The sequence below is a fragment of the Eleutherodactylus coqui genome, chromosome 3, assembly GCF_035609145.1.
Source record: "Eleutherodactylus coqui strain aEleCoq1 chromosome 3, aEleCoq1.hap1, whole genome shotgun sequence".
NCBI classification, from domain to species: Eukaryota; Metazoa; Chordata; class Amphibia; order Anura; family Eleutherodactylidae; genus Eleutherodactylus; species Eleutherodactylus coqui.
This window is the reverse complement of record NC_089839.1, coordinates 132,623,709-132,767,887: the sequence shown is the minus strand read 5'-3', so window position 1 is coordinate 132,767,887 and position 144,179 is coordinate 132,623,709. Positions and strand designations below refer to the sequence as shown.

The window sequence follows — 144,179 nt, the reverse complement described above, 5'->3', positions numbered from 1 at the left end:
TGTTCTCCACGCATTCCTGTCTTTCACCACTTCTTTCAGTTCGGCGATTGACATGTTCATGGTGGCCTTGATTGTATCTAGGCATCTTGTTCTTTGGCGTCCTGATCTTGTCTTTCCACTGACTTTGCCAAGCATCAATACTGTTTCCAGTGACTTAGTGCGCATCACGTGGCCAAACAAAGAAACCTGCTGTTTGATGATTTTGGCCTTTAGTGATATTTTCGGTCTAACACTACCTTGTTCGTTGTCATGTCAGTCCAAGGTATCCGTAGCATTCTCCTCCAGCAGCAAAGTTCAAACGCATCAATTTTCCTTCTGTTTGTTTTCCTGAGCGTCCAACTTTCGCAATCATGCGTTATCATGGGAAAGACAATTACATTCAGGTTTTTTTTGCAATGCTAATAGGCTTGCTTTTCCAGATCTTTTCCATTCCTGGCATTGCATTCCTGCCAAGTGTAATCCGTCTCTTGATCTCAGGTCCAGATTGCCCGTTGAATCCAAGAAAGATGAAATCTTAGACTGACTCGACTTCTTTGTTGTTAATTATGTCCACTGTACCGTTGCCTACCGTGGTCATGATTTCCGTTTTCTTGCTGTTGAGGTGCAGTGCCATGTGTTCGCTTTCCTTTTGCACTCGTTGGATAAGTTATTTCAGGTCCTTTTCACTTTCTGCAAGCAGGGGGTGGTGTCATCTGCATATCAGAGGTTGTTGACATTTCCGACACTGGACGAATCAGAAATCTGAGTCAAAATCAGAGGACCGGTGATAGAATGCAGCCTTGCCATACGCCTTTCTCAATTCCGAACCAATTCGTGTTTCCATAAGCTGTCGTGACTGTTGCTTCTTGGTTATTGTAAAGTGACCTTATGAGCTGTTCAATATGCCCATTAGTTTCAGACACTTCCAAAGCTTGTCATGTTCAACACAATCAAATGCCTTGCTGTAGTCTATGAAACACATGTAAACAACCTTTTGATACTCTCAGGTCTTCTCCATGATCCAGCGCAGGTTCGCGATTTGGTCTCTGGTGCCACTTCCTTTGCGGAAGCCAGCTTGAACATCCAGCAGTTCCCGCTCAACAATTGTCAGTTGGTAGTTGTTTCAGGGCCCATGTGACGACTTCTTCCAAAATGCCTTGTTCTTGTTCTATTTGATGTATGTGATCCAATGGGTTGTCTGTCCGATTGCCTGCACATAGATCTGCTGTATATTCTCGCAACCTAAGCTTGATTTGATCTTCTTATTGTAATAATTTGCCATGTATATTAACTACACATAAATACACAAACAAAATTAATGCTTATCGATTACTGCTTCATTAAAGCAGTAAATAGTGCAGTTTAATTCAGAACACGAGATTTCATGGTCTAAAACTAATCTGAAGCCGTGGAGCATGGCAGGAGCTGAAAACCACAAATGCCTGTCCAACATTCTCAAAAAAAAGTGAAGATGTGGAACACTATGCAGCCTGTTATTTTTTAAATAGATCCCAGTGAACTAAAGATTTATTTGGGGAAAAGGGTGGCGAGCGAGTTTTAAAATAAAATCGGGATTTAGGTACAGGAGACAAATGTTATCCTGGATTATGAATCACAAGAAACTGTAACCCCTTCCCACTCCAGGACGTACATTTACGTCCTGGTGCGTCTATTAACCTTTTAAATGCTGCTGTCAATTCTGACAGCGGCATTAAAGCCTCCGCTGTTCGGAGGTCCGGTACGCCCCCCCCCCCCGCGGTGAGATCGGGGGAGCCGTACAGGTGTCATGGCTGCCAGGGGCCTTCTGAAAGGGATGGCTTGATAGGCTGCCTGTCAGAATGCAGTATTATGTAATGCTATAGCATCACGTCATACTGCAGGAGCGATCAAAGTATCGCATATTGTAGTCCTCCAGGGGGACTTAAAAGTAAAATTTAAAAAAAAAACAATAAAGTTTTTTTAATTGTAAAAAAAAAAAAAAAAAAAAAAAAAGGGATAAAACTTTAAATCCCCCCCCTTTTGCCATATCTATAATTAAAAAGTCTAAATAATAAAATAAAAATACATATTTGGTATCGCCACGTCCGTAAAAGTCCAATCTTTTAAAGTAGCACATTATTTACCCCGCACGGTGAACGTTGTCTGAAAAAATAAATAAATAAATAATGCCAGAAATGCACTGTCACCCTGTCTCCCAGAAAAAACGCAATAAAAAGCGATCAAAAAGTCGTATGTATTCTGAATTGGTACTAATGAAAAACAAAAAAAAGTTATTGCGCGCACAAGATGACCGCAGAAAATTTCAAAAAATTTTATGTCTTTGAAAAAAAAAATTTTTTAATTACTTAAAAAAAAAACAAACAAAAAAAAAACCTATGCAACTTTGGTATCGTAACAATCGTACTGACCCATACAATAAAGTTATCATGTCATTTTTGTTGCAGCTTGTGCGCCGTAGAAACAAGACGCACTGAAAGATAGCGGAATGCGGTTTTTTTTTTTCCACTTACTCCACTTAGAATTTTTTAAAAGTTTTTCAGTATATTATATGGTACATTAAATAGCACCATTAAAAACTACAACTTGTCCCACAAAAAACAAGCCCTCATACAGCGATGTCGATAGATAAAGGAGTTATGATCTTTTTTTTAAGGGGGGGGGGGGGGGGTGAGGAAAAAACGAAAATGGAGAAGAAAAAAAAGGGGACCGCGTCATGAAGGGGTTAAAGAATCCTTCGAAATAGTTTTTTGGGTCCTCTTCCGTGTACATGAGAACAAGTTCAAATCTTGTTAAATGGCAACTGGAAGTCCATTTTATCATATTATTATTGGAGGGCCTCCTGCCTCAACACATGAAACGTCGAAGCAATCCAAGAACTTATGCACTATTTTCTCTTTCTCTTGTTTACTTTTCCTCTTCTTCCTTCTCCTACTACTATGATTTCATCACTATGAGACCACTCAGTCTTTAGATTCCCATTTGGAGATCTCTTCACAATTGTGATTTCAGCTAGTGTTCTAGGTAACAGCTTGTTCTTCTAAGGCTATGCAATTCCCCTTATTATTGACATTTCTTTAGATTACCATGTCAAACTATGTTCTATATCTTCAACAAAAACCATTGAAATAATTTAAAAAAATCTATTGTCAACGATTTGCTGAAGATAATCAAAACTTTGTACATGTATTGTCCTAGATTGTGAACCACTTCTCATCACATTCTGCTGCGGAAACTTGAAAATTCAGGATTGAGGATTGTATTCTGTCTTCTTCAGTAATGAAAAACAAAATATAGGTACAGCAGAGTGAAAACTATTATTCTGAAAACTAAATTGTATTCTCCAAAACAGATGTGAAAGTTTTTCTTCCAAACACAATGGAGCTGAAGACAACACCCTGAGAACGAAGCCTTATGGTCCATTGGTGCGTATGACTAGAGGGGTCTTCTGACTTCAGCCACCATGAAATGATTAAAACAAAAAAAAAATTATACTCGTGTCTCTGATACCCCAATGCTCCAGCTCTGCTATGTTGTCATCACTTCATGTAACAGCAGGTGCAGGTTAGCAGCGTTGGACTAGAGGCAACATGAAATGGGGAGTAATGGCTATTTTGTTTTATACACCATTCCCTACCCTAGGAACACCATTCCTTAAATGTCAAAAAACCACTTTGATGAGGTTTAATATATTTTATAACCTAACCAAATTTTTTACTTCGATAACCTTGACGCCACAGCCTGTACCATAAAAATAGCAAAGAGCCCAAAAAGTAAATTTGCAGTTACATTTTAAAATGCTTATAAAAATGTTTAAAAAAGTGTTATCCCACAATCCAACATTTTTCTCAAAAGCCTACTACCTTCCCAATATTATAAATAGAATGCCAACTGAAAGTGTCATGTGCCTCCCTCCGATACACTCTGTTACTGCTGAAGCTTTCCTCACTTAGCAAACAGGGCGGTCCTTCTGCACAGCCCATGTGACCAGATGAACCACAGTTCCCAGAGGCGCCATCTATCTCCACCTCTGTGAATTTATTATTAACACTATCTGTGCACTGAGAAAGTTAACTCCTTACCTACCCGAACTTGTAAAATAATGGAAACCAGTATTTCTACAGTGAGAGAAGAAGGGAAGCCAGCCAGCACAGCTATTTGTCTAAACATAGTATATTGAAGGGTATTTTTAGCTTAAAACATGTGCTGTAGAACGAAAAGTCAGTTATATTGAAACTACAATCTGAGAAGAAAAAAACTCATGAAAATAATTTATATTACCAAGTTATGTAGAAAAAAAAAACAGCCATGTCCTGCAGGGTCTCGCAAAAAATTTCATTGTATCAAAAGCTTACCAGTTTTTCATTAAGGTAGGTTGCTCTCACACCTGTGTTAGGCCGGCTGCACACGACCGGGTGGGATTCCAGATGCAGGAGCCCGCAGCAGAATCAGACCCTGTGCCCAGCCAGCATCCGTGTGTACCCACTTTTTCTTTAAAGGCTGTACTGCGGATAGTCCGCACAGTGAGCTGTTGGACATGCACAGTTTTGTGTTGTTTTTTTAGATCCCGGCATTTCCTGCATCATCTCTAGGCGATGACGCGGAATCCGCGACCTTTCCGCAATGTCATTGTGTAAGGCCATGGGGGTTGGACAGCTTCTATTGTTCTAATACAGATCTTCCGCATGCAGGCGGCCCTAGGGTCAGTTCAGGGTTTTGTGTCTCTGCAAGGAAAGAAACTGAAAAAAACATCCATCTTTCCACATTGATTTAGAAAAAAAAAAATAAAAAGTTGTTAGGCTTACATTATTTCCTGTAAATGCTGCCATGTAACATGCAATGCTGCTGTAACATGGCAGCATTTAGATGTCATAACGTAAGGCTAAGAAGTATAGTAACCGTCAGGCAAAGGCTGCGCAGATTCCCGACAAGTGCAATTCAGGCAAGCGTGGTAGCCGGCCGGGCACTGACCTCATCGTCCTGGGCTCCGCATGACACCTCAGTCCCCGTCAGCACCTCTGACCGGGCTTTCAGCCCCGCAGCGCTGGCCGCATTGCTCGTCCGAGAGCGGCCGCTCATAAGAAATGACAGTAACTTCTGTTTCGGGTCCCTGCTGCCGCCACCGCACAGCGCTTCTACACTGAGGGGGCCTCCAGCTTCTGGCCGCACACCGCGGCTGGCTGGGAAGGCACTTGGTCCTGGGGGTGCGCGACTTCAGCGGCGTCAGCTGCATGGCTTCTATGTTAATTTTTAGTGCCCTTGCAGGACCTGCGGTGAAGACAGTGTTCAGCCAATCAGCTACAGGAGGCGTGACCCCCTGTCAATCTTGACTCCGCCAGGAATTCCTGGTGGTGTCAAGATACAATAATACCACACGGCTTTACTACTGATCTTACTGATGTCCCCAACCCAAGGGGCTTGTGGTGGAAGTCACCATAGAATATGAAGCTGCTAGCTGCTCTACTTAGATGCAACTGTCCAATCTTTACTGCAAGCGTGGAAGAATTCAAGAAAACAAAATTACAGTCAATAAACGTTGCTTCTTGATGCTGGAAACAAATCTGAGAAGCACAACTCTAGCAGAGAAGGCTGGAGGCATTTTTAAGCTGCTTCTAAATCCTAGACATGGTGATCCCAATGACAAAAGACTTTATTGCATTCCAAAACGATACCTTAAAACTAATCTAAGTGTGCTCTTGCGAGGCCTCGGGCAGCAGGTCTATCCTTTACGATGATTAGTTCTAGACATTCTAGTAAACGTAGGGTGGGGCAATAAGTCAAATCAATTCAATTATTTAATGCATTTGGCCACTTCATAATTTTGTCTTTGCACAAAATTGGAAACTCAATTTTATTCATATTTGTGAGCCCCGGCCTCATGTCGCTGTCATGTTTCCCTCCATGTCATGCATGCTGCTCTGTCTTCCTGTAGTAACAGTCAGCCTGGAGGTTGCTTCTTCCTATAGAGGCAGCTGGTGAAGGAAGTTCTCTCCTTTGTATGGAGACCCGGACGTGCTGCTTCTGCCAGACACAAATGGCACAGTCACTGCTCATGAGGGGCTCCTCAGGGCTCAGCACTCACTGGAGCTTTGCATCATCCCTTTTACAGTCCCCTGCAGGCCTGGGCTACACTACAGCACATGGCTGGTGGGCACAGGTGTAAGCCATTACCAATGACAACTACTGAACAGCGACCAAGCGTCTTGGGAAAGGAAGATAGGGGAGATGGCACTGAAGGCGACTGCGCAAAAGGTACGTTAATGTGAATGAGGAAGGGATAGTACCTGGGGGGCTGTGAAGACTGGAAGTTACATGGGGGCTATGACCAAGCAGTAAGTGGTACGCCTTGATGAATGGGGGGCGGGGGGGGGGGGGCTGGATAATATATGAAGGAAGGCTGTAAGTGAGGAGCAGTGAAGTGGATAGCACATTGGGGGTTACGATTACTGCGATAGAAGTTCTTCGTCCTCCTCTCCCTGGTAAGCGTTTGAATAGAAGCTGCCCCCCAAGAGAAAGGGGCTCTACCGAACCAGACTTCCATCCTGTGACTACTGAACTCTAATCATACCATGAATAGTGCATATCCCTATCTCTATCACATCAGCAGACCTACACATAGGATTATAAAGCTACCTTCACACGAGGCAATGGTATACTATATACTATCCTGTTATACTAATGGAATATGTGCATTTCTGCAGAGCTTTGTCACTTTCAAAATCCATACGGAATATCACCTGTATTACTTCACTGTCTCCCATTCTTTCAGATTAGGAGATAAATGTACACTCCTTATACTGAGAGTATATCACTTTATTGAACCCCATCCTTTATGTGTATGCAAATGAAGTTTGAATCCAACACAGCAATTCCTTAAAGGCAGACTGGAAGCACGTTTGAGCCCCAAAAGCTACATTATGGAGCTGTAGGGTAAGAGAAAAGTGGGTTCAGTGAGCTATATCTCATACGCACCGGGACCCCCATTCCAACGCTGTGTGCGCAAAGCGTGACTCTTTTCAGACGGTTATGTGCGCACTGTACCAATCATCTCTATTGGGCAGGGTGTGTAGAGACTTCAATGGAAGCTTCTGTGCGCGGCCCGCACTAAAATAGAACACGCTGTGATTTTCCCCCCACGAGCGGAAAAAGCGCTCTTGATTTCCTCTCATGGGCAGGGAAAAGCGATTTTCAATAGCATGTCTGTGGACAGCATTTGCTGCGGGATCCAGAGGTGCAAATATGCCCGTGTGCATTCGGCCCTAAATTTGTATACAAAAATAATCGATAATTTAATTTTAGGCCACATCGTCTGGTGCCAAGTAAAACGTTAGCAGGTATATTTTTATGGCCTCTGTAACCCTAAGAGTTCACACAGGGCAGAAATGCTATGGAATGTTTGCAGCATTTCCGCATAAAAATCTGTGCGTATCCACAAATCATTTACGTAGCTGCATCGCTTTTCCATGCCTCAGAATACATGGCGCAGCCAATGCACATGGGCACAGGCCCCCACAGCCTCTAGTTAGGTCCGAAACGCAAGTGGGATCAACTGACCAGGGGCTCAGCGCTTACTAGATCCAGGCTGCTGAGGTAAAGTGAAAGCTGCGCTGTGATTGCTGTGGGCAACAAAGATTTTCTTTCAGACAGCTTTCATAAGAGTGCGGTGCCGGACTACTTTTCCTTGTAAAGCGTTTCCTGGTATTAGTGTACCTTGACGCCACCGGAAGCTAGGAGTTTGACAGGAGCCTAACAATAAATGGTACCCTCACCCTAAGGTCCCCCGCTCACAGCTGGCGCCCTCACCGCTTGTGGTGCGCCGCCAGAACTGTCAGCCGCTGCCCCGCTCACAGCTGCCGGTCTCAGCGCTTCAGCTCCTGAGGAGGCAGTCTCAGCTCCGTTGACGCCACTCCCCCGCTGACAGCTGGCGCCCTAGAGCTTCTGCTCTACCGCCGTCACTGTCAGATCCCTGTCGACCGCTGGGCCGCTCACAGCTGCTGCTCTCAAAACTTCAGCTACTCCAGAAAGACTCTCAGATCCGTTGACACCGCTCCCCCAATTACAGCTGGCGCCCTCAGCGCTTGTGCTGCACTGCCAGCAGTGTCATATCTGTGCCGCCCGGTCTCCCGCTGGCTGCTTGCAGCTTCTGCGCTTCTGCTCCGCCGCCATGAAAGCTGCCTCAAGTGGGGTGAGAAGGCTGCCGCTGTGTGCTCCTGTCCCCCCAGCCCTGTCACCTCCCTGCAGAGGCTAGTATGTGCAACTTAAATCGGGTGGGACGGTTCTTGTGCTGCGCCGCTGGCGCTGAAGGTAAAGCACTTTAATGATGCTTTCGTCTCACCAGGGCCTGCTGTACATATTTTCCCTGTACTTTGGCCCCGGTGTATGTCTTTTCCGTGCATTTTTAGTGGACATTCAGGACCTGTTTGCAAGGCTGCTGTGCAGCCAATAAGTATCAGGGGGCGTAACCCCCCTGTCAATTTTGGCTCCACCAGGCCTTCCTGGTGGAGTCAAAATACACTAAGGGCTCCTTCCCACGGACGGATTTCCGCCGCATAATACGCTGCGAAAATCCGCCACGTTGCCCGCAGCTATTAGGTTCTATTGAACTTAACAGCTCAATGCTCACGGTGCGGAATTCCGCACCGTGAAATCACCCGACCTCACCCGCGGCATGCTCTATTTGCCGCGGGTGTACGCGCTGACGGCTTCCATTGCAGTCAATGGAAGCCGTCCCTCACGCTATCTTCCGCTGTAGCACACAGAGGAAGATAGCGTGAAACCACTGTGGGCGTGTCATATGACGCGGCCGGCGCGTCACACGCTCTATTGCGCATGCGCGCCAAAGCGTCATGCGGGACGGAAGGCTCCGGAGGTAAGTATTGGGGTCTCTGGGGGGCGCCGTGACGGGCTCCGCCGCGGAATTCTGCGGCGGAGCCTGTCATGGCCGTTTGCAGCCGGCCTAATACCGAGTTTCCCAATAGTACAATAAAAACAAATTAAATAAATAATGAAAACACAAGCAAAATATCACAGCTTTAGGCCACCTGCACACGAGCGGAAATTCTGCGGCGGAATTTCCGCCCCTAGAAGCTGCCATAGGATTTCATTAACAAACGCAATCATATGCAGACGGACGCGATTTGGCCGCGCAAAATCTGGTGCGGCAAACAAATCGCGGCATGCTCTATTTCTGTGCGGGGCTCGCAGACCGGCTGCCGGCCCCGCTCTGCGCATGCGCCAGCTGCCGGCACATGAAAGAGCCAGGGCCGCGGGAGAGGTGAGTGCCCGCGCTGCTCTCTGCAGACGCTTGGGTCGGGTCCCGCTGTGAGAATTCTCGCAGCCAGATCTGACCCGGCCGTCTGCAGGCGGCCTTAGGCAAGGCAGCCTTCACATTGGAGGTTCTACCGCAAATCTGGCACAAAATACTGGAAGAAATAGCGCTGCATAAAGGGCTTTTTCTTCCAGTAAAATTCCAGGCAGCTGAGCAGAAACTGAACTGACCTCCTTACAGTCAATGGGGTTTGTTCGGCGCTGTTCCGTTCTGTTATGAGGCAGATCTGTTAGCCCAGGGGATTCCTCTTTCCTGCTACCCGAACAGAGCAGGAAAATGGAACCGCCGATGCAAATGTGAAAGCCGCTTAAAATGCTCTGTCTAGCTAGTTGGGCTCTCTGCGATTACATCGAGAGACCCCGGCAATGCCACAGCGCGCTCCCTCTGTGAGCCCTTCCCATGCCGCGATCTACATAGATCGCGGCAGGGAAGGGGTTAACAGCAGGGGGCGCATCTCCGATGCACCCCCTTCTATTGCAGCCGGAGGCCGGCTATCAGTGACAGCCGGCTCCCGCTGTCGGATAGCGCAAGATCTCTTATGATCTTGCGCTATCCCTATGAAGTAAGGGTACGTCCAGTTGCTGGAAGTACCCCACCTCAAGGACGTACCCTTACGTCATATGGAGGGAAGGGGTTAATTGTCTTGTATATTTTTGTATCATCTGCAAATATTGATATTTTACTGTGCAGTCCCTCTATCAGGTCGTTGAAAAATATATTGAACAGAATGGGGCCTAATACTCCACCCTGTTGCACCCCCACTAGCAACGGTGGCCCAATCAGAGTATGAACCATTTATTACCACCCTCTGCTTTTTATCTCTGAGCCAGTTGTTTACCCAACTACACACGTTTTCACCCAATCCAAGCTGTCTTATTTTATATATCAGCCTATTACGCGGCACGGTGTCAAATGCTTTAGAGAAGTCCAGATACACAAGATCTATAGACTCTCCCAGGTCCAGCCTAGAACTTACTTCATCATAGAAGTTGATCGGATTGGTCTGACATGATCGACCCCTCATGAACCCATGCTGATGAGGAGTTATACCATTGTTTTCCTTGAGGTATTCTAAGATGACATCTCATAAACCCCTAAAATATTTTTCCAATTATTGAAGTGACATTTACCGGCCTGTAGGTACCAGGCTCTCTTCTTGATCCCTTTTTATACATTGGAATCGCATTGCAATGCGCCAATCTAGTGGTACAATCCCGGTATCTATAGTGTCCATAAATATAAGAAATAGCGGTCTAGCTATCATGTCACTTAGTTCCCTTAAAACCCTTGGGTGTATTCCATCAGGGCCTGGTGACTTATCAATGTTAATCCTCTTTAACAGACTCTGCACTTCCTCCTGTGTTAGGCATGCAATATTTAGCAGGGGGGTCGTTTTATTTCCCAGCATCTCGTGTGACATTTCTTTTTCATTCGTGAATATACTTGAAAAGAAACTAATATAATAGATTTTCCCCCACCACCACCATTGTCTTCTATGGTTTCTCCATTATTTCTTAAAGGGCCAGTACTTTCAGTGCAAATCCTTTTACTGTTTATATAATTGAAGAATAGTTTCGGGTTGTTTTTGCTCTCTTTGGCAATCAGTCTTTCTCCCTCCTCCTTAGCAATTTTGCTTTTTTCCCTGTATTATTTTAGCACTTCTTTGCTGCCTCCCAGTAACCCGTCAACCTGATCTGCGATGTGTCAAACTTGAGCGCCAGGAAGACAGCACACCGTTCGACAATTCCGGTCTTTGTGGCCTATCTGTCCCCCTTATAATTGAGTCCCCCACCACTAGGACCTGTCTAGCCTGCCCTGCGCTCCCCTTCTCACTGGAACAGTCATCTCCCTGGCGTTCAGAGGGCATGTCGTGCTGCACATTTTCTGGTGGAGGGATACCTGTGAGTGGCGCGACTCAGTTATTCATCCTGCAGACTGTAGCAGCAGGTAAGGAGGCAGCGTGGACCATTTCCCCATCATTTAATGTTTATTTCTTTTCGTGAAATAATCTAAACAATAGTTTGATGAGGAGTGAATTGAGGACAGATCAGCAGTTATACTAATAGATCTCAAGTGAGCAAATCCCCTCAAAAGACATGTCAGCCCAGGCCAAGCACAGAAATCATCATCTCGGGGTCACAACATCCCTGAAGATCTCCACGAGTCCTTTCAAGTCTGTCTAAATAAATATTTGTTTTCTTTTTAAAGCTCTGACTGCGATATTGCCAGCCAGGGCGGTGGAGTCGCTACACCAAACCTCCAACCCCTTCATATACGACTCATGTTTTTTAAGGGATACATTTATTACATTAAAATGGTAACATTTGGCTTTTATCATGATAACACATGAAATATATTTATTGGAATACAATTTTCTGTTGCTGTCTCCACATCCTAGTTATAAATGTTTCCGCTAAATAGGGGGCCTAGATGAATAGAACGTATATTTATAGGACATTCTAAAACTTTCCTAAATTCCTATAAAAGAAAATATGCAACAAACTCTGCATTGAATTATTTACACCATAGTTATATCATATATACACCAGAGTCGGAATTTGGTACATTTATACTGACTCCACCACAATGGAACTCTCCACCACATTGTTGCCAGTTTATCTCAACTGGACCTGCCTTCAGGAGGGATTCATAGTATGCGGAAAACATGATTTTCCAAACCAAAGAGGTTTATATGAACAGCAGCAATCTAGCTTCTAGCTTTGGACCGCTGCTTAGTACAACAGGGCAGCGCAAATCCCAGGAGAAATCCAACGTGCCGAATAACTGAATTCTATCCTTTTGGATTGGTTTCTATTGAAGTAAAAGTGCTTTTCCAGCTCTAATAAATTGATGGCCTATCCTCCGCCGATCAGCTACCGATGACCTTTTACGAGGACAGCTCATCAATTTTTTTAAGAGCGCAAGTTCACGTGGAAATGGTGCGAATTTCCGTGGCAGAAAACCTGCACCAAAATCTACGTCAGCATCAGATCAGCGGCAGATTTCACTACTTCAATTGAAAGGGTGAAATCTGCTCTGGATCCACACCAAACATACATCGTTATTTATGCAGAACTTCCACCATGGAAAGTTGGCACCATTTCCGCTGTGTGTGAACACAATTATCAAATAATGCTATAGGGTATCAAAAAAAATTGGGTCCTAAAGTCTGATTTTTGTCTTCCTCTGCAAGTAGAGATGGAAGAAATGGATGTGTGACTTGCTATGGTGGCTAAAGGGGTATTCAGCATAGGCCATAAATGTCTGATGGTATGGGTCCGAGGGGTGGGACACGCATCTTATCTCTAGCATGATGAGTCCCCACCAGCTACCACCCTGTGCTATGCTATTTCCAAACTGCTTTCCCATGAAGTCCCCATTAAGGGCAAATTCACTTCTAGTGGAAATGGTGCGAACTGGACGACAAAGTGCGGTGCCGGTCGTTCTGTGAGAGTATGCAAGCTGTAATGAAAAGCGATGGTTTCATGGAATCATTAGTGTTTAGTGATGAAGCCGCCTTCCAACTTTGGGGCAACAACCGTAAAGTCAGAATGTGGGGGAGGTGAATTCCACCCGTCTGCATGGAACACATGCGCAGCTCTCCCAAGGTGAAGGAGTTTTGCACTATAACCTGTAGGAAAGTGTCTGGCCCCTTCTTTTTCCATGAGGAAACAATCTGAGATTTCATACCTGGAGGCTACAGATATGGCTCTTTCTGCCGCAGCCGGAAAAGGCAGGAAATCCCTACAAGACGGGACGTACCCCGATTGTCACAATGAGGTCACGATTGGCCGCGCAGGTGGTGACCATAGTGAACTTCTTCCTCGGCCTCCACGTTCCCCGGACCTTACACCTTATGAATGGAGTCTACTTACCCCTCGCAACGCCTGCCATGATCTGCGAGAACACGGAGGCCATTGCATCAATCGTGCTACGCAAAAAACGTGTATGGCAGTGACAAAGGCGGCCACAATGAACACTGATGTGGAAGGCATTTTTGATGTTCTACGACAAACTTTTTGAGTTTCTGTTCCCATTGATACCAAATTTCTGCATCTGGGTGTCAATAAGTTTCAGTTATTCAGTTATGGAGGGGGGGATCATTTGTGATATATTATATACACTCCATGTATTGTATGCCGTGAGCCCAGATCAGACTACCAATTACTCTAAAGGGGGTCTGGGGGTTCTGGTGGCTTTTTTCATTCAGTACCTACAATGAAACCTCTGAGAAAACCACCCAAAATTGCTGTGAATGCTGATTTTCTGTGGGGGAGGAATTCTGTTAAAATCTCTCCTGGAATGATCTGCTCTACACGGGGAGGGTCTCAGAGAAAACACATTATTTTAATAGACATTTCACTACAGATCCGTGAATTATCGTGACGCCCTGGACGCGGTTTTCTCCGCACGGCTGACGGCACAAAGTATTTTGCCTAAAAAAAAAAACAAAATGTGCTCCGACTGTAAGAATCTTAGCGTCTGACTGGGACACATTGTACCCAGAACCTGCGGAGCGTCGGAAGGGACAGCGCAGACAATGGATGACATCATCAGGAAGACATGAATATTACATTATCAGTGTGCAGGCCAGTGCAGTGCATGTCTAGCCCATGCTAAGCGAACGCCATACATGTACAGCATCAAGCAGTAGCCAGCACTCACTGTACAGGTGACACCAGAGGACAATAGATGGAGTAGCTGGGTTCACATTGATGCAGTTTTCGCAGTCATCGACTTCCAATGGTAAAGAGCAATAAGGTAGGTAGCGGCGAGAATAATGCGGGGAGGAGGACGACCACCGGGGACCCCGCAGCCCCTGCAGATATGGGGACAAGCAGTAACATGTATCAGCCGGCGGAGGGGCCAACATGCCGCTGCCCTGCGGACGGGGACAGCTCTCCGCATCGCACGGACTGAGTGACGTCCGCACCACACTGCTACACGAACGGACGGGCACGTAAACAGACATGTTTGCTCCTTACCTCCCTGCACAGCGGCTCTCCTCTGCCGTCGTCTATGCGGGGCCTACCTCACCGCCCCCTCCCTCACCTCCTCCTGCTCGCGGCACACGTGATCAGGGTCACATGACTGCGCTCTGCCACTTCCCCGCGCTGGTCGTGTGTGACTGGAATGAGAGAGACGTGATGTCAAGGCGGCACTGTGGGCCCTCCTGTCACCTCCCATAGAACACTGCGAAGGGCCATGTTGCCCCTGACAACCAGTGTGAGCGCAGGCATTGTGTTGTATGCGGTCGTGGAAGGCCTGCTGTGCAATGCCATGACTGACGGGCACACTGGACTCTGCTGCCATGCCCAAGCTCATCCGGTTTTGCCTATAATAAACCCTTTTATCTTGTTGCTGGTGCTCGGGCTCGTTCACACAGGAGTGTGCGGCTGTCGGCCATGAGCATGTAGCACATCCGCAGGTCACATTATGCTGCAGCCTTCTGTCTGTCCAAACCAACCCCTAAATGTAACTCTGCAGGCTTCCTGCCCGTTTGCTTCCCAATGATTACAATGCGCTATTCCGATGCTGCGTTGTTTTCATGTGACAGGAAGGCAATAATGACGCCACGCCAGAATCTTCCGGAACTTCTTAAGCAAGCCTTGGTGGACCGTGAGGGATGTCTGAGAGGACGGGCCTGATGGAAGGTCCCATGATGGCCGAGTTTCAGTTTCCTCACAGAAGGCACATTGTTTTCTCCTAGAATTTTAGGATGTTTGAATCCATCCAGGTCCCGATGTCCACGGGCCGGTTGGAATTGTGGAATCTTCAATTGGAGCCGCTCATAGGGAGACATGGGCGTCTGCAGCTTAATTAAAGCTTTCGGATTTGTTTTGCAGACCTTCTGGTCCGGAAAACAAATAAATCACAGCATGCTTCATTTTGCTGATCATCCCGCACAGAAGTCAATGGAAGCCATACAATCCACAATTCAATTGTGGATGGGCCGTAGGAAAGCAGGAGTTAAAAAAAATAAAAAGTACTGCGCATGCACATGGTGCCCCGGCTGGCGCGCCTGCGGGCATTCTCAGTATAGAAGAAAGAAGATCCGCACAGGTGAAAAAAATGTCCTTGGCCGCGGGCAGGGTCGGGTCCCACTGTGGGCTACCGTGGGCGGAATCTGACCCGCCTGTGGACATGAGGCTTTACCCTCTATCTGCTGCAGGTTTCCAGTGGCAGAGGAAGGAAAGCAGCCCCAGAGCATCACCGAGCCACCGCCATGTTTCAGTTTAGGCAGGATGCTTCATTCTTCTTTCCCCAAACACACTGCTGATCCATAGGGCTGACACCCAGCAAGTATGGTGTACGGCCCCCCTTAATTTATGTCGAGCCATTCACAATACGCCCAGGGGTCAGACGCTGACCCCAGTTAGTGTTCCACAATGCCCAGAGGGTATTCCACTTGAAAAGGGTTCCAAAACACAAAACTGTACAGAGGCAGATTGACTCTTCTGTGTTAAAGCAAGCAGGAGAACAGCCCAATGACCTAAATTAATATCTGCTAGTCTCTGCTCTGAGATCTACTGGTTGATCACGATCTACTATTTGGCAAATCACCCAAGGAGTAATACCCAATAAACTTTGATTTTTACAAAACTTTGCACATTTGTTCAATAATGTCTAGAAAAATCTCAATTTTCTGACCCATTGGGTCACAGGATCAAGAAACACAGGCCAATTTTTCAAAGGTCACTAAGACCCATAACTTTTTGATAATTCATATCTCAGAAAATATTTGGTGTAGGAAGATGTGCAAGGTGTCATTCGCTTTGTAATAATATGTAGAGATAACAGGTTGCTGACATTGCCATTTCAACACGAGTTACAGTTAAAAAAAAACGAAAAAAATTATCCAAACTTTTTTGGAAAGAAAAAAATAAAAAGTGTATAGCTTGTGACAATGTCTGCGTAGGGAGGGGGAGGTTAGTGACGACACAGCGGCACACTCAGTCCATATAAAAGTCCAAATCACTATTTTCTTGAACATTCAGCAATAACATCCAGTGGAAATCACCCACCACTGGCAGCACATATACTTTGTGCAATCAGCAAAACAAGCTTTTGCCTGTGAAGGCACTAACTAAACAGTAGTACTCTCACTTACTACCGTGTTTCCCTGAAAATAGGGCACCCCTGAAAGTAAGACATTTGAAGAAGTCCCAAATATAAGGCCCCCCCCTCCGATAGTAAGGCATAGTAACGTGTGTTTGTATGTAAGCATGCCCGCCGAACAGAACACTAGAGCATACAGCTGTGATGCTTTTTAGCCCGCCGCCGCTGTCCCCTACCTTCACCGTCCGTTGCAGAGCAGCTGCATGCAGGACATGAAGACAGTCACCTGCTGCCGATCCCGATGTTCCCTTCCACGGCCATCGCTTGTAAATGTGCAGGCATGTCAAGAGACCCGTCCCCTGCTGCCATCCCTGTTGTCTCCTACTGTCAGATGTATCGGTAGATCTGCAGACAGTCTGCCGTTACCCTGTCCTTGCTGTGCTGTACGAGTGTGCTGTCGTGAGCTCCCCCTGCTGGCCGGAAAATGCCATACTGTACTTTCTGTTCCTGCTGTACGCATCTGCTGTGATGAGCTCCCCCTGGTGGCCGGAAGCTGCAATACCATCCCTGATTACAAGTGTTCATTTTTTTGTTAAACAATAAATGTGAATTCTTCTTCATTGAAAAATAAGACACCCCCTGAAAAGAAGAAATAGCGTATATTTGGGAGCAAAAAATTAACATAAGACGCGTCTTATTTTCGGGGAAACAGGGTTCTAACGTGCAGCAATGGTCAGCAAACAGCAGAAGTCTATCGTGGTCTTTCAATTACTGCACTGTTCTGGCTTGCAGCTTTTCAGCTTGGCTCTCAGCAAGGGACTGAATGTGCCTGGAGTTTAAGGCCTCATGTCCTCGGGCCCACACAATTTCCCCGTTCAGAATCCTGCAGCGAATTCTACCCGACCCGCAGACATGAAGCCAAAAAATACTCACTGGATCTTCTTTCTTCTGCCCGGCGGATGTGCTCGGGACACCAGCGGCGTGCCCGGCGCATGCGCTATGCCATCTTTTTTTTTTTTAAACTCCTGCTTTCCCACGGTACGGACGCAGTGACAGCTGCATCTGTGCCGCGAATCCGGACCGCTTCCATTGGCTTCAATGGAAGCCATCCATGTGGGACAACCGCACAAAATGGAGCATGCTGCAGGGAAAAACTGACAACCGCAGATATTTAATTACCTGTGGGTGCACAATGATTCCTTATGGCTGCGGATCGCACACGTGGGAGACCCACGTGGTTTTGGTAATTCTATTTTCCCCGTGGACATTGAGCCTTAAAGGGGTTGTCCCGCGAAACAAAGTGGGGGTATACACTTCTGTATGGCCATATTAATGCACTTTGTAATGTACATTGTGCATTAATTATGAGCCATACAGAAGTTATTCACTTACCTGTTCCGTTGCTGGCGTCCCCGTCTCCATGGTGCCGTCTAATTTTCAGCGTCTAATCGCCCGATTAGACGCGCTTGCGCAGTCCGGTCTTCTCCCTTCTCTTGGGTCTCGGCAGCAGCGGAGTTCTGGCTCCGCCCCCTTCTACGCATCATCGCGTAGCTCCGCCCCATCACGTGTGCCGATTCCAGCCAATCAGGAGGCTGGAATAGGCAATGGAACGCACAGAAGACCTGCGGTCCACCATGGGTGAAGATTCCGGCGGCCATCTTCGCAAGGTAAGTAAGAAGTCACCGGAGCGCGGGGATTTGGGTAAGTACTATCTGGTTTGTTTTTTTTATCCCTGCATCGGGTTTGTCTCGCGCCAAACGGGGGGGCTATTGAAAAAAAAAAAAAAACGTTTCGGCGCGGGACAACCCCTTTAAGCTCCTCCAGACACACCCACACAGCTGTCCCTGCTGATTAGCACACCTTCCAGTAAACAGAAGGCCTGTTTACAGCCCCCTGCTGGCCAATCTGTGTACCGCCTTTATATACATATAAATGCCCCATACACTGAAGTTTATTACCACAGGATTTCAGGAAGGCGTTCTTTGTAGTTTTTGAGAAAAAAAATTCTTAACCTCTTACTGTCAATAAAATGAAGCATTGTTAATGGCAGGTGATAGATAAATATAGGGTTGTGGGAAATCTTTGAAATTTGTGTAATATCTGTATATACTATATTTTTCTGAACTTAAGGCTGGACTCACACAGGCATATGGGCAAAACCGCACGTATTAGCCAACGTATTTACACCATGAACACTGCGCTTTCATGTGTGTTATTACGCATTTTGCTGTACTTTTTGCACTGTCGGGGACATTTCACATGGGCGCGAGGCACACCCATGTCTTGATATAAAAAGCTATGTAACCTAATTAGTTTCAGATGTGTTTATCGTGAAATCGCACACTAAAAACAGAGCATGCTGCTTTTTTTTTAGCGCACGCAGAAACAAAAATGAGAGTAAAGCCATTCAAATCAATGGATTTTATTATCCACGTATTGTGCGTCCAAATATATCCGTGTGAGTCTGCCCTAATACACATTTTTTAGCAAGAAATCTTTCTAAAGTGTTCCTGCACTTTATAGTCTGAATGGCAACCCTCACTCTCTGTCTGTTCCGTGTCCAGCCAAGTGCAGAATCAAAGTGCTAATGACTATTTGTCCGTCAGTCCGTGTGTGCTGTTTGAGTTACATACAGGGCCTAACAGCACCTGTGATGATAGAATTCTAAAAAGCACCACAGTAGAAAAAAAAAAAAGTTTCAAGATATCATTCCGGGCTAAAAACTTTCATCTTTATTCATAGTATTCGCAGATAAAAGCAGAGCGCGCCGTTTCGGCCAATGCAGCGGCCTTTGTCAAGCTAATATGTAAGAGGACAGACCACACATATAAATACAAATCCCAACACAAATCAGAGAAAATCACAAGAACACACCCCACATTACATACATCTCATTGGAGTGTTGGAAGAGGCACCAGCTGGAGAGGCTGAAGCAATCACTGTTTGTCATGATGTCCGGCAACATCGGCGTCATCTGCATGACGGATGACGTGATTCTTGGGAGAGTACACAAAACCCGCGTATGCGCATCAGAAGCCCCATGGAAACAGCATCTCACGGAATCAAAATACGTCAGAGGGACGTGGAAAGAACCCAGGACACCTGCGGATGCGCAGTGAATAATTACTGCCGAAATACCCATAACAGATGCTGTATGGCTCTGAAAAAAAATATCACCCAATGTACGGGAGTTCAATCAAGGCAGAGCCTACTAAAAGTAAGGCTAGGGCACAAAAAACTTGTTGCTGGGCCAAATTAATAAGGCAACGAAAGGCCAATGTATAACACTGGAGTATTCCCAGATAGTAGATAGCTCTTGAATACATTATCTCACTGAAAATGCTAGAACTATGTAAAAGGGAAATAGGTCAGTGTATAAAAAAGTCCCACAATTGTTCCAGATATCACAATACCTAAACACGATCAATCATAATATTATTAAATATCATTTTATTGAGCATATACAAAGATCAGAATAAAACTTATATAGAAAAATCCTTTCAAAAAAGCTTTTTAAGGTAATGAAACAAAATAAATGTGAACAACCCGGTTTCTCTAGAGCCGCAGACCCGAAAAGAATCAAAATGCGACAGTGAAATATCGCCACAAAGCCGCAAAACTCCACTGCAGGTGCCTCTCCAACAAAAGAAAAGAAAAATCAATACATTTTAAAACATTACAAATTTAAAATGATCACAAACTCTTCTTAAAAAAAGGGTGCTGTGTTATACTCAATATTTAATCCCCCAGGCTGGAGGGTATCCAGCCTGAAGATCCACTGTAGCTGTAAATATTTTAGTCTGCCTACCAACACCTATGTATTGCTGGAAGGCAGCCCGTTACTTAGGTACCAGAGTAATCTAAAAATGGTTTTTGGAAGAGATGCATCAGTCAGGAATCATTGATACCAAGTTGCGTGACTTTTTATGTCCTAAATTCTCCAGGACCCCAAAATTATACTCTCTCCCCAAGATTCATAAGGACCTCTCCAATCCTCCAGGACGTCCTATCATCTTGGGGAGAGGGTCCCTATTTAACAACGCTTCTAGATTTCTCGACAGAGTCCTGAGGAACTATGTAACGGAAGCAAAATTTTACATCCGTGACACCACAGATTTTCACAATGGTGTCCTGTACAGAGAGAGATGCAACACAGCCATGGGAACCAATGTGGCCCCCACCTTTGCCGGCCTCTATATGAATATGGTGGAAGATAAGTACATATATACTTCCCCAGCATGGAGTAAGGTCCAGGTCTGGTGGAGGTATATCGATGACATCTTTATTAGGAGAGGTAAAGAATTCGAATTGCTTGAATTCCACCAATAGATCAACCATATTTTTCAAGAACTGAAGTTCACCGTTGTTTATTCGTGTCATCAAATACAGTTCTTGGACGTGATGGTCACTGCATCAGACGGCTTCCTTAGGGCTGATCTCTTTTTTTAAGCCGACTGACAGCAATAACCTGCTGGATTATCGTAGCCACCATCGACCCAGGATGATTCGTTCGGTACCCTGGAGCCAGTTGTTTACACTTCGACAATCAAGTGCAATTGATGTGTAAGAAATTTCTTAGCAGGGGTTATCTGAAATCCTTAACCCTTTCCAATCCAATTTGTATCCTGGTTTGCCTAGGGGGCTTATTCTTTTTCTGCCGTTATACAATGGCGCTATATGCTGGCTAAAGCCAGTACTGCATGAGGTGACACGTTGGATAGGCTCCGACAGCAGAGAGGCTGGCAATATACAGTAAGAGAACCCCGGCGAATGTCTTCCAACATCAGAGCTGTACAGCCTTAAATCATAATGTCTTTAGACGTCAGACAGTGGATTGGAAAGGATTAATGGATGGTCTTTCAGCTAAAATACACACAGCATCACGTGATCTGGCACTTCGAGACAATAATAGGGTGACACAGTTGACACGTGGGCCCTTTGTTTCGGTTTTTGGCTCAGTTAGTGGAAGATAAATACCAGTATGTACAAGTGTGCAGGAAGATATGTACAAATGTGCAAGATATAAACCAGTATGTACACGTGTGCAGGAAATACATACCAGCATGTGCAAGTGTGCAGGAAGATATGTACCAGTGTGCAGGAAGATATGTGCAAGTTATATATACCAGTATCCACAAGTGTGCAGGAAGATATGTGCCAGCAAGTGTGCAGGAAGATATGGACAAGTGTGCAAGATATATATACTAGTATATACAGGTGTGCAGGAGATATATATACCAGTATGCACAAGTGTGCAGGAAGATATGTACAAATGTGCAAGATATATATACCAGTATGTATAAGTATGCAGGAAGATATATATCAGTATGTACAAGTGTTCAGGAAGATTTGTTCCAGCATGTGCAAGTTTGCAGGAAGACAAATACCAATATATAAAAGTGTGCAGGAAGATAAATACCAATATGTGAAAGTGTGCAGGAAGATATGTACACGCGTGCAGGAGAGATATATACCAGTGTGTACAAGTGTGCAGGAAAATATGTACCAGTATGTACAAGTGTGCAAGAGATATATACCAGTATGTACAAGTGTGGAAGAAGATATGTACCAGTATGTACAAGTGTGGAAGAAGATAAATTCCAGTAAGTACAAGTGTGCAAGATATATACCAGTATGTGCAAGTGTGCAGGAAGATAAGTACCAATGTGTGACAGTGTGCAAGAAGATAAATACCAATATGTGAAAGTGTGCAGGAAAATATATAGAAGTGTGCAAGAGATATATACCAGTTCTAGCCGATATACCCGGCTGCGCCCGAGTTAATTTGGTACTGGTGTTTATCTAGTGTTCACACGGAAAATCTTATGAAGTTGTGGTTACTTTAGAGATACCGAGGAAAAAAATATGTTCACCATTTTGCATGGTTCTTTGCATTACCCAGGAAACACCATGTGGAGGTAACCATGCGACGTTTCCTTCATATAAAATGACATCAGGAAGTGAGAAAATTAGATTACGTACGTAAAATTTGGACGCTAATTCTTTTGCGCTTAGAATTGCATAATCGAGTTGGGACCCATTACCTTTTCCTATTTATGACATAATCAATGCTCGTGCCAAATTTCAAGTTTCTATGACATCAGGAAGTTGGAGAATTAGTGGCGAGTGAGTCAATGAGTCAGTCAGTCAGTCAGTGAATCAGTGAGGGCTTTCATCTTTATATATAGATATAGATGTACAAGTGTGCAAGAAGATATGTACCAGTATTTACAAGTGTGCAGCAAGATAAATTCCAGTAAGTACAAGTGTGCAGGAAGATATGTACCAGCATGTGCAAGTGTGCAGGAAGATACATACCAGTATATATCTTCAGTACAGTATGTACAAGTGTGCATGAGATATATATACCAGTATGTGCAAGTGTGCAGGAAGATGCATACCAGTATGTGCAAGTGTGCAGGAAGATGCATAACAGTATGTACAAGTGTGCAGGAAGATACATAGCAGTATGTGCAAGTGTGCAGGAAGATACATAGCAGTATGTGCAAGTGTGCAGGAAGATACATAGCAGTATGTGCAAGTGTGCAGGAAGATACATAGCAGCATGTGCAAGTGTGCAGGAAGATACATAGCAGTATGTGCAAGTGTGCAGGAAGATACATAGCAGTATGTGCAAGTGTGCAAGATATATAAATACAAGTAGGTGCAAGTGTGCATGAAAATATATACCAGTATGTGCAAGTGTGCAGAAGAGGTATATCCTAGTATGTACAAGTGTGCATGAAATATATACCAGCATGTACAAGTGTGCAGGTACTATATACCAGAATATACAAGTGTGCAGAAAGTATATACTAGTACAGTGGTGGCAAACCTATGGCACGCGTGCCAGAGGCGGCACTCAGAGCCTTCCCAGCTGGCACTCCCCACCGTCGGCCGCTCACCACATTAGTAAATACCGGCAGGGGTGCTGCAGCTCCCCTGCTGGTATTCACTCAGCAGTGCTGCTAGGGGAGCTGATCCCGGCGCACAGTGTGATGTCAGTGTGCAGCCGGGATCCTCCTCCCCCCTTCTCTGACGTCTCCTACTTGGAGGTGTCCAGCAGCACGTCACATTGTGCTCCTAGGATCAGTGGCAGCAACAGCGCCAAGCAGAGGAGGTGGGGGGGATTTGGGTCTCAGAGGGGGGGGGCACTATTACTACAGGGGCCACTGTGGGATGTCGCTATTACTACTTGGGGCCACTGTGGGATGTCACTATTACTACTGGCTACTGTGGGATGTCACTATTACTACTGGGGACGCTGTAAAGTGTCACTATTACTACTGGGGACCACTGTACGGTGACACTATTACTGCGGAGGCCGCTGTGGGATGTCACTATTACTACTGGGGGCTGCTGTGGGATGTCACTATTACTACTGGGCTGATGTGGGATGTCACTATTACTACTGGGGCCACCGTGGGATGTCAAAATTACCACTGAGACCACTGTGTGGTGTCACTATTACTACTGGGGGGCCACTGTGGGATGTCACTATTACAACTGGGGCCACGGTGCGGTGTCACTATTACCACTAAAGCTGCTCTGGGGGGGGTTACCCTTACTGCTGGGGCTGCTCGGGGGGCGGGGAGGGGGGGCAATATCACTGCTGGGATATGTTTACATGAGGTGGAAATGCTGCAGAATGTCCTCAGCGGAAATTTCCGTGGCAAATTCCACAGCATTTCTGCATCCAAAAGGTCTATTTTGAAACAACCTTGTCCTTTTAAGAACGACGGAGGTAAACATCATGTCGTGATAAGCCCCGCCCCCTTGCGTGTTGGCACTTTACAATAAATAAGTGGGTTTTGAGTTGCAGTTTGGACACTCAGTCTCTAAAAGGTTCGCCATCACTGTACTAGTATGTACAGATGTGCAGGAAGATATATACCAGTATGTACAAGTCTGCAAGATATTTATCAGTATGTACAAGTCTGCAAGATATTTATCAGTACGTACAAGTGATATATATATTGTAGTAGTGCAGTACACAGAAGGGCCTATAGAGGGCCAGAGACAGGACTTCTGGTGCGAGGGTTAAAGGGGTTGTCCCGCGATAGCAAGTGGGGTTAAGCACTTCTGTATGGCCATATTAATGCACTTTGTAATATACATCGTGCATTAAATATTGGCCATACAGAAGTTATACATTTACCCCCTCCGGTGCTGGCGTCCCCGTCTCCATGGCGTCAACCAAAGCTGCCTTCTCCCTGGATTAGACGCGCAGAAGACCTGTGCGGCGCGAGCACGCCGGAGCGGCCCCTTCAGCGCAAGCGCGTCTAATCCAGGGAGAAGGCAGCTTTGGTCGGCGCCATGGAGACGGGGACGCCAGCACCGGAGGGGGTAAGTGTATAACTTCTGTATGGCCAATATTTCATGCACGAAGTATATTACAAAGTGCATTAATATGGCCATACAGAAGTGCTTAACCCCACTTGCTATCGCGGGACAACCCCTTTAACCAAGGGGTGGAGCAGGAACAAGATAAAAAGCCAGTTCCTACCAAGGAGAGGGAGAGAGGGCCAGCGCAGCATAGGAAGGTGCTGCAGGCTGGTGGCCTGAAAAGGCAAAGAGTCCGACAGGGATGACGCCCCTGGACTCCCACCCAAGTTGGGGTGGTTATGGACATTGAGGTGATTCGTTGTGATGTGCTGTGATAAATAAACGCTGGCAGGAGCCAGACAAAGAGATACGCTACTCCTGAGCCATGTTTACCCGTGTGGTGCGCCATTTCTGGTACGAGAGATCAGCGATCCCGAGGCAAGACTACACCCCTTGCTACAATATATTATATATATATATATATATATATATATATATATATATACACATACACACACACCAGTATGTACAAGTGGTCATAAACGGGAAAACCTCGAAGAGTACTTGTTAAGTCTGCTGTTCAGACTTGCTTTTCTCCCCGTGTTTCTGGCAGACGCGGGCGTCCTCCTGTTTTCCCTGTAACCTAAGGTTCTACATACTTTCTTCCAGCACATCAGTGGTTACCCGCCTCAGGTATTCTAGCTCAGCTGTAGGGCATGGCCAATCATTACCCTATTTAGACCTTAGTGTTGTTGTGAGTTTCTCTCTGACACCCAGCTTAGGTCTTCCTTCTGTATTTATCTTGTTTTTGTCCGCTGTTCATCTGTTTCTTGTGCTCCTACCTCTGCACTCTACCTGTCAGCTAGCCATTCACCTGTTCCGCTGTATCATTCTTGTTTGCAGCCCTTCTACGTTTCTGCTGTTTTCCTGTCCATGGTCTGTCTTTTGGTTTTTACAGTGTTTTGTCCGGTGTCTTATCAGGGTTAGCTAGACCTAGAGGAAGACCGCAGGGTCATTCTTATCAGAACTGCAGCCCCGCTTATAGGCAGGGCTGTCCCTTCTCTCCGGTCTTAACTCGTCTTTAGGTCTCCTCTCTGGACTGTGTCACATTCTCCTGGTACCAAATATGTTCTCATGTTTTATTATTTACTGTAGATTCTTTTATTATTAATATGGCAAAAGGGTATTTTTTAAAAACTTGTATTACTTTTTATTTTTATGTAATAATAAAACTTTTTTTTAACTAATTTTAAAAATGTTTTAGTCCCCAGAGGGGGCATGAACTGGCAATGGTTTGATCACTCCTGCAGTATGATGTGATGCCATAGCATTACATTATACTGCAATATGACAGACAATTTATCAAGCCACGCGCACAGGCATGGCTTTATAGGCAATCTGCAATGATAGTCCTGGGGCCTTTCAGAAGGCCCCCAGCTGCCATGACAGCTGCTGAGCAGCCCACAATCTTATTACGGGGGCAGTGCAGGACCCGTGGACATCCGCTGGGGCAGTTAAATGCCGCTGTCAGAATTGATGACGGCATTTAAAGGGTTAACAGAGCCTATAAGTGGCATGGTTTATCGGAGCGGTTGCAGGCAGTTATCGGCTGTAAAAAGGAGCCAGCACCCATGTTGTATTGAGCGGAATGGAGCCATGATCCCCCTTCACACATACTCCGAAGCTGCAGGACATAATTGTATGTCCTGTAGCGTTAAGGGGTTAAGAGAAGTTGGGGGGTGGGGGGGACAAGATGAATTTTTGGCATCCGGGCCCATGAGCTACGCCCCTGGGCAAACCCATTGAATACTCTCCTTCCCTCCCTTTCTTAACATCCTCTAGCTCCACCCCTTGTAGTCCCACCAGCTGTTTGAGCTTTATTTCACACTTTAACCCCTTCATGACATGGCCTATTTTGGGCTTAAGGACGCAACAATTTTTGGCGGATTTTCTTCTCCGTTTATCAAAAGCCATAACTTTTTTATTTTTCCGTCGACGCGGCCGTGTAAGGGCTTGTTTTTGCGTGGCGAACTGTAGTTTTTATCGGCATAATTTTTGGGTACATTAACTATATTGTAAAACTTTAATTTTTTTTTCATGATAGCAGGGAGAGAAAACGTATCAATTCTGCCATAGATTTTTTTTTTTTTTTTTACAGCGTTAATCATGCAGCATAAATGAGACAATCCATTTTTTCTGCGGACCAGTACGGTTACAACAATACCAAAATTCTTACATTTTTTTTAGGTTTTTCCACTTTTCTGCAATGAAAAACCCTTTTTTGGGAAATCTTTTTTTTTTTCCTAAATCTCTGCATTCAAAGTCCTGTAACTTTTTTATTTTTTGATGTACAGAGCTTTGTGAGGGCTTATTTTTTGCGAGATGAGCTGTAGTTTTTAGTGGTACCATTTCGGGGTACATACGGCTTTTTTGATCACTTTTATTGCGTTTTTAGTGAGGCAAAATGCTAAAAATTAGCATTTTGCCTCAGTTTTTTAGTGTTTTTTTGCGTTTTTTTCCGTGCACAGTCAAAAGCATGTGCATCTTATTGTATGTGTCGTTATGGACGCGACAATACCAAATATGTGGTGTTTTTGGGTTTGTTTACCTTTTTTTATGCTAATCTGAGAAAAAGCATTAAAAAAGTTTTACTCTTTTTTTTCCATTTTTTTTTAATCTTTGTTTTTTTTACAGCATTTGTGTCCCTCTGAGGGACTTGGACCACTGCCCTGATGATCGCTGTCATAAGGCATGGCAGAGCTACTGCTCTGCCATGCCTTATTGCTTATACAGCGATCCCAGGCACTGGTAACACAGGACGCCAGTGTCTGGCGCTCCCTCTGTGAACTCTTTCCCTGCCGCGATCTACTTAGATCGCGGCAGGGAAGGGGTTAACAGCGGGGGGCGCATCTCCAATGACCCCCCCCCCCCCCGCTGTTGCAGTGGGACGCCGGCTGTGACTGACAGCCGGCTCCCGCTGCGGGATAGCGCGGGATCATATGTGATCCCGCGCTATCCCCAGGACATAAGTTTACGCCCTGTTGCGGGAAGTACCCCGCTGCCAGGACGTAAATTTACGTCCTGCAGCGGGAATGGGTTAAGCAACAGTCCAACAGTCCACATCTCATATATAACACATACAGGTGCCCTTCACACTCATTCCACACAAAAAAACACATCCACAGTAATTATTGTCAGAATTCACAAGTATCTATTTTTTTGTGCAGCAAAAATCACACATTTTTAATTCATATTGCACAGACCTTTACATATTTGTTTTGTATCTTTTTGCACACATACTTGCTGAGACACTTTAATTCACTTAAATATTTTCCCTATCACGATCTGCTATCCAATGTTTCACTTCCGCAAACCACCTGTATAACGTGCTTATTTCGCCGTCTGATTCATTGTACATAATATTATGCAGCAGTCTTTCTGATCCACTGTATAAATTTCTGCTAGCCTGACAGCCCCAACCTTCGGAATTCACCTTTATCTATGAGAAGCAAGAACCTATTAACCTTCTCTAATCAAAATACTATGTAAGAAAGCTACCCCCCCCCCCCCCCCCCTGCAAATTCACATTACACAAATAGTTATTCATTCTTATACAGCGTGATTTTGCAAGTAGAAATTAAGGCCTCGGTCAGACGGGCGTTTTTTCGCGCGATTTGTGGATCGCATAACGGATGCGCATCTGCAAATCGCGTGACCGGGGCTGACGATTCGCTGAAAAATCTGCACCTAGCAGCGTTTTCAGCGAAACCGGCCCGATCAAAGGAGCACTGTCTGCTGTTCGCCCATTGAATTCAATGGAGCCGGCAATACAGCCGACTCCATTGAAAGCAATAGGCTGCCGGCGAGCGCGGGATGAATTTTCGGGAAGGGCTTAAAAATATAAGCCCTTCCCTGAAAACCATCCTGAAATGTGTAAAAAAAAAAAAAAAAAGGATACTCACCTTTTCCCTGCAGCCAGAGTTCAGCCGCAGCCGGCCGGCAGTTCCCCTGACAGCTGAGAGCTGCCTCTAATTGGTCACAGCCCTCACCAATCAGAGGCAGCTCTCATTCACCCATTCATGAATTCATGAATGGGTGAGTGAGTGCTGCCTCTGATTGGGTGAGCGCAGGGACCAATCAGGGGCAGCTCTCAGCTGTCATTCAATAGCTGAGAGTTGCCTCTGATTGGTCCTTGCGCTCAATCAATCAGAGGCAGCACTCACCCATTCATGAATTCATGAATGGATGAGTGAAAGCTGCCTCTGATTGGTGAGGGCTGTGACCAATCAGAGGCAGCCCATTCAGCAGGCGGGGATTTTAAATCCCCGCCTGCTGAATACTACACAGAGCAGTTCAGGAGAACTGCCGGCCGGACGCGGCTGAACTCTGGCTGCAGGGAAAAGGGGAGTATACTTTTTAAAAAAAAATTTTTTTACACGTTTTAGGATGGTTTTCAGGGAAGGGCTTCTATTTTTAAGCCCTTCCCGAAAATTCATCCCGCGCTCGCCGGCAGCCCATTGCTTTCAATGGAGCCAGCTGTATTACCGGCTCCATTAAATTCAATGGGTGAACATCGTTCTTCTCTGCCACAGCTGTTACAGCTGTGGCAGAGGAGAACGATCTTTACAGTATATGTTCTCAATGGGGTCGGCGCTGCTGCCGCCGGCCCCATTGAGCGCATATATAGAACACACAACTGTCCAAGCATTCATCTTGATTCATACCAGTTCTTTTTAACATTGCTTGAGATTCTTGCAATGCATTTTCCTTCCTTCCCTTTCCCCCACAAACAGCTGCTTAGCAGTCTTCCAGATAATGCCCCGTTCAGCGCCATTACTTAGCAAGTTCCCCATAGTTTCCCTTCCTATTTATTGTTGTATCTCCTGGGCTATGAATTACATCTCCAATTTACCCAGAAATACTCAAAACAAGACAAAATCCTGTGCCGGCACACCTATGCTACACACTGGTCAGTACATACATGGTATAATACTCGCTGGGTAGTATACCTTTCTTGGGAACCACACACTACACCCAGAGCAGTGTTCTATATATTACTCTCTGGGCAATATAGCTAAGTAATAAGCAGCTGAACACTTCTATTGTCCTGTTCAATCTCAAATTCAATAGTCAAAAAGGAAGAGCACACATGGGAGGGCAAAACGATGTTGAATACTAAGGAATGTTGCACTACATATACAATGTTACATTGCAGTCAGCAGTCCAAGGACACACCATACAACATTTTCATGGGGGTTACTATTTCTCCTGGGCGATAGATGGGCACTCCTCCAAAAAGGACTCTCTTTTTCACTTACCAAAATTCACAGATTTAGCTGATAAGAGCAATCAGATCTGACATGTAGATTAATCTGCAAGAAGGTACATCGTTTGTTTCTCCAGGTTGCATTAAAATCACTTATGAGTACAGACTGTGAACAGTATCTATGGAAGATCACTTTCCTATTTGCCTTACAAGACAATATGGCCCTACACACATGAAGCACACCAATTCACCATTAACATACAGATTTCTTACCCCAAAACATACAGTCTGTCAGACTCTTTGACAAGTGTCTCAAAACATGACAGTATTGTCCTCCTTGGCCAGCAAAGGGGGACAATCACAACCTCAGATAATTTTGTAAGAAATAAGTTCTCTTACCTTTTTTATGGAGCTCCTTAATCTGTCCATTCCAGAATGCATAAACATTTCCATCTTGGATAGCTACCTTTAGAAGTAATAACACTCCAGCGACACGTTGAGTGTCAAATTTCTTAGAGTAAATATTAGCTAATTGGTAGGTTTTCAGATATCCAAATTAATTTTTATATGCTCGTGCATAAAGGAAGCTTACAAATCACACACACATGGATGTGATTGGAAACCATTTCCCCTTTATCAGAGAGTAAACTAAAACAATGTATTTTCTATAATTTATAATAAGCTTTATAAGACAAAACATGTACAAAATAAGTTATGGCTTTTTGTCTCAGAGAATTGGTGCTGATAACACCAAGGTCATCTGTCTGGTTTTCTTGTCTCAAGTTGCTCAACAATCAAGGTTGTCCAGTATGTCTGCAAAGTTCTCGTTAAGGAAAATGGCAAAAATATGATATAACTTATTGAAGTATATATACAAGATAGATAGACAACACGGATACATATTTACTGCTTTCACAACCCTGTACCTTTAGTTATGTACCATTCGGGCACGGATAACAGCCGTGGAACGCAGACAAGCTAGTATCTCAGACTTTGGCTTTGCATATTCTTTAATGTCATGCTGGCTGGGGTCATGGCAGGCTTTTTGGGGTTCAGCAGTGAGATAGGGTGCAAGAATCTCCACCCATTCTACTTATGGGAGTTTCTTCCTTTCTGCAGTCCTCTCAAAGACAGATATGTTTCTACTTCATCCTTGGCAGTCATCTTTGGTATAGACCATTGCACAGCTTCTCTTGCACTTATAATAGCAGGGGTCCTTTCTTCCAGGTGCCCTAGAAGTGCCTCTTTCAGCAGAACAATTTGTTCCCGTTTTGGGGTATTTTGCTGCTGTTGTGCTTACACCTGTATCAGCTGGGCATTCGCCTAAGCCAGTTGCTTGACAAGCTCCTCAAGAGCAGCGGTCTATGATTGCTTCATAGTAGCAGATTTCTCAAACAACATAAGCAGATCTGGTCCTTAAATATTACCAGGTTATCCTGCCATTAGCCCTAGCCATCAAACATGGCCACATCCTCCAGCATATGTGGCAATGTCTGCATGGGGGATGGGGTCGGCAACAACACAGCAGCACTCTCAGTCCATGTAAAAGTCTGAAAACTGTATTTTTCTTGGATATTCAGAGATAACAAAAACTCAGTGGAAAACAATCGTCACTGGCAAAACATACAGTTTTTGCAATAAACAAAGCAAACACTTGCCCGTCAACAGCAGTACTCTCACTTACTACTAACGTGCAGCAAGGATTAGTCAACGGCAGAAGTCTACCAGGTAGATGTGCTCACTTCAGGCTCTGACCCCGATTGCCTGAACTTGCAACCTTTTATGTTCCAGTGATTACGTCAGTGGACCCAGCTGAGCTTATTGGGATCCAGAAGGAAGACCTATATTGGAGTTTTATCTCGCCCAGGCTAAGTATTTTGGTGAAATGTATGCTCCAGTACATTTTCTTGCACATGTACAATAGTATTAGTATTACACATAGTAATACTATTTTGATTTATCCCACCCTGTGCAGAAACGAATCATCTGGATTTTACATGAGGATTCTGTACAACCCTGTGAGCTCTTTGGTCAAGCAAACTAAGAAGGGAATTTGCCTTATCCACCCTTCAAATGAGCAGTTGTCATATGGATTCACCAATTGCTTGATTGATTGTTAAGCTGAACAGACTGTATGTTCAAAAGTAGATTTGTCACCTAATTCATGGTATGAAGCATATTTATGTGTATTTGGTACTACAAAAATGGTTGTCAGTACAGAGTTGGTCATCATCAATAATGTTTTTCTCAAAAACTACAATGAACAATTTCCTGAAATTTTTTTTGATAACACACTTCAATGTGTGTGCTTCTGGCATTTGTGTGAAGGCCTGGTGTGCCTGGCCGATGTAACAGCTCCTAATTTTTAGAACTGTGATTTGGAACCACTAGATCAACTTACCTTGTAGGCGAAGGCCCAGTCTAATGCGGCTGACAGCTGACCCTCTGGCGAATGGGAGGTAAAGATACCAGATGACAGAAACCCAGTCCAAGGCAGAGAACAAGGGAAGATACCTTGCCTTAAGCTAGTACAGGGGAGAAGGGATAGCCCTGCCTAGAAGCGGGGCTGGCGTCCTGATAAGGACGACTCCACAGTCTTCCTCTAGACGCTAGCTGACCCTTGCAAAACAAAAACACCTATAAACTAAAAGAACAGGACTGGGAATAATAAAGAAACAGAGGGATGGACAGGCATAGAAGGACAAGACAGGGGAATAGGCGATGAGACTACTGACAGGAAGAGTGCAAAGGCAGAGGAACAACAAACCAAAGGACACTGGATAATAACAGAATAAGTGCCGAAGCAGGAGCTAAGCTGGGTGTCAGAGAAACAAACTCACAACAACATTGAAGCACTAAGTAGAATTCCCAGCTCAGCTATCTAGGGCGATAATTGGCAAAAGTCCATTAACTGAGCTGGATGGCCAGGAGCAGGTAACCATTGAGGTTCCGGAAGAAAGTATGTAGAACTCAGGTTACAAACAAAGCACGACAACGCCCGCGTCTGCCAGACACAGGAAGGAAGGAGCAAGTCTGAATCGCGAACCTAACACTAATTCACCACATTAGATTTCTAAACAAAGTTATGAGGAAAGTTAAGAAGATTCAAAAAGTATTCCTTAGGCTGGCTTCATGTGACAGGATTTTAATAGTGAAATCCACAATCGTCACCTTTCTATTGAAAATCTAAAACATTTGCATATCCGCTTAGATGAGCTGATAGCAATTGTGATTTCCAAGCATATTTGAAATTGCAGCGTGTTCTATTTTTGTGCAGAATCCACATAGACAGCTTCCATTGAAGTTAATGGAAGCCATCCGACCTGCAGCCTATACGCAATGTCAATTGCGGATTGGCTGCAGGTACCCGCGTCATCGCCTAGCGGCAGCGTGGGAGGCTTCCCGGAAGAAATGCTCCAGGCAATGATAATCGCAATCCCCAAACCGGGTAAAGCCCCATCTTTGCAGGCAAACTTTAGGTTAATTTCGCTACTCAACAGCGATACCAAATGTTATACTAAAATTCTAGACTTTTAAAAATAATTCCATCTATAATAGATAGTGACCAGGTGGGATTCGTGAAAGGTCGACAAGCCCTAGATGGTACGAGACGTATTATTGATTTGGTGTCCTAAACTGAGGCCCTGTAAACGCCTTCACCATTTCTTTCTCTGGATGTGGAGAAAGCATTCGACAGGATACATTGAGATTTCGTCTTTTCAATGCAAAAAAAATTCAGGTTTGAGGGACCGATCCTAAATGAAATACGAGCATTGTACTCAACACCAAGGGCGAAGGTACTAATTAATGGAGTTCTATCAAGCTCCTTTAGTATAATAAATGGCACATGTCAGGAATGCTCACTTTCACCCATTTTATTCATCCTGACACTGGAACCATTAGCTGAGTCTATCAGAGCTCATAGCAACATAAATGTGATTCGGTGTCCTTTAGCCAACACAAAATAGGATTATTTACGGATGATATCATTCTTATGTTATCCCATCCACTTAGCTCTCTCAGAGAAGTATCTATCTTCCTAGACATCTTTTGAAGAGTCTCTTATTATAAGGTTCTTTCCAATAAATCCCAAATTCTGGCAATTAATATTCCCAAACAACTTAAAGAGATTATTAAACAGTAATTTTCATATGTGTGGGAGGACCCTTGGGATCCTATATCTGGGGATTAAGCTTTCATATCGATTAGACAAAGTCCCAGACATGAATTTTTGAGCCCCTAATCACTTCCCTTCAAGAGGAGTTGAGTAGTTTCACTAAAACAGAACCTTCTTGGTTAGGCAGAATAGTTTTGTACAAAATGATGATACTACCCAGGATTCTCTATATTAGCCACACAATGATAGTCCCCAATAACTGTAATAGGAACAGTTACTACTGTTTGTCTGGAATGATAAAAAACAAGGGTTGCAGCATCAATAATGTTTGCCCCAAGAAGGAGAGGAAGCATGGGAGTCCCAAAGATTTTGGCATATTATAACGCTATTCTGACCAAGCAAAGTATTGGAACTCTCAACCAAGAGATATAAGTTAGCTAAATTTAGAACAGCAACTTGTGGGAGGTATACCCCTACAAGCACTACTCGACATACACTTGGGAGCTGTCCCTTTCTCCACCAGAAATCCCTACAAGAAAAGCTTGGTTCCAAGTCTTGTAACTTGCTAAAGATTCTTTCTTGAAGAAAAAGTTTCCTCTACCAATTGAGTACCTGGAACTTTTAGTTAGCAACTTAAGAATTGGATCCTGGAGACAGAGAGATATTAGACACAGGTATTAGGCCAGCAAAGATGATGAAATATTTTGAGAAATTAGGAGGGGAGTACAATATTCAAAGCTCAGATATGTTGAGACATCTTAGAATTAAAAGCTTTATTGCCAGCCATATCTCTTTTAACGCCTTGTCACGGATAGGGAGGGGAGAGATGATTGCTCTAACTGACGTGTCCAGTTTGTCATGACAGAGTACAATCACTCTATCGATATTGCAAGTGTGGAGTCGACAGACTGCAAGTGGATTTGTAACTAGCTTTCACGGGGTTCTGCTACATGCAGGCTGAAAGCACAAATCACTCCCTGATCCAGCCTAACGCACTCCAGCACTCTACAATGCCACTCACATAAATGCTACCACCAACAACTTTTAAAGGTAAGCTGCAACCCAGACTATGAATTATGAACACAATGTCTTCAGAGTTATGATTTGTTTTGAAAAAGGACAAGGCTTGACGAATAAATTGCAGATTTATAAAAAATTTTTTAAAAAGACTAGCAGTGCAAATATTATATACACATATATACACTAGCTGATATACCCGGCTTTGCCCGAGTTAATTTAGTACCGGTGTTTATCTGGTATTCACACGGAAAATCTTGGTTACTTTAGAGATACCGAGGAAAAAAATATGTTCACCATTTTGCATAGTTCTTTGCATTACCCAGGAAACACCATGTGGAGGTAACCATGCAACGTTTCCTTTATATAAAATGACATTGAGAAGTGAGAGAATTAGACTACGTACTTAAAATTTGGACGCTAATTCTTTTGTGCTTAGAATTGAATAATCGAGTTAGGACCCATTAACTTTTCCTATTTATGACATAATCAATGCCCGTGCCAAATTTCGAATTTCTATGACATCGGAAGTGAGAGATAAAGATTCCGTACGTAAAACTTGGACACTAATTCTTTTGCGCTTAGAATTAAATACTCGAGTTGGGACCAATTAGCTTTTCCTATTTTTGACATAGAGATGAGCGAGCCTAATCGGCTACGCCCCTTATTCGCCCGAGTACCGCGATTTTCGAGTACTTCCGTACTCGGGCGAAAAGATTCGGGGGGCGCCGTGGGTGAGTGGGGGGTTGCAGCGGGGAGTGGGGGGGGAGAGGGAGAGAGAGAGGGCTCCCCCCTGTTCCCCGCTGCTACCCCCCGCGCCGCCACACCTCCCCCCGCCCCCCGGCGCCCCCTGAATCTTTTCACCCGAGTACTGAAGTACTCGATAATCGCGGTGCTCGATCGAGTAATTACTCAAAACGAGTAGGTTCGCTCATCTCTAGACATAATCAATGCCCATGCCAAATTTCAAATTTCTATGACATCAGGAAGTGAGAGAATTAGATTTCGTACGTAAAATTTGGGCGCTAATTCTTTTGCTCTAGAATTGAATAATCGAGTTGGGATCCTTTAACTTTTCTTATTTATGATATAATCAATGCTCGTGCCAAATTTTAAATTTCTATGACATAGGGAAGTGAGAGAATTAGAATCCGTATGTAAAATTTGGATGCTAATACTTTTGCGCTTAAAATTAAATACTCGAGTTGGGACCCATTAGCTTTTCCTACTTATGACATAATCAATGCTCGTGCTAAATTTCAAGTTTCTATGCCACCGGGAAGTGAGAGAATTAGATTCCGTACGTAAAATTTGGACGCTAATTCTTTTGCACTTAGAATTAAATAATCGAGTTGGGACCCATTAACTTTTCCTATTTATGACATAATAATCAATGCTCCTGCCAAATTTCAAGTGAGATAATTAGATTCCGTACATAAAATTTGGACGCTAATTCTTTTGCGCTAGAATTGAATAATCGAGTTGGGACCCATTAACTTTTCCTATTTATGATATAATCAATGCCCGTGCCAATTTTCAAATTTCTATGACATAGGGAAGTGAGAGAATTAGATTCCGTACGTAAAATTTGGACGCTAATTCTTTTGCGCTTAGAATTGAATAATGGAGTTGGGACCCATTATCTTTACCTATTTATGACATAATCAATGCCCGTGCCAAATTTAAAGTTTCTGTGACATCGGAAAGTGAGAGAATTAGATTACGTATGTAAAATTTGGACGCTAGTTCTTTTACGCTAGAATTGAATAATCGAGTTGGGACTGCTTTACTTTTCCTATTTTGGACATAATCTATGCTCGTGCCAAATTTCATGTGTCTACGACATCAGGAAGTTGGAGAATTTTTGGCAAATCAGTTAGTGAGGGCTTTCGTCATATATATACGTATATACATCATATATATTATATGATATATATATATATGTACACATAGGATATAGAAAAAAAGTATAAGGGTATACACAGTGCAGCTTTCATTTTACCTCAGCAGTATGAGAAATTAAAGCAGAGCTGTGATTGGTTGCTTTTGGCAACAAAAATTACATGGAAGTCAGTGAGCTTTTAATTACGCCAGTTGTCGTTGCCTGGTGCTGAAGAACGCTCATCCAAAATTTCGCTCAAATTGGTCTAGGACTGTGGATTTGTATACGAAATAAACAGATTTTGCATTTTATATATAAGATAGACTCACAGGTATTAATCTGTCTCCAAACCCCCAGCTAGCAGTGTTACTTTTAGGTATAGAACAAATTTCAGAGTTTAGGTTTCTCACGGCTCATAGCCTTCTTTCTGTGAAACTATTAATTGCTATAGGATGGAGATCTGAAATTCCCCCTCCTTTTCATCAGGTCACTGAAATTATCACATTGCTGATACAAGAACGCCTTGGCATTGAGGAATAATAAATTACCTACTTTTCATGCAATATGGAAGAGATGATTAGAGTATGTAGGCATTTAAGATGAGTATAGGTCATTTTACTAGCAATATATTGGAACATACAATAAAGAAGCTCATCTAGATGCCCATACTATATGGCTATTTACAGCTACAAGGCTATACATTGAATAGCCTTGTAGCTGTAAATAGAATGTATAGAAACCAAATGAAAAATTATTTTTCTCAAGGATCATATCCAATAATAATAGAATAAATTGAATAAAACTATTTATTTCCACGTTCTCGCCTCTTTCCATGGACTATCTGTATAACTACATTGCCAGCATTATCTGTGAATAAACTTTGAATGTCAAGTGTGACAAATAACACATCAGACAAATCTATGGAATCAATGCTATCCAAAAGCATGGTGGTATCCTTTAAGCACTGAGATAGCTGAGCGTCAATTTTTTTGTAGAAGTGAATCAGCACAAATTGCTAGAGGATGCAGCAGAGAATTAACACCGGACACAATAGGGAGTCGTGCGAGACACTTTATGTCCTTATGTAATTTCGGTAACAAATAAAATATAGGCACCCTAGGATGTTCATTTTAATAATACTTTTCACACAGTTATCTATAACTCCCATCTCTACTGCATCCTCCAACAATTCATCGATCTCCTACTTAAAGTGAATTTGTCATGTCCCCACAGCACCATAAACTAAGTAACTCTTTTCACAGTGCTGTGCGCGCTCTCCTATACAATTCTATGGGAGAGTGGGCACACAGCACTGAAAAGAGCTGGATTAGCAGTGGCGGTGCGATCTTCACAGGGGAATCTGGCTGGATCCAGGGAGTGGGTGAGGGTAATAAAATATATTTCACTATCACACCCCCTACCTGCACCATTAATTAGTTTATCATTCAATAATTGAATGAATTCAAGTTCAAATTAATCTTTGCACATACACCCATTTTTTTTATACACTAGTTCTGAGTTCTAACATCACCCCCACCCACCCACCACCTCCACCCCCAAAAAACAGACAAAAAAAACATCCCTACTTTCTGTTTACCTTCGTTTGGACACAACCTACAGTAGTTCTTTGCTTTGGTCAAGCATGCTTGCTTCATCCTGCCTACAATTACATATCTTTGCTCTGTCTCTGTTTTTAGCACACAGGGTGAGCATGTGCAGAACCCATAACCCAATCTTGTATCTAAGCTAGAGGCAGTACAACAAGTTACTAGAGCCTCCATGCCACCCATGTCACATCTGAAGTAATTTTGAGCAGATTGGGAAGGATTTGATTTGGCCCTTGGTAAAGTCAGCAAATGGGCACCAACACATTTTAGTCTGGTCATACCACACATTCGTTCGAGAGGTGACTACTCCCTACTAATCCTCCTTGACCTGTCTGCTGCATTTGACACTGTTGACCATAACCTCCTTCTCACTATGCTCCGCTCTATTGGTCTAAAGGACACTGCTCTCTCCTGGTTCTCTTCCTACCTCTCTGACCGCTCTTTCAGGGTTTCCTTTGCTGGTTCTATCTCCGCTCCACTTCCTCTCTCTGTTGGGGTACCCCAGGGCTCGGTCCTTGGTCCCCTTCTCTCCTCTATCTATACTGCCCCAATCGGACAAACCATCCACAAATTTAGCCTCCAATACCATCTCTACGCTGATGACACCCAACTATACACCTCCTCTCATGAGATCTCTGGACCATTCCTCCAAAATATCACCGACTGTCTGTCCGCTGTCTAACACTATGTCCTCCCTTTTTCTCAAACTAAACCTCTCTAAAACTGACCCCCTTGTCTTTCCACCTCCCAACCGACCTCCCCTCAACATCTCCATTCCAGTGACTGGCACCATCATAACCCCCAGACGGCATGCCCAATGCCTTGGGGTCACATTGGACTCTGACCTCTCCTTTACCCCCCATATACAATCTCTGGCCCAAACATGCCACATGCACCTCAGAAATATTGCTAAAATATGTCCTTTCCTAACCACGAACACGCTAAAGACACTCGTGGTCGCCCTCATCCACTCCCGGCTTGACTACAGCAACTTGCTACTCAGCGGCCTCCCCCGCATCAGACTCGCTCCACTCCAATCCATACTAAATGCAGCAGCTAGGCTTATTTTTCTATCCAGTCGTTACTCAGACGCCTCTGCATTATGCCAGTGGCTGCATTGGCTGCCCATCCACTGCAGAACTAAATTTAAACTCCTCTACCTCACTCACAAAGTTCTGCATGGCGCTGCACCAGCATACATCGCCTCCCTCCTGTCAGTACACCGCCCAGCCCGCTCACTCTGATCTGCTAACACACTCAGACTAAACACCCCTGTAATACGAACCTCACATGCTCGCCTACAGGACTTCACCAGAGCAGCACCCATCCTCTGGAACGCTCTACCCCAAGGCATCCGGACAATTCCTGATGCACGAAATTTCAGACGTGCCTTAAAAACGCACCTCTTCAGGTTAGCATACCAAATCTCCTGACCTAGTCCCCTGCCCCTCCCTATGGTGCCCCACCCTGTTTGCCTTCTAATAATTGATCTGCACATGAAATTCCCTATTGCCTGTGTTCCCCATGCCTTGCTCCTCCCCCCACCCAATCCTTGCACCTCCTGTACCACCCCCAACCCATTTGTGTCAAACCCAATGTACCTCACATTGTAATTGTTGTATTGTTTTGCATTTATCCATGCCTGAAAGCACTGCGGAATAAGTTGGCGCTATACAAATAAAGATTATTATTATTATTACATTCCTCCCAATGCCATACCTTTGTGGAATGCTCCAGTTCTTGCTCCTATTACCCATCTTCTGATTTGACTCCACCCTCCCCCGATTAGAGACACTATATAAACCTGTCCTTGTTTCCCACCTACTTGCGTGTTTATTGTGTCTTTAACCAAACTGCCTCTCTACAATTAGATCATTCTCCTGTACTACCAGACCATGGACATCTCCTGACTACTCTACTGCTCAAACCCTCTGTGCTGCACTGCCATCTTGTGTACCAGTCCTCGGCTATTCCTTGATAATGCTACCCCTCCAGTAGCGGCTACAATAAGACACTCCAGTCCTGCACCCGAACCATGACAGAATAAACACGCCACAAAAATGGAGCCCGCTGTAGCAACGTAAAGGAAACAAGTTCTGGAATTACAAGAGTTCTGTACCAGTTATCAAAAGAGGTAGAGATGTTACAGCGACTGGTACTTGCGTCACGCACTGCAGATGAGGAAATTTGCATGCCCTCCAGTAGCAGCTACAAGAGACTCCAGTCCTGCGCCCAGAACCGTGATAGTTGGCCTCCTAAGAGAAATTCTCACCGATCAGACTACCCCCTTTAACCTTGAGGGTAATGAAAGAACTATGCAAGATGTTCAAGGTCTCATAGTTATGCACATCAGTTCATCACCCCCAAACTGATGATTTGGTAGATAGATTCAATAAGACCCTCAAGCAAATACTTAAAAAGGTGGTAAACAATGATGGGAAAGACTAGGACTTTGTACTCCTCATATCTACTGTAAGCTATAAGTACCATAGTCATCCACAGGGTTTCCACCCTTTAAAAAACCATGGGAACATGTCCCATACAAAAGTTCAGATGTGGCTGAAATTAAAAAAAAAAACACATAGGAAAAACAAGTCACCCCTTAGAAAAGTATAATAGTACATGTATCATAGATGCAGGAGCAAATTGCAGCAGTTATCTCAATTTTTAAATAGCATTTTGAACTGGCTCAATGAGCCCAGAAAATGATTTATGATACAGGTGCCAAAGTTCATACAGTTGTTCCAGGAGACCAGGTGTTAGTTCTTATTCCTACAACTGAAAGTAAGTTCCTAGCTAAATGGTAAAGGATTTTTGAAGTAAAGGATAAAGTGAGTGAAGTGGCCTATAACGTCTTATCAGCCAGGTAAAAGGAAACCGGAACAGATTTACCATGTGAATTTGATAAATCCCTGGAAAGACCAACCAGCTCTGTCAGCGGAACTGGCTCCGCCTACTCCTGATAAGTCAGCAGCAGAAGGTAAAGATAAAATCTGTGTCTGATATACAAAAGAAAGAGGCTAAACAGTTGGTTATTTATAACAAAAAGTTCTTTTCTGAGAAACCAGGGCAGTCAACGCTCATAAAACATGTCATAACAGAACCCAGGCTAAAGGTAATTGTAAAACCTATAGGGTTCCTGAGGTGGGACAAGAAGCAGTCTCAAAAGAAATAAAGGCAATGCTGGAGTTGAATTCAGTGTCTACGTTTGATGCATATCTCATGCTACAAGTTGATGACTGACTTGGTACAGCTTGTTCCATCATGACACTAGACTTGACCAAGGGTTACTGGCAAAAACCCCAGACTGATTCTGCTAAAGAGAAGACAGTCTTTTCCACAAGGAATGGTTTATTCCAATATGTAAATATGCCATTTGGACCAAATGGGGCCCCAGCGACTGATGGAGAGGGTCTTAACAACACATCAACAATATGCTTATGCCTATCTTGATGACATAGTGATATTTAGTTCAGACTGGGAGGCACACCTAGCCAAGGTACAGGCAGTCACCGAATATCAGGGGATAGCTAATTTGACAGCAACCATCTCCCCAACCCCTCACCCCCAATAAGGGAAAGGAGTCAGTTGTGATAAAGTGGAGTCTGGAAGCCAAGAAAGCATTTCAAAAGCTGAAATTAGTTGTTAGTCACCCATGACAAAAAAAAAGTTTGTAGTACAAACTGATGCTCTGACAGTATTGAAGCAGTTTTATCACAAATTTGTAAAGGAGATAAATCTTGTGCTTTATTTAAGCAGAAAGTTAAATAAACATGAGGAAAATTATTCAGTAGTGGAAAAAGAATATATTAACGGCTTTTGAGTCCCTTAAATATTACTCGTTGGGAAGGAAGTTTAAGTTAATCATTGTTAAGATCCTGGTTTTAACTGTCCATCTTATAAGTTTCAGTTCAATTCAATTTGCAAACTAACTATTGTCTCCTTTCAGCATCTCATGCCCTTTAGCCTAACTTTCTTTTCAGATTGAGATATGAATTTTCTAAGCGTGCAGCCAGCATCACTAGTGCAGCAATTCTCATGAAAATTATCTAATTGTTATGTTTTAAGTTTAGTGAGAAAATGTATTGTTTGTCTGGTTTTTTTAATGAAATGTCTCATGACTACAATTGCTATCTGTGAAAAATAAATTGTATACAGTTTTGGCATAGAGCCACTCCCTTTCTTTTTCCATAAAACTCAATGTTTGTAGAATAAACAGTAGAATTCTTTGAAACACAGCAACCTGTCTGTGTATCACTGTTTTTCTCCAGGCCTGAAATAACTACATTCACTATTAACTTGGAGCCCGACAACATATTATTTGCGATCCCTGGAATATCCCTAACAAATTGGTGCCCAACTGGGGCCAGATTCTTGGAACCTGAATGTGAAGGAGCATCCCAGAACCACAGACTGAAAAACAGCCTTGTAAAAGGTAAGGCATTATCTTGCCACTTTGATATGTGCTTCTTGGCTGATCTTTCTCCTGTCTGAGGGTACTTGTGCATGTCTCTTTATAAGTCGAGTCTTTAAGAACTTGACAAAGATATATTGCTAGGGTGGACATTTGCATGATTGCTGGAATCTGTGTGTATTTTCTCTTTGTGCTGCGGGTACTGTGTAAGATTACACAGAAAGCGTGGAAGAGCAGTAGTGAGCCCTCTTACTGATCTGAATACATATATATATATATATGTAAGGTACAGTTCTTGGAACTGTGAGAAGCCTTTTTCAGCTTGATTGGGAGCCCCTCTTAGGAAGAGGGAAGAAGTAGAGACAGAAGGGAAGAGAGGAAGGGACAGTACACCAAGTAAGAAAATAGGAAATTTAAATGGGAAAAATGCACATAGATAGCTAGAGAAATAGTTGAGGAAAAAGAAGGAAAACAAGCTGTGGGGAAGGGAAGCAGTAAGTTATTATGATGGGTGGGATGCTGGGAGAATGGAATGTTAGATCAGGACGTCTGGGAGAGATTCTGGGACCATGGGGGCTGGGTAAAAGATAATGGATTAGAAGGAATGTTGGGAAGTTGGATCAGGGTGAGTGAAGCAATAGATGGGATGGTTTTTTTTTAGAAAAAGGAATGTAAAGGACATATGTATTATGCACCCCCTGATACTCTAATGTGCTACCCACCACCATACGCACAACCCTCAGCTCCAAATGGTCTGACCAATTGGACCTGTAAGGTGTGCGGACAACAAAATTCTGATTGCAAAAATTCTTTGCCTGTGTGGCTGCACGCCCGAAGAGAACAGTAGGAATGTTCCCCATGGTGACCAGAAGTCAGGCGGTGGTAGGGACAGTACAGATGGAGGTGGAAGGGGGTGGAGGAAGCAGTGGCGAGTACACAAAGAAAACCACCAAGGCTAGATCCTCCAAGGTTACCCAACAGGGACCACAGACTTTGACGCTGGCTGAGTATAGAACTTGGACTCCGCAAGAACATATGTCCCTAGTACAACAACTCCCAAATCCGATATCTAGACCTATGCTTTTCTATAGGCAGATGGTTCAGATACAAAGTACATATAATGCCACCTGAAAAGATCGGCCCCGTTGGTCACCCTTAAGGCTGGGGAAGCATTGGGGGGGACTTATAAATCAGCATGCAGAGGAGAATTGTGAAAATGAACATGTAGATAGAAGAGAGGCTGCGTCCGGACCGTATTATAATATTAGACTGTTACATTGGGCAAAGGAGAAACTGCAAGAATTATCTCTGATCTTGTCTAATATAGTACAGGACAAGGGTGAAAGTTTCTACTCCAGACTAATGACTAGTTGGGCTTAAATTGGGATACAATAGTGTTGGAGTGTGGTCTTAAATCATCCATCAAGAAGAAACTTCAGGATTGCAAGCCTGAATTGAGACAAAGCCAAAGGGATAGAACTAAATGAAAATTCCGAAAAATCTGCCCCTACCAAAAACATCATGATAACACAAGGGGGGGGGGGGGGACCCAAACAACACAGTTTTAAAGTGTCATTTTCGTGGTAAACTAGGTCATTTCAAGTGTGAATGCAGGAAATTCCTGGGACAGAAACAGCAGTCTAACATCATGCCTCCCCCTCCTCCAGAGGAGGAACAGGCATGAGGGATAGGCAACCCCCTACCCCTATTCCCCATCACTGTAGAAACAGAAGGTACAGCGGTCTACATGAAGGGGGAAGTGTTACATCATGAGATTCCATTTCGTATAGATACGGGAGCTGCCATGTCTGTCATACAGGGGCACCTTGTACCTCCACGCCATAGACAGCAGAGTACACAATCAGTAGTGGGGTTGGGAGGGAAGCCTGTGGCATTACAAGAAACCAAACCCCTTCCTCTCAAATTTAGGGGTCAAACTGTAATGGCTAAGCTGCTGGTCAGTGAGGGCATTCCTATCTCTGTTCTCGACACTGACATCTTACAAGGCTTATCTGCATCCACCAAATTCTCACCAGATGGATCGGTACAGGTTGAGACCTCAGGTGCCAGTTCAGAAGAATTTTGCAAACTAACTGGTCTCTTGGTGGATACGGCTCATGTGTTTGTCCTGACAGCCACTGAAGAAACCCAGCTTTCTGCAGTTCCTAACAAATTGTGGGCCATCTCCAAGACAGACATAGATAAATTGGATGTACCCCCTATGATGGTATATCTGAAACCTGGATATACACCCCCAGGGTCAAACAGTATCCTCTTAGTTTCCCACAAGGAGATGCAATTGTGGAACAAGTGTGAGACTTGGTTCAAATGGGGCTTTGTTAGAGATACGCTTTTTAGCAAAAAACGCTCTTTTCCGGTCAAGAGAAAGACACAAAAAGGTCAGCCAGACACCTACCACATAGTCAATGACCTCCGAGAGGTGAACAAGGTTACGGTTTTGAACACTCCTTTAGTGCCTGATCCACACACCTTACTGGCGCAGGTACCCTCTAACGCCACACACTTCACAGTGTTGGACTTAAATACTTATTTCAGTGTGCCCCCTTCACACTGACTCCAGGTACCTTTTTGCCTTCACCTTTAAAGGTAAACAGTATGCGTGGACGGTTCTCCCGCAGGGAGCTCAAAATTCACCAACCATGTATACTCAGGCACTCCAGTCAGTATTGCAGGGTTGGCCCCTCCCACCTGGGGTGGTACTTCTGCAATATGTTGATGATCTTTTGCTATGTGCAGCTGACTTGGAAGCCTGCCAACAGGCCACACTTTCACTGTTGATTTTCCTTGCAGAAAATGGCTGCAAAGCTTCAAAGGAAAAACTTCAGTTCCTCAAAACAAAAGTTGTTTTCTTGGGTCATTGTCTGGCTCAAGGAACCAGGCACTTAACAGAGGAACGGAAGGCTGCTGTGCAGGCCATTCCTGTGCCTTCCTCTGTTGCTAAACTCCGCACCTTCTTAGGTCTTGTCTCATACTGCCATCCATGGATCAGCTCTGCTTTATCTCTCATGCAACCACTCTACGACTGCCTCTCTACCACTCCCTCCTCTCTGACCTCCGAGGCAATTGACAACTTTCATACTTTAAAACTCTCTATCCTCAACTTCTCAGCCTTGGGAATTCCTAACTACACCTTTCTCTTCACCCTCTTCTGCACTAAACTTTCTGGTCACGCAATGGCAGTACTGATTCAAAAACACGGAGGGCGTCCACAAGCACTTGGATACTACTCCATGCAATTGGATCCAGTGACTCAAGGAGCCCTCTCATGTGTCCATGCGGTGGCAGCTCTACAAGCAATGGTTAACAAATCCTCTGAGTTGGTATTAGACTACCCCCTAGTGGTCCTCACCCATCATGACATCCAGAGCATACTCACGCAGATTCATCCTAAGCATTCGTCCTTGGCACATCAAATCCGGCTACAATGTGCCCTTCTCATGCCTCCTAACATCTCTATTCAGCGGTGCACTACTCTGAACCCAGCTACTATTTTTCCAATCAGGTACCCTGGTTCAAATGGGGGAGGGGAAGATCTAGGTACTGCAGATCAGTTCTTTGTAACAAGATTCTGATCTATTTGAAGTAGATCAGCATTATTGTCTGCATTGATGCAACAAGAAACTGCAGGTTTTGGAACAGTTACTGAAACCCCTCTTGACAATGCACATTTTGAGTTTTTTGTAGATGGTTCCAGGTACCAGGGTGAGGATGGAAGATTCCATACCGGATATGCAGTAGTCACACAGCATGATGTCCTAAAAGCAGAAGCTCTGCTTCCACATGTCTCAGCACAAGAAGCGGAACTGAAGCCCCTAACTGAAGAGTGTAGAGTGGCAGATGGTAAGACAGCTACCGTTTACACTGATTCCCGGTATGCATTTGGCATAGCTCATGACTATTGCCCAAAATCGAAGGCCAGACAGTTTTTTACCTCAGCTGGACAACCAATTAATAATGGTGCAGCAGTGCAGAGTCTTATGGAGGCACTACTCCTACCTGAAAAAGTAGCAATCCGTAAGTTGAAAGCCCACACCAGAACTGACACCAGAGAAGCAAGAGGCAACACCCTCGCTGACAGCACAGCAAAGACTGGGGCCCTCAAGCCATGGAAGAAAGAAGAAAAGAAGATACTGACAGCACAATTCAGAGACAAAAATTTGGACATTGACAAAAACTTGGACATTGATATGCTAAGGACTTTACAGTTACAAGCCAGCAAGGAAGAAAAGGATAAATGGACTAAAATGGGAGCAGCAGAACAGGAAAGCGTATGGCGAACAGTCAACAGAACTTGCCTACCACAGTTCCTGTACCCCATGATGGCCCAGCTGACGCACGGAAAGACGCACCTATCAAAAGCAGCAATGATGTCGACACTTGAGAAAGGATGGGTGGCCCCTGGATTCTCTGTGACTGCTGCATCATTTGTCCAATCTTGCATGATTTGTGCCATAAACAACCCAAGACAGAAGGTAAAGGTGCCACAAAAACACTTGCCTAGGCCACTCTATCCATTTCAGATTGCAAATTGACTACATTCAGCACCCACCTGTTGGGAAGTCTGAATATGTGCTTGTTGTTGTTGGTTTTTCAGGTTGGTTTGAGGCTTACGCTGTTACCAAGGCAACCTCGCAAATAACTGCAAAGAATCTCATAAATGAGGTAATCTGCAGATACGGGGTACAGGAAGTGATTGAGTCAGACAGAGGTACACACTTCACAGGTGAAATAATGCAACACATCATGACTGCTCCTGGTATATCCGAGGCCTTTCACATACTCTACCATGCACAGGGTAATGGGTAAGTAGAAACGATGAATGGTACGTTGGAATTAAAAATACAAAAGGCAATGAGGGAAACTGGCAAACCTTGGACTTAGTGCCTTCCATTAGCCCTTTGCTCAGTTAGGTACATACCTAATAAGAAGACAGGATTGTCTCCCTAAGAAATTTTGTTTGGCAGTGTGCAAAGACTGGGCCTGTACTTTCCCCCAACAACTGCAGGCACAGTTTGGGACACTGACTACGTACATTCCTTAAAGGGGTTGTCCCGCGCCGAAACGGGTTTTTTTTTAATTCAATAGGCCCCCCGTTCGGCGCGAGACAAACCCAAGGGATGGGTTAAAAAAAAAAAAAGGTTTAGTACTTACCCGAATCCCCGCGCTGTGGCGACTTCTTACTTACCTTACCAAGATGGCCGCTGGGATCTTCAACCACGATGCACCGCGGGTCTTCTCCCATGGTGCACCATGGGCTCTGTGCGGTCCATTGCCGATTCCAGCCTCCTGATTGGCTGGAATCGACACACGTAACGGGGCGGAGCTACGAGGACCAGCTCTCCGGCACGAGTGGCCCCATTCACCAGGGAGAAGACCCTTCTGTGCAAGCGCATCTAATCGGGCGATTAGACGCTGAAATTAGACGGCACCATGGCGACGGGGACGCTAGCAACGGAGCAGGTAAGTGAATAACTTCTGTATGGCTCATAATTAATGCACGATGTACATTACAAAGTGCATTAATATGGCCATACAGAAGTGCTGAACCCCACTTTCTTTCACGGGACAACCCCTTTAAGCAAACGTCTTAAAGTAACACATGACCAAGTCTTCTCTTCTCTTCCAGATCCTAATTCTTTTAAAGGTACACATAATCTGCAGCCTGGAGACTAGGTTATCATCCAAAGGCACGTAAGGAGAGTGTTGTAAACCCATATTTGACGGCCCTTACCAAGTTCTCACCACCAGCACTTCAGTGGAGCTGGAAGGAAAGCCAAATTGGATCCACGCCTCACACTGCAAAAAGACAACCAAACCCCAGAGTCAATGAGGCCTGTATCCCTCATGGCCTGTGGTATAACTGTCATGGTCTTTGCATTTTTCCTCTTTTGTTTCCCACCAGCTAAGGAAAGAGAGCAGCTAAGGCATGTAAAGAGGTGGATGCAATGGGCAGAGGGGCATGCCAACATGTGGGAATACCTGGCCCGGGATGTATTAAATATTAATTATATGTGTATGGCCAACCTTAAGAGCGGTGAGGACATACTGCGTACCTGCCTGTTTGGAGTACCTACCTCAACTTCAGTACTAAAAAGTGTATTTTCAGTAATCCATAATGACAGCGAGGGAAAGGACAATAGCATACAGAATTTTGTAAATATCTCTATATCTCTGAATACTGTCCAGGGTGCCCACAAGTAGAACACAACCAGTGGGCAAACATGACCAAGTTTCAAGTCAGACAGGTGGCAGAAGCAGCAGCCTGCTACCATTTTACCTGTAATATATCAGAAATAGGGAAATGTGCCCGGATAACTCACAATTAGACAAAACTGGAAAAATAACTCAATGATTCTGTGTAACCGGACAAAATGCCAGGCCATGACTAACAGTATGACTTGTAACAACACAGTAAAAAGTCCTAGTCACACTACACATGTTAAGTTACCAACAGGCTGCGTCTTTTCTTCTGGGAACATCGCCTACACTTACATTCCTGCAAAAATTACAGTAGGACCATGTACTCTGTCCCGTCTAAGCATCTTCATGTATCAGAAACCAGAACCACTACACAGAAGTAGGAGGGAGATAAAGGGGTTGGGTGAGGATTGCAAGGGACCCCCAACCCTTCTCAGTAACTTTGAAGTAAAAGCCCTATGAGCCTAAGCAAGATAAGGATCAGGGATGGTTTGATTGGTTGTTTGGATCCTGGTTCAGCTTATCTTGGCTCCGGCGGTTGTTTGGCATAGTATGCAGGGTGGTGGTCATTTGTATATTTTTGTGTTGCTGCATACAATGTAAACCTTCTCTAATATCTCTATGATATGTTTTGGGCACGCCAGGAATATTCTCAATGAAACCCTTAGCCTAACTATGTGATAAATAGAAGTAATAATAATGCAATCTGTTATTATACTCTGTGGTAATTTAGTTTTCTTGTATCCTGTTAGTAATACGGTTTGTCTTTTCTGCTTCCATGTTATGTCTGATAAACATCTGGAGCTTTTGCAAAGTATGGAGACAAGCAAGAAAACTTCAGAGCATCTACCTGTACATAAAACAGCCACTAAAGATTCAGTGACGGTGGGAATCTGGCAGAAAAACAGAAGAAAAGTGAAAGGACAAGCCCAGCAAGGGTGGAATAGAATCCCTTGAATGTACCTTTAACCCCTTGAGTGGCACGCCCAGATATTTTCCAGGACGAGCTCCACTGCCCATAGCGATATAGCCGGGAAGATTTCCGGGCTATGTTTTACTATGGGACCTGCAGAGCACAATGCCATAAGCTGTGGCATTATGCTCTGCCGGCACAGACCAACACAGAGCAGTGCAGGACTTTGAAAAAAGAAGCAAGGAGATATTACCGATCTGACGGCAATCTTCCGCTTCTATTTTCAAAGTCCTACACTGCTTTGTTTACAGGTTGCCATGGAGACCATCGGTTTGTCAGAAGCCAGCCGATGGTCTCTATGGCAGGGAGAGCTGGTGCTTGGCTGTCAGAGGATAGCCAGGTACAAGCTCTTACACAGCTGAGTATGGAGAAAACCTCCAATCTCTGCTGTGTTAACCCTTTACATGCCATGATCTATGCGACCACAGCATGTAAAGGGCTGACAGAGGGAAGGGGCTCCCTCTGTCAGAGGCTAGTCGGGGACCAGCTCTTACACAGCAGAGAATAAAGAAAACCTCCGATCTCTGCTGTGTTAACTTTTTACATGCCGCAGTCAATGCGACTGCAGCATGTAAAGGGCTGTCACCATCGGACCCTTGGAATGTGATCAGGGGGTTGTGATGGGTCTCTGTTGAAGTCCCCCAAAGGGACAAATTTAAAAAGAAAAAAAAGTAAAAAAAAATATTAAAAAGATAAAAATAAAAAAACACTTTTCTCTATTTACCTTGTAAAAAATAAAAAACAAAATTACACATGTGGTATTCCTGCGTTGTAATAACCCAGAGAAGGAAGTTAGTACATTATTTAACCCCTTAATGACGCGCCCCCCCTTTTTTTTTCTCTTTTCGTTTTTTCCTCCCCCTGTTTAAAAAATCATAACTCCTTTATTTATTCGACGTCGCTGCATGAGGGCTTGTTTTTTGCAGAACAAGTTGCATTTTTCAATGATGCTTTTTAAAGTACCATATAATGTACTAAAAAACTTCTACAAAATTCTAAGTGGAGTAAAATGGAAAAAAAAAATAACATTCCACCATCTTTCAGTGCATCTTGCTTCTACAGCGCACAAACTGCAACAAATAGGACATGATAACTTTATTCTATGGGTCTGTACGATTACTACGATACCAAACTTGTATACTTTTTGCTGTAGTACTTGTATGTTTTTTTCAAAGACATTTAATTTTTTTCAATTATTTTCTGCTGCATATTCTGCGCGCAATAACTTTTTTATTTTACTGTTGAGCAAAGGTTCATTTTTTGTGGAATGTCCTGTAGTTTATGTTAGTGCTAATTCGGAATACAAACGACTTTTTGATCGCTTTTTATTGCATTTTTTATGGGAGACAGGGTAAGTGAAAAATTTGTGGCGTTCTTTATTTTTTTTCGGACTTCGTTCACCTGTGGGGTAAATAATGCACTACTTTGATAGATTGGACTTTTACGGACGCGGCAATACCAAATATGTATTTTTCTTTTATGATTTTGATTTTTTTATTATAGATATGGCAAAAGGATGGTGATTTAATCTTTTATTCCTTCTTTTTTTTTTAAACTGTGAAAAAGTTGCAAAAAAGAAAAAAACTATTACAATTAGGTATTGGCATAATCGTACTGGCCTGTAGAATGACTTTAATATATTATTTATACTGCTCAGAGAATGCAGTGAAAAATAAAAATAAAAAACATGCCAGAATTACAGATTTTGTTAATCTTGCCACTAGAAAAAATGGAATAAGAAGCGATCAAAATTTTACATGTTCCTTGGGGTGTGGCTTAGAGAGGCACCAGGACGGATGCTTCTGCTTAGGCTCTGGTCTTTACAGGCTCAGGGCAACTAAAAAAGTGACACCCGACGGACTGAAGCACCGCTACCGGCTGTGGGAACTCAGGCACACAGCGATGTCGAGAAGGAGGACATCCTAGGCCAGACCATCCAGGCTCGAGGAGTTTTTCTTGGCGCGCGGCTCCCTCTCTGAAATGGCGGCAGAGGACGCGCCCGCTGGCGGCTCCCCGGCGGAGGAGCTGCGAGAAGCCCGGTCTCCACATATGGAGGTGAGCTGCAGAACACCAACGAGGAGCTGGGGAAAACAGGGGAGAGCCTGCAGGCAATAGGAGAGATAGCCGGAGGCAATGCACAAAATTACACAGAACACAAGATGTCGCTGGACACGCTGTCACAGAGTGCCCCATCCCCCTCAGGCAGCCCTAAGAAACAAAGACAGAAATTGTCTGAGGATGCCAATATAGAGATACCAGTTATGTGAGGAAATTAGCATAATTATGAAAAGGATGGTAGCTTGGCTAACCTTTCAGCCTCTAATAAGCCTGCCTCAGAAATGTATGTAAAAGAAATTGTGATGGCGCTGCGAGAAACTATCCAGTCAGATTTCAAAAACCTAACTTGCCATGTTAATGCCTCAGTTCGGGAGGTTAATAAATGCATGGATAAAACGGAAACCAAGATGGAGGAATTAGTCAAATCACATACCTCTCTGATAGATGCCCACTATAATCTGGAAGGGACTGTCACTAAACTACAAAATAAGTTAACAGACCTGGAGGACAGAAATAGACGTAACAACGTCTATTTGCGGGGCGTATCTGAGAAAATATCTAACTCTGAAATCCTAGGATTTGTCTCACGCTTCCTATGCAAGATCCTCCCGGATATTCCAGAGCAAGAATTAAAAATTGATAGAACTCACAGGTTGCTCTCCCGAGGTTCCTCAAAGAAAACACCCACAGAGATATCATAGTGCGCATACATTATTATAGCACCAAAGAAGCCCTTATGAACACTGCAAGAAAATTAAACATGCTTCCGAGTCCTTATGTCGACAGCCGTCTATTCATAGATCTTTTGCAGACCACTATGGAGGCGAGACGTGGCTTTGCGGAGGTGACATCGGCCTTGAGAGAGGCGAACATTCCCTATATATGGGGCTTCCCTACAAAAATTATCGCCACCAAGGCGAACACGACCCATGTTTTTTACAGCCATACTTCGGCTTTAGAGGCCTTGAAAGCGTGGGGTATTTCAATTCCAAATCCCGCCCTACCATCCTCTGCTAAACCTGGCTCCAGCAAACTTAGAAATCAAAGCAAGTGAGAATAACCCTCTCTGGAATCCTTAGCCTGCATACACCACATTTGGTGGGGTTCCATTTCTATTGTCAGTCATGAAACACACTGATGTGAGCCTACTCACTTACTCTGGTGACTTTTGTCCCCCAACCAATCATGCAAGCACTTTCTTTGAAGTTTGTTTTTTCTTATTTTTCTTCTCGTGCAGTAATATCCTGCTCGTCTGCAAATGATCTTTATTTGCTCAGTCATGTCCTATACTTTAAGCCTACCACAACAAAAATGCATTCTCTATAATGAGATTGATGTCCATGGCTTAATGCGCACTTGTTTGAAGTTCCATATGCAGTTCTTGTTGGTTTCTTTGGTTCTTATATTTTGGCAGACATCTCTGGACTTCTGCGTATACCAACAAACACACAAAGATGGCTACGAAGCTGATGTCTCTGAATGTCAACGGTCTGAACTCTCCTTATAAAAGAAGCTCTGTGTGGAGGGAGGGGTGTCGTCTCGGCGCTGATATTGTATGTATGCAAGAGACCCATCTATTAGAAGCAGAGAGCCGGAGAATGTCCCATAGAAAATTCCCCCAGATTATACACACTTGTGCACAAAAGAAACATGCAGGAGACATGATAGTGTTTAGGGATTCAGCCCCTTTCAAAATTGATAAACAAATTTGCGATCCTAAGGGTCGCTTTATAGTGTTGGTGGGTATGCTCAAAAACATACAGGTTACAGTGGCCAACGTATATGTCCCAAACTCAAAGCAAATCAATTTTTTGAATACACTAATAAAAAATAAATAAAGTGGTCAAGGGCTCGGTGATCATAAACGGAGACTTTAACCTAGTCCCGGAAAGATCCTTTTCAAATCATTTCAACACTACAAATCGTGATTCAAGGGAGTGTCCTTGGGTAATTGGATAAAGAAGGTCGCACTATTCGACACATTCAGATGTCTCAACGCTTCTGCTAGAGCAGGGGTGTCAAACTCATTTTCACCGAGGGCCACATCAGCCTTATGGTTGCCTTCAAAGGGCCGATTCTAATTGTAAGACCGTATGGTAAAACTGAACCCCACAGTGGCCCGATTGGTAATAAGATCCCCCATAGTGGCCAGTGGCGCACACTATTATGCATATATTTATACATAGTGTGCGTCTGTGCGAATGTGTGTGTAATACTGTGAGTCTGTGTTATATGTGTGTGTAAGTGTGCGTCTGTGTTATATGTGTTTGTAATAGTGTGCGTCTATGTTATATGTGTTTGTAATAGTGTGCGTCTGTATTATATGTGTTTGTAATAGTGAGCGTCTGTGTTATATGTGTGTAATAGTGTGCGTCTGTGTTATATGTGCGTTTAATAGTGTGCGTCTATTATATGTGCATATATATATATATACATATATATATAGACAGGCGCACACTATTACACACACATATAACACAGACGCACACTATTACACACATATAACACAGACGCATACTATTACACACACATATAACACAGACGCACACTATTACAAACACATATAACAGACACACACTATTACAAACACATATGACACAGACGCCCACTATCACACACACATATAACACAGACGCACACTATCACACACACATATAACACAGATGCACACTATTACACACACACATATAACACAGACGCACACTATCACACACACATATAACACAGACGCACACTATCATACACACATATAACACAGACGCACACTATTACAAACACATATAACAGACACACACTATTACAAACACATATGACACAGACGCCCACTATCACACACACATATAACACAGACGCACACTATCACACACACATATAACAGAGATGCACACTATTACACACACACATATAACACAGACGCACACTATCACACACACATATAACACAGACGCACACTATCATACACACATATAACACAGACGCACACTATCACACACACATATAACACAGACGCACACTATCGCACACACATATAACACAGACGCACACTATCGCACACACATATAACACAGATGCACACTATCGCACACACATATAACACAGACGCACACTATTACACACACATATAACACAGACGCACACTATCACACACATATAACACAGACGCACACTATCCCACACATATAACACAGACGCTCACTATTACACACATATAACACAGACGCACACTATTACACACACAGACGCACACTATTACACACACAGACGCACACTATTACACACATATAACACAGACACACACTATTACATACACATAACACAGACACACACTATTACACACACACATAACACAGACACACACTATTACACACACACAACACAGACACACACTATTACACACACACACATAACACAGACACACACTATTACACACACAGACGCACACTATTACACACATATAACACAGACACACACTATTACACACACACATAACACAGACACACACTATTACACACACACATAACACAGACACACACTATTACACACACATAACACAGACACACACTATTACACACACACACAACACAGACGCATTATCACACACATATAACACAGACACACACTATCCCACACACATATAACACAGACGCATACTATCACACACACATATAACACAGACGCACACTATCACACACACATATAACGCAGACGCACACTATCACACACACATATAACGCAGACGCTTACTATTACAAACACATATAATACAGACGCACACTATTACACAAACATATAACACAGACACACACTATCACACACACATATAACACAGACGCACACTATCACACACACATATAACACAGACGCACACTATCACACACACATATAACACAGACGCTCACTATTACACACATACAACACAGGCGCTCACTATTACACACATATAACACAGACGCACACTATTACTCACATATAACACAGACGCTCACTATTACACACATATAACACAGACGCACACTATTACACACATATAACACAGACGCACACTATTACACACATATAACACAGACGCACACTATTACACACATATAACACAGACGAACACTATCACACACACATATAACACAGACGCACACTATCACACACACATATAACACAGACGCACACTAACACACACATATAACACAGACGCACACTATCGCACACACATATAACACAGACGCACACTATTACACACACATATAAAACAGACGCACACTATCGCACACACATATAACACAGACGCACACTATCACACACACATATAACACAGACGCACACTAACACACACATATAACACAGACGCACACTATCGCACACACATATAACACAGACGCACACTATTACACACACATATAAAACAGACGCACACTATCGCACACACATATAACACAGACGCACACTATCACACACACATATAACACAGACGCTCACTAATACACACATATAACACAGACGCACACTATTACACACATATAACACAGACGCACACTATTACATACATATAACACAGACGCACACTATTACACACATATAACACAGACGCTCACTATTACACACATATAACACAGACGCTCACTATTACACACATATAACACAGACGCACACTATTACACACATATAACATAGACGCACACTATTACACACACAGACGCACACTATTACACACACAGACGCACACTATTACACACACATAACACAGACACACACTATTACACACACACATAACACAGACACACACTATTACACACACACATAACACAGACACACACTATTACACACACACACAACACAGACGCATTATCACACACACATATAACACAGACACACACTATCCCACACACATATAACACAGACACACACTATCACACACACGTATAACACAGACGCACACTATCACACACACATATAACACAGACGCACACTATCACTCACACATGTAACACAGACGCACACTATCACTCACACATATAACACAGACGCACACTATCACACACACATATAACACAGACGCACACTATCACACACACATATAACACAGACGCATACTATTACACACACATATAACACAGACGCACACTATCACACACACATATAACGCAGACGCACACTATCACAGACACATAACACAGACGCACACTATCACACACACATATAACACAGACGCTCACTATTACAAACACATATAATACAGACGCACACTATTACACACACATATAACACAGATGCACACTATCACACACACATATAACACAGATGCACACTATCACACACACATATAACACAGACACACACTATCACACACACACATATAACACAGACGCACACTATCACACACACATATAACACAGACGCTCACTATTACACACATATAACGCAGACGCTCACTATTACACACATATAACACAGACGCACACTATCACACACATATAACACAGATGCACACTATTATACACATAACACAGACGCACACTATTACAAACACATAACACAGACGCACACTATTACACACACATAACACAGACGCACACTATTACACACACATAACACAGACGCACACTATTACACACATATAACACAGACACACACTATTGCACACATATAACACAGATGCACACTATTACACACATATAACACAGACGCACACTATTACACACATATAACACAGACCCACACTATTACACACACATAACACAGACACACACTATTACACACACACAACACAGACGCATTATCACACACACATATAACACAGACACACACTATCCCACACACATATAACACAGACGCACACTATTACACACATATAACACAGACGCACACTATTACACACACAGACGCACACTATTACACACATATAACACAGACACACACTATTACACACACACATAACACAGACACACACACATAACACAGACACACACTATTACACACACACACAACACAGACGCATTATCACACACACATATAACACAGACACACACTATCCCACACACATATAACACAGACGCACACTATTACACACATATAACACAGACGCACACTATTACACACACAGACGCACACTATTACACACATATAACACAGACACACACACATAACACAGACACACACTATTACACACACACATAACACAGACACACACTATTACACACACAACACAGACGCATTATCACACATACATATAACACAGACACACACTATCCCACACACATATAACACAGAGGCACACTATCACACACACATATAACACAGACGCACACTATCACTCACACATGTAACACAGACGCACACTATCACTCACACATATAACACAGACGCACACTATCACACACACATATAACACAGACGCATACTATCACACACACATATAACACTGACGCACACTATCACACACACATATAACGCAGACGCACACTATCACACACACATATAACACAGATGCACACTATCACACACACATATAACACAGATGCTCACTATTACAAACACATATAATACAGACGCACACTATTACACACACATATAACACAGATGCACACTATCACACACACATATAACACAGATGCACACTATCACACACACACATATAACACAGACGCACACTATCACACACACATATAACACAGACGCACACTATCACTCACACATGTAACACAGACGCACACTATCACTCACACATATAACACAGACGCACACTATCACACACACATATAACACAGATGCACACTATCACACACGCACATATAACACAGACGCTCACTATTACACACATATAACACAGACGTACACTATTACACACATATAACACAGACGCTCACTATTACACACATATAACACAGACGCACACTATCACACACATATAACAAAGACGCACACTATTACACACATAACACAGACGCACACTATTACAAACACATAACACAGACGCACACTATTACACACATATAACACAGACGCACACTATTACACACATATAACACAGATGCACACTATTACACACATATAACACAGACGCACAGTATTACACACATATAACAGACGCACAGTATTACACACATATAACAGACGCACACTATTACACACATATAACACAGACGCACACTATTATACACATATAACACAGACGCACACTATTACACGCACACTATTACACACATATAACACAGACGCACACTATTACACGCACACTATTACACACATATAACACAGACGCACACTATCACACACACATATAACACAGATGCTCACTATTACACACATATAACACAGACGCACACTATTACACACATATAACACAGACGCTCACTATTACACACATATAACACAGACGCACACTATTACACACACATAACACAGACACACACTATTACACACACACATAACACAGACACACACTATTACACACACACAGCACAGACGCATTATCACACACACATATAACACAGACACACACTATCCCACACACATTTAACACAGACGCACACTATTACAAACACATATAACATAGATGCTCACTATTATACACACATGCGCACAGACGCACACTATTACACACATATAACACAGACGCACACTATTACACACATATAACACAGACGAACAGTATTACACACTGTTACGCACATATGCGCACAGATGCACACTACTACACACATGCGCACAGACGTACACTATTATACATATATACGCACAGACACACACACACATTATATATATATATATTGTGGGGGCTCAACGTTAGGACAGGTAGCAAGCTTGGCGTAATCAGTCAGAGACAGTGACACTCTGGATAAAGTCTGTAGTCCAGGCTTTGCCTGGGTTTATTTCAGTACAAAGGCAAAGCAGTAACAGGCTGCTCGGCGGCACGTATCTGCCCAAGTGCTCCCTAAAGCAGCATAGGAGAGCATCCTAGGCGAAATGTATCGGCCCTCCAGCACTTTGCCGGTCACTGTCTCACAATATATATATATACATATATATATATATATATATATATATATATATATACACACATATACATACATACATACACACACACTCACTCACAGGTGCATGTATGTGTGTGTGTGTATATACATACATATATATACACACAAGGACACTTCTGCATTTTTATACACATTTTTATACTTACCTGCATCCAGTGTGTTCCCACTGGCAGGTGTACTGGCTGCTCTCAGTCCTTCTTGGGCCCCTGATGTCTTCCAGGCCTGCAGCCATGAACAGAGGAAGGGCCGGTGAGAGGTGTTCCTCAGTGCCGCTCTCCCTGCACCAGAGATCATGTTCTCTGCAGTTTTCTTCCCTCCTCCACGGCCGTTGTCAGTGTTCTATCGGCACTCCTCTATTACTAGACAGAACAAGCCTATAGAAGATCGCCTTCTGACAGCAGCACAGAGGAGTGTGGGAACTTCGTGCACAGCCGGCGGGCCACAGAAAATGAGGTGGCGGGCTGGATTCGGCCCGCGGGCCTTGTGTTTGACACCTGTGTGCTAGAGATTATTCGTTCTTTTCTCCATGACATAAATCCTTCTCCCGCATAGATCTATGTTTAGTGAATACATTTCTTATCACCTCAGTGATTAAATCCGAAATCGGCACAATAACTTGGTCGGACCATGCCCCAATAGTGACATCCTTGGCATTTGTGGGAAACCGCCACCTGAACAAAATATGGAGAAATAACACATATTTGATGAAATTACCTAAATTCTACAAATATATTAAACATGCTCTAGATGATTATTTTACCTTAAATAACACATCCGATGTCAGCCCCATAGTGCTCTGGACAGCCCACAAAGCCTATATGAGGGTATTCTCATATAAATTGGAGCTAGATATAAAAAGAAAAATTAAGGAAAACTGAAGCGTTGCAGACTAGAATTCATCTCTTAGAGAGCCAAGTGCAAATCTCTGCACCCCAACAACTTTACGACGATCTATTTAAAACAAGATTAGTTTCAATCAGTTTTTATTAAACATTTTCAATTAAGACAAAATGGTGTTTCACAGCATTGATCCGCCCATATTTTCCGGTCGCAACATAACTACATCACGTCTCTGCGCGATGCTAAACCAACTGTGGCAGAATATGTTAAATTTCCATTACCAATAGAAAGGAAAAACAAACCTAACTGAGGGGGAGGGGGAGTGTAGGAATGATGGGGGGGGGGGGGGGATGGGGGGGAGGGGGGAAGACCCTGCTCTCTCGGATCTCCATGCTCCTATGGGTCGAGACCGCCCGTGTTTAGCCAGTTCTCGAAGGTGTCTGAAGATCTCATGGCTACCCATGGTCTCCAGAGTTCGTAAGAGTTAGTCCTCGCGCCCTCCTCCCGTTGTCCTTCTACTTCATATCTCATGAGCATATTGAGTTTTTCCGTCCACAGAATTCTTGTGGGAGGGAACGTGGAGTGCCACAGGCGAGGGACAGACATCCTGACCGCCAGAATCACCAGACGAAGCAGTTCTGACTTGATCTTTGCCAAGGACCCTGGTAACATGAGCAGGAGGGCCATCTTAGCTGTTATGAACACCGTTGATCTGGTCATGTTGTTGTACAGAAGTTCTACGTTTTTCCACAGCTCTCTGACTGGGGGGCAGTCCCACCATATGTGAGTCATTGTCCCCGGACTGACCAGACATCTCCAGCATACTGGAGAGCTCTGGGCGTCCATCTGATGCAGTCTCGACGGTGTCCTATACCAGCGCGATAAGATTTTGAAATTCTGCTCCTGAATTCTACCGAACCTGGTGCTCTTATGACACATGCTAAAGGCCTTCTTCCATTCAAGACATGTACACTCCACCCCCAGCTCACGCTCCCGCTGTCCCGTGAAGTCGGGACGGCTGTCCTCTGTCCCGCGGGTTATCAACAGTTTGTAAATTATTGAGATCCCGTGATCAACAGGGGATGACATCATGCATAAGGCTTCAAAGCGCGTCAGTGGTAGGGTGCAGCATCCTTCGGGCATCAGGGATCCCACATAACCCCTCACCTGAAAATAGTTCAGCCATGCCCCCGGGGGGAGCCTAGTGCCCGTGTAGAACTCTCTCAAAGGCTTCACCCCTGTTTGTGTGACTGCATCTCTTACACGTGGGATTGTGTCGCTAGGTAGGGAAAGGACAGTACCTCTATCCCTGTAAGCCGGGAACTGAGGATTGGCCACTAACGGAGTCAATGGACCTGGGACCGATATCAGACCTACTTTTGGGGCGAATGTCCCCCATTTATTAAGTATTCCCACCAGTAGAGGTGAGAGGGTGCGGACCTCTTTCTGTAACCGCCTCGGAATCCAGGGGGGCCCCTGTACTGTGGTTGAGGCCTGTTCGTGTTCCATTTCGACCCATAACTTGGAGCCTCTACCCTGGAGAAGTGTCAGCACGACGTTGGCCAGGCTCGCCCTGTAATATGAGGCGAAATCCGGGAGACCCAATCCTCCCTCCTCCTTAGGGCGCGTGAGGAGCGCGAAACTAAGACGAGGTCTTCGGCCCTTCCACACAAAGTTGATGATCAGGGATCAGATGCTATTCAGATATTGCCGGTTAAGATGGACGGGTAGAGTCTGGCACAGATACAGTAATTTTGGCAAAGAGTCCATTTTTACTGTGTTGACTCTACCCGTCCATGACAGATAGAGAGGGCTCCATTTTTCTAGGTCTGTCCTAAGATTAGATAGGAAGGGCCGGAAGTTGAGTTCAAAGATCTGGGCGGGGTCTGCGGGTAGATGGACCCCCAGATATTTGATGGATGCTGATCTCCACATAAATGGGAACTCTTCTGAAAGTTCCTGCGCTTCGTTCTGGGGGAGAGTTACATTTAGAACTTCGGATTTCTGTAGGTTGACCTTGAAATTGCTCACCCGCCCATATCTAGTGAACTCCCTCATCACCACTGGCAGTCCTATTCTGGGGTTCGACAGGAACAGGAGGAGGTCATCTGCAAACAGCGCCATTTTGTGTTCAGAGGAGCCAACTGTTATGCCTCTAATTGAGGCGTTTTCCCTAATGGCATTAGCTAGAGACTCCATTGATAGGATGTAGAGTATGGGTGATAACGGGCAGCCCTGGCGCGTACCATTGCAGATCCTAATGGTTTCCGAGAGGGCCCCATTTACTCTAATTTTAGCCGAGGGGCAGCTGTACAATGCCATAATCCACTCCCTCATCCTGCGTCTCAGCGCCAGGTGCTGGAGTGACCCTTCGATGAACCTCCACCTGACACTGTCGAACGCCTTCTCTGCGTCTACAGCGAGCAGGCAAAGCGGATCACCCTTTGCTCTAGATCTGCTTATCAAAGAGATGGACTTGATGGTGTTGTCCCTGGCTTCTCTTCCAGGGACAAAGCCCACCTGTTCTTTGTGGATTAAACCGGGGATGAGCTTGCTGAGTCTGTTTGCCAAGAGTTTGGCAAACATTTTGACATCTATATTGATCAGGGAGATCGGTCTAAAGTTTGCGCAGTAGGAGGGGTCTTTTCCTGCTTTTGGGATCACTGCAATGTGGGCTTGAAGAGCCTGGGGTGGGAAGGGACTTCCTCGGGACACTTCATTGAAGGATTGTGTTAAGAGTGGAGATAGCTCTTCTTTAAAAAGTTTATAAAATCGTGCCGAGAACCCGTCTGGGCCTGGGCTTTTGCCTACTTTTAGCTCCCCGATGCATTCTAGAACTTCCTCAATAGAGAGATCCTGTTCCAGGGTCTCAGTTATCTCTGGGTCTAGGGGGCCTGGTCCGAATTTTTTTAGGTACTCCTCTTCCTCTTTCTTAGTATCCTCGCTTGACCTGTGTTCTCGCTCTATATTGTATAGGCCCTCGTAGTACAGATAGAACTCTTTTAGTATGTCCCGAGTTGAGAAGACCAAATTCCCCCCGTTTTTATGGAGTTTTGGAATGAATGTCGATGGCGTTCTGGGGTGTAGCGACCGGGCTAGCCATTTACCGCATTTATCCCCGGACTCAAAAGCCTCCCTGCGGACCCTGTCTCTATACGCTAAAGACCTCTGGTCTAGTATGGTTCTGATTCGCTGGCGAAGGGCCGAGATGTCTGCCTCTAGTGAGTTGCTCGGGGATCTCTTATTTGCCAACTCCCGATCGTGTAGGGATGACAAGAGGTCGCTTAGCTCGCGCGAGCACTCTTTTTTCAATCTAGTTCCGTGTGAGATTAATATTCCCCTCAGGACACATTTTAAAGCCTCCCATTTCAGTGGGGCTTGTGTTTCGTCGTCTTGGTGGTCTTTCATGAAATTAGTTATAGTTGTCTTTACATCTAAGACGCAGAGAGGGTCTATTAGCAGGTTATCGTTTAATCTTCATATTTTGTTGCGTATGTCGCCTTGGGTGTCCGCAAATTCTGCGTAGACTGGTGCATGATCGGACCAGATAAAAGGTCCTATGGAGCTAGATGGTTGTGTGTCTAGAAGCGTGTGGGAAACCCAGAGATAATCTAATCTGCCGTAACTATTATGTGCAGACGAGTGGAAGGTGAAGTCCCTAATGCCCGGATGCATAACACACCACAAGTCCACTAAGTGGAGTTTCCCTAGCTTTGTAAGCAGAGCGCGTGTTGCAACCCGCGAGACAGAGGACTTACCTGAGGAAGTGTCAAGCTCCGGGTCGAACGCCAGATTGAAGTCCCCTCCAAGTATGATGGCCGTGTTTTCTGCGAACTTCGTCAATTTCTCTAGGCCGGAGATTTCGAAGGATGTCTGCCCCTGGTTTGGGAAGTATAAGTTAGCAAAAGAGAACACTTTGCCTAAGATTTGATAAATAAAAAGCGTCCTTCCGGATCTCATAGCACGTCAAGGGGCTGAATCTGTAGAGAGCTATGGAAAGCAATAGATACGCCTCCCGTTTTGCGGGAGGGGTCGGGACTATGAAACCATTGAGGGTATAATTTGGTGGAGCACACAGGTATCTCTCCGCTCTTAAAGTGCGTCTCCTGGAATAAGAGTACTTTCATCCCATTTTTTTGCAAGTGGTAAAGAATTTGCCCTCTCTTGGACGGGATATTCAGCCCCTTGACGTTATAGGTGCAGACCTTCAAGTTATGCATGGTAAAGAATTAGGGGGACCCATGATGCATTTCTGAGCAGGTGTCTATGATGGGTGAGGAGGGGGGAAGGGTAGGTGGTTAGGAAAGACAGGGAGGGGGAAAGGATGGGAACAAACAAATACATTTTCAAACTTAACAGGAGGAAAAACCTCAGCGGACCGAGTCCGGTAGTCCGCCTAACTATAAGCGTCATTGCAGCTCAGGGCTGCCTACTCTAAGAGGGGGAAGAGGGGACCAAAAACAGAGGTCCGCCCCTGACCCCACCACCGCCAATAAACTTTCAAAGGGAGGAAGGAAGGGGGTGTGGAGAGAGAGATAGCGGAGGGGAAGAGCGAGGGATTGAGGGAAGTAGTAAAGTAGAAGAAGGAAGGAAGAGGGGCGTGAGACAAGAAGGGATATGAACAGGAGGTAGGAGAGAGACGAAAAAAGAGGGGGGGGGGGGAGAGTTGCTTGCTTCTGAAGGCAATACTCAGGTCCGCCGCAGACCGTCAAGATGTAGGATAAGTCTGTTCTGGGTAGTCCAGTAGGAGAGAAGGCTTTTTCTTTTTCCACTCCAGGGCTTCTTGGTATCAGTCTTCATTGTCTTCTCTTGCTGCGTTCTCTCTCGCTGTACGGCTGCTGTTCCCTACCACCTGCCACTCCATCCGCGGCGGAGGTGTTGGGAAACCTCCAATTTTAGGCCAGTCTGGTATCGCTATTTGTGGCAGTTCTAGTGTCCCCAGGAACTTGGGCAAGTCGCCCAAGTTTTTGAATATAGCCGTCTTCCCTCCTTTTCTCGCCTGCAATTGGAGCGGAAAGCCCCATCTGTATGGGATGTCTCTCTCTAATAGGGCTGTAAGCACCGGTTTTAAGGCCCATCGCAGCTGGGGTGTACGTTTGGAGAGGTCAGGGTACACCGCCACTGTTTGTCCCCTGTAAGTCAGGTCACCGGCTGTACGTGTCTTTTGTAAGATTTGGTCCTTTTCTCGATAAAAATGGACCCGGCAGAGGACGTCCCTTGGTTTAGTTGGGTCCGCTGATTTCGGGCCTAATGCACGGTGTACTCTGTCGAGTTCCAGGGTAGTCTCTGGAGGTCTGTCTAGGATATGGTTAAAGAACGCAACAGTCCAATCTTCCAGTTGACTGTTGTCCACCTCTTCGGAGAGCCCTCTAATGCGGAGATTGTTCCGCCTGTGGCAGTTCTCGCATCAAGATGGTTAGTCAGTTCAGCAATCTGATGCGCTTGCATCTCAAAGAGTTGTGCATGCTCCTCTAGGGTGTTCTGGATCGTGCTTTGAGTCTCTTCGATTTCTACGACTTTTTGTCCGACATGTCTGATATCTCTTTGGAGGGCCGCGATATCTTGCTTGTGGGTCGTGTCCAGTTTTTGTAGAAGGGAGTTCATCTCCATTTTCGTGGGAATGGCTCTTAGATGCGCCCTCCAATCCCATTCATCATCTTGGGGGTCGAGATCTCCGTTGTCCGGTGAGGTATCGCGCGGTGCGTGCTGCGGGTTTGGGGTACTGCTCCTTTCCGGGACTGCAACCTGCTGAGGCATTTTTTTCGCAGCAGAGGTGCTGCCTTTGCTCATGTTAGCATTCCCCAGCTCTGCGTGGGGTGCAGTGCTTGATAATGGGGGGTTTGGAGGTCCCCAGGGGGGGTTTTGGGGAAGGGGCGTAGCCCCCTGGCTCTTCCTCACTCTCTGCTGCTCCTCTTCTTCTTGTGACCTGTTCCCCTTTTCTGCAGTTCCCCAGGGGGGTTGGGGGGAGTGTGGCTCACTAGGGCTGCCTGTGGGAGTGTGGCTTGTGTGTGTTGGGTGGTCCTCTTGGGGTTGCCTCGGTCCCAGGGGGGGATCGCTGTGTGGAGCTCATCGTCTCCGTGTATGCACTGACTTCTGCAGGGGGGGGGGGGGGGGACCCCCTCCCTGCCTCGCTTGTGGCTGCCTCCCTTCCCCCTTCTCCTCCGGCTTCCTGCCGGCTCTTGCTACAGTGCCCGTTACCTTCTGCGCTCCGGAGCCCTTGGACACTGCCTCTGATTGACAGGTCTTCTGTCTGACAGCTTCGGTCGGGCGCGGGCTAAAGCATTCCCCTGCGCTGTGTCCCGCGGCTATCTCTCCTTCCCCTCCTCGTGGTGCCTGGCGCGGCGCCATCTTAGAAGCTCCCCTCAGAGGTTGCGGTCCTCCCGGGGAGCGGAGAAAACGCTCCATGCTGGCAGCGGTGGATGTCTGGGGCTGCTCCTGGCTGTCGGTGCCCTTCTTCTTGCCCATGTCAGGTGAGCTGCAGTCTGCGGCGGCTGTGTTGCCTCTGAGAAGGGCGGGCCGGTCCTAAAACAAGATTAGAACTCCGCATGCTACTGCAAGGGGACTATGATAGGGAAATAGCGTCCCACCGTGCTAACGTATACTTTTGTTTAACCCCTTAACGACCAGCCCATTGCCTTTTTATGTCCTGCCCAAGTGGGCTTTATTCTGAGGACGTAAAAAAAAGCGTTCTACAGAGAATAAAGCCCCGTGGGCTATGGACGTGACCGCTCCATGCTGTCGGTGCCCGCAGGTAGCTGACAGCATGGAGACGTTATCCCGGGCAGGGGGTAGTCCCCCCCGCCATTGCGATCGGCGCTATCCAATGGATAGCGCCAGACGTTGTAACCCTGTAAATTCACCGCCCAATCGCACTTATCATCAAGCCATGTTTCCATTATTCCGACTATATCAGTTTTCATCAGTCATTCTCGCTTCAAGCTCACCCACTTTACGGATCAGATGTCTTGCATTCGTGGTCATACAATTTATACAGTTTTTTTTGTTCTTCAAAGTTATTTTGCTAATCACTGTGACAGTAGGGTTCTTTTTAAACTTAATTATTTACACTGGGAAGAGCCCACTAATTTTAAACATAAAATATAACTTTTATTCACTCTGTTAAAAATTGAGCTCACTGACAAACATACACAGATATATATCAATCTAAATGATCTATTTATGATCAGTAAAGTATCAACACTGTAGTTCCAATATCAATAGATTCTCTTGGTGGACAAAAAGTATATAAATTATGCACGATCAACTTGTTTTTGTGTATCGTGCAGAAATTAATTTATTCTCCCACAGTCGACGCGTTTCTTCAGTCACCTCCAACCTGTGACTGATTCATCAGGATGGGGAGACAGTATATTACAGAAATAGGTCCACTTTGATGATGGATAGTGAGGATGTATTAATCACTTATCAAAAACTCCCTTTTTTTTCCTTGTGGATTTTTATATAGTACGGGAGTTTTCTTTTCCCCAAAATTTGATGATACTTGTGTTGCAAATGGTCTGAATTATGATATTAGTTGGTTTCAGCTCAGTACTTGAAGTATCCAGCCCAGATTGATTTAGGTTTAATCATGGTTAACGGATGCCACCCGAGCTAAATCTCTAACCACATTAATGATATCATTCAGGAATCATGTAGTTACGATAATACACGGACTGGTATCCAACTGATGTATGTATCTTCACTGTGACTCTGTTAGACTAATGGTCATCAGTGTGATCTTATTCCATAAATTATTCTAGTAACTTACTGGGGTACTTCTGTATAGCTGTCCCTGATGTTTGTTTATAAACCATCAGTAAGTAGCTAACAGATGTTACACAGCTACTTGAAATGTTTTTATATAGGCGGTCATAAACACAGTTGGGCCTCAATATTATGAGCCCATTGATAAACTGTGTTATCATTAGTGTCCTTAGTGCAGCTTTAGGTTAGTCTAAGTCAAAAGAGCTAGATACTTTGGCTCAATTGCAGTGACTAAACACTAAAGCTGACTTAGTTTGTTGCCCAGATCACTAAAGAGAGCTGTAACATAGTACTGGAATCGGATGTGATATCTGATAGCACCCTTCAACCTTTCCCACACAGCACAGCATGTGCAACCGCTGGGATCAATGTCCCACAATAAACTGACAGACCTGGTATCCTCTGGTTTGCCAGGGTTTAAGTATACCAAACTCCTCCCCTCTCATTGGGGGCTCGTCTCTGTTTGCACCTATCACAAGATATCAGGCCCTGAAGTGGGCGGTCCCATCTGCTGCAATCATGTGACCACTAGTGTCCCATGACTCAAATCATGTGGCTGCTGATGTGATGTGACCTATTAACTCACGAGGCGCCACACAGGTCCTTAACTATTGCAGAAATTCAGCATTATATCCTGAGTACCGCTGTCTTGCTTGACAGTTTGTTGTTTATGTCTCACTAGCTGTCTGCTTGTTCAACGCCCATACTCACTGTCCCCTTATTAGTTTGAAATCGCTCACTTTTAACGGAGAAACTATCTCCAACTGTTTTCTTATATGAATGATGTATTAAATAGGCGATCCTATTGTTTTATGATCACACTACCTAGCAAACCATTATGAGCAATAAAACATTAGAACAGGGCTGTCGTGTCATTTCTATGATTTGTGCAGTGATATTTATTTGGAGTGGTATATTTTAATTGTAGCTCAAGCTAACAGCAAATGAACTGATTTTTCTTGCTGAACAAGATAAGTGTTTCCATAAAAAGACTACACCATTGTCTTAATTAAGGTTTTTTATTTTTATTTGATCCATTCATCTCAAAATGTTGCTACTATAACCTGTGTGTTATTACAACCATATTTATTTTACAGATGTATTTTTGAGGTCCTCACATTATATTCATGGTATCTATTAACACTTAAATGAAAGGAGCAAACGACAAACATTCATTCAAGCCATTTGGAGCCACTGAATTCAAGCGATGGATCCATCTTGATTCCTTCTGAAGTAGATCACGATCTACATTGCCTCTACGTGCCGTCAAACGCAGGGTCTCGATTCCTCTAAATACCACCTTATGGGGATCATTCCCATGTACGTCTCAGATGTGGTTTGCTAAACTAGTGCTCTCATTCCTGTTTATGTTTCCTATATGTGAGAGCACTCTTCTTCGCAGTTCTTGTGTCGTCTTACCTACATAGTCCTTTGGACAAGGACATGTTGCGACATATATAACGGCTGTGGTTCTGCAGTTTATGAAGCTCCTAATAGAGTAGGTTTTACCCGTTGCTGCACCAGTGAAGGTTTTGGTCCTCTCCATAAAAGGACAGGCTTTGCAGCCCGAACATCTGAAAGAGCCTGAAATTGGGTGTTGATCCAGCCAGTTTTGTGGGTCCACTTTGGGAATATAGTGGCTGTGCACCAATCTGTCCCTCAAGCTCCTCCCCCTCCGGTATGTAATAGAGGGTTGCTCAGATAAACATCTTGTGAGGTCAGTGTCCCTTCTTAGAATGTTCCAATATTTTTGGAAAATTCCCCTAACTTTGGCGGATTTTTCATCGTATGTTGCTATCATCCGTATTAAACCTTCACCCTGTTCTTTCACTTTTCTTGATAGGAGCTCAGTTCTTGTTCTTACTGCCGCTGCCGTTTGCGCCTCTCTAATCACGTTCTCTGGATAACCTCGTCTTGTGAATCTATCCGCCATTTCTCTAGCTTTTACTTCGAATTCCTGGGGTTCAGAGCAATTTCTTTTCGTCCTCAAAATCTGCCCTTTTGGAATGCCCTTTTTAAGGGCCCATGGATGGTGACTTTGATAATGGAGGAGATTGTTGGTAGCTGTGGGCTTCCTATAGATAGTAGTTGCCAAGGTGCCAGTCGAGGTTTTGGAAATTTGGAGGTCCAAGAACGTGATTGATTGGGAGTTAATCTCTGATGTGAACCTCAACCCAAGATCGTTTTTATTCAACATGTTGACGAAATCTTGAAAGGAATCAGTATCCCCTGACCACAGTATAAGCACATCGTCTATGTACCTCAGCCAGATGTCTACCATGTTTGTCCATTTTAAGTTGGATTCTTCAAAGACAAATTTTTCCTCCCACCAGCCCAGGTAAAGATTTGCATAAGTGGGCGCACATGGGCTCCCCATTGCGGTACCCCTGAGCTGGTGGGAGAATTTGACGGCACGTAGAGGCAATGTAGATCGTGATCTACTTCAGAAGGAATCAAGATGGATCCATCGCTTGAATTCAGTGGCTCCAAATGGCTTGAATGAATGTTTGTCGTTTGCTCCTTTCATTTAAGTGTTAATAGATACCATGAATATAATGTGAGGACCTCAAAAATACATCTGTAAAATAAATATGGTTGTAATAACACACAGGTTATAGTAGCAACATTTTGAGATGAATGGATCAAATAAAAATAAAAAACCTTAATTAAGACAATGGTGTAGTCTTTTTATGGAAACACTTATCTTGTTCAGCAAGAAAAATCAGTTCATTTGCTGTTAGCTTGAGCTACAATTAAAATATACCACTCCAAATAAATATCACTGCACAAATCATAGAAATGACACGACAGCCCTGTTCTAATGTTTTATTGCTCATAATGGTTTGCTAGGTAGTGTGATCATAAAACAATAGGATCGCCTATTTAATACATCATTCATATAAGAAAACAGTTGGAGATAGTTTCTCCGTTAAAAGTGAGCGATTTCAAACTAATAAGGGGACAGTGAGTATGGGCGTTGAACAAGCAGACAGCTAGTGAGACATAAACAACAAACTGTCAAGCAAGACAGCGGTACTCAGGATATAATGCTGAATTTCTGCAATAGTTAAGGACCTGTGTGGCGCCTCGTGAGTTAATAGGTCACATCACATCAGCAGCCACATGATTTGAGTCATGGGACACTAGTGGTCACATGATTGCAGCAGATGGGACCGCCCACTTCAGGGCCTGATATCTTGTGATAGGTGCAAACAGAGACGAGCCCCCAATGAGAGGGGAGGAGTTTGGTATACTTAAACCCTGGCAAACCAGAGGATACCAGGTCTGTCAGTTTATTGTGGGACATTGATCCCAGCGGTTGCACATGCTGTGCTGTGTGGGAAAGGTTGAAGGGTGCTATCAGATATCACATCCGATTCCAGTACTATGTTACAGCTCTCTTTAGTGATCTGGGCAACAAACTAAGTCAGCTTTAGTGTTTAGTCACTGCAATTGAGCCAAAGTATCTAGCTCTTTTGACTTAGACTAACCTAAAGCTGCACTAAGGACACTAATGATAACACAGTTTATCAATGGGCTCATAATATTGAGGCCCAACTGTGTTTATGACCGCCTATATAAAAACATTTCAAGTAGCTGTGTAACATCTGTTAGCTACTTACTGATGGTTTATAAACAAACATCAGGGACAGCTATACAGAAGTACCCCAGTAAGTTACTAGAATAATTTATGGAATAAGATCACACTGATGACCATTAGTCTAACAGAGTCACAGTGAAGATACATACATCAGTTGGATACCAGTCCGTGTATTATCGTAACTACATGATTCCTGAATGATATCATTAATGTGGTTAGAGATTTAGCTCGGGTGGCATCCGTTAACCATGATTAAACCTAAATCAATCTGGGCTGGATACTTCAAGTACTGAGCTGAAACCAACTAATATCATAATTCAGACCATTTGCAACACAAGTATCATCAAATTTTGGGGAAAAGAAAACTCCCGTACTATATAAAAATCCACAAGGAAAAAAAAGGGAGTTTTTGATAAGTGATTAATACATCCTCACTATCCATCATCAAAGTGGACCTATTTCTGTAATATACTGTCTCCCCATCCTGATGAATCAGTCACAGGTTGGAGGTGACTGAAGAAACGCGTCGACTGTGGGAGAATAAATTAATTTCTGCACGATACACAAAAACAAGTTGATCGTGCATAATTTATATACTTTTTGTCCACCAAGAGAATCTATTGATATTGGAACTACAGTGTTGATACTTTACTGATCATAAATAGATCATTTAGATTGATATATATCTGTGTATGTTTGTCAGTGAGCTCAATTTTTAACAGAGTGAATAAAAGTTATATTTTATGTTTAAAATTAGTGGGCTCTTCCCAGTGTAAATATTCAAAGTTATTTTGTTACTAATGGTGCTATTGGCTGATCTGACAGTTCTAACTGTACTAACCCCTCCTCCAGCTCGACCCCCGTTCCCATCGCTAGCTATGCTGACTACCTCTTTATTTCTCTTTTTGCCCTCCCCCCAGTCCCTAGTTTAAACACTCCTCCAGCCTTCTAGCCATCTTCTCACCCAACACAGCTGCACCCTCCCCATTGAGATGCAGCTCGTCCCTACAGTGGAGGCTGTAGCCGACAGCAAAGTCAGCCAAGTTCTCCAGGAACCCGAATCCCTCCTCCTTACACCAACTCTGGAGCCACTTGTTTACCTCTCTAAGATCCTGCTGCCTTTCTAGTGTGGCTTGTGGTACAGGTAGTATGTCCGAGAAAACTACCCTGGAGGTCCTCGCCCTAAGCTTGGACCCTAAGTCCCTGAAATCATTTTTGAGGGCCCTCCATTGGCTTCTAATTTGTTCATTGGTGCCAACGTGCACCATGACCGCTGGATCCTCACCAGCCCCTCCCAGTAATCTGTCAATCTGATCCGCAATGTGTTGAACTCGAGCGCCAGGAAGACAACACACTGTTTGATGATCCCGGTCTTTATGGCAGATTGCCCTACTAGTCCCCCTTATAATTGAGTCCCCCACCACTATGCCCTGTCTAACCTCACCAGCGCTCCCCGTCCCCATCTCACTGCAGCAGTCATCTCCCTGGTATTCAGAGGGCATGTCGTGCTGGCTCTGTAAAGGCATCCCCCTCATCTGCCAACTTTGCAAACATGTTGGGTTGTGCCAGTTCAGGACTAGCCTCCCTGGTTCTCTTCCCTCTACCCCTCCTTCTAATTGTCCCGCAGCTTACTGCCTGCTCTTCCATACTAAAACATAACTTTTAATCAACCATTAATAAAAAGGAATTTGTTGTGAGCCGACCTAGTTTCTAATCTAGCCCCAGGACATATACCACTGGGTACTGGATAGAAATACCATTACCGTTGGTACAAGATATCGGTCTCCTTAGTGATCCATACACGGTTTCCCCTTTTTATAATATAGGGGTACAACTTTCCTTTTTCCCTTATTTATGTATTTGTGTGTCTAGAACTTAGGACTTTGTGCAACAAATTCCTTTTTATTAATGGTTGATTAAAAGTTATGTTTTAGAGACAAACAGAACCCTACTGTGACAAGTCTATTCTCCACCCAGGTGTTCTTCCTGCAACTGTGAAACCCTGCTCTTCCATACTAGCATCCGCTCCCGCCTCTACCCCAGCAAGTGCCTGCTCAGTGAGCACCAAACTCCTTTCCATGATGTCAATGGCTCTGTGTTGCCGTTTGCACATTTAGATCCAGGATGTGGACTTCTAAATGAGCGACGTGCACGCATCTTGCACAGCAGTAGAGACCCTTGATCGGCTGATCAAGGACCGCATACATTGCACAAGTAGCACACTGGATGACATTGCCAGGCATGGAGCTCATCCTAATGGGGATCTACAATTAAATTACTGAAGTAGTGAAGATAGACTTGCTCACACTCTGCCACCTATGCGCAACCGCTCACACGCGGCCGCCTATGCGCAACCGCTCACACGCGGCCGCCTATGCGCTCCCGCTCACACGCTACCACCTATGCGCACCCGCTCACACACTACTGCTCCTGCTTCTGGTGCCCGTTCCCACTTTGGGCACTTTCTCAAAAAGTAGCTATGTCCTTTTCAGAAAACAGGGGCCTTTCTTTAGAGTCCCTAGTTAATAATTAACTATGCTCTGCATACTGCCATTCCTTAAGAATTAGGCGTTTACTGGGAACACTGGTTTGCGTCGGGGCATGAAACCAGCAAAGATTTAATCTTGCACGGAACAAGCCTACTGTGTCTCTTCATCCACTTGCATAGTCTTGTGAACTGGTTTTAGGAGTTGGCCCATATCAGCGGAGGAAAATAAATATTTTTTCTCCTCTTTCACTTCCTCACTGAACCCCACAAACCCCTCTGTAGAGAGGCTGTCCCCTAACTCAGACTGAGTCTGAAGTTGCGAATCTAGATCTTTTTGTGGACGCAGAGGGGCCTGGTTGCTGGAAGCTGCATATAGAGGACTGAACTTCCTCTTGCACTATGGTGCGAATATCTGTCATTACTGAGGGATTTTTGATATGCACGATGCACAGAGTGATTTTGTGTATGTGTCGTCTAACCATTTAAAACACATTGAGCGTTTTTACTCCTTTTCCTGGCCGCTTTAGGCTTCTGTGTATCCCGTCTTGCAAGACATGGAGTACATATGTTAGAGTGTGTATCATGGTGGAAATGTGCCTGGGTCAGCCCACTGGACAACTCACTGTTTGCAGAGTCTCAGATTCCTCTCTGGCGGACATCCCAGCAGCAGATCAGCAGATCCTGAAGGCACCTGGAAGAATAGAAGCCAGTCCCTGCATGCATTAGCAGAGCACTCCTTGTATCTGCTGTGCTGTTTTAAAAATTTTCGCAGTTCCCCGCTAAGCCACGCCCCCCTCAGATGGTTTGCAGCCGAGGCTCTGCCCCTTTGCATTGCGTCTGACGTCATTCCAGAGTCATACCTGGAAAATAATGCTGCTGGCAAGACTTCACGATATGGCTGCGTTGTACCCTTACTTGGGCTCTGGCTTGCCCAGACACTGGAGAAGCCCATGCAAGACGCTACCGCCTGGGGAGGCTGGGCTATGAGGAGGAAACCACTCCGGCGGTCCTGGCAGACAGGGGGCCCTTCATTGGGTCCCTGACCGCGCTGGCAATGACGAAGCCCAGGAGGGTAAGCCTTCCCCAGTTGGGTCAGGCAGCATACGAAGGAGTCTTCCGCTGCTGTCCTGTAGGAACAGGAAGACACTGGTGTTTAGGTGGGGGGGGGGGGTTCTTTTATGTTCTTCTGCTTCCTGTCCCTACAGGACTCCAGAGGACAACCTCCATCGTATGCTGTGATGATGACGAGGGGAAATAGGCTATTATTTGAGAGGACTATGCTCTAGAATACCGAATATACACGGAGTAGGAAAATGAAAATTCTCTCACAGAACATCCTGCTCTAGGTGGGATAGAGTTCTTCTCAAAGCGGTGGTCTTTTGGAGGCTTTTCACTGCAGTCATTTTTGGATATGTAAAAAAAGTAGTGGAAGATAACTTGACTTGAAACGCTCTGATCACTTTATAATAGAAATGCAAACTTGGTATAAATTATGACTTGCGTCTTCCCATGCCTTTCATGTGGTAGCCATATTCCTTTGAGAATATCCTCAGATGAAGTCTTAACTGAAAACTTAAGCATCAAAAGTGTCTGAATGAGGAGAGATAAATTACAGTCTCCTTGGCAGTGAAGATCAGGGAACAATGGGTTTATCTACAACAATGACATTGGGGAATATCCGGGTAGCATGAAATATTCTGATTTCTGTCTGGTTTACTTTACTTTATTATGTCATAGATCACATGAGAGAATCTTGTCACCAAACACCACAAGCCACAATCTGTGGAGTGTTCAGAAATAAGCTAAAAATGCATTTGCTTAGTATTTTTTTTTAAATCGCATCTTCAACTGTCAGTGAAAGGATTTATTCGTTCCCTTTCCTATAATAGACTAACAGTTCAATGAGTTGCGCGATGGGGCTAAAATGTCCAACTTGTATTTCATATGTATTAAAACATAGGTCTATTGTTCAGAATACATTTTTGTTTGCCTAAATGTGCTCACTAGGTGGTTTAGCATTCATTAACCTCAAACTACCTCAGCAATTGCCCTGTAAATAGGTACTGCTTTCCTGCTCTCTCCACTAGTAAGCACAATGGTCTGTAGGCACAGATATCATTATCAACAGTTAATCAAAAAAGAAAAAAATAAATAAAATTATTCTAGAGACTGACAAAACACTGACCCCTAATAATATCTGATAGATGGAAAAGTGTAGAATCAAGTTAGTTCAGTTAGCAGCTGCAGTTCTGATAGAATAGGACTTTCTTGCTACTAGTGGGGAGAGCTAGGAAAATACACTACTATGAATACTACATATTCACAGGCTATAGTGAAGGTAGTTTGAGGTTAATGAATGCCAGACAACCTACTGATAACATTTAGGCATAGAAACAATTATCCTGAGAACAGCAGTTCTATGTTTTACTACATTATGATGTACATAGGCACCAAATGTTAGAAACAGGTTAATATTTGCAGCTTACACTGGAGCCATGATGGATGTTGGCACACACTCTGTACCTTGATTCCACTTGCACTGGGATGAAGTTTTTTGCACATATAACTATGTAATTTAATTGATGTTGATCCTCTTTCCACATATGTATTTTATCGGTCATTGAGTGCAGCACTGAGGCCTGTGATTGGCTGCAGGTGTTTGATGTTCCTTATACAGACTGCAGCTTGTAAATAGACCCGGCAGAAAGAACAGAGGATGCGGCGCTGAAGCTGTGGCAGTCCAGGATGTTCTTTTATTATTCTTCGAGAGTGCAAGCAGTTTGAAAAATAAAATTTAATTCGAAAAACTGGTTAAAGGTTCTATTGCTTACAGACAGGAGGATCGTCCCTACAGATGGTATTGCAGTTCAGTTCCACCAAATTGAAAGGAAAAAATGCTTACAAGTTTACAAGACACAAACCAGAGACAACAGAAATACGGAGCACAAATATTAGGGCACATTGTAAATAGTCAAACCTAATTTTTGCCTCTGTCATAAATTTAGTTTGCTGTAGTATCTTCTCTCATAGCTTTGCTTTCGAAGACAATATTCATACTACAAATAAGTATTTACCCTATAGATTACCTCCCCCACAATAGAAACGTCTACACTTTCCAGACCAATGATACTTTCTTCCAGGCAACACACTGAATTCTATTTAGAATCCACCTGACTTTTTCGGAAATAATCTGAGGTTGATCGGTGCCAACTCCAGTGTGTTGTGATAAAGTACCACGCACAAATTCTCAAAACAAGAACATATCTAACTAAAGCTGTTCAATTCTGCCACAAATCCACCATCTTTGTAGAAGCTTCCCCACAACCTTTATAGCAAAGCTGAGACGGATTTTCCAGAAACTTTGTCACACTGATTTGAGAGATTGACAAGATGCATTATGTCACTTATTCTAAATGATTGGCCATCTATGTAATGCTTAAACAAGCCGCGTGCGTCAGATTGGGTTTTTCCTTTCACGGAGGCAGAAATCAAGTGGGCGACCCACCTTCTATATGAACAAACATTGTCTTTAAGAAGCAACCCCTTTAAAAATAGATATAACACCCATGCACTAATATGTAAACATTTGTTTTATTGATATATATTTTAGGTAAGGGAGGCATGAATTTTACAGATAGCAATTGCTTCCAATGCAGTAGAAAGGTGGGAGGTAAAAGTATCAAAAGTTAAGAGATTTTAGTTGGTCAAGGCTTTCTAAGGTCTGCATCCAAGGCATCAATGATGAACTGTAAAGTACGTTGGTAGATGAATGAATCCTTACTCTTTGGCTTGCAGATGTTTAGATGGTTTACTTCCACAGGAATAATGTCGCCGATACCTAAAGCTAGACAAAAATAATACAATTTAATGAAGTCAACTAAAGTTGTGCAAATCTAAGAGCTTGTCCATTCTTATATAAAGCATAAATTATTTTAGTATGAAAAGTAATAGAACTTTGTTAAATATATCATTTTTTATTTTCAACATCTGAATGTAAACCATGTTTTAGTTCATTGACAGCAATAAGTGATCTTGAAAATGTTGAGGAAGTTAGGCATATTTGAAAGTTGCAGAACTTTTCATAACAAAAATGTATTAATGGCACACTGATTAAAATTGCCCTATTTCCTCAATTTGCCAAGTAAGGGTGGTTTTACATGGGACAACTGTTGAACATTTAAGTGTCTGACATTCGTGCCAAAGATTACTGCTCCTTTGTTTTCACAGAGGAGTGAAAATCACTCAGTGAATGGAGGCGGAATGCTCCAGAGATCTCTTCCAGCCCCCCACCTCCATTGAGTAAAAAGGAAGCTGTTCATAGATGAATGACGGCCTGTTTACACTGGCCAATTGTCATCAGTTTGTTTTATGCCTGCATAATAAGATGAACGATATGCAAACAAATTATCATTTGTCTTACAATCATCGTCCGTGTTTATATTGAATAATTATTGTTCCGTTTTGTACAATCCAACAATTAACTGAGCAATTAATCATTCTGTGTAATGTAGTCATTTGTACATTCTTAGTTATTATACGTCTGTTTAGCCTTATAGCACTTCTGTAAGAGTATATTTACACTGAAAGCTGTGCCTGGTGTTCAGTCTGTGGGAGGATTCACTTCCTTGTTCGCTACAGATTTAACAAAATTTAACTGAGCGCAGATAACTTGCTGCAAAAAGTTGTCTTATTTTAAAGGATATGTGCACCTTTGCATTCTTTTTTAATCAATATATTTTTGGAAATAAAGTCTTTGTAGTTCGTTTTGATTCAAAATTTCTGATTGTTTGCTTTCTCTGCTTTACTGTTTTCCAAGGCACTGCAGATTGGACAACTAAAATCTTAGCAAATTCTGTCTCCCCTAGCCTGCTTCCATGTTGTGAACCTGCATTTACTGCCTTTGCGCTAAGCTATTACAGAAGGCCGTATAACAGTATGAGGAGATGGTGGAAGAGATCAAGACGACAGAGCAGAGCAAAACTACTGTTTAAGAGAGCTATAATTCACTCTAGTTGAATTTTCTGCTCTTAGCAGTGAGGTGGTAGAATGGACCAGCAGCTACTCAGAGACAAGATAAGATAGACAAAAGACATCTGTGTAGTACTGAGTGGGTGCAGTCATACTAAAAGACAAGAGGGTAGGGGGACCTAAGCTTGTGCACATTCATGAGAGAGACCAGCTAATCAGTGCTGGAAATGCCCCTAAGCCAGAAACTTGAATGTAGGAAAGCCGGCAAACCAAGTATGAGGCTTTTTAAATGCACGAGAAATGCATTTTTCTTTGCAGGGCCTAAGGCCTAAGGCCCATTGCCCGCGGGCAGATTTCAATTGCGGAATCTGTGCAGGGCACCTGCGTAGATGATCCGCAGTTTAAGCTGCCCATAGGGAAACATGGGCATCCACAACTGAATTAAAGAATGCAGAATTTATTTGCGGACCTTTGGGTGCGGGAATCAACTCGCAGCATGCGCCATTTCAGTGCAGTTTCCGTACTGACGGCTTCCATTGAAGTCAATGGAAGCCGTCCGATCTGCGGCCCATCCGCAATTGACATTGCAGACGGGCCAGATTCCGTGGGAAAGCAGGAGTTTGAAAAAAACACTAAACAAAAGAAACTCTACTGCGCATGTGTGCCCGTCGGCACTTTTACACACTTTCGTAGTAAAGGAAAAAAAGACGACAGGTAAGTGTCGTCAGCCGTGGGCAAGGTCCGATTCCGCTGTGGGCTCCCGTATGCAGAATCCGACCCGCCCGTATACATGAGCCCTTAAGATAATTATTTAACGAGTTTTCAGAAAATCAAAACTCATTGAAAAGGCAGAACCTGCAAGTTTTATAACTCATACAACAGGATACAACATGAATTTCAAAAGACGTCATGTACAGAGAGGACGTAAAAAGAATGTTATAACTGTTTGGGAAGCAAGGTGGTAGTGCATGACCATGTAAACTAGGAAAAATTCTGTGGATGTCTAGTCATGGACATAATACTCAGATTTCAGAATACAGTTCAGTGTATGTCCAAAAACACCATCGATTAAGCACCATGGTTTATTGGTGTTCACAAAAAATGTACCATCCATCCATCCATCACAGGATGTTACGTAAAGAATGTCTATATATTTAAGATGTCCTGTTCCGCATAGCAACAGCTATATACACTATGAGCATGTCATACCAATGAAAAACAAAACTCATAGAAAGCAGGAGAGGAGGTTGGTAGGGTCTTATAGGTATAGTTTTTTCCCTACCAATATGCTCCAGGCATACCATATTACAGAGGAAATACTTTAGGGTAAAAATATGGTGACTTGTGGTGGCATCAAAGAACAGTACATGAAGCGCCTACAGGTTAGTATTATGGCCAATTTGTACTCTGTGCACCACTGGACAGGTCCATACACAGGGCATTGCTGTGCATGAGATCTGGAAGAATAGCTGGTGCCACACGGTAAGGTAAACTAACATCTCATATGCTGTTACTTTAGATTGTGAATTGGCTGGGCATAGTTTATTTGTAGCTGAAAATGATAAAAAATAGAATCAAAACATGCTTAAAGCATAAGTCTCATCTATTCTAGTATTATAGCAGCAATGTGTCACGATCCATCACATAAATGGTGTAAGAAAGGTTTTAAGATAGATGCTTGGTTAAATAGAGGACTACAACAATTTATACCAAGAAACCTTCCTAAACAAGGACTAGTAATTATTTGGAAATTATAGTACTAGTATTTCTGGTGGTGCAAAGCACAACACAGCTGTGCTACATGGTACATCCATTATGATCCACACACATCACACACACAGCTCTACTACATGCATCCTAATTCACACACATCACACAGCTGTGGTACATCAATGCTGATTTCCAGACATTACCAGCTCAGCAGACTCCTGGATACAGTGATCAGCCTCTGGTCATGTGATCCCTGACTCCACCCACACAGGTGATCACATGACGGCATCATCACAGGTCCTGGTGGCTGCTGTCGGCTTATCCAGTATACAGTACTTTCTACCAAACTGCATAATGGCTCCTCCCACAGCAGTGACATCACCGCAGGTCCTTCAGCCCAACGGATCTCTGTGGTGGCGGTAGGTCAGTGTTTTCTGTCAGGACTGCTGAGTTGTGTCTAAGATAATAATGGCTTGGCTGTATTCTCATTTTGTTATTTTTGTCCTCCCCTTCCAAGAGCCCTAACTTTGTGTTTTTTTTCTGTCGGTCAGGCTCTGTGTTTTATATATGTACAGTACACCCACACACACAAACATATACACGCACGGTCAAGTGGTTGTTAGTAGTTTGATTAATATAGGTCATTTAATTGTAATGGTGCTGTAAATGTACTTACCCGCTGATTCTGCTGGGACTACATGCAATCGCATCATGCTACCTACTTGTGTTGGCAATGTTTCTGCAAAGCTGATAACTTTGAAGTCTTTACTCTTAGCAAATTCTAGGAACTCGTCATTTAGTTCTTTCAGTGCTGGAGAATCTTTTGGAAAAGGTATTAGTTAATTCACTTTTTACCTTGAAGCACATTCAGAAATGAGTAGACTTTAAAGTAAAAACCAAAAAAGCAGAGGAGAGAGACTATTCCTAATATATCCTAATACATATCTTACACACAACAGTGTAGCACAGTGAGTTATCCCTGCTTACATAACTCCTAGTACTTCTATAGGAGATAAAGAAACAGAGTAACACAGCGAGCTTGTCTGTTTCCGTAATCCTGGCCACCTCTGCATTGAATTACAGCCTGAAGAGGCATCCAGAGGCAGCCTCACTAGACAGGATGGATTCAAGGACCTCCGTTCTTGTGATAGGTGCGGTTCCCAGAGGTGAGACCTACATTTATCAGGAATTTATGACATATCCACAGCATATGACATAAAAAAAACCGCACAAACATGTAAAAGTAAAAAGACACAGAGACCTAAGTGACTTACACCCGTTCAGTCAAAAGAAATGGGCAAAACGTCAGGGAAATCATCGTGATAAGCTTGTGAAGGCCATGTCAACTGTTTGATTAAAGTTAAATAATGCAAATGTACCATTGTGTTTAATATCGCAATATTTTTCTGACTATCTTTTGCTATTCACTTAAGTAAAAGATATTCAAATACCTTTTAAAAAAAGGTACCGTATATATAAAAAAATAAATAGATAAAAAAGGTATTCTAGAGGTAACACCTATATTGGCTAACCAGAAAAATGACATATCTGAGCTTTAGGAGCACAGAGGGCAAGGGCCCTTCATCAGGCAGGTTCACAAATGAGAAAGCACAACATTACATGATGTTGTAGCAAGAAATTTGACATGGGGTGAAACCTTAAGATAAGTCAGAGTAATAAAACTTTTCAGTATTAAAATTTTTAAATCTCTCACACTGCTCCGGTCCAGAAGAATGTATTTATATTTCTTTTTTAATGCATGTCTGTGCAAATTCATCCTGGATGGTAGTTTTAGCTTAGTTTCCCCAATGTAGAGCCTTTCAGAGAACCTTGTACACCGTATCATGTATAGCACATTGGAAGATATTCATATGAAAGTGTCAGTGATTTTATAGTCCCATTGTGTGTGGTAGGGAGACTTTGGAGGTAGGATGTGGGTTCAGGTCTTGCATTTTGTTGTTACAAGAGAAAGTGCCCATCTGTGATGGTGATGTGAGGACACTTCTAAGGAGGAGATCCTTAGGTGTACTGGATGTCTGTATGAGAAGAGAGGTAAAGATGCATATAAACACAAAGATGATGGCTCAAAAGATGGCTTTTGAGCGATCACTTTGCATAATCTACTAATTGGGTACTAATGCCTATTAGTACCAATTAGTAGCCTGTAGCCTTGTTCTGCCATGCTGATTATGGCTGAGACAATGTAATCCAGCTGTAATCAGCTCTCCCCAGGCAGAACACAAGCTGTGTGCGGTCTGTCTTATCAGCTGTTCTGCTGAATGACAGATTTCAAGCCGAACTGAGGTCCATCGTTCAGCAGAAAACAGAAATATGGGCACATTTACACGCAACAAGGAATCGCTCAAAATATGGCTTTTGAGCGAATTTTGAGCAAATCATTGTGTTTAAATGGGCTTTTAGTCTGTGAAGAATTCTTTCAGTATATGGTCTTGATGGAGTGTGTGTTGGAGATAAGCAGTGATTTTCCTCAAGATGTTCATCTGGGGGCCTACAGTCGTCCTCCTGTTTGTATTTCAGGAGGCTGCTACTTGGAATTTTTGTGGTCGTGTGGATCTACTCATCTATACACAATGGATGATAATTTATTCCTCAGATGACAATGAGGTTTCCAGTCTTTACTGTCTGAACAGATCCGAGCCTCTGTCATCTAAAAGCTTGTGAATGTAAATTTTGCTGGTTAGCCAATAAAGGGATCACCTCTAGAATATGTATGCTTTTTTATACAAGTAGGGTGGATTAAAAAAAAAGAAAAAAGAGGCAGAGAGTGCACAAGCACAGTCCTCCATGAAATAAAAGGTGAGAAGACGAAAGCTGGGTTACTTCACCAGGGATGTATGTAGACCCATGGGAACCTCCGACAACTCTCTGTGTCCAGAACCGCAGTAATCGAAGGAAGGTGGTTCGAAGATACAGGAACCGACAATTTCAATGGCAAAATACTTACATTGTGTTTATTGGAGGTTGGACCAATAACAACACAATAAAATAAAATACTAACAAAAATAAAATAAAGGGCTAAAGCACAGCCAATCCCCCCTTATTTCTATTTTTTCCCCACTTTTACTTTATTATTTTTAGAGTGATTTTAATATTATTTCATGTTCATTTTCCCCATCCAAACCTGCACATACAAGATTGTCCAAACCTTGTGGATAGTCTTCTCACCTACTAATTATTTTATTCCATGGAGGATTATCCTTGAGCTCCGTTTGCCTCTTTTATTGTTTAATTTACCCTACCTGCTATCCCAGATATGAACGTCCCAGATATGGATTGGACGTCTGCAACTGGCATTCTGCAACGTGGATGTCCACATTGAATGAGGGGATCCTCTGCTACCCATTGAGGTTTCATATAAAAGGCCATCCGGGCTGTCAAGTGTTGTGGAGCACCCTGTACATGCAGGGGCGTCACCACCACACCTGGCGAGTCGGTTTCTGCACATTTGTTTCCTATACCCAGGGATGCTGTCCTTTCTTTTTATACATTTCAAGTGTGCATTTTTATGCAAGAGTATTTAACATTACCTAAAAATCACTATTTTACTACCTGATTTGTCTCGATGGATGGTAATTTTTTTTTGAGAGGCTACATATTTCTATCATCATCTCTAACAATTGTCTCACCTTTGCTAAGCTCCTTAACTTCTATTGATGGAAATAGTAGTAGTCTTGCATTGACAGAATATTCCGCCAGTCGAGATCCGTGGTGAGGAACACTGTAAAAGGCAATCCCTCTTGTGTTCTTCACAAAATCTTGCATGTCTTCATCCCTTGATGCATTTACCAACATCTTTTTCACTAATAGTCCTGAAGGAAAATGGTTAAATGTTCTTTAGAGTAGATCATAGCCCCCAAGTTTTTTTTCATACTACTTCTGGTCTGGGAGTGGAGTGTGAAGAGTGCTTGGAAGTTGGAAAATTTTTGATTTGAAAATTGCTAATTTCTCAAAATGCTCTTAAAAATAAAATTAAAACATATCACCCCAAATTTACCACTAACATAAACGTACACTGTGTCATAAAAATAATGTCAATCACTTGGAAAAGTAAAGCACTCCAAAGTTATTATCACAACTTATTACAGATGACATGGCAAATTTGGGGGGAAAAAAAAGACCAAAACTGTGACAGAAAGGGGTAATATGTACTAAGTAAAGTTGTATGAAGGTAAGTGTACATCGTATTTGCTTCACCCACTTACCTCCCATGCTATGTGACACCCATATTATTGGCCGTTTCCCAACACCCGCCATCTTTAGTTTATTAAGGAGTTCAGAGCTTCTGTAAGCCATAGATTTCCTGTGACAGAAATAAACCTGCTCCAGCATTAAACAGCTTTTAAGTAAATAAAGTGTTAACACATTATAATGTAAACTTTTGGAGCTTTTTTTCAAAGAGCTTATTAGTTTCTGTATTAACAGTAAGCAAGTAATAATCATTCAAGCAATAACAAGGCTTTAAGTAATACAACAAAGGCCCTCGCTGAAAAAGCAATAGAGAAGGCACTACAGGACTCCGTATAACACATACAGATAACAATAAAAATCTAAATGATGGTTTCAGAAAGCAGGATTGTCAGAAATATAGGTAGTAGAAATCATACCCGGCAAATTGTTTTATGAAGGTAGTTACGGTGCTTTCTAATATACAGGACTCGCTTTTTTCTCAGGATACCCATTTGCTGGCAGTGATTTGGAAAATAGTCCATTGAATCGAGAGGCTGGAAACCAACACAGGCTTCATACTGCTCACAACTGAAAGTTTGCTACAACTGTTCAAAGTCTAAGCATTACTTTGTGAACCAAGCGGCCTGGATTCCGGTAATTACCTGTGCTTCTGATTACATCAGAGAAGAGGTTGAAGAATAGAAACACACAAAAAAAGGCACAGGGTGAATCAAAAGCCATGGCTACCTGGAATACCTTCTGAACGATGAGAGTTACCAGTACGAAAATTTGTAGAACACTTAGATGGGTGGGGAAACACTCGGCCCTATGACGATGCCTGTTGGCCATCTTGGATTCAGTCCAAGAAACTTCAATGAAATGGGGGTCATGGGATACATGGTTTAAAGGCAGAATTTCATCTGAAGTTGATAAGTGCAGTTGTTTTTTTCAACATCTGCAACAATTTATCTTATGGATGATACTTTTAATAATACTCAACATGACATGTTAAATAATGTGGTATAGAAAATACTAATAGCATATCTTTTCAGGTACCAGAAGATGCCGTTAACAATCCAGGACAGAACTGAGATCATCCTGATGGTCGATAACAGATATTCATACATTAAGATTATGTATCCTGAACATACAAAGTAATATTAGCAATCCAAAGAAAACTAAGGCCCCCTGTCCATGGCAGTGATTTCGCCGGGGGTAAATTGCTGGCGAATGACGCCGGCTGAAGCTTTCCATAGAGTTGCTATGGAAAGCGCCGGCCCCATGTCCACGGGCAGAGAATCATTGCGATTCTCTGCTCGCGGCCGTCAATTTACAGCATGCTGCGAATTGCCCCGATTCTGTTAGATAGACTGACCTGCGGAGATCTGTCTGCTGGTTCCTGCTCTCGGGCGGAGGCTCCCGCAGGACTTCGCAATGCCCGCGGACAAGGGGCCTAAGTGTACGCTACGTATTCTTGTAGTTCAGTCACTAACATATAATGGGATGGCTTTTAGATGAGATCATTGGATTTGGAAAAATAATAAAGCTTGTGAATCAGGGTAGTTTACAATTACCTGTGATTGTCTTCAGGACATTTCACATTCCAGTCACTTAGATGAGTATCGTATTCCACAGAAATAATTCTTAAAGTAGGGCAGTCTACCGCTAGCCAGTCCTAAATAACGAGAAGATGTCACAAACACTCATAGCAATCAGGCCAATATTTACTTCACACCAGCTTTTTACATGGTTTTGTCATAATTAATGTTCTTTAGATTACTCAGGTGTTGACCTTTAGGCAAAAATAGCACTTGGCAAAGAGCCGACAGGTAGATTTGAATGTTTTGAAATAATTATTTTAAGTTCTTACTACTATACTAGACATTTTTCCAAAGAATGCAAGCTGTAGTAAGTAGTCAATTTTGCTTTAGCAAGGAAGTTGCTGCCAGCTAGCCATGTTACATTACAATGGCAGCTCTCTGCTCTGGTTCTTAGAGTCTCTCTAATAGGTCACATGGATATAAGTTGTCTTACTGGGAGAACCCACTTAAGAGCAATGCAAGACAATGTCTATGATACAAATGTTAAGTGCAAACTCTCAAAAGGAGGTGTGGATTTGATTGAGCACCAAATGTAGATGTGACTACTTCTCTGTTTCAGTACTGTTTTTATGTAGTCTAAATGCAAGTCTAAAGAAAAGAAAAATCTTATGACGCAGTCAATTTTAGTTTTGGACCTAAAGATACCCAGTTTACTGTCAGGGGACCCTTCTAACTAAAAATGAAGGTCCAAAGTGAACAACCAATTTAAAGCCTTTGCAACCACAGACAGTAAATTTATGCCACTGCTGCTTAGTCTCTGTGCAGCAGTGACGTAAGTTTATCACAGCCTCCCACAGCAGGTAAAACACCTAACACAGCCTATAACTAAGAGCAGGTTTGGGAGCGGTCATCAAGATGTAATTGGAGAAGGTTCCAATGTCTATCAGTGACAGCCTATCACAGAGCTACCTGGGAAACTTTGTCAGCGCTTCTTCAGAGTCTCTCCCCTTTTTCCTCCTTTGCTTTCCTGTTAATGTGAAATTGGAGGAGAGCCTACCATGTAAAAACCGTGTAAAAACACCAGACATTAACCCCCACATTAATTACAAATCACCTACAATAGTGAGTGCAGGCGATTGTATACTCTAGTAGTAATTTTTTAATAATTCATATAGAAAAAAAAATTAATTCTTACAGGTATGTGCACATGTAGCGGATTTTAACGTGAATCAGCACCAAACTCTGCAGCAAAATCCACACAGATTTCAACATCAATCTGTAGCTAATTTCAGGCTTTCAAATGTAGGGGTAAAGTCTGTTACAGATCAACGTCAAACTCTGCACAAAAATCCACACCAGTGGTGCAATGCAGAATTTGATGTGGATTTTCCACTGTGAAAAATCTGCACCAATACTGCTACATGTAACCATATCCTTTATTACATAAATTAAAATAAATCATTTAATCTAATCATCAATATTATGTATAAAAATTATTAAATTAAACTATAAAAGATTAAAAATATACAGCAAAATTTTAAATATTAGCAAGCCTTCTAAATTGCTCAAAAACATAAAAAATTTTTTTTCAAAAGTGATTCAAAATAAACAAGTGGAAATGTTTAACATGCAGTATATGTGTATGTATGTGACATACTGAATTTGATGAAAAAAAAAAAAAAAAACACCACGAAAAATTTAGGACAATTTTCCTCAATTTTGGTGTTTTTAACAAATATAAATCACATCAGTCTACTTCTTTTACCGCTTAAGTACAACACGTGACAAAAAAAAACCATGTCAGAATTACTTGGATGTGTAAAACCTTTACAGAGTTCTCCTCTGTTAGTGACACAAATGCCAGATTTCCAAAATGTGGCCTGGTCATTAAGGCATAAACAGGTTTGGTCTTGATTAGACAATTGCCAGCAGATTACTCTGATGACGTTGTCAGGCTCTGCCTATGACTCCCTTCGCAATATGTTAGGGAAGACCACTCTCCAATACATTTTTTTGAAAATCACAAGGACTGATGTTGAATCGAGGGCGGGGGCAAACATTCTCTAACATTTCATCTGGAAAGGTTTCCACTCTCCTTCCTACCATGATAAGGCCCTTCTTGTGATTAGAATACACATACAAAACAGTGGATCTTCTGAACAATGTGATCAAGTGCCCTGATATCTATAGGTGTCGTCCAACTTTCCCTAAACAAGTGAAAACAAGGATAGGGTATGTGATGTTAACTTCACATGTTCCCCCAGAACTTAGTAGATGTCGACTAGTTAGTAATACAGGCAGATATAGAATTATAGTTGTTCGATTAGTAAACATTACATAGTCACCTCCACCTCTTCTGCTACATATCTAAAACTTTTGTATTATTGGAGGTACACTTTTAAAAACTCCTATGTCTTGCTGCTGTGAACGCCTGGTAACGCTTGAGAAAAAGGGAGATACCTCTGGCCAGTTGACCCACTTGCCCCCTTAATACTCCAACCCAGCTTTGACAGCAACCCCCAAATCACACTGTAAGCTGCCTCTATACTGTAACACATTCAAAGCTAATCACAGTCTTACAAGACAGAACAGCTATAACACGGTATGTGATTACAGAGAATACAGGACAGACAGCACTTCTAAACCAATGATGATTGAAATGAAAAAAAAAACCACTACCTTTTTTTCTTTCCTCAGTATATACAGACATCTGCTCCCAAATATAAAGTCATTGGGTAGTTTGCAAGTGATTAAACAACTACTGAATATATTAGTGTTGCTATATTTTTAATCACTTCTGTGTGAATAAGATTTGCCTCCATACTTGTAAATCTAGGTGAAGAAAGTGATTAAACTACCTTTGGAGAGAAGAATGGCAACCAGCGGCGCCAAAGCAACAAAGGGAACCCCGTGGACCTCGCAGACCACAGACCTGAAACCCAGACGACCGTCAGGATCCCCTACTTGTTGAACCGTGATGTGTGGGCGGGCCCGTCTGTCTCTTGCCCCCTGACAAGGTGCTGGAAGGGGGGTTTTACCCCCTCAGACGGGCTCCGCCACACACGAATACATGGGTTTCGGTCTCTGGACCGGGTTATAGTAGTTAACAGTTAGACTGCCTCCATGTTTCTCTCTTCTCCAACTGAACTCCTTCCTCCTCTCACTAAAAGCTATCTTGCTTGCAGGAAATATTTAGGCCTTAATCATGTTTAATTCCCCTGTTGGGGATATACTATTGTTCTGTGGGGACTGACCGGGGCGCCTACCCGCCGTCTCCTTCCTCGCTTCCAATTAGGCAGGACGACACGAAGTGTGGTCCGTCACCTGGCGACTACCCAGCGTTAGCCCAGAAGGCCTCGGAATAGCCCCGGGACCTTCACTACACTACCTTATTTCTTTCTCTTGTTTTCGCACTCTCTCTCACTGCTTTTCGCTCCTCCTCCCCTTCCATCACCCATGCAATCTTACCTCTCCTTCTCTTCTCCCATCCCACACGCCCTCCCTGCCCCACAATGGCCCACGGTAGCTGTCACTGTGTTATGGGATAATGGATAAACTGACATTTTGCTCCTACAATGCTAGGGGCCTAAACATGCCAGCTAAAAGAGGTCAGATTCTCCATCATCTACATAAAAACAAAGTAATGATAGCAATGTTGCAAGAAACTCACTTCCTCACAGGTAGCACTCCTAATTGCATCTCCAAATTCTACAATACGTGGTACCACAGCCCCCACCCAGAGAGAAAAGCATGTGGGGTCTCGATTGCCTTTCACAAACAATTTCCCCATCAGCTCTTATCCTCCGAGATTGACGCGGAAGGGCGTTATATCTTCCTAAAAATTTCTTCCAGCAATAAAATATTAACAATTGCAAATGCTTATTTCCCTAACCACTCTCAGGTGTCCTTCGGTGTCCGGATCATTGAGAAGCTCTCAAGATTTGCTGCGGGCTCCCGAATAATCCTCGGCGGGGACTTTAACCTGTGCCTCAATCCAGAGCTGGACTCATCAGCGGGTAGGACTGGGGTCTCTACACTTGCACTTAAACTCAAAAGGGGCCTAGCCTCCTTAAAATTAGTAGACCTATGGCGAATCTTACATCCAAACACAAGGGACTACACCTACCATTCTGCCATACACAATAGCTACAATAGACTAGACTATCTACTCATTTCTCAAGACCTACTGGACCTGTCCCCTGACAGCTCCATTGGGATCTTTTTGTGGTCAGACCACGCTCCAGTGTTTGGGACCCTCCAGGGCCTAGGGGAAAAAAAAGAGAATCACACATGGCGTCTCAATGATAATCTCCTAAACGACCCAACGTGCGCGGAGGCGATTAGACAGGCAATACAGGACTTTTCCAGCATACACGAGACTGACTCCACATCTTCTCCCAAAATGTGTAATTAGAGGAATCCTTATTTCCCATGGGGCCAGATTAAAGAAGGAGCGGGTGAAAAACCTGAGGCTCTTATTAACAAGACTTGACACCCTCGAAAATTCTAACAAAAAACCCCCTACAGAAGTACTAAGAGCAGACATTTCAGACACCCGGAAGAAAATCCTCTCCATCCTGGACCAATACTCACTTTGCTCCAGAGATAGGAGACGGGGGGGGGGGCTTCTACGAATTCGGAAATAAATGTGGCCGGGGGTTGGCCAGGGCCCTCCATCCCAGGACGTCTACACCTTATATAGCCTCCCTAAACTCTCCCAGAAAAGGTCAGATTTATTCCACCGCAGACATATTAGAATGTTTCAGATCATACTATCATGATCTTTACAATCTATCGGAAAATAGGGGAGCAGTGTCCCAGCAAAACCCCCCAACCATAGAAGACTACCTTAATAGACACGCACCCGGAACTATTTCAAGGGGGGACACAGATAGTCTCGAGGAAAGCTTTACGGAGGGGGAGATCCATGATGTAATTAAAGATCTTAAACTAGGCAAGAGCCCGGGACCAGATGGGTTCACCCCCCGATTCTACAAAACATACGGGAGTCTACTGGCCCCCCTCTTGCTGAAATCCTTTAACTCTGTCTCGGACTTATGCCCATTCCCACAGCAGGCTCTACAAGCCATAATAACAGTTATCCCTAAACCAGGGAAAGACCACTCATCCTGCAGTAATTATCGCCCTATTTCATTAATAAATATAGACACCAAGATATTCGCCAAAATTCTGGCAACCCGCCTGAAACCACTCATCCCAGCCTTAATTAATAAAGAGCAGACTGGATTTGTCCCAGGACGGGAGGCGAAAGATAATACGATCCGTTCTGTCTCCCTAATCTCTAGAGCCCGTCTCGCGGGGAGCCCCCTGTGCCTCTTGTCAGTAGATGCTGAAAAGGCGTTCGACAGAGTGCACTGGGGGTTCTTGGAAGCAACCCTTCGAAATTGGTGTGGGACCTAGGTGTCTGTCCTGGATTATGGCATTGTACCGATATCCCACAGCGTGTGTCAGAGTTAACGGATCTCTTTCCTCCCCCCTAAAAATCAACAATGGAACAAGACAGGGCTGTCCATTGTCCCCCTTCCTATACGTCCTGGTGATGGAGTCCCTGGCCAACGCCCTCAGAGCCAACCCTGATATACAAGGCTACAGAACAAGCGCATCAGAGCACAAATTGGCTCTGTTCGCGGATGACCTTCTGGTATATCTTACCAACCCGAGAATTGCCTTACCAGTAATTCTATCAGAACTTAGATGCTTTGGTCGGGTCAGTAACTTCAAAATTAACGCTCACAAATCTGAAATTTTAAATATAACAATTCCATCAGATGAAGCTACGAGCCTAGAGTCCTCCTTCAACATAAAATGGAAGGGTGATCACATTAACTACCTTGGAATCGCATTAACTAGCGACCCAAACGATCTGTTTAACCTAAATTACAAACCGATTCTGGCTAACTTAGGAAGGGACCTTAAAAAATGGCGCCCCCTTACCATCTCCTGGTTCGGGAGAATTAATGCTTTAAAAATGGACTCCCTCCCTAAGTTTCTATACCTCTTCACAACCCTCCCATTAAAGCTGCCTAAATCGTACTTTGATAAAATACACCAGATATCTTGCGACTTCGTCTGGGGTGGCTCCAGGCCCCGGGTGAGATTCAAGACTCTAATACGCCAAAAGAGAGATGGAGGAGTGGGCCTTCCAAGTTTCTCTTTATACCATAAGGCATCCATCTGCAATTGCATTCTGGACATCATTCACAATAGGACATCCAAGCTCTGGGTCGAACTCGAACACGAGAGTATCCCCTCGCAAATCATGGGCCTCTTCTGGCTCTCGCCAATCGCATCTCGCAGAGTCACACCTATACCACCTCTGACAGGTCGGCTACTGGACACCTGGAACAGTTTCGCAAATCGCTTTGGACTAGTTTCCAGACCAGGTCCCCTTACCCCCCTGTCAGGGAATCCAGAATTTCCCTTGCTAAACGAGAAGCTCTCCCAACTACCAGAGGGGACCTGTCCTCCCCTGCGAATTAGAGATGTCATTTCCACGTCAGGGGTTAAGCCTATGAATGAGATCCTGGGAGATGGGGTCTCCAGACCTGGAGCGTGGCTAAGATACCTTCAAATAAGACATTTTGTCCAGATCCAGGGACCCGTGGAAGCTCTCTGTTCTCCTCTTTCCCAGTTTGAGAAACTCTGTGTGGCTCCCACGCCGATTAGGTCCGGGGTCTCGGTAATGCACCATCTCCTCGTGTCGGCAGAGACTCAAAATGATGCTGTGGCTTTTAAGGGGAAATGAAAGAGAGAGCTGGGGAAAACTTTCCTAGAGGAAGAATGGCTTAAGTCCTTTGTCTTAACCCACACTCTAACAACCTCATCTAAATTTCAAGAAACCAACTACAAACTACTCTCACAGTGGTACAGAACACCCACAACTCTGGCCAGGATGTATCCCCAGACCCCAGATACCTGCTGGCGCTGTTCCCGGGGAAGAGGTAGTCTCCTCCATATCTGGTGGGAGTGCCCTTTGGTCTCCCCCCTCTGGAGCGATATAACTAACCTCTATAACGCTATCTTCAGGGACTCGGTAGTCCTTACACCGGAGGCGGCACTACTATCTATACTCCCTGGCTCCATAACCAAAAACAAAAAAAGCCCATTCAAATTCTTCCTAATAGCCATGAGACAAATAATTCCACGGCTCTGGAAGTCTCCCTTACCTCCCTCGAGGATCCAATGGCTGGAGACTGTGGACCATATAGCACAAATGGAGGAAATAATGGCTCGAGACGAGAACAAAAGAGAGATACTACTCAATCTGGTCAGCTTGGATACTATTTCGCAATTCCAACGACCTAAAGACCTGGCTCCAATCGGGCGTTGTCCCAACCTGAATCCACTATCCCTAAGGTACACATTACTAAAACACAAGTTGCTTTAGTGTGGCCATTAGTGCTCCACACCCCCCTCCCTCACCCTGCCCCACTGACCCATCTTCCCCCCCCCACTCTGTCCTCTATTATCTATTTCTTTCTCTTTTTCTTTCACTACTAATCTCCACTATGTTAATCTAGTTATTTCTTTCGCTAGTTTATACGAAATGTTATTTGAACGACATTTATGACAAAATGACAAAATGCACAAGAGCCATTGAAGCAATGTGTATATCAAGTTAATACGTTATTCTCTCGAAATTGTTCATGTGTGCAAACCCAATAAAAATATTTTGAACCATAAACTACCTTTGGCCAACATTCTGTATAGTTTTCTTCCTGAGCAGTACTTTCATCCAATCGTTGATCGCGATCTTGTTGGCGCCAGGTTTTAAAGGCTGCTCCCAACAGACCATGAACAAAAAGAATATCTGCTTTTATGAGTTGGCTACAGAGAGAATTTTAAGAGAAAAAAACAAGATATTTTAATATGACTGAGGTCAAGAAAAAGACACACAATGAACTGCATGCAAATAAGGACACAACTATAAACAAAAAAATTGAGAGGAAATACAGTCACTCATTGTCAAAAAACCAACCCCTCCCGTAAAAGCAGTTACCAGATGGAATCAAACTTTGTGTGATTCTAACGTTGATATAAGGGATTGCAATATCAGAGCAAAAGCATAATTTCCTGTGGAAAACTGACCCCTTGAAGGGAGGCTCTAGTACCCTGTTGTACCGCCTCTAGCTTGGATACAACATGTGATACAGGCAGGCATAGAAGTTCTAGTACCCTGTTGTACCTCCTCTAGCTTGGATACAAGATGTAATATGTGGTGGGCATGGTGGCTTTAGTCCCCTGTTGTACCATCTCTAGCTTGGATACAACTTGTGATACGGACAGGCATGGAGGCTTTAGTACCCTGTTGTATCGCCTCCAGCTTGGATACAAGATATGATACGGATGGGCATGGAGGCTCTAGTACTCTGTTGTACCACCTCCAGCTTGGATACAAAATGTGATGTGGATGGACATGGAGGCTGTAGTACCCTGTTGTACCACCTCTAGCTTGGATAGAAGATATAATATGGGTAGACATGGAGGCTGTAGTACGCTATTTGTCCACCCCTAGCTTGGATGCAAGATGTGAAATGGGCAGGCATGGATGTATACAGGCTCCGTATGGTATCCTGCAGCATATCGCTCTACATCTGCTGCAAACTCGCGAGCTGTGGAAATGGGCATCACAGATGGTCCCATACATGTTCTAATGGCGATAAATCTGGCCACCGGGCAGGCCACAGAAGTGTGACAGTGTTGTGGAGACATTCCTGTGACATCTTTGTGTGTGCAGCCAAGCATTATCCTGCTGGAAAATGCCTCTTGGAAGCCCTGCCACAGGAGGACCACATGTGGCTGCAGGATGTCCTGAACATATTACTGAGCTGTCATTGTCCCTCGTACCACTACTAGGGGTGACTGTCTTTTGTGATGGCACCTAGCCCATCACACCAGCAGTGGGGGCGCTGTGCAGCTCCACAGCAAAGGCAGGATTGAGGTGCTCACCCAGAGGTCTCCAGATATGAATACAGCCGTCGTAAGTGTCCAAACTAAACCTGGATAGGTTGCTGAAGAGAAACTGGTTGCATTACGTAGCAGTCCAATTTCATTGTTCACGACACCACTGCACACTGATGCGATGGTGGGTGCCAAAGGCCGTACATGTAATGGGCGCTGTGAGACCAAGTGTCCTTCAGTCAAGTGCTTGGAAATGGTTCTGACAGACACAGGGGTGTAACAATGTCACCACCTGTCTCTATATGGCGGACAATGAAACAGATGGAGCTGCTTATGCTTGTTGGATGATCAGACGATCCTCTCTACTGGTGGTCTGTCGAGCGTGTCGTCCTGAGCCCGGTCACCTTGTCTGCATGCCTTAACGCATCCACTGGTCCCAACACCTCCTAACAGTCAGGTCAGAATGGCTGGTGGGGGACAATTCATCGTTATGACCATCCTGCGTCTCACATCCCAATAATGTGGCCCCTCTCAGACTCTGGTAACTGGGTGAAATTTCTTCTGTGCGTTGTGGAGGCGTCTAGCGGTCAACAAGCTCTACACAAGCGGAAGAAGAGGTCACTACATGCAAGGAGCCTCTGAGAGCCTTTTATAGGACAAGGTGGAACAACTTTTAGGGCCTCCAGTGATAAGACCCTTCATCTAATCACACACAACTCTCATAATTTACATATCTGCCTGAGATGGAACTGCATGCCAAGTTTTGCAGCAAAACAACAACTCTTTTTAGGGGCTGGATTTTTTGTTTTACAAAGTGTACATGAAAATGATAGTTTGTGTAATGATTGCACAGTTCTCTCAAGTTTATAGTCCTATTTTTAAGTCTTTTAATTTAACAGTATCAAAAAGAATAAAGGTAAAAGGGAATGATATGCTGCTGTTGATAGGAATATCAATTGAGATAAATGCCGCCACAGATGTAACCTTGAAATGTTACATCTTTCCTAGCAATTAATGTTGCTGAATGTTTAGAAGTGACTATGGACTGTGAATGCCATCTGACTGTTTAATCAGAATAGGCCAGTGTGATAACAGGGATAACATGCCACTCATCATTTTCATCAGACCCGTACAAAACGCATCTTAATGCTTCCTCCAGAACACAACTTAAAAAATACAAATTCTGTTTGGATCAAGCTGTTACTCTGCAGCAATTCCAAGCGACTATTTTAGAGAGATTGTCCACCAGTTTTGTTTCTTTACACGAATATGGTTAATGTGACAGTAGGTCATACAGTACAGTAATAAAGCATACTTATTGTAAACGGTTTATTTCTCCCCTAATTGGTCAAAAGTTATCCACTGATTAAATTTTATGGTTTGTCATTATAGGGTCAAAGCTCTGGTCTTGCTGACAGCTCCAAATTCTGCTTCTCTTCCCAGCCATAATGTTACATAAGTAAAATTTTGGCTATCTGAAGACCCAACCAGTAGGGGAAATTTAGGAGTTTACTGAAGATACATTGTTATATTGAATTCTATAGCCGTTGTATGAATCTGTACATAGTAAGCTCCTCCTAGAGATGGTTGAATACAGTCAGAATTTTATCATTTAACCTATTAAGAATACAACCAATGTTGGCCTCATCAATGACTCTGCTTTATGACTTACATATACACTAAAAGAACATAAAGATGGTATTTAGTGTATGTTGACGGCACCAGAATGTCCTGGTGGAGTGAAGATTGACAGGGGATTGACGCCCCCTTGTCCCTGATAGGCTGCTCAGCTGGCAAGGCTGTAGGTCCTGGAAGGATAGTAAAGCTCCGCTGCAGCCAAGAAAACACTGAGGAGAAAGAGCGGTGAAGCGCCTTCTCCTGCAGTCCACAAGCACCCCTGGGCCAGTGTAATTTTGAGATGTCTGCCGCAGCTGTGAGTGCAGCCTGCCGGAGGAAGCCACTGTGACAGTGTGCCGGAAGCACAGTGCAGCACCACAGCAGGGATGGCAGAGTGGCGCGGAGCAGTAGCAATAGCATAGTCCGTGGCCGCACGGACACTTCGGCATTTGTTGTGCACGGGGGACACACCGTAAGCCACAACACTCTTTCCGACATGGTGACAGCAGGCAAGCGGCCGCCAGAACACAAAACACACCGTTGATGCGGCGGGGAGACATTGCAGAGAAGCATTGTGCCCCAGCAGCCTTCACTGTCCCATGTGCAGCCTGTACATAACGTTTTGCCCTCCCTGCTGGATTACGCTGAGAGTTCCTTTTATTCTTACAGCTCATTACGTAAGCCTACAGGGAAAACTTCTCCTCACTGTAAGCCTCCAGGGAGCATATATCTATATTACACTCAAGTTCGGCACTAACAACCAATCAAGTTGAATCAGGGAACTCAACCAACCAATAAGGTTGAATTAGACAAGCCAAACAACCAATGAGGTTGCTGGAATTGTGAATCAGAACCAATGAGGTTGCTGGAATTGCACCATAGTGCCGAACTTGAGTGTAATATAGATATATGCCTCCAGGGACGGCAATAAGCAATCTACACTCTGCAGCTAGGACCTTCAAAGCTTGACCCTATCAGGAGCTGGGGGTGTGAGAGGGGTGTTCCTCCTGTCAAACTCCTAGCTTCCTGGTGGCGTCAAGATACACTAATACCCATAGAGATAGTGTTTTTTGTCTTGAGGAAACCTGTTTAAGGATTCAAAATTTAATTTCTTGTGTCTCTTCATATTTGGAAGCCCGTTTATTCTCACTGACAAAGATGTTTGACACTTTTGAGTTAAATCTTATAAGCACAATTTTAAACTAACATAGTAACATAGCATGTTAGACTGGATGGACGTGTGTCTTTTTTCTGCCTATTACTTCCCCAATGTGGATCCGGAGGAAGGCAAAAAGACCCAATGGGGTAGAAGCCAATTTTCCTCATTTTAGGGAAAAATTCCTTCCCAACTTCAATCTGGCAATCAGAAAAATCCCCAAATCACTGACCCTCCTGAAGTAATTCGTGATATAACATGTAATACTGTAACGCTCAAGAAACACATCCAGACTGGTGCTACTCAACTCACGAAGCCGTCCCTTATCTTTAGTGTTCATCTGCAGCATGAGAAAGGATAAGGGAGGAAGACTGGATGCATGAAACCTGCCTCAGCCATCACGAGGTGTATTATTTCACGATACCTACACTCTCCTATCATCACAGGCCACGGCACCAATGGCAGCAATGCTGTACCACTTACTAGCGGCACCCTCCTTGAGCCCTGAGGTAGGGACTGCAGATACTCTTTGATGTTGGATGCATGGGTGACCAGACTTGAGGAAACATTAGCTTCTCAAGATGGATATAACAGTGTAATAACACTGTACATTTCATATGCAGTTCGGAATAGCTTTCTAGAGCAGATGTGTTGTCTGCCTCGACCTGTCTCCCCCCCCCTCCCCCTGGGCTTTTAGAGAACCATACAGATAACACATTTCCCAAGCTCCCTCCCACCAGCGCGAGACTTTTGCAGACTACTTGCGATATTTGAAAATGCCTGTTTGGGGTCCGATTTTGCAGTCACAGGACTGGGAGCGGAAGCTTGGTCTATCTTTCTACCCAGCCCAAGTGGCTACGACTTATGAGTTCAGATATTTAGAAGCAGGCTTTAAGCTCTTTTCGTGTTGATACATGGTACCCTGTAAATTGCACAAAATTTATGCTTCCTCACCCCCGACGTGCTGGCACTGTGGTACAGAAGTAGGTACCCTCTTACATGTTTTTCGGGACTGCCCCCAATACAGAATTTTTGGAAGGCTGTCCATTCTATTACCTGCAAAATGTTACACCTGCAGATTCCAGGTCTCCAACTCTATTCCTATTACATTTCTCGGATCTCTATTTAGGCACACACTGCAAATCTATACTTAAAACACTTTGTTGATGTGGCCCGCTCGTGTATCTCGGCTCTTTGGAAGTGTACTTCATCACCCTCCTTGGCTCACTGGGTCCACAAGGTGAAGTCGGTTGAGGGAGTAACTCACAGTCTCCTAGTACCATACCTGGGCCCCCCTGGGTAAGTTTCCAACACACAATACTGAGTAACCTTAGGCTCCATCTAACATACCAGCCGGAAGGGGGAAGAGGTGGTGACAAAATAAAAGAAACTGGAAAATACTGGATGCACTCAATATGGTATGTGAGTGCCTGTCAAGATGCTGGTCTTTCTCCATTACCCATCCTCCCCCCTCACTTCTTTTTTTGCTTCCCATCCGATCCTCCTTCCTCTCTTATGTTGCTTTACTCTATTAATACAGTTTATATTGCTTGATTACTGGTATCCTCTGATAACTTGAACTCTTATGTAATTATGCAAATTTGCTTTTCTTTTTAGCATAAAGTCATATCGTAGATCTAGATCCGAATGTTATAGTTACTGACTGCAGACTCTTCAATTAGAAGTTTGTACCATTCTCATTTCTTGACCAGAGTATATCACGATCTGCATTTATTGTTTGTTTTGAACTGTTGAACAGTTATTTGTGATGATACTCTCGTGGGATTCTCTTTTTTTTCTTTAAAAGGAAAAAAAGGCTTGAAATTATTAAAAAAAAAAAAAAAAAAGAGGCATCCAGGCCCTTTTTGAACTCTTATCAAATTCACCATCACTGCGTCCTCAGGCAGAGTGTTCCACAGGCTCACTGCTCTTACAGTAAAGTTGTGTAGAATCATAGAATGGTGGAGTTGGAGGGACCTCCAGGGTCATCTGGTCCAACCCCCTGCTCAGTGCAGGATTTACCAAATCATCCCAGACAGGTATTTGTCCAGCCTTTGTTTGAACACTTTCATTGAAGGAGAACTCGCCCCCTATCGTGGTAACCTCTTCCACTCATTGATCACCCTCACTGTCAAACTTTTTTTCTAATATCTAATTTTTGTCTCCCATTGCTTCTAGTCTTTCCTTGTGCAAATGAGAATAGGGTTGATCTCTCTGCACTGTGACAGCCCTTCAGATATTTGTAGACCGCTATTAAGCCTCCTCTCAGCCTTCTTTTTTGCAAGCTAAACATTCCCAGATCCTTTAACCGTTCCTCACAGGACATGATTTGCAGACCACTCACCATCTCTGTAACTCTTCTTAGAGCTTGTTCCAGTTTGTCTATGTATTTTTTTTTAAAGTGGGGTGCCCAGAACTGGACACAGTATTTCAGATGAGGTCTGGATCAGTAGAGGTGGATAATTACCTCAAGTGATCTAGACTCTATGCTTCTCTTAATACATCCCAGAACTATGTTTGCCTTTTTGAATGCTGCATGACATTGTTGACTCATGTTCAGTCTATGAGCTATTAGTATACCAAAGTCTTTTTCACATGTGCTGCTGCTTAGCCCAATTCCTGCCATTCTGTATGTGTTTTCATTTTTCTTGCCCAGATGTAGGACCTTGCATTTCTCCTTGTTAAATACCATTCTGTTAGTCGCCGTCCACTGTGTAAACTTTTCTACACCTTTTTGAAGACTCTCTCTCTCTTCCCAAGTATTAGCTATCCCTTCTAGCTTTATGTTGTCAGCAAATTTGATCAGTTTCCCATCAATTTTCTCCTCCAGATCATTTATAAAAATGTTGAACAACATTGGGCCTAGGACAGAGCCTTGTGGTACCCCACTTGATACATTCTTCCACTTTGATATGCAGCCATTTATGACCACTCTTTGAGTACAATCATTCCGCCAGTTGTGAATCCACCTAACAGCTGCCTTGCTGATCTGATATTTGGTCATTTTTTCAATAAGTATAATATGAGCTACTTTGTCATATGCTTTACTAAGGTCAAGATAAACTATATCTACCGCATTTCCCTGATCAACTCAGTCGCTGATACTGTCATATTAGGAAATTAGATTAGTCTGGAATGACTTGTTTGTTACAATCCCATGCTGACTTTGGTTAATTATTCCATTTTTAACCAAGTACTTGCATTAAAGGCTGTTTAATAATTTGTTCAAAGATCTTTCCTGGTATACAAGTCAGACTCACAGGCCTGTAGTTTCCTGGATCCACCTTCTTTCCTTTTTTGAAGACAGAGGCAACATTTGCCCTTTTCCACTCTTCTGGGACTTCTCCTGTTCTCCGGGAATTTTCAAAGATTATGGCGAGTGGTTCAACAATTACCTCCGCTGCTTCCTTTAGTATCCTAAGATGTAATTCATCTGGACCTTGAGACTTGAATTCCTTTAAGTTAGCTAAGTGTTCCCTCACCATCTCTCTGCTTACAGATAGCCTGCATTCTTTAATTCCCCCAATAGCACATGGAAGATGTTGATGTTCCATCTACTTTCTGAGAGAAAACAGATACAAAATAGGAATTTAAATGTTCAGCCTTCTCGACATCATTCTTAACCAATTCACCATTTTCATCAGGTAAGCATCAAATAGCATCTTTGACTTTTCTTTTGATTTTAACATACCCTCAAAATCCTTTTTTATTGCTATTTGCCTCTGTTGCAAGCCTCAATTCATTATGAGCTTTAGCTTTTCTGACACTTGCCCTACAGTTTCTGCAGAACGCATTATATTCTTCTTTAGAGGTCTCCCCCCCTTCATTTGATAAACATATTCTTTCCTCTGGACATAGAGGATGCTCTCTTGTTACTGTCTCAGTCCTGGGTATAATAGATGATGGAGAAATCTCTGTATCGTCCCCCTAGAAACAAGATCCCATAGAAACAAGACGCGCCCCTCTCACCAAAGATTGCAGAATTCTCTTGTTTTCCATACATTTGTTCCCACTAGACGTTGAGGATATCCCCTCTTGTTACTGTCACAGTTCTGAGTATAATAGATGATGGGAGAAATCTCTGTATTCTCCCCGGATATATCTATACACAGTTATTAGAGCGCCCCCTTGTTACAGTACTGGGTATAAATAGATAATGGGAGAGATCTCGGTACTGATGGCTGATGTATCTATGTTATTAGAGCGCCCCCTTGTTACAGTCTTGGGTAATAAAAATATAATAAAAAGCCATCAATAAGTTGTATGTACTCCAAAATGGTACCAACAGAAACTAAAGGACGTCCCGCAAAAAACAAGCCCTTGCTTAACTATGTAGATAGAAAAATAAAAAAAGTTATGGCTGTCAAAGGAAGGCATCAGAAAAGAATTTAAAAAAAACTAAATACCTTTGGGAAAAATTAAAAGTAGTACAGCAAAAAAAACTATAAAATTTTGTGATGTAGTAATCGTACTGACCTATAGAATAAAGTTATAACATTTTTGCTGCAGTGTGTATACCATAGAAACAAGACCCTTCCCCTGCTCCCAAAGATGGTGGAATTCAGCTTGTTTTCTATTTCCCTCCCCTTAGAATTTTTAAAAAGTCTTTGGTACTACTAAATGTACCATATAATGTACTGATTGAAAAATACATCTCATCCTGCAAAAAATAAGCCCTCAGACAGCCAAGCTGAAGGATAAATAAGAGCAACGATTTTTTTTTTTAATTGGAAAAAACTGAAAATGCGATAAAAAAAGTGGTTAAGTGGTTAATAACCACCCTCTGCTTTCTATCATTGGGCCAGTTACTTACCCATTTACACACATTTTTGCCCAGATCAAGCATTCTCATTTTATATATCAACCTTTTAAGCTGGACAGTATCAAATGGTTTGGAAAAGTTCGGATACACAAGATCCAATGACTCTCCCCAATCCAAGCAATTACCTTCTCGTAGAAGCTGATCAGATTGGCTTTACAGAAGCGATCTTTCACAAACCAATGCGGATATGGAGTTATACAGTTATACAGCCAGTTATACAGGATAGCATCAACTACAAACATTTCAAACAATTTACCTACAATGGAGTAAGACTTACTGGCCTGTAGTTTCCAGGTTCACTTTAAGACCCCTTTTTGAATATTGGCATAACATTGGCAATACACCAATTCAGTGGAACAGATTCCGTCACTATAGAGTTCTTAAATATAAGAAACAAGGGTCTGTCTATAACACTACTTAATTCCCTTAAAATTCAGGTGTGTATGCTATTGGGACCCAGTGGCTTGTCCATTTCTAACTTTTTAAGTCGGCTCTGTACTTCTTCCTGGGTTAGACTTGTGACTATTAGTGAAGAGTTTACGTTATCACTGTCAGATTTGCTTACTCATCATCAGCTTCTACAATGTTTCCTACATTATTTATTAAAAGGGCCAACACTTTCAGTATTAACCCTTTTTACTACATAATTGAAGAATAGTTTACAGCTAGACTCATTGTCAGAGTAAAACTCTCTCTCCTTTACTGGTTTTTACATAATTTTTTTTCTTATAGGTTTTTAATGCTTCTTTGCTGTCTTGTTTTAGTAGTTTAAACGCTTTCTTCTTGTTGTTTATCGTCCCCATTTCATCTTTATTGAGCCACATTGGTTTCCTGTAAGTTATGAATTACTCAAAGTATTTAAGAAGTTTTAAAACATTTCCCATTTACTGTCTGCACTCTTATTTTTGAGGATATTGTCCCAGTCAATATGGTTAAGGGCATCTCTGAGCTGACTAAATATAAAAATACTAAACTTCAGGAAGGTACAGTTCAAAAATTTTACCACTTGATTGCTACAGTCCGTAATCTAGATTACACTGTTGCTGGCAATTGCATAGGTACAGCTTCTGTGACCAATGAATTACAGTTCCTGCATGCAGTGCACATAATTAGAAGTATTTCCTAGTTTTATGTAAAATTCAGAGAATGAAATCCATACAGCACTCCTCAAAGAAGAGAGTTTGCTATAATTGCATAAAGTCTAGAAAATCCTTTAAGAGGTTAAAGGGATTTAAAAAGGTTCTACTCTTCTCCATGGGTTATGGCTGGCATTTACAGTTCAGTCTCATTCACTCAAAGCACAATCTCCCTTCTGTCCTGATGGTTTTCTGCAATGTACTGTATCAGCGTGTTGTAGAGGAAATTTATCCACTGCAGTCCAACTGATTAGCTCACAGGTTTGCCTACATTGGATATACCTGGATAGAACCTGGAGTAAATAATGGATAGAACCTGCAGTGAAAAATTAGAGCCTTGTGTGGTGCAGAGTGTAAGCTCTCGCCTACGACCTGAAGGTTGCAAGTTCAATCCCCACATGATTCAGGTAGCCGGCTCAAGGTTGACTCAAGGTTCCAAGGTCGGTAAAATGAGAATAATAAGTAATAATTACCTGAAAGCGCTGCGAAATAAGTTGGCGCTATACAAATGCCAACAACACTGAATATGAGCAGATTCATAATTTAAATCTATTCATAAGATTTAACAACCACTTGAATGTAGTCCTTTTCATAGAAAAAAAACCTGATGAATACTACCTCACTAATTGGGACTTGTTTATAGGCCTAGATAAAGGTGGTGGTGGAGGTCTTTAAGCAAAACATTGAGTAGGGAACATCTTGCCCTTTATTGTATTGCGTAAACTATTATGTAAGAGGTTGTCTCATAAGAGCATCATTGAGGAAGGGGACCCTAATGCAATTGCAACAGCCGCCAGGTGCAGCCACCCTCCCGGTGGCGAATGCTGGAAGTTAGTGCAGCCGGATTTGTGGCAATTAGCTGAATGCACTCTAAAGGGTTTTTAAGAAAGGGGATGCGCTTGTGACAATTGCATTTATATCAGAAATTTATAACCAAATCTAATGAATTCAACTGAAAACTCATCACACAATCATATTGTTGTAGTAATAATATAAATGTGTTTTTATTAAATCAGCCTAGGCAAACACACACACATACACACACACACACTGGTACCTTGGGATGCGAGTGCCTCAGCTTGCGAGTTTCTTGACTTGCGAGCAGGCGCTCTCCCAAAATTTTGCTCCGATTTACGAGCAAAAACTTGGGTTACCAGCCTGCTTGCAAGTAAAAAAAGAAACGCAAGTGGAGGCTTTGGGGGGAATCTATACTCACCTATCACTGGCGATTTGTCCTCGTGATGGTCTACGGCGCTGATGCAGGCTGTCGCTCCCTCCTCCACGCCGACACACAGCATTGCTTTCTAGATGTGGAGCTTGAATGCCCCGCCTCCAGCAAGCTAAGCTCTGACTGGTTAACTCAGCGCCATATCAGCCAATGAAAGCCGGCGCTGGGTTAAACAATCACAGCCATTCAGTGATGTGTCATCGAAATGCATTAATGGTGTTTCAATGCATTTCAATGGGGAAAAGTGCTTTGATACACGAGTTTTTTGGCTTACGAGCTGTCGGAATGTCAAGGCACCACTGTGTGTGTGTGTGTGTGTGTGTATGTATATGTGTATGTATATGTGTATATATATATATATATATATATATATATATATATATATAGATATATATATATATATATATTACTATACACCAGCGCTAGCTCACAAGGGGGGGGGGGGAACTTCTTATCTATAACTGCATTCCTTTGGTCCAGATTGGAATATAAATAAAGTCTATGCTACTTGGGTATATAGGAATTACATGTTCACATAGCGACATACACCTGGGGCGTAAACATGTTAATCATTAGCGTGATTACATACTAGGCCAATCATGAGTTGTTATGATGTTTGGGAGGGGGGGGGTGCATGTAATTGGTGCGTCATGTTCAACTATATCTGTATTGCATTCCTTTGAATAAATCAGAAGGGTATTGGGGACTGACGGATAACACCAGTCAGTTCAAATACATTATCATGCATGAAGCTTCTCTTTATAACCAATTTGGAGCAGATCAGTGAGATCTTCTGGAATATGATTTATTCCCTTAACAGTATATTTTCTTACCTAGTTCTGTGTTGTGGGTGGAGCACATAAACTCCATCAGGGTATTTTTCACTAACTGTATCCCGGTCCAAATTAGCCAATGCTCTGGCAGCATGTGACGTCTGAATGACATAAGGAGATTTCATTGCTTCCGCCAGCAAAGTAATCCAGCCTTGTAAAACATTGAAACAAGACATACAGCACATACTGACAGTGGTCATACATCAATACACTTGTAATCACTACTGCAAACAGCAATGGAGGTAATGTATAAAATGTATAGCATCCCATCTACTGTATCACTATTAAATAGTACACATAGCCTGTCTAGAGCACAGTGATGGTGCAGATTTGCTCTTATCTGTATTTCTTATCACCTGTTCATTAACCGCTTAATGATCACCAATATGCATTTTTACACACTGTAGTTTACATCCTGCACAGGTGTTCCATGCCACCCAGAAGTGGGTGCTCAGCTGTCTAATAATGGCCAAGTTCCTGTTTTAAAAGCCAGGATCAAAGTAAACTCAAATTCAGGATGTTTAACCCTTTGATCATCAAAGAGTAATCAGGGACCACCGTACTGTGCAGGATCCCAGAGCTCTCAGTGAAGCTCTAACAGCAGGCTCTGTGAATGAAGTAATGCCTAACCTCATAGAGTCATGATGACAAATCCACGATTTGGGATTTTTAATTTATTCTCAGATTATTGTTTGCATTATTAGGTTTGTACCTGCTATGTCCCTGCAGGCCGTTTCTTTTGCCACTGGCCCTCCCTTCTTCCTGTCACTTGCAGTCTTTAGAGCCTGATGATCCTTTTACACAGGCCGATTATGTGGTCCAAGCATTCCTCAGCATGTGCATTCACCTGACAATCAGGCTATGCAAAGGGACCAATAATCAGCTGACAAACGAAAAAACAATCAACTTGTTTCTGTGAGCATTAAAATGCTCGCTGCTCATCCCTCTGTATAAATAGGGAGACATGCAGGCGATCAGTGACAGCCATACGTGTTAACAATCGGTCATCCCCATAGAGCAGATAATCTGCCTTTGTATATAGGGATAACGAGCACTGACTGACATGCTCATTGTCGGTCAGTGTCATTAGCGTGAGCAGATTATCTGCCTGTGTGAAAGAACCATTGCACTTAGGGTCCTTTTACACGGGACGATGGTCAGGCACTTCAGTCCCAGCAGTTATGGCTATTGTTCTTTCACACAGCAACGGTAATTGATCTGTGAATGGAGGTGGAGCGGGCTAGAGATCACTTCTGGCCACCTATGTCCATTCACAGTAAACAGGCAGTCATTCATACAATGGCCTGTTTACATGGTTCCATCATTGCTTGATTCTTATGCCCGCACAAAGTGAATAGTAAATGATAGGTGAACGAATTATCATTCATCGTTCAGTCACTGGCAGTATTTACAACGAACGATTACTGTTCAGATCTACACGATCCAGCAAGAAACTGAACAATCGTCGTTCCGTGTAAGAGGCTCTTCACCCTATAGTCACGGAGTTAAAACAGTCCCTGGCAATAGGACATGTTGCACGAATGGCTAATATCCAGCAGATGCTCCATTGCTTCATTGTCAGATATGGTACTGACTCAATGACTAGGCTACTGTATAAGTGTGAGGCTCCAACATAAATCATAATTTATTAGCATACAGGAGTATGCTATTATTGCATGAGGCAGGAAGGGGTTAAACTAAAAAACATAATACGTCACAGTGAGCAGAATGTTCCCATGAACCACAGTATTACAGAGCAGGGATGGTACAGACACAAGATCTGTTCCCCTACCATCACTTGCAATATATTACACAGCTGACACTCCACTCTAATAGTTCTTTAACCCCAATTAACAGAAACTGCAAAACTAATTGGTTTTACAGAGGAAAGGAGCTTTCCCAGTAAACCCATTGGCAACGCCATTGTGAATATCCTAGAATCATCATCAATACTTCTATATTGAGGTATATGCACACGGCACATCCAGATTCCGGCTGCAGAATCCTGCTCTGACCATGGCCGGTGACCCTGTGTACCTGTCATTCTCCGGCTTCTCTTTACTGTGATGGTCTGCACGACTCGCCGCCAAACATGCACAGTACAGATTTTTCTTTTTGAACTCCTGCTTTTCCCGCACCATCACCTAGCAATGACGTGGAATCCGCGACCTTTCCGCAATGTGAAGTGCGGAAGAGCCGCAGATCGGACAGCTTCCATTGGCTTTAATGGAAGCCATCCGTGCAAAAATGGAGCAGGCTGCAATTTTTTATTTGCAAGTGGAAACCACAATTGGTTTCTGCTTGAGTGCGTATATTTGCTGCGGAACCTGGGGTAGTTGTCCGCCACGGATTCCACAATTCAAATCCGCCCATGTGCATGAGGCCTCAAAAAACAAAACAAAAAAACCCACAAGGTTACTAGCCATATCTGGACCCCACCCTGCCTGCCATAAATCAAGCAGCACATTCGTATTCACTGAAATATGACTCTGTAGTCCAAGTGTCTTTACAGGCTATGCCAGACTCCACTGATTATTATATTTTTTCAAAAACTTTGTACTTTTCAACTTGAGTAAGGGCTTGTTCGAACGGGCGTATTCGTGTGCGTAAAACACAGTGACTAGAACCCACTGATTTCAATGGGTTAGTTCGCAGGAGCGTAGTCTTTCTCACGTTTGATCGCTTGAAAAAAATATATCCAGCATGTCCTATTTTGGTGTCTATTATACCGCGATAGAAGACTAAATGAATGGACCGACGAAAATACTGCGTAATTTTTTGCGTGCGCAAATACCCAGTGTAATTGCGTGCACAAGAACCAGTTAAAGTGGGGTGAAATATGTGGGCATAAGTGATTTTTGGTCGCGTATAAATTAAAATATGCTCATGCCCTTGTGAGCGAGACACTAGGATTAGATTTAACACGGATGTGAATAATAACCTTTCTAGGACATGATTAGTAGCAAATGTTGCTGCTAAAGGTGATTTAACTAGCTATAGAATTTTTTTTGTCATGTTAACTCAGGCACAATATTCTAAATTTGTGTCATCAAGGCTCAGTTGCATCAATACATTTTAAACCCTTTTCAGTATGAGCAGCTGGTATTGAAGCCTTACCACCAATCAAGAGTTTACTCTCCTGTGTAGGCAGCAGGTCAGTCCCTCCTGTGGGTAGGATTTTATGTAGACTAACAGAATTACATCAGCCCTTATCAAAATCCTCCTTGCATCTATCCGATACCTGCCCTGGTCACCAAGCTCTTCCCTCATTGTTCCTCTGTTTGTCTCTCCATGTGCAGAATACTGCAGAAGATTTAATTTCTGCCCAATCTAAGATACCAGGAGTTCAATGTTATAGTAGAGGAGTCCCTACAAGGATTAGCTGAATATTTATAAAACTCCCCTAACTCATATTGCCTGTCTATACTATGAGTGAGTGCTGTGTGCAGAAATTCCAGTGTGAAGCTGCACCTCAGGGAACACACTAAAGACCCTGAATAGGCATATCTTTTTAAGGTGCAGTATATACAGATGGCCAATATGGTATAATTTTGCTTCTCACAATGTCCTAGTCATTTATAATAAAATAAGTGTTAGAGCAGGTTCACGTGAATGTGTGGTAAAATGTCGCCTATATAACGCAGCATTTTATAGTGGTTTGGACCCGTGTATCACCCCATATGGCAGTGATTTTTGACTGTGCATCTTATGCAGATTGTCATTTGCAGTCGTCCTTGTCTCATTTCTTTTTTAATTCTCTTGTCACTTCTCAATGATGCGTATAAACACCGCACATACACAATGTAACTGCGGCGTATATCTACAATTCAAATCCAGTTGTGTGAGCCTGGCCTTATGGAAACCGCCTATAGGCACACCATAAAATATTCTAGTTTGGTAATTATTCAAAAACTGTTATGTGTCTGTTTAGGTTTTCAACAATTTTGTTTCTAAACAAGTGCTTTCTGAAAGAGAGGGAAATGTTTTACCATACAACTAGGATAGACCAGTAGAAAAATATGATACTATTATAAAACATACATCTAATCATGGGCTGGATTTTAAGAAACGCCAGATGTCATTACCTGAATCCACAATGCTCACGTGCAGATGCCGATATAAAGCCAGGTTGCCAATTACACGCATTATACTCCTTTGTATCTTCTGCGAGTCCTTACGGAGCAGGTATATTCTCTGCAGCAGCTGCAACCCTCCATGTGACACTATACTGTCAACATGAGTGGATATCTATATCAAATATAAGAGAATGATGAACGAAGAAAGGCAGATGACAAGGTTTCTCTTAAATAATGTCTCTTGCCTTGAAGCAGCAGTTAGATTTTCTAGTTAATGGGTATGTACACTTTCACAACCATTTTTTACTGTGCTAATGCATTTAAAATAGAAGAATAATTCAAACGTGCTATTATATGTTAAATTTAGTTTGTATTTTTGTTGTTTATCAATTTCAATAATGCTTGTTACCAATGAATAGAAACACTGGGGGAGAATCATCAATAGTATGATGCATGAATTTAGGAGTTCAAAATGGTGCATGTCACATTAGATATTTTCCTTAACTTGACAGGTATTTTAAAGACCATTTTGTTCCTTAGACCAACTTCTGGCTAGTAAATGTGTATAGAGCCTTATGGAGGCGCATGGAGTCCCTGGAGCTTCGTTACTCACCAATATAATTACACTAAGTGGTAATTATAAAATACACCATTTCATCAGTTGCATTTTACTGTGAATTTAGTTAAAGAAAAAAAACTGTAGATATTGGTTACCCTAGAGTGTTTCAATATAGCCTGTAAGCTGTATGCTTCTAGCTTTTCTGATGGAACAGAACTGAGACTTTCTGCATATGGGAGTCCGTTCCCACCAAAGCACCACAATCCTCTCTGAAATAGAAAAACAATGACTGCATTATTATACATTCAAAGCAGATTTAGTGCCAGAACAGGTCAAAACACCAGACTCTCATGCTGTAAGAAATCCGTTCATAATAGGTTTATGCCATGAAATGCTGTTTTCAATATAGATGTGAAATATAATAAGAAACATTATCTAATAAGTATCATGCCGCAGTAAAAGGAAAAGCCTATCGCAAAAAAAAAAAAAATCAATATAAAAAGGAGAACAGCAAATAAAAGACTGCAGAGAAACTAGAGCATATGCCACTAAATCTCAACATTTTCATATATAAAAGCTGAATCACAATGATAACGGTTAAAAAAAAAGAGAAAAAAAAAAAGAATGTAGAGATTGGTACAATTTAACAATAAAAAAAACCTCGTATTTAGGGAATAAATATTGAATTAATTGTCAAAGGAGTTTTCTGAGATTGGGAAAAAGTGGCTAAAAAGGGACAAAATGATATAACGTATCAAAAACAAATAATATAAATGTGTATAATACACATATAAATATATTTATTTATATATGTAAATCTATCTATCTATCTCCACACATATTATATATATAATTTTTCATCATTTTGTGCCATTTGTCACCTTTAGCCATTTTATTCTGACTTGGAAACACCCTTTAGAAATGTATGCTTCCCCATGTATAAAGCAATCAAGTCCACACTAAACAATTAACATAGGAGTCTATGAATACAGTATAAAGATTCCAAAAGACACTTGTATATTACATGAGCATATACCAACAAAAGTATATAAAAGGATTTGCAAATAATGTTAAATTTTTTAAAACTATTTTTCACCAACTAGGAGATATCTTCAGTAAAGAACACCTCTGTATAGAGCAAAATGAAAAGTCATTGTACCCATTTGCTCTGCAGTTTGAATATGGTCTGGAAAGTGGCTTATACAGACAGGTGTTTCCCACTAGAGAAGCAATTTTTTGCATGGAAAATCAGTCGTACCATTGGAAATCTCTTTGGTTTATTGTCTGGCTGCATAACGCAGTTACACTTCAGCTTATATAATGATATTGCGATATCATCTTTTACAACACACTGTTTTTCCCATTAGTAATTGTGCTCATGAATGGCCCCCTTGGTACTTGTGCATGAATCCCCTTTCTCTTTTCCTACTGAGAACTGAAAATTGATCATGGATGTTTTGTGAACTGTTCAGCTAGTTGTTAATGCAAATTAATATGCCCGGTGCCATATTTAGGACTTGCTGATATTTCAAGTTGCAGCAACTTGCAATACCAGTCACAGAGTCTACCGAAAGCACAGAGCTATGCCTGGTAAACAATAAATGGACGCGGAGCTAGTTGGGGCGCCATGGCCACTTCAATCAGCTGGGAATAAGATGTGTGTCTATAGGAAGTGGATATGGCTTTGTAAAAGCAAGTAGAATAAAAATCGGGAAATACTTTTACCGTTAATTCCTTTTCCATCAGTCCATCATGACAGCACACATGGAGGCTGCCCCTCCCGAGCTCGTTGGGACAGGAAGAGTAGCGTTCTTAAGGCCACCTCCCACCATCCATCTCCAGTGACTTCTAATTATCACAACGGGTACGTGGCCCAATCTTTTATTGCTGCTGAAAAACAACTTACTGTTATGTTACATGCATGGTATACAGTAATTTACCAGGGTGGGTAAGTATGTGCTGTCATGATGGACTCATGGAAAAGGAATTAACAATAAGAATAATTCCAGATTTACCATAACGCCCATCCTGACAGTACACATGGAGGTAATACAAGATTACTACCGACACATTAGGGGAGAAGGGGAGACAATGGCTTGGAGGGTTTTCCGCCCAAAAGGCCAGCTCCCTACCAGAACAGAGATCCAAGCGATAAGGCTTACAAAAATGTATGGGTGCTACATCATGTTGCTCTGCAATGCTTCACCATCTTCAGCCCATGAGGAAGCGAGAGCCCTTGTAGTGTGGGCTCTTAACCCCTCAGGGGAAGGCAGATCTCTGGCTTTATATGCTTCCTGCATTGATGTTTTAATCCATCTACCGATGGTATCTTTATACGCTGCTTTTCGCTTATTCTGACACTGAAATTGAAGGAATAAATAATCTGATTTTTTTAAAGGTTTGTGAGACCCGTAAATAGGACAGGACTGCACATCTGAAGTGTAAGCTGTGCAAGCACCGTTGTCATATTAAAATCCTGACAGAAGGATTCCCTGTTCCATGTGGAACGTCGACATCACTTTAGGAAAAAGAGATAGGATAGTCATGCGACTAGATCTATCGTCAAGCACCTTTAAGTAGGACTCTCTACAGGGTAATTTCCGTATTTCACCAATCCCTCCAGTGGTTGTAATAGCTAGCAGTAAGGCTACTTTGATAGGTTTTTAAGCAAAATCGAATGTATGGGTCTCAAAGAGAGGTTTGCAGAGGCTGTCTAATACTAAATTAAGATTCCAGATCTTGTAAGGTCCAGGCTGTCTGAGATCCGGACCATCTGCTCTGCACCAGTTGCAGAATTTCCTCCATACCCTAGAGTAAATATTGGAGGTAGAGTTCTTTTGACTCTTAAGAGAGTGTGGATTACCTTAGACGAAAGTCCTTTGTCTCTCAATCTCTGCCGCTCAGTAGCCAGGCAGTCAGCTCCATGCAGAGGATCTCCTGGCAGAACACTGGACCTCGTAACAGAAGGCCCTGCCTGAGGCCAGCGGAATCTGTGTCTGTATTGCCTAGAAAAGACAATAATGGGAACCAGGGCCTTTTGGCTACACTGGGCAAGGAATAAAACCCCGGTCCGGCAGAGTACGAGAATTTAAAGGAAGGGGGAAAGACATACGCCAAATCCATGTCCCATTCCTGTAAAATTACATCCAGTGCCAGGGGATTGTCTGCTGGATTTAAAGGAGAAAAATTTCTGCATTTCAAATAGGTCTTTGATGCAAGACGTTTGTCTGGGGTAACCCCATTGAGACATCAGTAGACTGAATATGGCTAATTTTAGGGACCATTCCCCTGGATCTAACGTTCCCTGACTCAGAAAATCTGCAATAATATTTTGGGAGCCTTTTGGGTGAATAGCCGATAAGGACTTTATCTAGTCCTCCGTCCAGGAGAATATTCTTTTGATAGACGTTTGAAGATGGAGTGTCTGGTGCCAAATAAAGACACTGTTGCCAGACAATATTTTTTACATGTTTCCCACGAATTATATCTTCAGCTTGAATCGACATTTCCCAAACTGCTCTGAGCTCTGTATAGCTTGAGGATTTAGAGCAGACATAAGTCTGACAGGAACCTTACTGTTCCTCATCTGTCGCCTGTGCTCCCCAACCAGACTCACTAGCCCATTTGGATGGACAATTTAAGCTTTTTTCTAAAGAGGATTGCCCTCTACCTCCTGTTTACAGGATTTCCTGCTGGAGGAATCTAGAGTGTAACCCATCTGCAGACAAGTGGTCCTATGACCGAATACCCTTGTTTTGTTTGAGGAAAAAGGAGTAACCCTTCGAGGAATCAAGGAATACCCCAAGAACTTTTTGGGTGTCTGGGTTTAGGCTAGAAAAAAATTATTTTGAACTAATTTTAACCGCAAATCTAATATATTTTTGGTATGCTGGGTGGATGGGAATATGTAGTGTGCGTCTTTTAGTTCAACGTGCAAATGAGGCTGCGCTGATTATCCGGGGAATCCTAGACCTAATAGTCTTCATTTTAGACTGAATTCAGAAATGAACTGATTAAGGGACTTTAAATTAAAGGGGTTGTCCCGCGCCGAAACAGGTTTTTTTTTTTTTCAACCCCCCCCCCGGTCGGCGCGTGACAACCCCGATGCAGGGAGGTAAAGAAAGCTTACCGGAGCGCTTACCTTAATCCCCGCGCTCCGGTGACTTCAATACTTACCGCTGAAGATGGCCGCCGGAATCCTCTTCTTCCGTGGACCGCAGGGCTTCTGTGCGGTCCATTGCCGATTCCAGCCTCCTGATTGGCTGGAATCGGCACGTGACGGGGCGGAGCTACACGGAGCCTGCATTCTGCACGAGCGGCTCCATAGAAGACTGCAGAAGACCCGGACTGCGCAAGCGCGGCTAATTTGGCCATCGGAGGGCGAAAATTAGTCGGCACCATGGAGACGAGGACGCCAGCAACGGAGCAGGTAAGTATAAAACTTTTTATAACTTCTGTATGGCTCATAATTAATGCACAATGTATATTACAAAGTGCATTATTATGGCCATACAGAAGTGTATAGACCCACTTGCTGCCGCGGGACAACACCTTTAAGTATAGTTTGAAAGGAACTATTAGATTAGTAGCCCAAGCAAAGATAAATAACAAAAAAAAAAAAAAAAAACTTTCACTAAAGGAACGGGATAACAGCTCCAATGTATTCAGTCCAAACTCCCTGCTCCAATCCGTCTTGGAGAAGGGGGGACTGGGTCTGGCGTAGCTATGACCGCTTTTAGGAAAAAAGGCAAAAATTATATTTTGGATCCCAGAGATACGGTCGATCTGGGGCAAAGAGAGGCTATTACACTAGTTATCTTTTGGTAGGTTCATCTACCCGTTTTGCACTTGCCTGCCTTTTTACCGCCCAACAAAGATTTTTATTTTTTTTTTAATAAGTACTTTTCCTGAGATGGGAATGAAGCATAGCTTATTTTTTTAGATGGTATCTTAGGCCACAGGGCATTTTTTGGCTGAAAGTGTAGAGCTCTGCTGCGGCACCTGCCAGCTTCAGATGGTTTCCTAGTTATGAGAACCATATGCACATTGAGCATGCCACCGAGGTGGCTGCTATAATTGTTTCTGGAAGACTACATGCAGTCTCACATGATTTGAGTGGTCGCTTGTAAATCAATTGTAGGCCCTTCACTCCAGAGTTCAAACTTTTAAACACTATGGAAGATAGCCAGCCCGTACAAAGTTGCTCCTTTCTGCTTCAGCCGCTGGATTTAAAGTTTTGTCCTATTTAAGCCTTGCACCTGTGACTTTAGTATCACAGACATCAGTTCTACTAGCTGGATCTTTATATATTAAATAATATTTTCCCTTTTTTGTATATAGAGAGTATGGAACTGCTGAGCTAAATTCAGGATCTCCCCGTTTACTAGACATGCGCTTTAATCCAGCTAAGGTATAGCAACACATTCCCTCAAGGTGCTCATAAATAAGGGTCCTTATTTGCTGGTCTAGAGGGACCTAGCTGGGCTTAGAGACTGGTTCTCTGACCATCTGGCAGAGATTACCCATCAAGGATTTCAGCTCCGCCATGATTAGCCTTTGCCAAGCCTTGGCTATGGAGTTTAATCTTGCATTAACAAGAAAATGTCATTATACCAAAACATATACTATGAGCTTTTGTTCCAGTGAACTGCTCTCCAGGCCTTGGTTATGGAGTTTCAATCTGCATTAACATGTGAGTGCCATTATACCAAACATAGGCAATGAGCTGTTTGTCTAAGTGGACTACTCACTGTTTGTAGATTTCCCCTGCTGCCTCCATGCTATCCATAGCGTTAGGAAGAGACTGAGCTGGAGAATCTCATTGGGGATTCAAACGTGCGACCTTCCCTCATAGCCCCGCAGGAGAGGCTCTCTGGGGTAGTGGAGTCATCAAGCCATCATACAGTGCCACTGCATCGTCCGCCACTAGACGCTGGCCCCTCTGCAGGTATGCAAAGCAATTACAGAGGGGCAGCGATCCAAGGACTGCCTCCACTGTCCTGAACGGATATCCAGACTGAGTGAGCTTGTACCCCGCAGGGTGCTCAGTCCGGGCCCTTCTGCAGGGATGCCGCAGCATTTGCTTAGGGCAGCGATCCATACACCGCCTCTGCTCTTCGGAGGGGGTACTGGACCGAGCTTCCATGGTAAGCGCTTCCTTCGGTATACATGGAGAACTCCCTCTGTATGCCGTTGGGACAGGAAGAACACTGGAGATGGATGGTGGGGGGTGGCTTTAAGAACTCTCCTCTTCGTGTCCCAACGAGCTTGGGAGGGGCAACCTCCATGTGTGCTGTCAGGATGGAGGTAATAGTAAATAACGGTTCTGCTAGGGCATGCCTTTTTGTGGCTAGTGCACAAGGATACCACGCACCCAGCCGTGACAACAATCTCCAAAGATTTCAAGACCAGAACTGGATTAACATGAAATCAATTTATTACAACTATAAACATCAGAAAAGATTTCAGACCAACATGTCCTTTACTGATAGATGAAGTAGTGTCAGCCTATTTTGATGGCTTATTGACTAGTGTAAAAAGTGCATGATTTCAGGAATTCTAGCAAAGAGGAGAAGAAAATACTCCATTATACAAAGAAAAAAAAGGTTTAATATGACAAGTAGATTTAAAGGAGTTTTCTGAGTTATTACTTTTATGCAGTGTCGGGCTCCCCATGCTCAAATCTATATAAAAATAATATACTCACCATGGCACCAGACCGCTGCGATGGCATCCGACAGGTGATGTCATCCAGTCAGAAGGCCTGCTGATGTCCAATAAACCTGTCATATGGGCTTCTAATGTAGAAGTCTCAAGGCAGATTTACAGGACATCACTGATGAAGTTTCTGCTGTCCTCTCATTGGCTGCACTGGTCACGTGGGTAAACAACCACATCACAGCTGCAGCTGATGGAAATTGAAGACTGGAGTAGCAGCCAGCAGCAGCGTGCAGTGGTAAGGCACTATGTTTTTTTATTCTATTACATACTCTGTCCTCCAATAGCCACCAGTGTTTACGGTTCTCAAAAAAAACCCTTAAATAAACAGTAATTTTTTTAATACTAAATTCCCTTAAGTGATATGGCGCTCACCACCCAGAGACAGAAGGTGTCCCACTGGTACAACATTAAACAATTTTTAATTTTTTTTTAAATTTAGAATACCCACTTTGAAAAGACAGAAAATATATACACATACATATACAAGGTGTGTTCAAAAAGTACACAACCTTATTTGGGAGGCAGCTAGGGAGGCAGTTTGGTGTACATATTTAGGCGACCCTAATGCGCATGCTTGGATTTTTTTCCTGCCTGTAGAAGCTGTCAATCGCCAGCAGACAGCCAAGGAGTGAGGAGGTATAAGCGAGTGCCGTCTGATTTCCTTTGACAAAATGACAGAAAAACTTGGACAATGCTACTGCATTAAATTTTGATTAAAACTTGTCGATTTTCAAGTGGAAACGATCTGCAAGATTCAAAAGGCCTCAGGGATGAAGCAATGGGCACCACACAGATAAAGGAGTGGTACAAGCGCTTTAAAGATGGGCGCACATTAGTGGAGAGTGAAGCACTTTCTGGTAGGCACTCAACATCCAGAAATGAAATAATCATTGACCAAGTGAGGACCTTGGTGATGCAGGATCGTCAGATCACGATCACAGAACTTACAGACGAGGTGAGCATCAGCATTGGGTCCGTTCATTCCATTATGACTGAGGATTTGGGCTTCAAATTTTCTAACAATCGAGCACAGGACATGCTGCAGACTGTGAACAGTGATCCCAAATTCCTCAACTCAGTGACCACTGGTGAGGAGTCCTGGGTTTATGGGTACAACTCAGAAACCAAATTGCAGTCATCACAATGGAAGCATTCAACATCTCTGAGGCCAATAAAAGCAAGGCAGGTTTGCAGTAATGTCACTGTCTTCTTTGACTCCAGTGGCAAGGTTCATCACAAGTACGCACCACACGGCACAACCATCACCAAGGAGTACTATTAAGAGGGTCTGCATTGCCTTTGTAACACTGTGAGACGCAAACGGCCCGACCTGTAGGCAGCACTCAATTGGCAGCTCCTTCACGATAATGAACCCACCCATTCTTCACATTTAATACAGAGTTTCCTGGTCAAACACAAAACATCTGTGCTTCGTCAGGCTCCCTACTCTTCTGACATGGCTGCATGTGACTTATGGCACTCAATCTCAAAAGAGGAGTTCCAGCACTGCTTCCGACAGTGTCAGAAGCGTTGGGAGGAGTGTGTGGCTGCCCAAGTGGACTAGTTTGAAGTAGATTGGGGTAAGATTGTTGTATCTGAATACAAATATTTATGAATAAAGGTTGGATACTTTTTGAACACACTCAGACACATACATACACACACTTACCCTTTGGGCTACTAGGGACTGACTGCTCTCTCTCAATGCCAGTGATGTGAAATACTTTATGCAGTGGTCAAGTTCTGTCTGTGGAAGAGAGGAGAGCAACTGACGGATCTCATCCTCTAGCACACGATTCTGTAACCAAGTAACAAAAGAGGTTTATATAGAATAGATAAATATGGAATAGAGAATCTAAGGATACCTTATAATATTGAACCCTGCAATCATTCTAATGAGATTTCTATTACTTTTATTCTTATTTTAAAATAACTTCTGAACAGTAACAACAGCCCTCTATTTCAAGGAGGATTCCAGTTATTTTGAAAAAGTACATTTCTTTATAGAATACATTTTTCTAATATACATATGTTTAAAATTACGCTCACACACCACTTTTATACCAGTGCAGTTGCCCCCAGTGTGCACAGTAAGGCTGGGTTCACACAGGGCGGATTTGCTGCGGTTTGCTGTTGCATAGCCGCACTGCGGCAAAACCGCTGCGTTTGCAGTGCAATGCAGCACAAATGTGTTTGGGCAAAAAGCTGTTCTCACAGGACAGATTTTTTTCTGCACAGCTGCAGTGCAGAAATGCAACTGCGGTGCGGTTTTTCAAGACGCAGCATGTCCATTCTTCTGTCTTTTCCGCAGCACATTTTTGTCCATACACCCCTATGAACGTAGCAAAATCCGCACCAAAATACGCTGCAAAAATTAACCTTTGAAGCGGTTTTGCCACAAAAGCAGTTCTTCTGCGGCAAAACCGCGGCAAAACTGCAGCAAATCCACCCCGTGTGAACCCAGCCTAAAAGTGTACAGTCCATGGATTAGTCTAGTATATTGTATCCATGGGCAAACTGAAGACATCCAAACATGGCGTCAGTCATGTGACACCTCCTATTCCTGGCATTCAGTTAGCAACAAGGTTACATGACAATTACTGTAATTCCATAGTCCTACACAGCAGCTTTTATATCTTCTCCTATATCCATATGGGAGGATTGACTGATGTGGGTGCTTCATATATTGTAATAAATACAGAGGAGAAGCTAAAAGAGGAAATCAAGAAAACTGCTTTTTATTAGTGGAATCTTATCCTTTTATAAATAATGCAGCACTGACAACAACTCAGTACAGCCTTTGGCTTCAGACACAGGACCTTACTCTTGAGGTTCTACAGCAGTTTTGCAATATACTATATTAATTGGGTATTCCTGATTAATCCAAACTTAAATCGATGCATTTCTTCTTTCCTACTTATATACCTGTTTGGTCACTCACATCATCTACTTTTGGTAGTGCTGGAGGTGGAAGGAAGAATCGCAGATCTACATCTTTGCTCCTGGCTAACCCAATAGTAGTAGTTCTGTCACATGCTTGTGCCACTGTCCGATACTGGTAATCTACAAACAAACACAAAACGTCTATACTGGAGTTCTGTAAAGAACATGTTGAACAGGGGTGTAGTTAAAGGCTTACAGACCCTGGTGCAAAAGTTCATCTTGGATCCCAACACCACAGTTCATCATAGCTGTTGCCAGCAGTGGTTCACCCAGAACTTTCCGAGGCCTCACCCATCAAAGTAGCATGAGCCGCCACAGACATTGCTAGTCTAAAAATATTAGGGGGGGATACAAGATTCTCCCTCTGTGAAGTTGCTGGGCTCTCATGATATAATCGCAGAGAACCCGGCTGGTTGCCATGGCAACAGGACGCCAGATAACGGCATCCTGTATTGCCAGAGCCTGTGATCGCTGTATAAGCGATAAGGCATTGCAGGAGAGAAGTCCTGTAATGCCTTATCACAGCGATCATCAGTGCTGTGCTGCAACTCCCCCATAGGGACACATAGTGTAAAAAAAATAAAAATGCACAAAAAAGAAAAATGTAAAAAACACCCTTTTTAGGTGCTTTTTCTCATATTAGCATAAAAAAAGGTAAAAAAGATTAAAATACCACATATTTGGTATCATTGCGTCTGTAACGACGTGCACAATCAGGTGCACATGCTTTTTATTCTGCACAGCAAAAAACTTTTTTAGAATTTTGCCCCCCAAAAAACACAATAAAAGTGATCAAAAAAGCTGTATGTAGCCCAAAATGGTACCAATAAAAACTACAGCTCGTTTCGCAAAAAATAAGGCCTCATAGAGCTCCATATATAGAAAGATAAAAGAAAAAAGTTACAGGACTTTGAATGCAGCAATTAAGAAAAAAAAAAAAAAAAAAAAAAAGATTTCCAAAAAAGGGGTTTTTATTGCAGAAAAGTAGAAAAACCTAAAAAAAATTATAAGAATTTTGGTATAGTTGTAATCTTACCGGCCCACAGAAAAAAAATGGATTGTCTCATTTATGCTGCATGATTAACGCTGTAAAAAAAATTTAAAATCTATGGCAGAATTGATGCGTTTTCTCTCCCGGTTATCATAAAAAGAATAATAAAGGTTTTACAATATAGTCAATGTACCCAAAAATGGCACCAACAAAAAACTACAGTTCGCCACGCAAAAAACAAGCCCTTATACGGCCGCGGCGACAGAAAAGTAAAAAGTTATGGCTTTTGGAAAATGGAGATGAAAATCCACCAAAAATCGTTGCGTCCTTAAGCCCAAAATAGGCCACGTCATTAAGGGGTTAATGTCTGTACAGAGCTTACTAAACAAGTAAACTAGTGTAATAAAAACTATCAAAAAGTTCTTCAACGGTTTGCATTAACAGAAAACAGAATTATGAATGCAGTTCTGGAATATAATACATGCAATCTAATACTTTTATTCCCAAATATATACTAAGTCCAAGTGATAGAGAAAAACATGAAATAAGCCAAATGGGTATGAAAAATTCTCCAGCACAGGCACCATTATAATTGTGCAATTAAAAAAGGGCCACTGCAGCGAAAACATTTTTTTTCATTTCTGTCCTATAAACTATCACTCATCACCCAAGCCCTATCACGCAGGTCTGCTCTGTATATTGCAGTCACTTTCATGCAGTGCAGTCTTCTGTCTAATGCTTATCAAGCACCATCTTGATGTTGAGATTTTTGCTTTTACATTCATCCCGTGATGCATCTGCACAGCATTACATGAGTGGCTAGAGACTACACCATACCTGTTGCAGGTAAAAACGGGAATTTTTCTTACCGATAATAGGCAGAGCATAAAAGAAACCTCCCCTCCACCAAACACCAGTGCGTTCCAAATAACCACAGTGACAGAATACTTAACCAAGTGGTGTGTTTTTATTGACATCACACACCTCAGACAAAGAAACATAAGCATACATATTACCTCATGTTTTAGACAAAACAAGGGTAACCATGTCGGTAGGGGGGGGAAAAAGCCCGTATGCTGTCATGATGCCTTCAAGAAAGGGAATTATCGGTAAGAAAAATTCCCGTTTTCCCTTCGACATCATGACAGCATACATCTGGAGGAATACCAAATAACTGGCATAGGGTTTTTTAGGGAGGGATTACCGCTTGGAGCACCTTCCTACCGAAGGTTGCGTCCTGAATACATTTAAAGTCCAGCCTGTAGTGTTTAATAAAAGTATGGCCAGAAGTCCACGTGGCTGCGTTACAAATCTGCTCGATTGACGCGTGCGCTCTTTCTGCCCAAGAAGATGCCCCCGCTCTCGTCGAGTGGGCCTTCAATCCTTCTGGAGGAGGGATGCCCTTGGCCTTGTAAGCCTCCTGGACAGCTCTCCTGAGCCACCGGGCGATCGCATCTTTAGAAGCGGCCCTTCCTTTGGGCTGCCCCTGAAATTGAAAAAAAAGTTTATCAGTCTTTCTGAAACTTTCCGTTGCCTCAAGGTACGCTAGTACAGCTCTTTTGACATCTAGATTATGGCGCTTCTGCTCCTTTTCGTTTTTGAAATCTTGGCAGAAGGCTGGAATAACTATTGGCTGGCCTCTGTGGAAATCTGACAAGACTTTAGGCTGAAAAACGGGTCTAAAGAAAATACTATTTTGTCTGGGTGAATAGTCATATATGGGGCCCTTCGTGAGAGGGCCTGGATTTCACCCACCCGTCTAGCCGACGTGACTGCCACAAGGAGGGCTACCTTATATGTCAGCAAGGTGATGGATAGATCTCTAATAGGTTCAAATGGGGGATCGCAGAAGGCCTGAAGGACTATGGTCAGATCCCAGGGGGGTGCCGTAAGCCTTGTAAATGGATGCAATCTACTTGCCCCTCTAAGAAATCTCCTAATCCACCTGTGCTCCGCAAGCGCGAGATCAAAGAATGCCCCCAAAGCTGCAACTTGGACTTTGAGGGTATTCGGACTCAACCCTTTATCCAGGCCTGCCTGGAGAAAATCTAGGATTTTACGGATGTCTGGCTGATCTAACTCCTGGATGTCCTGGCCCATCCACTCTGAGAATTTTTTCCAGACTTTGGAATAGATCTTTTTTGTCGAGAGTTTAAGGCTCTCGCTAATAGTGGAAATTACGTTAGCGGAAAGACCCTTCCCCAATAATTTTACCCGTTCAAGATCCAGGCCATAAGCCTGAACTTGTGAACCTCCGGGTAAAGAAGAGGGCCCTGCAGCAATAGGTCCGATCTTGGTGGAAGGTGGAAAGGCTCTCCTACTGACAGAGATCTCAGGAGGGGAAACCAAGGTCTTTTGGGCCAATAAGGTGCTACCAGAATTACCGACAGGCTTGACCGCAGTAATTTCCTTAGTAGGAGCGGAATTAATGGTAAAGGGGGAAAAGCATACGCTAAGTCCCAAACCCAGGGGTGAGAGAGAGCGTCCATTCCCAAGGCCTGTTTCTCCGTGCCTCGGGAAAAGAAAAGCCGGCACTTGGTATTTGCGCTTGACGCAAATAGGTCTATTTCTGGTACCCCCCATTTCGTCACAAGCAGGCTGAACACCTCAGGATGGAGTTCCCACTCTCCTGGGTCCACTTTCTTCCTGCTTAAAAAAGTCCACGGCTGAATTCTCGGCTCCTTTTATGTGAAAGGCCGACAGTGACTTGGTTGTGAGTTCCGCCCACTGAAGGATCCTTCCCGCCAACTGCTGGAGTAAAGGGATTCCTGGTGGTACCCTGGTGGCGAATGAGTGACACTGTCGTCATATTATCTGAAAAGATCCTCACATGCTTCATCCCTAAGAGCGATTGCAGGCTACGTAGGGATTTCCACATAGCATTAAGTTCTCTAAAGTTAGATGAACCAGATCTCTCATGAGCGTCCCAAGTACCCTGTATATGACCGCCTTCAAAGTGGGCCCCCCACCCTTTGGCGCTGGCATCTGCTGTGATTATTATTGCAGGGTCAAAGTTCCATTCGGATGCCCGTGACAGGTTGTCCGATGACAACCACCAGCGGAGTGAAGATCTGGCTTTAGCAGAAATAGAGATTGTCTGGTCAAGTGAGGACTGTAACTTGTCCCAATTCTGAAGGATTAGTGACTGGAGACCGCGACTATGGAACTGGGCCCAGGGAACCACACCAATACACGAAGTCATTAGCCCCAGGATCCGCATTGCGTCTCTTACGGTTACTCTAGATTTTTTATAGAGAGTGGAATATTCCTCTAAAATAAGCTGTTTCCTTAGAGGAGGAAGGGACGAATTTTGGAGACTGGAATCCAGAATGACTCCCAGGAATTTTTTCCTGGTTTCTGGTTCCATGTTGGATTTTAGATCATTAATAATCCAACCCAGGTACTTAAACAGTTGAAGCGTGGAACCCAAGAATAGTCAGGGAATCTGCCACCAACAGGAAGTCGTCCAAGTAGGGGACGATAATAATCCCACGATTGCGCAAAAAGGCAACCATTTCTATCACCACCTTGGAAAAAATCCGCGGAGCAGAGGAAATTCCAAATGGGAGGCAAATAAACTGAAAGTGACAGGTTTCCCCTTCCATTCTCAGCGCAAACCTCAGGAACTTTTGCGAGTTGGCGTAAATAGGGATGTGAAAGTAAGCATCCTTTAGGTCAATTGTAGCCATTACATTATCCCTGGCAATTAGGGGAGTTGCAGTTCTGATAGTCCCCATTTTAAATTTCCTATACTCAATGAATTTATTCAGTTCTTTGAGGTTAATTATTGTTCGGTGGGAGCCATCTGGTTTGGGAACCAGAAAAAGGGGGGAATAAAATCCCTTCCCCCGTTCCTTCTTGGGGACGGGGATAACCGCGCCAAGATCCAGCAGGTTCTGTACACCTCTCAACAGAGCCTGCTCTAGGCCTGGAGACTGGATTGAGGTTACAATAAATCTGTCAGGGGGGCGAGATTCTAGTTCGATCTTGTACCCCTCCACCACCGGGTGTAGCACCCACTCGCTAGTCGTTATGTTATGCCAACTAGTGGCAAAACGAGCCAGTCTACCGCCCACGAAGATGCGGGCTGAGGGACAACAATAAGAGTCTTACCCCTTCCACCCTTCGGATAAGACCATCTTCCGGTCTTCCCTTTCCCAGCGTATGTAGACGAGGGACTTGGAGTGAAGGGTCTCTTGGGCGGTCTGATGGCTGGCAGTCCCTGGTTCTTGTCAGCTGCTTTTTCCAGCAGGCGATTCAGGTCCGGTCCAAAAATGCGTGCGCCCCGAAAGGGTAGGGTACACAGCTTGTTTTTGGATGTTAAGTCCCCCGACCACTCCTTTACCCAGACTGCCCTTCTGGTGGTGTTGGATAGGGCTGCCATGCGAGCTCCGAAGCGGACCGTTTCAATAGAGGCATCCGCCAGAAACCCCGTTGCCATCTGTAGCAGAGGGATGCCGCTCGCAAACTCTTTCCTGGAGGCTTTTTGGTCAATTAGGGACGCGAGCTGATCCACAGAAGTGGCCGTGATATTGGATTTTATAATAAGGCTGGACGTGGACATGGTCATGGTCATGTCCACTTTATTGTCCAAGGAGTCCTTTAAGTGGGACGTATCTTCAAATGGTAATCCAGACTTCCTGGACACCATAGCGATAGCTGCATCTACTTTCGGCATTTCGTCCAGAAACGCCACCTCGTCTCCCGCAAATAAAAGGCGCTCCTTGAACTCCCTAGGGATTAGCGGAGCCTGATCCACACAATCCCACTCGTTCAGGATTAGTTGTTTGAGTGTGGCATCCCGCAAACATATCGTCTTGCGCCGTGCGGGGTTGCTGCACATCTTCCTCCACCTGGCATGGTTCTACGTACAGCTTTTAAAAGTTGATCCATGTCAGCGGTGGAAAAAAGGTACTTTTTCTCCTCCTGCAACACTTCCCCAAGATTATCAAACTCCAAATCTTCCGCCATGTCAGAGTCGGACTCTGACACAGCCGAAGCAGACCTTCGTGTAACCCCTGAGGGCCCAGGTTGAAGGTCCGAGAGGGAGGACTGAACTTCTTCCCGGACGACCGACCGAATTTCGGACATAAGGGAAGATTTTTCCTCCTGCAGAACTTTTGCAGAACAAACGGCACATAATGTTTTGGTGTAGGAGTCGTCGAGTTTGGCCAAGCACACTGGACACTTTTTACTCCTCCTCCTAGCCTCCCTAGGTTTTTGAGTATCCCTGTCCTGAAATGACAAGGGAGAACTCTGTTAGTAAGGAAGTGTATGTAGTGCAGGTGTCTGTAGGTTGGCCCACTGGACCACTTACAGTTTGGAGATTCTCTGGGTCCTCTCTGGCCGACATCCTGCGCTTGTGGGATCAACTCCTGTACTTAGGATCGATTCCCCGGCGTGAAGAAACACCAGCTGCTTCCCTGGTGCAGAGGAGCTTTAAAAATTGAATCCGGCGCCAGCCGCGCTAGGCAACGCCCACTTTCCGATAGGCCACACCCCCTGCGGAGCGTCTGACGTCACCGCGTCACTCCCGGTGCTCCGCCGAGGCCACGCCCCCTTGAGGAATGCTGCTGCTCGGCCCTGGACCCAGAGATGGCGGCCGCCGCCTAAATGACGGCCGTAGTGGTGCCGGAAAGCCCGTACTTGGACCCAGGCCCACGCAGGCCCCAGTTAGCTCCCAGATGAGGTACTTCCCACTGGGGCAACCGGGGCTGCCAGGAGAGATGCCGCCGCTCACCGGTAAGCCCTGGAACCTCCGGCATGGGACAGCATCGCTGGAGCTCTGCCGCTGCTGTCCTGAAGGGACAGGAAAAGCACTGGAGTTTGGTGGAGGGGAGGTTTCTTTTATGCTCTGCCTTTTCCTGTCCCATCAGGTCAGCAGGTGAGCAACCTCCAGATGTATGCTGTCATGATGTCGAAGGGAAAACACTGTTATTACATTCTGTAGTCACCTAAATAAGCTATGGGCCATAAGTATACAGTCAAGAGGAGGAGCTGTATACTCTATTATAACTGTGACAGGAACCTCTAATCATCATCAGTACCTGTCATAGGAGTGTCTGTGTTCCCCTCTAGGCAGTTTCTGTGGTATGGGTCATGTAACAGCATCAAATAGACTGAGAAACAGACTAAAACCTGAACACATAACCTGAAATAAAATCGGAGCTGGTCAGAACAGAGATCACATGACCATGAGGAAGAGGCTGGGAGATTAGAAAGGTATAACTAACCAAAGTAGCACTAGCCAACATATATACTGGAGGATAGCTACATTATTAATGAAAAAAAAATCAATGCAGTGCCCCTTTAAGATAAAGCTTGGTTACAAACTGTTTGTAGTGTGTATATAGCTCTTGGAGGTCTTACAAGTAACTCCTCTTTGGGAAGAGTATGTATATTAGCTCTACTTTAATATCTTACTGTAATAGTGTTCACATGTTGTGCTTTAAAAGAAGCCTGTCCGCTAAATTTGCCCTATTAACCTAATATACTGATCTGTACATGCTGTCATAATGAACCCAGCATTATCTATATATAGCTTGCCAAAGTGTCTCCCCAGGACATTGACGAATAAGTATCTTCCATCCACACTATATGCGAATGATTCCCGGATCTTCCAATGGTCATTCCTCCGAGTGGTCTAGCTCTCTTCTAACCCATTCTGTTAAAAACGCCCTTTTTCTTGCCGTGTGCTGCCTCCAGCTCTTCCTGTTAGAGACGTCACGCGTTCTACCTTGCCTTTGCTGCACTGTGCGATTGGGTGCATACACTGACTGCTTTCCATTAGTGATAACTATTAGGAGCTTTTTACATGAAGAGCTGGTGAACTCTGTCATCTGCAGTCCCATCTATGTAGTAATCCAAAACCGGCACTATATAAGAATAACACTACATAAGAATGTTTTCAAATGTGATGTATTCTGTGATGTTGCTCAGACTTGGAGATGGTCGCTTGTGCCAAGTATAGTTTAGGAGGGGTTAAACAGACCAGTGACTCAACTCCTTTTCAGCCGCTCACCCATCAGCCAATCAGCAGTGGGTTTGAGGGTCGAGCAAAAGTTATATAATTAAATGTAATGTTCTAGAAAGATCAGAAGATGTAGTGTAGCAAACTGTCCCCTTGAACAAGCTAACAACCATTTCTGGATCTGACTTCTGAAGGATAAAGTGTGCATAGCTCAGGCTGAAGATTCTAGCGCTGTGGTGAAAAACCCACATAGGTAATATGTAGTTGAAAGCCAGCAGCACCTTGAAGCCACTACCTTCAGGACTAAACTTGGAAAACTGGATTGTAAAGGACTTAAAGGGGTTGTCTCGTGAAATCAAGTGGGGTTATAAACTTCTGTATGGCCATATTAATGCACTTTGTAATATACATCGTGCATTAAATATGAGCCATACAGAAGTTATTCACTTACCTGCTCTGTTGCTAGCGTCCTCGTCTCCATGGTTCCGTCTAATTTCACTGGCGGCTTGCTTTTTTAGACGCGCTTGCGCAGTCCGGTCTTCTGCTCTGAGCACGAGCCGCTTCAGTGTGCTCGCCGCTACAGCTCTTCTGCGCATGCGCAGACGAGCTGTATCTTCTCGGGAGCGCGCTGGAGCGGCCATTCTGCTACCATCCTCTGTTAGAGGAAGGTGCAGAAACTCGAGCCGCCCAGGTAAGTGACGAGTGACGGGGGTGACGAGTGACGGCCTGACGGGGGTGACGAGTGACGGCCTGACGGGGGTGACGAGTGACGGCCTGACGGGGGTGACGAGTGACGGCCTGACGGGGGTGACGAGTGACGGCCTAGCGCCGGGGAGCCGGGGCCTAGCGCCGGGGAGCCGGGGCCTAGCGCCGGGGAGCCGGGGCCTAGCGCCGGGGAGCCGGGGCCTAGCGCCGGGGAGCCGGGGCCTAGCGCCGGGGAGCCGGGGCCTAGCGCCGGGGAGCCGGGGCCTAGCGCCGGGGAGCCGGGGCCTAGCGCCGGTTACCTGCTGCCTGGCGGTGGGTGACTGTGGCCCAAGAGCGTGTGCCGTGGTCGGCGGCCGCGGTGGGTCCGGTCGGCGGCTGCGGGGCGTCTGGTTGTCAGGGAGACAGAGCTGGTAGCGTCTCGGGAGCGCGCATGTCGGGCTACAGCAAGCGACGGGAAAAGAGCCGGCGGCCATCTTGGGGAAACTTTTTATAAGTTGCTGAAACGCTGGAACTGTAAGTAGAAACCCGCTAGAAAAGTCATTTACAGGGGGGCTTAGTAATGTATGCTTAATAAGGGGGACTGGGCAAAAAAAAAATTTCACTGCTTCCTCGAGACAACCCCTTTAAGCTTCATCATCTGGATACTGTTGAACTGAATAATAGTGAGTTGACCATTCCCCTTCCTGTCTCCGCGGACTCTGTTCCACTGGGGGTATAACGCTACACTCTGTGCATTCACATGGCTCAGAAAATTGTGCGAGTAGCGTGATGTAAGATGCACAAAACTTGCCTGAAAATACAGCCCATTATTTGAAATGGGTGTGTTTACATGTGTAATTTTTCTTTTGCTGTGATGTTGCGAGACAGAAAAATCACAGCTTGGTCTATTTTCTACAAGTCTCGCATGAAAATAGAACAAGTAAGTGTTTATGACCCACACATCAAACTGCACACAGAAGGGGTGTCCGTGTGCTGTGTGAGGCAAGTTTCGCCCGAGAAGGTCAGGCACAATTCGCTGTTGCCCATGTGAATACACCCTAAGTCATCACACCAGGGAGCAGACACTTTACCAACCCCTTATCTTTCGCTGGAGTGCAGCTTTTTGGAAGAGTGGCCTACACTTTTCCGGCCACCGTGGGGGTTAACACCATCAGCCCAAATATTGACCCCATTCTGGCTCACTAATTTTACTCCTTAGCTACTGTGCCATAAGTAGCAAGCAATTCTGTCTTCTAAGTCTCCTTATTCTGCTTTTCCCTTCTATGATTCCAGTGGACACTAGAACAATCATCGGCCATATTACACCTCACCTTTGTGCAGTCAAATATGAATTGACGCTCTTGTAATAATCTTGCACCATGCAATGTTGTCCTATAGATTTATATCTTCAGTTAGGGTACCTTTAGATGGGATGATTAAGTAGAAGTCCCGCAGGGTATTCGGCCACAGGCAAGGTTGGATTCTGCTGTGGGCTTTCGCATGCAGATTCCAATCCGCCTATGAACATGAGGCCTTAGACTTATAATCTTCCACACTGCAGGGTAACAGTACTAAACACTGATATGGACGGTTTTCCACCTCAGAATTAAAAATCTTCATAAATTATGCATGATGATTTTTTTTCAGGGTTTTGTGATAAAAGCAGAACTAAAAATGGTATTCTCTGATCATGCGATGGAGCTTTATTGTATGTCACATAGTTTGTACGTTGTATAGAAAAGGAGTCAGTACCACGCCAATAATGGATCCCCGCCATCTGCTGCACAGCTTCCAATCGAACTCTTTTATCTGTTGACTGTGTGTCCTTCAAAAGAAGCCAAAGAGAAAGCTCGTGGTCCTCAATGTTTGATTTGCTGTATTTTTCTATGAATAAATAGATGTTTATATATAAATATGATCTTCAGAATGTCACATTTGGTCAGCAGTCAAAAAGGTTTACAAGAAATTATTTACACGATAACTACATATTCTAAAAGCTATGGCTTAGAACAACCTCTCTTTTCAATTCGGGCTTGTCCCATTTACATTCTCAGTACTGTCTATATTAAAGGGGTTTTCTAGGCAGCGCCCGCTGTCAGTGTCTGGCTACACTGGGATCGAAGTGGAAGCCGCTGATCCAACTCCTCTGTAGTGCCCGGTACTTGTCATTGCAGACGCAATTAAAGGAGATGTCTCGAGGAAGCAGTTAAATTTTTTTTTTGCCCAGTCCCCCCCATTAAGTACACATTACTAAGCCCCCCTGTAAATGACATTTCTAGCTGGTTCGTACTTACCGTTCCAGCAACTTATAAAAGTTTTCTCAAGATGGCCGCCGGCTCTTTCCCCGTCGCTCGCTGCAGCCCGACGTGCGCGCTCCCGAGACGCCGCCAGCTGTGTCTCCATGGCAACCGGACGCATCGCAGCCGCCGACCAGACGCCCCGCAGCCGCCGACCAGACGCCCACCGCCAGGCAGCAGGTAACCGGCGCTAGCCCCCGGCTCCCCAGCGCTAGACTCTCAGCCCAGGTGAAGGCCCCGGAGCCCAGCGCTAGGTTCCGGAGCCCAGCGCTAGTTCCCCCGGCCTAGCGGCAGCCCCCCCCCGGCCTAGCGGCAGCCCCCCCCGGCCTAGCGGCAGCCCCCCTCGGCCTAGCGACAGCCCCCCCGGCCTAGCGGCAGCCCCCCCCCGGCCTAGCGACAGCCCCCCCGGCCTAGCGGCAGCCCCCCCCGGCCTAGCGGCAGCCCCCCCGGCCTAGCGCTAGTTCCCCCATCACAGCGGCAGCCCCCCCCGGCCTAGCGGCAGCCCCCCCCGGCCTAGCGACAGCCCCCCCCCGGCCTAGCGACAGCCCCCCCGGCCTAGCGGCAGCCCCCCCCGGCCTAGCGACAGCCCCCCCGGCCTAGCGACAGCCCCCCCGGCCTAGCGCTAGTTCCCCCATCACAGCGGCAGCCCCCCCCGGCCTAGCGACAGCCCCCCCCGGCGCAGCCCGGCGCAGCGGCAGCCCCCCCATCGCAGCGACAGCCCCCCCGGCCTAGCGCTAGTTCCCCCATCACAGCGGCAGCCCCCCCGGCGCAGCGACAGCCCCCCCCCCGGCGCAGCGCTAGTTCCCCCGGCGCAGCGCTAGTTCCCCCCCGACCCATCACTTACCTGGGACGCTTCTCGGGGCGGCTGGGCTGGGCTGGGCTGGGCTTCTCCGCTGGGCAGCTCCAGTTTCTGCACCTTCCTCTAACAGAGGAAGGTGCAGAATGGCCGCTGCAGCGCGCTCCCGAGCAGTGACAGCTCGTCTGCGCATGCGCAGACGAGCTGTAGCGGGGAGCACACTGAAGCGGCTCGTGCTGAATAGAGAAGACCGGACTGCGCAAGCGCGTCTAAAAAAGCAAGCTGCCAGTGAATTTAGACGGAACCATGGAGACGAGGACGCTAGCAACGGAGCAGGTAAGTGGAATAACTTCTGTATGGCTCATATTTAATGCACAATGTACATTACAAAGTGCATTAATATGGCCATACGGAAGTGTATAACCCCACTTGGTTTCGCGAGACCACCCCTTTAATTGAAATCAGTGGCACCCCAGCCTGCAATTACAAGGGCAGCTCCCATTGATTTTAATGAGAGCTGCACCTGCAATTGTGAGCATCCGTCGCTACACGGGGGTTGGAGCAGAGGCTTCGGCTTCGACCCAGGTATAGTCTGGCACTGACAGCCGCTGCTGCCGCCTGGAAAACCACTTTAAAGGAGATGTCCCGCGCCGAAACGGGTTTTTTTTTTTTTAACCCCCCCCCCGTTCGGCGCGAGACAACCCCGATGCAGGGGTTAAAAAAACCACCCGCACAGCGCTTACCTGAATCCCGGCGGTCCGGCGTCTTCATACTCACCTGCTGAAGATGGCCGCCGGGATCTTCTACCTTCGTGGACCGCAGCTCTTCTGTGCGGTCCACTGCCGATTCCAGCCTCCTGATTGGCTGGAATCGGCACGTGACGGGGCGGAGCTACACGGAGCCGCTCTCTGGCACGAGCGGCTCCATAGAAGACTGCTGAAGACCCGGACTGCGCAAGCGCGGCTAATTTGGCCATCGGAGGCCAAAAATTAGTCGGCTCCATGGAGACGAGGACGCTAGCAACGGAGCAGGTAAGTATAAAACTTTTTATAACTTCTGTATGGCTCATAATTAATGCACAATGTACATTACAAAGTGCATTAATATGGCCATACAGAAGTGTATAGACCCACTTGCTGCCGCGGGACAACCCCTTTAAGTATTCCTTAATTAAACTTTTTCAATTGTAAAACTAAGGCATGCAGTCTTATTTTTATAATTTTAGTGCAGTGGTCTTAAAGTGCTCCTTGATCCTAGACAAACAAAGATGGCCCACTGATTCTCTGACTGCTTGATGCACACTCTGCATTTTATGTATTAATAGCCTAGGAAGCTACATGCTGCTCACCTGGCCGATCAAAGCAGGATATAGTGTACTCCTGCAGTGTGTATTAGGTAGACAGAGAAAGGCGTGGCCATCTTTGTTTCAGGACAGGGAACCTGTCAGACTTTTTGCTGTCCTCGCTGAAGGCCCTTTCAAGGCCATTTTAAACGAATCGATCACTCAAAATTCGTTTAAACGGCCAAAAGCGAGTGATAATCGTTACATGTAAACGTAGGCAGTCTTGGACACTATTCGTTTAATTGTCGTTCAGAGCTAGTTTTTAGCCCGCATAAAGGCCATCCCTTGACTGTTCAAAAGACTTCTCGTGTACTCATTGTGTTTGCTTTGCATACATAATGAGTACACAGTTTACTCTTCCAGGAGAAGAATCTACTGGTCAGATGTTTGCTCAGCTGGGCATGTGTTTATGCGATAACCATCCAGCTGAGTAAACAACTCGTGGAGGAAAATGCAGATGATTAAAGCCATTATCTGCATGTGTAATTTTATTTAAAAAGGTCAGCAGTTCTTCCTGCTGTGCAGTTGTTTAAGCGATAACCGTAGCATGTAAAAGGGCCTTCAATGGTCTGTCACTTATAAGGTAATGTGCAGCTGTTTTTACGAATTTTCAGCTTGTTCCTGTAAGTTCCTTCAGGTCCCAGCAAGTTTACTCATGAAGACCTAGTAGCCCTGCCCATCTTCTGTGATTGGCAGTTTTCCAAGTATGCAGTGCAATAGCTAGAAGATGTTAGGATGGATGGGCAGGACTAGCAGCACCTTAACAATAACATTAACTCATTTCTTGTTGGGGGCTGCAGAAACATACAGAAACAAGCTGTAAGATCTTAAAAATTGCTGTACATTACCCTATAAGTGTCAGAGCACTGAAATACTCAAGCTTGTCACTAGTATATGCTGCCTTCAGTGAGCACAGCAAAACGTCTGCCAGGTTGTATAGTGCATCAACATGCAATATCTATGAGAAGTGAGAGATGCCTATTATAGCCACTGTGTGTCCGGCTAATATGTGGGGGTTGTTAAAGGGAACTAACTCAATTTATCAATAATCCTCAATATGGTGATTGAAAAAAGTTAATTAATTTGGTCATACAACCAAAAGTCACATTCCTCAACTTACCTTATTAATATGCATGCTCATCTTGAATGCCCCACTAATACCTCAAACAAAACTAGCTGTGGCTCCTTTTGCTTTTCTCCAACACTCCACCATTGTCCACATACACTGAAAACTATTTGTTTTACTTAAAATTATTCCATTTATTAGGTCTAAATAGGTCTAAGACATTTATTGGCTGTTTAGACCAAAAAGTGTTTTTCAGAATTCTGCTGGACTGATACTTACTGTAGAAACAGATGAAGCCACTACAGTACGGGGCTGTGGTGAGAAAGGGCCCAGGCTCTGAAGTCTTACTGGATCTCAACCTAGACTGCATTCGCCTGCAGCCACCATGAGCTCAATGCACCAAGCTCAATATTAGACCTTGGATTTCTTTTTGGCTCAGTCTTGGGAGCTAACCAATGAAAATACTTTAAACGTCGAAACCAGCACACGTCAGACCAGAGTGGCACCAAACAGACCCCATTGACAATAAAATGGGGTTCATCCAACATGGCTGCCTATACTTTTTTAGTCAAAATAGCACAACATGCTGTGCTATTTTGGCCTAGATTTGGTGCAGAATCTGTGCGAAAAGCTCCATATAGAGCCTTCAGCAAAGAAGTGAACAACTGTATAAAAATCCTTTGCACTGGGGTAGCATTTAGCCAGTTTTATCTACTGTGTGAAGGGATGGCGGCGATTAGCAGCTATTGTCTATGGAGATTTATTCACGTATGCATTCTACATCTGGACTGTCTGGGAAGTGTCATTACCAACCACACCCCCCATGTGCATAGATCCCGAAGATACATTCTATCTTATCTGTATTGTAGATGAGCTCTCCATAATGGAACAAAATATCCTAAATGTTCTCTGTATACAGAAGGCAAGACATGCTTGAACTTTACCTCTATCCAATTCTTTCCAGAACAGTCTGGTTGAAGCTTCCAGAGCTTTTATAGCAGTTTTGTGAAGCACTTTTCTCAATCTGTTTGTGATTCCTAAAACATAAGCAAATAGTCACACCATAAGATCAATGAAGATTGTGTGGAATTGAGAACTGTAACAGCTCCTCCTAGGACTAATGCACAGGTTAGTGATATTAACAATGTTAATGGTTGTCTGAAATGTTACAATATATACATATACACTACAGTGGGAATGTCTTCAGACCCTTCACTTTTTTAATATTCTGTTATGTTGTGGTCTTGTGCAAATTAAAATATAAAATTTTAGTTTCTCCCATCATTCTGCCCTCAATACCCTATAATGACAAAGTTCCAACAGAATATTAAGACAAAAGTTTGGTACCAAGTTAGCCAGTAGAGCAAAATGTGATTGTGCTCAGCAAGAGAAACAAAGTAATCTTGTGGATATGATACCTTTTAATGGCTAACAAAAAGACAGGATGTTATAGTAAGCTTTCGAACCTTAAATGATTAAAGGAAGAACCCTGAATAGGTTCGAAAGCACACTATAAACATCCTGTCTTTTTGTTAGTCATTAAAAAGGTATCATAGCTACAAGATTATTTGGTTTCTCTTGCTGAGAGCAAATCACAACATAAAGTTGGAAATGTTTGTAATTTTTTTTTTTTATGAAAAACAAGCATTTCACACCTTGTACTCTTTGGCAGGGATTTCAGCCTCCAGTCTCCTTTGCAATGATGTCACAAGGTTTGACCACCTAAAATCGGGGATTTTCTGCCATTCCTCTCTGCAGATCCTCTCAAGCTCTGTCAGAATGGATGGGGGCTGTCTGTGGACAGCCATTTTCAGGTCTCTCCAGAGATTTTCAATTTAATACAAGTCACAGAGTTGCCCCTAAGCTACTCTTGTGTTGTCTTGGCTGCGTGCTTAGAATCTTTATCCTGTTGGATGGTAAACCTTCTGTCAAGTCTGAGGTCCCTTTGGGTATTTCAGCTTTCCCTAACCCGTCTCCCTGTCCCAGCTGCTGAAAGACACCCCCACAACATGATGCTGCCACCACCATACTGTATTAGGGATGGTATTGGGCAGGTGATTAGCAGTGCCTGGATTCCTCTAGAAAGAATACTTAGAATTGAGGCCAAAAAGTTCAATCTTGGTTTCATTAGACCAGAGAATCTTGTTTCTCAGTTTGAGGGTCATTTAAGTGCTTTTTGGTTTCATGTGTATTACTAAGGAGAGGCTTATTTCTGGCCCCTGCACCATAAAGCCTAGATTGGTGGAGTCCTGCCGTGATGATTGACCTTCTGAAATTTTCTCCCATCTGCACACTGGATGTTTGGAGCTCAGCCAGACAGAACATCAGGTTCTTGGTCACCTCTCTTACGAATGCCCTTCTCCCCTGATTACTTAATTCATAGCCACTCTCCATATTCATAGTATTGTTGGAAAGGTGCTTGGGCTTCGCTATCATGTTTCAAGTCGATCAACTGCTCTTGTATTCTGGGATGAAATTCTCCTGCGTCTGCTGAAAATGGATTGAGTACCAACGTTGGTATTTCAAGGGTACATAGATCATGAAACCTAGTTTGCATGTCTTCTTTGGCTTGTTTGAGGAGTGAGCAAAAAACGCCTGCATCTTGAAGTTGGTCTCCGTCTTCGCATGCAATTTCTTGAAGACTCTGAAACTGACAGCGCGCGTCGAGTCAGGTTATTGGTATGAAGATCCAGTTTGGCAATTAAGGAAGAGTTTATACCTTTAGCCTTAATGAAATTCATTTTGTCTCCTTGTAGCTTTGTGTTGTCCTTGTTGAGTTTGTCAAATGTTTTTGTGAGATAGGCAACGTCAAGATGTCGTAGTTCGATTGCATCACAAAGGCTTGGGTTAATCAGCTGAAGAAACTCGACTACTGTGTCAAAAATTTCGTAGAAGGGGGGCGTGGCCTGACTGCCGACCGAGCTGGACACATCCCTGTAACCTCCGCTCCTCTAAGCCTTCTAAAAGCTACTACAATGCATTCCAGAAGAGGAAAAACACAATCCGCTGCTCCACTTGCCGGTGGGAGTACAGTGACAGCTAAAAGAAAGATCTCCAAAGCTCCTCCACAGAGAGTATCAAGTTTCTTTACAGCCCGAAGCGCTGATAGAGGAGAGACTGCTGTGCCCTGCAGCTCCCCCCCTCCCTCCTGCTCTCCTGCAGATAAGGAGACAGCAGCTGATTCTCCACACAGCAGAGAGGTTTCTCCAACAGCAGGCATTGCAGAAGACTTTATGGAAACATCCAGAGAGCAGCAGCAATCTTCTGCACTACAAGAAGGGGTGAGTGCATTCTCCATTAAGAGCCCTGTGAAAAGTGCAACATGTAAAATGGTGCCCAGCCACAGCTCTCAATCGGAGGCAAGCTCTTCCCCCACTGCTAGCCAAGAGAAGCAGAGGCAGAGAGTGTCTTCTCCCTCTCCCTCAGACAATATGATAGATCTAACTGCAGACCCTATTCTAAGCCTACCTTCTACAAACCAACCAGCTTCAGAGCTATTCATTAAAAATCTAGTGGTAGCACTGAGAGACTCTATGCAAAAAGACCTGCACAAGCTGTGCTCCTCAGTAAATGTCACAATTTAAGAACTAGGCGACCGAACAGATCACGTCGAAAGTAAAATGGCGGAACTGACCTCCTCCCACAATAACTTAATCGACTCGCACTACGCCTTAGAAGAAGAAGTAGTCGCCATAAAAAATAAACTCGCCACATTAGAAGACAGAAATAGACGTAACAACGTCAAATTCCGAGGTATCCCAGAAACTGTCACTCAATCTAATTTGAAAGACTTTCTTTCTCAATTGATTCAAACAATCCTCCCAAACTCCTCAGAGCAAGAACGTCTCATAGATAGGGCACACAGACAGTCCCAAACCAAGCTTTATTCATGCAGATATTCCAAGAGACGTAATTGCCAGAATTCACTTTTTTCACATTAAAGAGGCCATGATACAGTCTTCACGGAAAACCAATAATTTACCTAACCCATTTTCTGGCATCCAGCTATTCATAGACCTGTCTAAAACAACAATGCAAGCAAGACGTAATCTGACACCCATTACCACAGCTCTCCGTACTAACAAAATTCTGTACAAATGGGGATTCCCGACAAAGCTATTAATCCACAAAGATGACTCCCTGCATATCATTACCAACCTTCAAGAAGGAGAGAAACTTCTAAAGACATGGGGAATAACTACTGCAGAAAAAGCGCACCTGACCCCAGCGGCAAAGACCAAGAAAGCATCCAAAAATGGGACCCATCCTACCCATCCGTGAAAGTAATTGACAGCTCCATCATCGGGAGACCGTTCTCTACTCTCCGGCTCTTCTGGAAATGTTTCCTTAATTCTACTTTTAAGGAAGGCGAACTTTTTCCTCCCCCCCTTTGATAACATGCAGGTATCAAATCCTGCCTTTCTATACATCTTCTGTATATGTTTTGTTTTTCTATCTTATTTTTGCAGGCAACAGAATCGTCCCACCACAGCTTCAACTCGAGGCGATCCTGCTATGTTCATCTTATTACGTATGTTTAACTGTTTTAATATTATTTATGCAGTCACACTTCACGAACAAAACATCAATGCATCTCACTTAACTAGCCATGACACTTAAAGTCATTTCTCAGAATGCGAGGGGGTTAAACTCGCACTTTAAAAGGGCCTCAGTATGGAGAGACGCTAAACAAACAAAAGCAGCCATTGTCCGCCTGCAGGAGACACACTTTTCCTCCATAGCCTGCCCAAAATTCTCCAACAAGAGATTCCCACAAATATTTATGTCTTGCGCCTCCAAGAAGCGAGCAGGGGTCTTGACTGCATTTGGAACTAATGTTAATTTTGTGCTTGAAGAACAACTCGCTGATCCTAAGGGACGATACCTCATCCTTGTAGGTACCCTAAACGAGTGTCCCATTACAATAGCCAACATATATGCTCTGAATAAAGCCCAGATCTCCTTTCTAAACAAAGTTATAAAAAAAGTAAAAAAGATACAAAAGGGGAAATTAGTAGTCTGTGGAGATTTTAATATAACCCCAGACAGAGAAATGGACTCCACAAACAAACAAAGAACATCTCCCAATCTGTTCCCATGGCTATGTAAGGAGGCACTCTGACTCTTTTAGGTGTCTTAACTCCACTTCTAGGGAATTCACCTTTTTTTCCCCGAGGCACAAATCCTTCTCGCGCATCGACCTATTTATAGTAGACAGATGGACCCTACCCGCAGTTAAATCCTCTGAAATTCATGTAGCAACTTGGTCAGATCATGCCCCAATATCTTTAAAGCTTGATCTAGGACCCCCCAGAGCAACAACAAGAATATGGCGAAATAATATTTCCTTAATTAAATCTCCCAAAAACAAAAAAATAATAGCCGAATCCCTAAAGGAATACTTCAGTCTAAATAACAGCCCTGAAATAAACCCTTTTACCTTATGGAATGCCCACAAGGCAGTGATCAGGGGCACCATGATCAAATTAAATGCGCAATATAAAAAGAACAAACAAACAAAATCGACGAGCTTCTAATGCAGATTCAAAAATTTGAATTAAACCTACAGAACTCCCCCTCCGGCCCTAATCTATTAGAGCTAGCAAAGACAAGAAGAACGCTCAGATCAGTTCTATTAGAGGAATTCAACAAAAATACTAAATACCTAAAAGCAAATTATTACTCCTCTTACAATAAACCCTCTAAACTAATGTCAAACCTGGCCAGACCTAAACATATCAAAGCAAAAACCCCTTTTCTACTCAAAACAAAAACCCCAAGCATAAAACTCACCCACCCACAGGACATTGCAAACGAGTTTAGCTCCTTTTATGCTAACCTCTATAACTTGAAACTAGACCCAGCAACCCCTCAACCTAATTCAACAATAATTAAGGATTTCCTACAAAAAATAGATCTACCTACAATTGACACTACAATCCATAACTTGGATAACCCTATCTCCACCGAAGAAGTTGAAAGGGCAATTAAACTCCTAAAAAATTTCAAGTCACCGGGACCTGACGGGTTTGCTAACGAATATTATAAAATATACGCCCACATTCTAACCCCTTATCTTACAAACACATTCAACGAAGCAATGTTAAAAGGAACCATGCCCCCGGAAATGCTACAGGCCACCATTATTACCATTCCCAAGCCGGGAAAGCCAACGGAATCTACAACGAGCTACAGACAGATATCGCTCCTTAATACCGATACGAAATTGTACTCCAAAATTCTAGCCATGAGATTAACTCAGATACTCCCGACCATAATCCATAATGATCAGGTTGGATTTACTAAAGGTAGACGAGTGTCTGATGGCACAAGACGAATAGTAAACCTAATGTCGGGCATGGAGTCAAGTCGAACGCCTTCTCTCCTCCTTTCTTTGGACGCAGAGAAGGCGTTCGACAGAATTCATTGGGACTTCGCATTTGAGGTTCTGAAAAAATTCGGAATAAGGGGAGGCTTCTTAAGAGCAATCCAAGCCCTGTACACAGCTCCATCGGCCAGGGTTTTGGTAGATGGCGCGCTGTCCAACCCATTCCAGATAACCAATAGAACAAGGCAGGGCTGCCCCCTTTCTCCTCTGCTGTTTGTAATAATAATGGAGCCTATGGCAGAACTAATTAGAAGCTCACCGCATGTCAGAGGCTTCTCGATGGGTGGTAGACAGCACAAAATCGGACTATACGCCGATGTGCTCCTGACACTCACTAACCCACTAGACTCCCTAAGAGAGATATATAACATCATTTCATCTTTTAGTAGGGTTTCCTTTTACAAGCTAAACATTAATAAATCCCAAATTCTAGGTATCAACATCCCTCCTTCCCTGAAGAAAGCCATTAAAATGGAATTCAAATTTCAGTGGCACTCATCAATCCCCTACTTAGGTATAAATTTGTTTTCCGACAGCAGAAATGATATCTGCAAACTTGGATCCATTCTACACCTCAATACAAAAAGAACTATAAGAGTTAGGTAAAATTGAATATTCTTGGTTTGGCAGAGTCACACTATTTAAAATGCTGATTCTCCCAAAAATTTTATATACCTTCCGCAATATAGCTCTCCCAATACCTTATAATAAAATTAACGAACTTCAAAAACAACTACTACGATTTATATGGAACAATAAGAGACCAAGGGTCGCATCTTCTATAATCTATCTCAACCGAAGACAAGGTGGTTTGGGGGTTCCTGACCTGTGGTCATATTGCCAAGCCATAAACCTAGACTTATCTAATCCTTGGCTATCTAACTCTCTAACCACAACATGGGCTTATATAGAGAAAAATCTAAATAATAACAGAAGCCCAAGATCTTTGCTGAAAGCGACTGCAATCAGTGGAATATACCCACTTCCCATGGCCAACCTGGACGTACAGAGGCTTTCCCCCCTATGCTGGCAACCCTGCAGGCCTGGAATCTCTACACCCAGAGACTGAAATCGAGTCCCGATGGGGGCTCAATTGACCTCCCCCTGGAAATACTAACTTATTATATTCCAGATATATCGATCACGAGGTGGTTTAGACTTGGAATCAAACGAGTGCGAGACTTGTTCGCGGGAGAGAAGATTGCTCCCTTTCAGACCTTGAGAATGTCCTTCGGTGTCTCCTCAGATGACTTTCACCTATATTGCCAAATAAGGTCATATTTAAACATGTCCCACTTGGAGAATTGTTCCCTCCCCAAGGGATTGATTGCCTTCCTTTTCAATAAAGGACCAAAGGATGTTTCACATACGAGATATTGTTATAATATCCTGACCGGGGATATGGGTACACAAAAAAAAGTTCATCTCCTAAATTGGGAACGCGACTTAAAAAGCACATTTCCCCAGAAACAGTGGATTCTTTCCTTTAACTGGGCAAATAAGTCCACGCTGTCCGCAAACCTTCTCCAGACACATTGCAAAGTGTTAACCAGATGGTATTACACACCTGTTAAATTAGCCAAATGCTTCCCCAACACAGACAAACTCTGCTGGAGAGGGTGCGGACAGGAAGGCACATTAATCCACATACTTTGGGAATGTCAACTCATCCATAAATTCTGGAAGGCGGTCTTCCACACCATACGTAAGGTCACCCATAGCGCACTCCCCCAAAGACCAGAATTGGCATTACTGCTACTGAGATGTGACGAGATCCCTCCAACGGTGCGGAAATGGACTTGCCACATGCTTATGGTAGCCAAACTAGCCCTAACCAGGAAATGGAGGTCTAATCTCCCCCCCACAATAAATGAGGTACATGATATTATGGCAGACCACTGCTCATATGAAAAAATCTATGCTCTATCCAACGAAACTATGCCTAATTTCCATCGCACATGGAACCCCTGGGCACAATATTATTCTAACATAACCTCCCCCCCCTTGCTGAGAAAGTAATCACACATAACGAAACTCAGATATAGATGTTGTAGTGATCAAATGACTGCATTTCAGTTTTCAAGGATTTTTTCCTTAGTTTCATATTTCTGCTAATTATCTTTAAACTTAATTCTTAACCCACGCATCGGACTATAAATGGAAATTGTGGGAAATAGTCTGATTCACACGGACAAAGTTTTAATTGCTGGACAAAGCATGTGTACCCTGCTATTTTTCTCATGAATATACAATATGTTACACATT

The 144,179-nt window shown here is 43.6% G+C and overlaps 2 protein-coding genes across 3 annotated transcripts in view; both read right to left on the bottom strand.

Annotated features, from left to right (window-relative positions):
• The window catches only part of TULP4 (TUB like protein 4), a 248,843-nt gene extending 234,474 nt beyond the window's left edge, over positions 1-14,369 (bottom strand). For both annotated transcript variants that reach the window (XM_066596090.1, XM_066596091.1), the window contains exon 1: positions 14,290-14,369. The gene's annotated coding sequence lies outside the window, so the exon portion shown is untranslated. The remainder of the gene's footprint in view (positions 1-14,289) is intronic.
• Positions 14,370-78,533: 64,164 nt separating this feature from the next.
• SERAC1 (serine active site containing 1) lies at positions 78,534-137,203 on the bottom strand (the record flags this gene model as incomplete). The annotated part of the gene is made up of 13 exons (XM_066594879.1): positions 78,534-78,805; positions 82,316-82,459; positions 85,287-85,469; positions 85,863-85,960; positions 87,402-87,502; positions 95,078-95,216; positions 107,083-107,233; positions 111,168-111,330; positions 111,873-111,986; positions 120,107-120,235; positions 121,379-121,500; positions 136,471-136,563; positions 137,182-137,203. Coding segments are annotated over 13 exons (1,599 nt in total), but the record flags the coding sequence as incomplete, so codon positions are not given.
• Positions 137,204-144,179: the final 6,976 nt, after the last annotated feature.